Source organism: Aulonocara sp. 'chitande type north' Nkhata Bay, linkage group LG3, assembly GCF_057382095.1.
Source record: "Aulonocara sp. 'chitande type north' Nkhata Bay isolate Kocher_YH1m ecotype deep benthic linkage group LG3, A_spYH_male_GT1.1, whole genome shotgun sequence".
NCBI lineage: Eukaryota > Metazoa > Chordata > Actinopteri > Cichliformes > Cichlidae > Aulonocara > Aulonocara sp. 'chitande type north' Nkhata Bay.
The window spans coordinates 36,860,484-36,966,843 of NC_141346.1; the positions used below are offsets into that span (position 1 = coordinate 36,860,484).

The 106,360-nt window shown below is 40.8% G+C and overlaps 5 protein-coding genes across 7 annotated transcripts in view; 1 reads left to right on the top strand and 4 right to left on the bottom strand.

The window, feature by feature from the left end:
• The window catches only part of LOC147335438 (obscurin-like), an 8,491-nt gene extending 501 nt beyond the window's left edge, over positions 1–7,990 (bottom strand). Inside the window, exons 1-3 of the mRNA XM_086286074.1 lie at positions 7,927–7,990; positions 4,080–4,376; positions 663–929 (exon numbers count right to left, since the gene is read on the bottom strand). Coding sequence (XP_086142200.1) covers positions 663–929; positions 4,080–4,376; positions 7,927–7,990 — 628 coding nt within the window. The remainder of the gene's footprint in view (positions 1–662; positions 930–4,079; positions 4,377–7,926) is intronic.
• A 666-nt stretch (positions 7,991–8,656) lies between these two features.
• LOC147335439 (uncharacterized) lies at positions 8,657–11,970 on the bottom strand. The gene is made up of 5 exons (XM_086287494.1): positions 11,642–11,970; positions 11,006–11,296; positions 10,516–10,767; positions 10,185–10,348; positions 8,657–10,075 (listed from the first exon to the last, which is right to left on the bottom strand). The coding sequence occupies exons 1-5, from the start codon at positions 11,742–11,744 to the stop codon at positions 9,728–9,730; spliced, it is 1,158 nt and encodes a 385-aa protein (XP_086143620.1). The 5' UTR covers positions 11,745–11,970; the 3' UTR covers positions 8,657–9,727.
• A 4,097-nt stretch (positions 11,971–16,067) lies between these two features.
• On the bottom strand, positions 16,068–41,695 carry kcnj10a (potassium inwardly rectifying channel subfamily J member 10a). 2 transcript variants are annotated; one of them, XM_086278971.1, is made up of 6 exons: positions 41,057–41,695; positions 31,305–31,694; positions 27,023–27,234; positions 25,717–25,848; positions 25,187–25,364; positions 16,068–20,341 (listed from the first exon to the last, which is right to left on the bottom strand). In XM_086278971.1, exons 2-6 carry the CDS (start codon positions 31,684–31,686, stop codon positions 19,932–19,934), a joined length of 1,314 nt encoding a protein of 437 aa, XP_086135097.1. In that variant the 5' UTR covers positions 31,687–31,694; positions 41,057–41,695; the 3' UTR covers positions 16,068–19,931. The 2 variants fall into 2 exon arrangements, with proteins under 2 accessions (XP_086135097.1, XP_086135089.1); XM_086278963.1 differs by having other exon boundaries at positions 41,354–41,690.
• Positions 41,696–63,095: 21,400 nt separating this feature from the next.
• On the top strand, positions 63,096–66,439 carry pnp5a (purine nucleoside phosphorylase 5a). The gene is made up of 6 exons (XM_086279008.1): positions 63,096–63,334; positions 63,797–63,966; positions 64,066–64,169; positions 64,265–64,440; positions 64,534–64,724; positions 65,618–66,439. Exons 1-6 carry the CDS (start codon positions 63,312–63,314, stop codon positions 65,839–65,841), a joined length of 888 nt encoding a protein of 295 aa, XP_086135134.1. The 5' UTR covers positions 63,096–63,311; the 3' UTR covers positions 65,842–66,439.
• Positions 66,429–105,451, bottom strand: capn1 (calpain 1). 2 transcript variants are annotated; one of them, XM_086278986.1, is made up of 22 exons: positions 105,293–105,451; positions 100,740–101,468; positions 91,921–91,990; positions 90,508–90,626; positions 78,662–78,795; positions 77,221–77,389; positions 75,870–75,953; positions 75,197–75,282; positions 74,958–75,032; positions 74,045–74,205; positions 73,357–73,517; positions 73,261–73,272; positions 72,803–73,014; positions 70,142–70,181; positions 69,976–70,041; positions 69,821–69,878; positions 69,651–69,715; positions 69,473–69,541; positions 69,281–69,359; positions 68,998–69,114; positions 68,754–68,812; positions 66,429–68,588 (listed from the first exon to the last, which is right to left on the bottom strand). In XM_086278986.1, exons 2-22 carry the CDS (start codon positions 100,995–100,997, stop codon positions 68,562–68,564), a joined length of 2,121 nt encoding a protein of 706 aa, XP_086135112.1. In that variant the 5' UTR covers positions 100,998–101,468; positions 105,293–105,451; the 3' UTR covers positions 66,429–68,561. The 2 variants fall into 2 exon arrangements, with proteins under 2 accessions (XP_086135112.1, XP_086135121.1); XM_086278995.1 differs by lacking the exon at positions 105,293–105,451 and adding an exon at positions 103,491–103,618.
• Between the last annotated feature and the right edge of the window lie 909 nt (positions 105,452–106,360).

Here is a 106,360-nt window from a genome sequence, read left to right on the forward strand (position 1 = left end):
GGTTATTTTGAGTTTGAGATGTTGGGGGGTTTGCTTTTCTTTTTTTAAATCTTTTTATTACAGTTCTGTTCTTTGGGTCTTCAGGTTTATTCTAGGCTGTGATGAGTTTTGTGTTTGAGCTCCATAGTCTTCTGTTTATTTTCTATATTCCCAGTCATATTATCTGTATTTCTGGTTCATGAAACATAGTGGGAGGTGTAGAGCACCTGCACCCTCAAGGCCTTCCTTGTGGCAGAGAGATGTGCTACTTGGCTTAGTATATGCATAGAAGACTTATCAGAGTTGGATGCTAGCAGGGATGGGAACTAAGGGAGAGAACTGGAAAGTACCGGATTTTCAGAGTATCTGCTGGTATTAGGAAGCCATGGATTGGGTGACCTGGGTAGACACTTCTCAATAAATTGGGAGGCCCTGAGGGCACAAGAGCTGCAGTCCCAGATCGGTCTCCAATTATGTTCAGTCTATGCTACATAGCTTATGCCTGGGGATACTTAAAAGTAGTTTTATTAAAACTGTATTTCAATAAACATGTTTTTCTGCAATTTGAAGTCTCATCTCCAGTGGTCTTTTTTGTCTGTTTTAATTAAGTAAGAATTAAGTAGCTCCAGCTTTTGAGCCAGAAAGAAAAAATTAAATAAAGAGAGAAAGTACTTTAAACACACCTCGTACAGTGATGTTGACTGCATTGATGAACTCTCCTGATCCAGACTCACACCAGTACACAGTAACACCCTCCTGTAAGCTGTGGATCTTATAAGAGGATCCACTCAGTTTCTGGCAGTCACAGCAGTGTGAAAAAAAGCCTTTTTCACTAAACTTCCTCACTCTCCACTCAGTGAAGTTTCCCTCACAGGTCAGTGAGACAGAGTCAGAGGTGAAGTGTTGCACTCTGTCAGGACTCACTGTGAGAGACGCTGCTGAATGAACATCTGAAAAACAGGATGTAAGAAGGGTTAAATCAGGGTTATAATTCAGGCTCAATCTCCAATCACTGTGAGAAGCCTTCTCATTATGGTTCACATTTAGTCCAATGAGTTCTGAAGATTTTCAGAACTTTTATCTCTTCCTTTTCTTACATCTCAAATTGCTTCCTCATTTCTTCTCCCTCTGCAGACTGCAGTCCTGTTTTCCCAGCAGAAGAATGTCCATCATATAGCAGCACCATATGAACCATATAATAGCCTTCATAGGTTACTGTATAGCATACATAAATGGGAAGTGGATCTTTACTAGTTGAGAGGTGATGAGCTATTCTGGGTATTTAGGAGAAAATCTATTTAAATTTGAAATAGCATAAAAACATAGATAAAGTCCTGATGTCCCAGTTTTCCACTACATGTGTACATGTGATCTTATCTAGATATATCAGGCAATTCATGCATGCATATTTAATATTCTGTGAGTGAGGGAAGAGGCCATCTAAAATATTTTTACACATTTGCACAGAGAGGGAGTTGTTTGAAAGCAACACTAATCAGACTTGTAAAGTTGAAGTTAAAATTTAGTGTGTAAAGGATCACTTTTTAATTCAGGTTGGAATATACAGTATGCATTAGAAAAATAGTTTTGTGTATTCAAATTGCTCTGTGGAGCATCCATTTGTGAGTACTCAGAAATTAAAAATTAAAAATTTACTGTAAAATCTACATTTGTGGGACTCATCATAGACATTTGGTCATATCATACAGGAACTTTACACTTTAATGTTTTCTATCTGACATTCACATGTCAATAAACATATTGGAGAAAAACTTGGGGTCCAGTCCAAAGATATTTTGGTATGAAAACTTGAACAGCAAGGGACTGAACCACCAAAATTCTGATTAGTAGATGACCCCTTTCCTGAGCTGCAGCCATCCTCAACATTTGTAACCCTTATGAGACAAGCAAGGGTTACAAACAGTGGCGGTCCTAGGTTGTTTGGCGCCAGAGATCTTGTTGTATCTCTGTTGTGGTCAGTGCTATCCTCTATGCTGTTGCATGCTGGAGCAGCAGGTTGAGGGTCACAGATGCCAACAGACTAAATAAATTGATCCACAAGGCCAGTAATGTTGTGGGGATGGAGCTGGACTCCGTTAGGGTGGTGTCTTAGAGGCAGATGTTGTCCAAGATCAGTGTTGGGTAAGCTACTTTTAAAAAGTAATTAATTACTATGTACTAATTACTTAGTCAATATTGTATTTAAAATACTTATCTAATTACTGTGTCAGAAAAGTAACTTAATTACTAAATAAGTAATTTAACTAAATACTTCTTAAAATCCCTATAAACCTTGAGTGGGCAAACAATAGAAATTAAACTCTTTAAATAATAAATACATTTTTTAAAGACGGAGACTCTACAGTACGCAGCGGTAGCATCTCTACCACAATATAGGCTGCAATCATTTTTTTAAGCTCACCTTCAGACGCTTTCTGTGCTGCTGAAGTAAAATCATGTTTTGCCTGCTTAGCAGGAGTTGCCGCGGTGTTATCCGTGGATGATGAACAAGGATCACTCAGAAGTGTTCGTCTATGCTCTCGTGTCAGGCTCTTCAGTAGATTACTCGTGCTATTAACAGCGGCCGATAGTTTTTTCTCCCCAGGACATAGCTTACATATTACTGTAATATTCTTGTCTGCTTGTTTCAGAGAAGTGAAGAGACGGGAATATGTCCATTTCAAAAAACAGCCACTCGCTTCAGCCGAGTCCGACATCTTCCGCTTTAGAATACGACTATGCAGCAAACTGGCGCGAAATGACGTGCACCTGCACTACAGCGATGTTAAAGCGGCAGAGTTTACTTCTACGTTTAGAAGACAAATTATTGAAATTAAATAATGATATTCAGCGAGTTTAATTATTTTACAATGTAACGCAAGTACATTGTAAGTAACTGTAATTAAAATACCTAAAAATGAACAGTAATTAGTTACTGTACTTTTTCAGTGGAAAAGTAATTTAATTACAGTAACGTGTTACTTAGTAACGCATTACACCCAACACTGTCCAAGATAAGGACAATCGTGGATAACACCTCCCACCCACTCCATGACGTACTGGCTAGTCACAAGAGCACGTTCAGTGAGAGACTGAGATTACCAAAAAGCACCACAGAACGACACAGGAAATCATTCCTGCCTGTGGCCATCTCCCTGTACAACTCCTCCATCTAATACAATGTAAACACTGCAATAGTTACACCCTTTTACACACACTCTTTTCTACTCTGAAATATTCTTGTCAATTTTCTTGATATTTATTTATAATCACCTCTGTTAATCCTTGATATTTATAACTGAGTGATCTGTACATACAAACGGAAGGCGCCCTTACTCCCATCAAATGGGCGATAGAAAACCAATCAGTGCCTATGCCATCCCCAAAATGTGCTAACATTATGGGTTTTTTTCTTTTGCCGATGCCCGTGATGCCGCCCCCACCACGATGGCGCCCTGGGCAACCGCCCATGTTTCCCTTATCAAAAAACGGTACTGGTTACAAATGTAATTGTCTTATACTCATAGTAGACAAAACCAAGACCAAGACCAAGACAAAAAGTCTTTAAACTTTTTTAAAAGTTTTAAAAGACCATATGCTGCTTTGTTTACAGGTGTTGGGCATATTTATGTGTTTTTGTGATGCACTCGCACAGCCCTCCTCACCGCTGTCTATCTCACTCACTTACTGAGGGAACAGATGCACACTCTACTTGACTGTCGTGTCTCTCACCCTCTCTGTTTTTCACATAATGATATTATCCTTTATCCTTGCATGTGATTGGCCACAGTATGGAGGGATTGGAGCACAGATCGTGTGGACTATCTGTATTTGATTTTGTCATTCTGACTTGCTGTACTGGACTTTTATGATCTTGAATTCAAAGTATTTACAAATACTGTAAATAGAAATAAAGTTTTAACCCCCCAGTGAGAAATAAAGAAACAGAAGAGCACAAAGAAAATTCATGTGACTAACAGTTGGACACTTCACATTTTTCACACATCATCGTATCAATGCAGGAAAAGAAAAGAGCAGAACAGTTCATTATGTAAAATGAGCCAAATGTTTAGAAGATTGACAGTGTTTTTTAAACGCACCTGCAGACCAGACAAACTTTGGTTGACTGTGATCAGTGTGATACTCTGGGTCTCCTCTTCCAGCTCTGCACACATATCCTGCTGTGTGTGTCTGTCCATGAATGATGTAGGAGTCCTGTGCAGTCCCACTGCCATCAGGTAGCAGCTCATAACTGGAGGATTTCTCTGATAGATCAGGAACAGCTTTATACCAGTAGAAGCTCCATCCTGCAGACCGATGTTCAACCTCACAGTTCAGAGTTACTGAGGCTCCAGGACTCATCCATGATGGAGACACAGTGAGGACAGGACGGGGTTCTGTTGAGATATGATATTCCCAGAGTGACGCTCAAGTACGCACAAATGTACACTCAACAAAAATATAAGCGCAACACCTTTGTTACTGCTCCCATACCCCATGGGATGGACGTAGAGACCTAAAATTCATCCCAGATACACAATATAACCATCCCTCCCAAACAGTGGTCACAAATCAGTCCAAATGTGTGGTAGTGGGCACATCTGCTATATTGAGATAATCCATCCCACCTCACAGGTGTGCCACATCAGGATGCTGATCTGACATCATGAGTAGTGCACAGGTGTACCTCAGACTGCCCACAACAAAAGGCCACCCTGGAATGTGCAGTTTTTTGCGCTATTGGGGGTCTGGGGACCCAGAGCCGGTCAGTATCTGGTGTGACCACCATTTGCCTCATGCAGTGCAACACATCGTCTTCGCATGGAGTCTATCAGATTGTCAATTGTGGCCTGTGGAATGTTGGTCCACTCCACTTCAATGGCTGTGCGAGGTTGTTGGATATTCGTGGGAACTGGTACACGCTGTCGTATACGCCGGTCAAGCACATCCCGAACATGCTCAATGGGTGACATGTCCGGTGAGTATGCTGGCCATGAAAGAACTGGGACATTCTCAGCTGCCATCTGCCCTGAACAATGTGAACCATGATTCATCCGTGAAGCGCACACCTCTCCAACGTGCCAGACGCCATCGAATGTGAGCATTTGCCCACACAAGTCTGTTACGGTGACGAGCTGGAGTCAGGTCAAGACCCCGATGAGGACGACGGGCATGCAGTTGAGCGTCCCTGAGACGGTTTCTGACAGTTTGTGCAGAAATTGTTTGGTTGTGCAAACCAATTGTTCCAGCAGCTGTCTGGGTGGCTGGTCTCAGACGATCTTGGAGGTGAACCTGCTGGATGTGGAGGTCCTGGGCTGGTGTGGTTACACGAGGTCTGCGGTTGTGAGGCCGGTTGGATGTGCTGCCATATTCTCTGAAACGCCTGTGGAGACGGCTTATGGTTGAGAAATGAACATTCAATGCACGGGCGACAGATCTGGTTGACATTCCTGCTGTCAGCATGCCAGTTGCACGCTCCCTCATTGCTTGTGGCATCTGTGGCATTTTGCTGTGAGACAAAACTGCACATTCCAGGGTGGCCTTTTGTTGTGGGCAGTCTGAGGTACACCTGTGCACTACTCATGATGTCAGATCAGCATCCTGATGTGGCACACCTGTGAGATGGGATGGATTATCTCAATATAGCAGATGTGCCCACTACCACACATTTGGACTGATTTGTGACCACTGTTTGGGAGGGATGGTTATATTGTGTATCTGGAATGAATTTTAGGTCTCTACGTCCATCCCATGGGGAATGGGAGCAGTAACAAAGGTGTTGCGTTTATATTTTTGTTGAGTGTAGATCCCAAAAGGTTGATTCTGCTCATCTGGACGTCACATTTTCAATAGGAGAAACATTTCGTCACTCATCCGAGTGACTTCTTCAGTCTCAGCTGACTGCAGGTTTTCCCAATCTTATAAACAGTACATTTGCACAATAACTAAAACCAGCCCACTGAATGAACAACAGGTTGTGAGGTCAGTGACCACTGATCAACAACTGCTCAATGGCCATGAGTACCATTCACAGAGAGTTGGGCATGCCATCTTCGCCATCTTACAATGCTGTGATTGCAGACATACCCTTTGATCAGCGGTTGTTGATCAATGGTCATGACAATTTGCATAATAATCATCAATCATCAATCAAGGAACTGACCTCAGCCCATTGTTCATTCAGTGGGCTGTGAGGTCCAGAAGAACAGAATCAATCTTTTGGGATTTATTTACCCGGATGATTGAGCATGCATCTAGACAGGTGTTTTAGATCATCTCCCAAGCATTGTTGAGCCAGATGCTGAATCTAAAGTACCTCTTTACTCACTGGTGAGGCACTTGTTAGTATTCAGAAAATAGTCTTATTATTAGCTAGCTGCTGATGATCATTCTTCTACAGGGTATCTAGATATTACTAAGATTTACAACTGTATCATGCAGCACTTTTTCTGGCCAGGAATGAAAGTGGATGTACTGCGGTTCTGTAACACCTGTCACACTTGCGAGCTTGTGCCATGCCTACCGTTGCCCAGTGGAAAACATGAGGTGATGAAAAAAGAGGTGAATTGCCTAGAGGACAATGGTTTAGTCCAGCCCACTTACAGACCTTGGATCGCCACGTGTCTGCTCACCCCTAAGTCTGACGGTACGCCCTGTTTCTGCACAGATTTTTGTTATTGCTGTAACTGTCTGTCAATGGAAAATTGTATTTAGTAGTCAGTATAATCTTTTAGTGATATAAGTTTGCATATGATAGAATACTGCATGTAGTTATTTGTATTAGGAAATATTCAACCATGTATACTTAGAGGCATATAATCAATTGTGTGTGATCTCTAACAGGCTGCAGGCTTGGTGTGCACTCCAGGAATGCACCCCCACGTCCTGGGAGCATGAGAGTTCGTACCTTGTTTTATTGTTTTACGGTAGGATTAACGTAGCTATGTCTGTTTTAGTTTAAGTGCTTCTTTACATATAGATGAACTGCTGGACTTCCTCACCATGTTATTTAGGGTGAGGGGGAGACTGCCCTCTTTGTGACCAAGGATGTACCTTTTGTGCCTTCATGTTATATGACCCTTTGATCAGCAGGACACACACACACACACACACACACACACACACACACACACACACACACACACACTGAAGTATAAAATAAAGACAGGAGCAGTGCTCAGCGCGAGTCTCTCTGTCTGGAGGCTGCCCTTGCTAGCAAGAAGTCCTGTGTGTTTCTCTTCTCTGAGTCTTTACTGAAGAAGTGTTTTATAACATTTTCCTTAACACTGTCTGTGACTCATTCCCACTCCCTCATACGGAGGACTGCATTGACAGCATCGGTCCTGCCAAATTTATCACTAAGTTGGATCCCTTAAAGGTTACTGGCAGGTTACCTTGACCCCCAGAGCCTGTGACGTTTCTGCATTTGTCACTCCTGAGAATTTTATGGAATTTTATGAATTTTATGTTTTTTAAGTACACTGTGATAGCATTTGGCATGAAAAACTCTCCTGCTATATTTTAGCATTTGATGCATCTGGTATGTGTATCTGATGATTTGGTGATATACACAGATGCTTGGGTGGATCGCATAGTCATCCTAGAACCAGTGTTTCAGTGGCTAAATCAAGCCTCCTTAACCCTTAATTATGCAAAATATGAGTATATTAAATTAAATATTGATAAAGCAATAGTTACATATATGGGTAAGCAGGTTGGTTTTGGACAGGTTCATCCAGTGGAGGCAAAAGTCCCTGTAATACTGAACTATTCGGTTCCATCCAGTTTGTCTTGTTTTTTTGACCGGATGTACAACCAGAACCAGCAACTAATGTGCTGGGTGTTGTTGCCACAGGATTAACACCTTGTGCTCAAACGTAAGAAAAGCCTCAGTGCCTCCAAACACATTCTCCTTTTTTCTTTTCCTTTCTCTTCTACTAACAGTACCACAGTTGTCACCTACACCCTGTTGGCCAACCGCACCAAAGGTGGTCGGTCCAGGAAATCTCATTCTTGACAATCTGCACGTTTGATTTCGCAAAGATTTTCCATTGAACGCCCTTCCTGACACAAAACTCCATATCTACCAGAGCTTGCCATATAAGGTTATTCCTGAAAAGGCTGAATGTTCAGAGCACTGTACCAATTCATGAAAAGTTGACTGGATGACAAAATTGTAAGACCAAAATGTGCACAAGCAACAGGGATGATTGATGCCCTGTTGCTTCTCTAACCAGCCTTGAGCCTTGGTTGGATAACTTGAGATATTAAAACCCTAGAGTATGGAGGATGACTTTTGGCAGGATGAGTGGAGACCCACAAAATCTGTGATGACTGAAATCCAGCAATGCTTTGGTAGACTATGGTACCATAGCTATGCTAATTTCCTTTTCCAGTTGTACTTAGCACCCGCCCACAGTGGCAGACTTACTACCAAATGGTTTGCTGATCATATTATTACTGTGTTTGGCCAGCCACCTCACCTGGCCTGAACCCTTTGATAGTTCTCCTTGCTAATATCCACTAGAGTAGGGGTCAGCAAACTGTGGCTCCAGAGCCGCATGTGGCTCTTTCATCCTTATACTGCGGCTCCCTGTGGCTTGGGAAAATAAATTAAAGTATTTAGGCGAAGTGTATTTTATTTGTGTTAGTTCTTTTTTTACTTGTAGTTCTAAACTGGAAGATTATTGTGATGTTGAAATATTAAAATTACATTATATTTTATTATTCTTCATCACTCAAAATAAGCGTCACACTCGCACAAGCCAGTATACCCACCAAAACGCTGTGCATCGAGACTTTCAGCCCCAGGTTGGCCAAGTATGGAGTAATGTAAGAAAAGAAAAATATCAGAAGAAAATAAAACATTCAATGATGCCTGGGCAGATTCATTTGCATTTACTTCTGACGCGAGTGACCGACCAATATGCCTAATTTGTGGATTGTTGATCTTCGGATCCACATAAGTATGTGAGCAGCTATTCTCCACAATGAACTATGTTAAAAAGAATAGCCAAACAAATCGATCACACCTCACAGATGACAGCTTACAGTCCTGCAAAAAGATGAAAGTGACTTCGTACTTTTCTCATTAAGCACTTCATGGATTTCATAAGCAACACATTCTAGTTGTTTATACAAAGCATAAAAGGTGAACAAAAAGCAATATATACAGTGTTATCTTCATTTTAGATGTCAAAAAGTATTTGCGGTTCCCACTGTTTTATTTTCCGAGGAAACCGGGTCCAAATGGCTCTTTGGGTGTTAAAGGTTGCTGACCCCTGCACTAGGGTAAATGCTAAATTTATCCACTTAAACAAGTTTAATCAAACATAAGCAAATATCCATCAACAGCTGCCCAATTAGCATGTGATTTAATGGGGCACAATTCATACATTTTCTGTACTTCTAAAGAAAAAACAAAATGATTTGGTGGATAGAAAAATTCATTGCTAATATAAATAAAATACTATTATAACAAATAAATATAAGTGAATAAGCTCCCAAACAAAGATCAGCATTTGGTCTTTCATCTCAGCATGTCAGCAAGCATCCAAATTATTCAGCAGAAATGTAACTTTTATATAGAAATAATCATAAGTCCTGTGATTACTTTTGTATTAGTTCTATGAATTGATCTTTTTTCTTTTCTATGCTGGATATATGTTCATTTTCTTGTAATGTTTTTGTTCTCTCGTTTTCTTTTGTTTCCCACTGTTCAAAAGTCCAGTTTGGCCTCTGGGTGGTGCTACACATTCAGATTTTTTGGTTTCTGCAACACGCTGTAAACTGTGTCGACCTGTGTGAGCCGTTGTTGTGCCTCCTCCACTGTGGCAGTCTCTGAAGTATTTTGGTTGTTGTTGCCAGCAGAAGAGGCTTTCACTCCTGGAACAGTGTAGATGGTATCTATTGTGTAGCTTGCCATGGAGTTAATTTGCTCTCCTGGGCTGTTGGTCTGGCTGTACTGAAGGATGTCTGCATTCTCATAAGCAGGGTCAGCATCACTTGACGAAGACACAGTAGAGGCTCTAGACTGAGATGATGGCAGAGTACTAATGGGCTGGCTTTGTATTGAGCGGATAGTATTTGTTGGAGCCTGTAAATAATAAAGTCAAATATTCAGTCACATTATGACACACCACTGCACAAGTTATATAATATAAAATATAAACAGATATAAATATCTGTTAGTGAATGCAGCTTACCTGGTAGGATTTCCATTTTGCTGAAAATAATCTTTTAACTAAAAAGAAAGAAACTGTTACGAAGACGCAGGCGAGTAAAACACAAACAATAATAAATGCAAGCGCTCTCGTTGGTGGAGGGTGTTGTGCATTCTCTTTATCATCAGGATTAGAGTTATTAAAACCTGCAGACACAGAAACGTAATTTTAATGAGCAATTTTTTTCAGACATAAAAAGTAAAATAATTGTATGACAAGAAACAACAATGTACATATCTAAATAACAGGGGAAATATAATTCATGTAAAATGAATCAACAGCATGTTATTTAAAATTAATATTTAATACTTACACCTTGTTAATGTTTCAGAAGAATTACTTGTGCTAACATGGTTGTTGCCTCTACAGACCACAGCTCTGTTCTCAGTGAAGATGGTGATGTTGACCTCACTGAATGATTTCTGAGATCTTCTGCAGCTGTCTTCATCACAAACAGACCAAAGCCAATAATCCTGAATGGAGCAGTTTACTGTGATACTGCAGAGTCCAGCAGACTGGTTGGAGCCCAGCTTTAACATTGTAATAACAGGTGTGGGAACCATGTCTGTAACATTGAGCCAAACAGATAAATTAATGATTTAATGCAAAAAAGAGAACTGACAATGACCCAGGTGATTCTAAAATTGTAGGATATATGATGTTGTGATTAAAGACAATGACAGATTCTGTTTTTCTTTCAGTCACAAAGAAATGTAAAAGCTTACTGTAAGACAAATTCTACTAAATCCAGAAATATTTGAATATTTAAAATAGGACAAGACAAAGTTCTGCTTATAACTTACCTTGAACAATGACTTGATGTTTCTCTGACACTGAAATAAAGTCACGGCTGAGTGAGAGTTCATATATGCCAGCGTCTGTATCAGCCAGGTTTTTAATACACAGGGAGAGGTTTCCAGCACTATAAACCACTCTGTCTTTGTATTTTGGATTGATTTTTCTATCATCAGCAATAATTGTCTTGTTAAATTTCCATTCGACACGTTCATATTCTGGCAATTTCTTAACATTCAGACACACTGAGCTGTTTTTTAGTCCATAATATGTCGTTGGTGGGTCCTCTGCCATGAGACCTAAGAGGAAAAGTGCAGCAAGAGTCTTAAAATACATTATTAAACCTTAAAACCACAACATGCACACAATAGATATATTCTAGTAAGTGTATGGTGTATGAAAGAGGAAATCACTTTGACATCCTTTGTTTTGCAACATAATGTTGCAAAACAGTAATTCCTTTTTAATCAAACTTCCAAGGAAAAAATACATTTAATTTCACTCATTAAACTTTGCTTCATTCATCACAATTGCATTTTTTCCCTAATGAAATCTCTGATACATATCTTTAAAAAATTATTTGATAATTAGGTCAAGTTTGGCATTAGTTATGTAAAGAACAAAAACATTTTCATTCAGCTTACCTGTAACAATCCAAAAACTCAGAAGCAGAATCATTTTTAATCTACACAAATTTATCTGAACGTAAGAAAAGTGGAATTCATAAACAGGAAATCTGCTGTGCATGGTTTCTCTGCTGTAGCCAGCTATGAATGCAGCAAATATGGCAGGTGTCAGAGAGAAAAAGAAACGCTTCAAAGCCCAGGAAGCGATGCATCATCTGCTGGATCAGAGAAAGAAAAAAAAAGTCTGCCAAATGCAGCTAAACTACACTTCACTTAATTAATGATGATCCAGATATTTCTGTTCATTCATAAATGTTATGATTAAAATACAAGAGGTGACGAAGACATTAGGGTAGTGTGTGTGTGTGTGTGTGTGTGTGTGTGTGTGTGTGTGTGTGTGTGTGTGTGTGTGTGTGTGTGTGGTGCTGTAAAGACTTTAGCCTGTTGCAAATAAATCCTAATATTTAAGGTTAAACAAGAAGAGATCAGGGTTAGCGTGTGGAAAATAAGAGAGAACAATGGTATGAAGGAAACAGATGCATACGTATGTGTGGTTTTTGTATGAAGTCTGTGTGCAAATGTGTCTGTGGTTGTTAGCATACTAGCACAGAAACATTTTACATTATGGTTAGAGCCGGAAGCAGCAAGTTTTCACATTGAAGGAATTGATCTCTTATCAGATGCTGGTAACATTTATTTGGCATCTAAAATTTATGATTTTAAATATTTTGCATTGTGAATTAAATACACATTTTACAAACTCATTGTTCCTACTAAAGTGCACTATAAAGGTCACAGAGAAGAACCAGGCAAATATAAGATGAAGGACAAAAATGCCTATACTACTGTAGTACCAATTTATTGTGGTATACACTGTCTATATACTATGGTAAGATATTATCAATCATATAAGATGAAGAGTGGAAAAGTAATTGGTCCAGAAGTATGAATGTTTATGATAGAAGGCAGGGGATTTTATAACCATATTTTTCAGCATAATCTTGGAGAGTGAGAGGTTGCCTGAAAATTGAACAGAAAGAGTACTAGGACAGGATGATGTGCAGAGCTGCAGTAACTACAAATGGATAAAGTTGATAATCGATATCTTTGTGGAATGACATCAAGGCGATGAGCAGTGAGCATCAGAGAAGAAGCACTACAGATGTCATGTTTGCTTTGAGAGTGTTGATGGAGATGAGGTCAGAAGGAGAGCCTTTGAGGAAATGAGAAAGCATATGTTAGGGTACAAAGAGTGTAACTGCGGTACTGCAAGAGGAAGTAATGAGTGGCCGTGAAATGTGAGGGTGGTGTAGGACATTGTATCTGTAGTGAGAGTAGAGTAGTAGCGGGTGGAAGAGAGCCTGGAGAGGTGGAGAGAAAAGGAATGAAAGTCATTAGAAGCGAGACAGAATACAACTCGGTCCATTACTTTGGATGGATCAAAGGATGGATAAGGGTGAGTTTCAAGGGTGATTTCTGACAGAAAGATAGCAGCAAGAGTGAGAGAGAAGGTTTACATGATGGTAGTGAGACCTGCAGTGGCTGGAGGTGGAGCTGGAGATGTCCGGATTTTAATTGTGAGTGACAAGAATGGACAAGATTAGAAATGAGTACATCTGAGGAACAGCTCAAGCTGAGCAGTTTGGACATGCTGAGATGGTCTGGACATGTGCAGCAGAGGGATAGTGGACATACTGGACAAAGGAGTTTAAGGATGTGGTGAAGGAGGACATGCAGATTGTTAACGTGAGGTGGAGGCAGATGATCTGCTGTCACAACCCTAAAAGGGAGCAGATGAAAGGAGAAGATGACCTTTCATCTTCTCCTGTCACGGTCAGCGGTTTGAGTTTTTGTGAGTTTGTAATTCTTTTGGGTTGGAAAAGCATTTTATGTTCACACTCTATGTCTCGCCCTTTCGTGTCTTGCCTCTGTGTTTTAATGTTTGTCTCTGGTCTTTTGTCTCTTGGACTTTATATGTAGTTTAACTTCCCTTGTCTCATTAAACCTGATTTGCTACAGCTCTTGTCCCACTTGTTTCCTTTCCCCTCTATACCTGGGCTGTATTTATTGTCTCTCTTTGTTGTGTCCTCCTTCAATGCTGTGTGTTTCCTAATTATTTTTCTCATGTATATGTTTTTGTTATGCTTTGATTGACAGATTGATATTGAAATGATTTTAATCACTCTCTTAAAAGAAGTCAAGAACCCAAACGAGGCCAGATACGGACCCAGGAGACAAAATTCAGCTTTTATCCGATTATTAAGTGATGACATGACGAATCCTACTTCCGGGCCTAAAGTAGTCTGCGTTTAACATGGCTTTTGTGTTGTTAACATGTTTAATGCTTTGTATTTTCTTCTATTTAATCTCAAAAAGCTCCTAAAAAAAGTCAGTGATCACTGTTGACCTCCCTCGGCTTTTATTGCCACTAATCATTTATTTAAGCTCAGTTTTTAAAACCTTAGGATGTAACTACAGCCCAGCCCATGCAGCAGTATATGAATGACTAACCTCGTATTGTGACCACATGGGTGTTACAGTGGGTGGTTCTTGTATTCACTGAATAAAAGGCTGCAGGGAAGGCTGTTCTTTGAAGTTGGCTGGGAAACAGGTGAGGAGCATTCATCTCCAAGAGCCTGGTTCTGACCAGGCTTCCCTTGCAAGTTAAAATGGATCGCTGTTTGTCTTGCTTTGTTCACTGGTGATAAGTCTTGTGTTACATGTTGGGCCTGCGAGCGCAGACCCAACATGTAACACTAGTCTCATGTATCTGTGAGCCGGCCTGGGTCTCTACACTGTAGCTTACTTTTGATTTTCCCTTGTTGATGCTCATAATAAATATATTAATTGTATAATTAAACCTAAAGATGAGCATATCATTTGAAATGGTACAGTTTCACTTTAGTTAGTGAAGTAAAATCACTTGCGTTTAGTGGTAAATTAATATGTAGCACTGATAAAGTGGTGTTCCTTACTGTTCAATCACTAGGTTACTAATACTGAATGAAACAGGATAACTAAACACTCTGGTGAGTCCACACACACTCATTCCCAAACATTCTGAAAATACAACCCTTGCTGCAGCCCTGAGTCTTAGCTGGGGTGCATTGTGGCCTAAATTGAATGGTCACTTCACTCATAAACAAGCCATAAAATAAAAGGCACATGCAAATATCAGTACTCATGGCTCCTGATAGTTTAAAAGGTGAACATTTGCCTGTTTAAATCATAAGAACTGTCACTATACAGAAATGTGCTTCTGAATGTGGACGATGTGTCTTCTGACTTTGTAATGCAGTTGTGCTTCTGTTGAGTGATGTAAACAACCAATCGATCTACACTCTTCAAACATCAAAATTGATCATTTGATTTTGTTTATGACACAGCACAGGTGAGTTTTCCCACCTTCTCCTCTTTGTAACTTCACACGATCTTTCTGTTTTCATATTTTGGACATGATTTTGGAGTCCACCTTCGCTGTAGCAATTGACCGCAAAATAAAGCTACCGCAAATGTACAACTCTACATCCGGTCTTAAAACAGGAAGTCAGCATTTTCTCGTGCACAGGGTCTATTGGTTTTGAAAAAACCCTTTCAGACTCCTAATTACCTCTTGGTAGGTTAAAACAGCTCCACACGCCAGGTGACTGGTCAGTCATGAAAATAACAGCGTGCTGCTTGTCTACAGACTAAAATGTCCACTTGATAGCATTAGCTGGTCTTTCTACAAACTCACACACACAGTGGACACCACACCTACCCGCCAAATCCCACCCTTCTACCTGAAAGTCTCACCAGATTAGCAAGCGCCACCAGAGCTTTAGAACATGCCAAATAAAATAAATGAAATAATAAAATGTAAATAAGTAGGCTGAGTCTAAGCAACACACATTATACATATACATATTTATATTCCGAAACTCTTCCAAACTCTTCCACTTAAAGTGTAAAAAATACAACTAGATAATAAGATGGAAGTCAAAGTCTAGCAAAAGCTGATCGTTAGCAAACATAAAATTAATATTTGAATTGACTGATCAGCTAAATTTAGCAGTAATATTGTATTTGTGGTAAAGCAGTTTATAGCATCATGATTATTATTAGTTTTGCACTTTTGGATAGTTTTGTGAAATATGAATTTGGTCCAAATTTATACCCCGTTTTGTGCACAGACACAGAAGTAATGGCCCTATTATTCATTAATGGAATATGAGCTATTGGTGCTTTTAGCTAATTCAGATTTCAGAACTTTATTTGCGGTGTGATCAGGATGGTTGGAGGCTGAATATTCATCATAAGCTGTTATAAAAGCACCAAGTATGACTTAAGTCATCAGATTATTTTTTAAGTGTTTGTTTCATAATTCTGACGGTATCTGCAGATATTTCAAAGATGAATACTTTATCACACACACACACACAATCAGAGACTTGTGGATGTTGTAAATAAAACATTTATTATTTAAAGACACACTTGAAAGTGTATTAGCAGTTAGACCAATGAGCTTCCAGAATTACAAGCGAACCATATACATATACAGCTTATACAGGAAGCCTTTAATCAGAGACTCGTACTTAAGTGTTTTTACTTATTCTGAATATTTTTCATGTTCTTCACCAGCGAAGGAATCCATATTAGTATTTTATCTCTGCTGGTCATTTAATGTGGGGGAGAAAATACAAAATAAAGGAACTTTTTGCTATAACTATCTTTTTGCATGTATTCTTTATAAAACTGGGTTCCTGAAAAAGTAAATAAAATATTTGAACTTATTGTGTCAAAGTCAGTGAGTCCCCGTAAACTTTTATCATAACTCTGTTAATCTGCCACAATAACACAAAGCTTTACACAAGATGTCAAAGACATACAGAAACAAGAAATATAGATAAAATATTTATACATACTGTACATAAGTGTACAGAAGCCAAGAAAGGCTGTGATGCTGTGAATTTTTTAATGCTGTTATTTTAGAATAACGTTAATAACTCACTTGTCTGTATCAGAAAGAATTGCCACAACATTTGTAAACCAATTGTAAAGCGCTTATAAAGAATAATTTCCGCTCGTAGGAATGAGTAATGATAAAAGAGTGGAAAACACAAGCCGCTGTTTGTCTGATGTTCCTGTTGCACCACAAAGCCGCAAAAATGATTCACCATAGGGGTGAAAATAACACCTCTGCTTATCTGAGTGCAAGGATAAACACACAATTTTACTTTCTGTTTTGATGAGACGGAAAACTAGGGTTGACAGAATAAACCCATTCATGTGTCTTAATTCAATTTATTTTATGATTAGTCGCCTTTATGGATTAACGATACATGAAAAGTGGCGTCATGATTCCTGATAGAAAACCAAGAGGAAAATAGATCTTTACAGAAATAATAACGCATTATCAACAATTTACACTCCTCTGTATTTTAATAAGCATATTCAAAACAGCCAAAAGAAATGTCCTCCTGTAGTTTGCTTGAAGCTCATGTTGTCTAATAAGCAAAAGGTAAACAACCTTTTTTTTCTTGGTATAAAAAATAGTCATTACCACAAAAAAACGACCTTTGTTATCTCAGGCTAACTTGTTATCATGACATAACAGCATTAAAAGATTATTTTAAAAGCACAGTGATTCAAGACTTCTGTGGGACTACGCAAAGCATACTGTAAAGAATATTTAAAACAGTTCACATTTAACATCCGCATTCAACATCCACACACAGAAAGTATTATCACACTCACTCGATAACAGTTTGAAGGTGTAAAAAAACTCGCTCGCACTCAAAACTCCACATGGTTTAAATCATATTAATACAGTGCATTAAGTATTAGAGTTAGTTCAGTTACTCTGTCTGTATAAAATGCCACCTTTTGTTTATGTTAAAATGCTTTTAGTAACATTACTAAACATATATGTACTCCAACGAACACAATGAGACGTCTGGATAAAAGAGCTCATTTTTCACGTAGTGATGTTGGTACTGCCCTTTAAAATCCCTCATTAAAAATACTACAGTTCCAGTTCTCGTTACCTGTTGCAGGTATTTATTTATTTTTACAAAAAAGCAAAACCAGTACTGTGAATCAACACATCCAACCTTCAGCTTCACTGCAAAACTACTCTCAAGCCAGAATTGCCTCAGCATTTTTCTTCTTAGATAAAATGTTTTTAAAAATCCTAAATAATCCTTAACTTTGATGATTTTTGTTACAGATTGATTTTTTATCTGCTGCCCTGAGGACTGTGCTACAAAGTAAGATTTCATCTTATCCAGGTTAATCTTGGGTTTTCTGTACGATGTAGGTGGTTCATTTCTTACATGAAAATCCAGTGTTTTTAGTTTTTTCAATAACGCAGTAATTTAATGCATTACTGTAATCCAATAATTGCATTACAGTTAACATTTGTTGTATGTATATTTATGTTGTTGCTTTCATTGCAAAAGTAAGGGAGGTGGATCCAAAGAAAAAACATGGAACAAAAGTTTTGTCTTCTTCTTACACACATGTGCTATAATCAGCTGATTTCAGTTTGTGTGCTGGAGGAAGAAGAAAAAAGTGATGGTAAAGTGCAAACAGCTTCTGGGAAAGAAACGGCTGCATTATGTTACTAACACAACTTCAGCTCTTTACAACCATCTGCACAGGCAGCATGCTAACACTAAGCTAGCCAAGAGCCAGAGTGATGATAAAGCAGAGTGAAGCTGACCCCAGCCCAGCAGCCAGACCCTGAACTTTAACAGATAACAAACTGCTGAGAAGTAAGACTGAAGCCTCTGTTTCTACCTGTTCATGTTTCTAAAGTAGAATCACTGTGGCGACGACTTTGAAGTCTCTGGTTTTCATCTTTCATCTGCTTTGTTTTCATAAGTAAAAACGAAATAAATGATCGTGTGTGTGTGTCCTCATTGGGATATTGATTTGTGTTGATGTGTGGGACTGTAGACTCAGATTTATATTCTTAAATGGTAATTATGGGACACTGCTTTTCAGGTCATTTCATGGAGTAACAATAAGTAATCTCAGCAGTATAATGAATAACTTTCAACCTGATATCACACCAAAGCTTTGCCAGCAAATTTATTATCTCCCTCTGCTAGTAATGCAACCTTTGCATGCATGTCCATTTACTGCTTCGGAAAAGGAAAAGCATGAAATTGACACTTTGACCAACGTGTCTATTGCATGCTTTACTGTGATATTCTGTTTGGCAATTAAGTAATGTACTGAATTACTTTTAAGAAAAGTAATGAGTAATGCATGACTTCTTTTTAGTGTCCGGTGCTGCAAACCTAATTCGCTGACCAATCAGTTCTCCAGAAAATAGCGTCACCATTCCTGGAAGATTCCGCAGACAGTAGAAAGTTTCTGCTCAGACAGTAGGAGGGTCTAAAGGTTTTTTTTATACTGTCTAAAATCTCTTTTTTCCCTGATGAGCATCATTCTCCTGTGTCTTAATGACAGAGCTTTGATATTGATAAGTCTTTTAATTCACAGAGTTGGCCTTTTCTGCTGGCTTTCTTTCCTGGATTCAAATAGGCTAAACTTTATTAATATATCATCTCATCTTTTCCAGTCTTACTGACCAAAGCACTCACATGCATTCATACATACATACATGCATTTTAATATTAAACCACTGTTCAGGACCCTCCCACCCCCAACACACACGCACACACACACACACACACACACACACACACACACACACACACACACACACACACACACACACTGACACTGCTGATTTCTCTGCAGCAGCTGTGTTACATTCAGCCTGTATTATTGTTGCCTTTCAAATGGACATGTAGGAGAAACCCTGGGTTAATTTAGCAAGTTGATAACCAGCTTCATGTGACCACTTGACTGCCATTATTAGGGTAAGTGAATGTAGACAATGGAAAGATGCTGAGGGTATATTGAACTTGCTTTAAAGTTCATGGCTCATCTCGTTCAATTTTCTCTAAAAAATACGGTGTAGACACTAATTTGTTGACATCATTGAAAATACAAAATCTTTTAGCATGCTGTCGATTTGTATAAGTCAGGTTTGTAACTTGATATTCGAACTCTGAAAGGCTGTAAACATCTTCTTTGTTTGTTCTGGTATACAGCCTTGTGGTTAAAGAGTGTGTCTGGTTTTCATGCGCAGTCTTAACACCCAGGTGTTCAGTTTCCTGCCACGTACTTTAGAATAACTCATGCATTGGCAGTTTAGGCTTCTTCATGAGAATGTGGTCGCTTCTTCTTTGTTCCTATCTTTGCCTGATCTCGGTTTCACATCAACTTTCAGAACTTCTTCTTTCACTCCCTTTCACACATTACTAATTCGAACACTCAGTGGGCTGCTGTCCCGAATACGCCCTCTCTGGCGGCCCTTCTCCTCCCCCCTGTAGCTCTCCTCCAGTCTCATCTTTTCCAAGTCCGTTCCGTCTTCCTTGCCCTTACGTTGACGGGACCCCTGCGACTGCACGTCTCGTGGCAGGCCCTGCTTGAAAAGGGGTGGAGTTTTGGTTTTTGCCACTTTGTCAAAAAAGGCAAAATCAGCCACGTATTTTCCTGACGTGGACAGGGAGACGACAGGGGGGAACTCGTAGCCCCAGAGGATCTCGTCGGGAAGGTAGGATGTTCGAACCTGGCATGTGGCGGAGGTTGGCTCGACCGTGGCACTCATGATCACCAACAGCTCAAAGTCAGCCAGTTCTGGGTCTGTCCAGCCACCACCTAGAACCAGAAGAGTATCGAGGTGACTGGTTTCTGATGCTTTAGCCCATTAATAAAAAAACATACAATTTGATACAGAAACACATAATTCTTCTGTTAATGCATAAAAGTTTTTATATGATGCAGCACTGATTACAAGTCACATATGTATGAAAGGAAGAGGCAGGAGAGAAAACAGTTGTTGAGATATAAATGTGAAAAGTGGTCTAGACCAGTTTCTCTCACATGTCAAAGTGGGTAAAAAGGTTTGCTTGAATAATTTGCATTCATATGTAGGTTGGTTATTGTTGCTGTTGCATATTGACTTATGTGTTTGTCTATGAAAACAGGTAAAAAAAAAAAACCTTTTCATTTCCAGAGTTATTGTTATCTTCATGTAGCCACACAAAGCGTAGTGCAAACCCGCCTTATATATAAAAAAAAAAAAATATTCTGGCTTTTCTTACAAATCTGCCTCCATCATGAGGCAACAGGCCTTCCTCCATATGAGGAAATGTAAACTACAATAAAAACCACTGTAGAATCTTGTGAGTTGGTGTGAAAAGCAGAAACACTAAACACTAACTCAGAGCACAGTTTATTTAAACTCATGTCCACAGACATGCAGTCTTGGGAAGTGGAAAAAAACTCCACTCATCTACGCCCAGCAAAGTACAATACATTTGTAACCTAAGCACAAACACTGCAGATTGTGTCTTATATACTTGAACTTGCTAACACACAATACAAACGCCTTCTGTTGAGAGTGCTTGAAGAAATTAACACTCATTCGGAAGTGCCTTTAGCACTACTTAGAACAAAGGGCAAAGCTGCAGCCTCTTGCGGTGGAAAATGAGTGTTACAAACACACACACCCACACACACACACACACACACACACACACACACACACACAAACATGCACAGAACTGCTTCACAGACTTAAATATACAGAACTTAAGGAAAAATTATCAGCAAAAACTTTTAGCACATTTTCACAAACAGTGACTGTTCACTGAAAACTCACCACTTATGACTTTCCATTGTCAAAAGCACTCAACACAGTCTCTTACACACACAAATAATGAAATAACTCATTTCTGAAATGTCAGTAAGCCTGCAGAGTAAGCACTGCTGCATAGTCACAGACAGGTGGAACGTACTTTAGAAGCACACACAAAATATACTTTATACTCATCATCGGTGCACGACCTCAGCACCCAAACAAGCAAACACCTGCATCAACAGGCCTCACTCAGAATACACTCACTCATCTGTGTAAACATGTCTTCCCCTCACCCAGACCCACAATCACTCCCACCACGGCAACAACACCACATTTCGCAACCACTGATACACACGGGATTCTCTCTGTTGGCCTTTTTACAGGCGGAGCAAAGGCCTCATCTGCATGTAGTGATCTTTCAAGCACGCCTCTAGATATCTGCACTGTTTGCATTTCAGCTGAGAGGCCTGCTCACCACAAGATATGCATTTTTTTTCTGAGTACAGTTCCCTCTCAGTAATTTGATGTATTATTGTGAGGTAAGATATTTAAGAAAGTGTAAGAATTTTTGAGATCCTTGTTCATCATTTCCAAGTCCTTCTGACTTTTAGATGCATGGTTAAATTATCAATGCTGCAGTTGTGTCAGTGAGGTGGACGGGGAACACAGTCGAGAGGATGGCAGTCACATTGTGCAAGTATTTCATTATTTACCTGGGAACTCAACACTATGAAGCACCTGCACCTCTGCATAGCACTGATGACGAGAGCTGTGGAGGAGGAGAACGATGTAGTGCTACATTTCTGAAGCCCTCACTGTTAGCTTTTAGCTAACGTCTCACTGTGAGCAAAACCAAGAAGCTTCTTCCAATTAAAGGATGGAGGCGGGGCTACCAAGGCGGGGCTACCAATATCAACTCGACTCAAATGTATTCTTTTGAAAATACAGTTTATAGTATAAAACTTTATGCCCCCATGACAATTTCTAAATCTGTCACTCTAAGGAGTTACTTCTCTCATTATGTAATGCTGTAATATAACAGATTACTTTTTTTTAGTAGCTGTAATTTTGTGGTGTAACCAGTTTCTTATAAAAGTGTGTCTTTCGCAGCTGACGAGCACTTTAAAGTTTCACAATCCCCAAGATTATTGTAAGCAAAGACTTTCACTACACAATTCAGTGCAAGCCTTTTTTTAGTTTCTGTGCATGGAGTTTTCAGTGATGACGTGGTTAAGGTGTGCTTCTCTGTCTCAGCAGTTGGAGAGCCAGAGCATTCTGCCCTGCTGCTCCAACTGTGGAGAAACAGTTTTTTTTTTGCACTTGAAGCCAAATTCCCATAGATCCCATAAGGAGGCATTCACTGCTGAACTTCCATAAGTGTTCTGTGTCCATGAAGTATGCATGAGAGGTATTCATGCATGCATTCACAATCGTTAGAAGCAGTTGTATACTTTCTGTACGTCAGTGTGTAAAGGGTTAACAACTGAAAAACAGATCAGTGACGTGAAATATGACAGTTTTTCCATTACTAAGAAAAACTCAAAACAAGTTAAATATTGAACTGAAAGATAAAATGTTTTCGGGGTGTTTTATTACTCATGCAGGAGGTTACATCAGTGTGTAGATGATATGACACACAATGATACAGATCTGGAGTCTTTAAGATGGATTTAGTGCTTGTACTGCTGTAGGCTTCGTGGTCATGAAAGCTTGCTTCAATAAGTTTTTCTTGCAAATGCAAATTATTTTTTAGTTTAGAGGAAGTGAAAATGAAACATAATTACAGTAGAAATATTTTAGAAACTTGTCAAAAGCTTGTTTAAAATTAAACCTTATGGAGTATATACAAATAACAAACTGAGTCCGCATTTTCAATACCCACATTTGAGCCGGCACACTTATGAGAAGTCAGGAAATTAGTCGAGCACAATATTCAACAACTAGAACCAATTTTTCTGTTCAGGAATGGAAGTAAATAACTTTAACTAGGTTTCTTAATCCAAAATAGTGATGTGCTTTACTATTCTTTCTGCTTTTTTGTAGAACAGTCCATTTGAAAATTCATACATAACAGTAATAATTTTAGCATTAAAAATATGATTTTAATTAAAGAGATTTCACCAACAGGTGGATTAACCATTATAGAAACAAAAACAATTAATAATATTAATATTTGTTTACATATACATGTATATATGTATATATAGAGTCATTTTTAGTACGATTCCATCAGGCCTGAGTTCCTGTAAATGGATCTGTGCAGGCTTCGTGTCAGCACTCCAGACTGTACAGTATTGTGCTCTAATGAGGGGTGTCTCTGGCAGTCTCTCTCACACACATTCCAGCCAGAGAAATCTTCTCTCATAGAGCCAAACAAGCCAAACACTGGACACCGAGAGGCAGCCAAGCACGCAGCACATGATCGTAAATACCAACACACCTACATGCACATTGAGTATGTATGTGCATACAGTAAAACTTCTGTCAATGATATACATTTCATACAAAGCAAATGTAAATAAACAACCCATTTCATACAATATGATATCTTTATTTTTTGTCATTAAGTGGTTGCTGAGAATAAGACTGAGAAATGAGAAATAACACAACGGTTGTCACATTCTAAGACTTGTCAACACTTAATGTTAATATTGAGAGAATCATTTTAGACAACAGGATTAACAGATGTGTGTTTTGAATTGAAAATATTCCGATGCGTATTTCAGTTTCCTTTCTCCATGAACTGAAAGAAACAAATTGCTTAATGCAGAAGACTCAGATGCTTCTGTCTGCTAATGTCCCTATAAAATATATTTTCTTGAAATTAAAAGTTTGTTTCATGCATTTAGACATACATTTTGGCAAGAAAAGGCCATCTGCAAAAAAAAATTACAAAAGAAATAAAAATCTGTGTTTACCCAGTACGAACACCTTTCTCTGTGTTCTGCAGCACATCCACATCTTTTGCATGGTACTCGTATTTTTTTCTGTTTACATGTAACATGTTACAGTTCATCAGAATCGCACTGCACTATTCAACATGCTATAAATTTCATACAGTACAGCATCAAGCAGATAAGCTTTTATTAGACCCTAATAAAAGACGTGTCCACCATATAAAAAGCCTCAGGATCTGAAAAATGGTGCCAGTTGGAAAAAGCCCTAAACCTGCATTCTTACAAAAGTCCAGCTGCATAGAAGTCTTTGGAAAATAAAGCAACTGCTGACTTTACTTATTTATTTATTGCTGTGTTCATTGTTCTGCTGAATTTATTTATTTGTTGTCAATCTAGTTTAAAATCATCTGAATACAACAATGATGTCAATTTTGTAAATTATGATCCCATGTAGAGTGAAACTATTAGCTGAAACAGAGTATTTCTTAAGCGATGACTGTCTGTGATTTACCCAGGAGTTTCCCAGTAGTCGATCGGATCAGCTCCATGCTTGGTTAATTTTCAGTTTTAACAAAAGACACATGGAAGAGCGGGGTTTTTCAACTTAATCGTTTAAATAAGTAATAAGTTTTTGTTACAGTTTTTTTTTCACTAACCAAAAAAAGTACCTTTGGCTTATTGTCACACTGAATAATAAAAGTGTCTTTCTAAGTAAGCCATGGCTTTGTGAGCTACGGTGATGACTAAGAGCCAAACTGAGGCTTTAAAACAGTCAACCATAAACTAATTGATGAGGTCACGGTGCCCACTTTCATTAGTATTTACAGTACATGGATCCCTATTTAATGTACAGTGGTCATATGATGTGTAAAGGAATCATAGCTGTAAACTGACAAACGACAATTATCTGTTGACTTATTCATCACATCCTTCCACATCATTCTGACTCGAGCTGGGATTTACCTTTTGCTGCCCAGGCTCTGAGGGGGCTGTTGTCATCAATGATGTGGTAGAAAGTGAGAGGGATGATGAGGAAGGGGCTTTCGCTGGACGTGTCCACCTGGAAAGGCACATTTCTCTGGTCCAGCCGCACCGTCTCCCCCTCCTTTGTCAGGGACGTCTGAAGCAACTTCCCCGTCACCTGGGAGCCAAGATGCAGTGAGTAAATGTAGCCATGAGGTTGGAGAAGGCATCCTGTAACCAGAAGGCCCCAGGTTTAATACCTGCACTGGCCATCATCTCCATGTCCTTAAGTAAGGCACTGATGCGTATCATTCGCTTTATTTGTCACCAGCAAGCTTTTCCTCAGCAAAGCAAATATTCAGATAACAGGAAAACGTTTTATAGACATGAAGCGACTCATAATGAAAAACACACTTTCCAGGAACTAAACATAAATAGTAACTCCAAACAGTTACAGGAAGAAGGCTTTCATATATTACAAAAGGATATTTTAAGCAGCAATAATCAGTTTGTAGGTGCTGCTGCATTACCTGGCAACCTAACAGCAGGCTTTTACGCATGTTGGCCACTCGAATCATGAGGCACGGCCGTCCCTCGTGATTCGACACGACAGCGTGTTGGCTGAACTTCACCGTCTCTCCTCTCTTTTTGGGACGAGCAACCTGGAAGGCGAGAAAAGCAAAGTCGAAGCTGTTGTCGATATTCGGAAACCATTTATCAGGCTTCTTATTTCAGTTTTTGAAACAAAATAACCCAGACATGTTGAAAAAGAAGACATTGAAGGAGGAAATTACAAGATCATGTTGACAAGACAGACTGTTGAATTTTTAGACCAGGAAGCAGCTGCGAGAAACCTCATTATGATAGATATGAGTGCTGATATACTGTAATACCAACACGCAGCGTGACATTTCTTGATAAGGATACTGATTGCTGTAATGATACTGTGAAGAAAACATATGAGGGCAAAAGATAGAGGTATGTGTAGCAACCCCCTCAGCTGACGGGAAAATGTGTCAAAAGATACTTAAAAGGAACAGTGATAACAATGTAACCCACATGTTTTAAAAATACATGTTTAAGATGCTGAACAAAGAATCCAACATTGAAGGCAGACAGCAAGAAGAAATGGTTTAAGTAAGCTACTTTGTATTTACAGTGGTTCCTCGCTATAACACAGTTCACCTTTTGCGGCCTCACTGTTTCGGGGATTTTTTTTTTTTGGTGCAATTTTGCATGCTTTTTTATTTATTTATTTTTTTAAATAAAACAAAATTGCGTCCTAATTGGCTGTAGACCAGCCAATCATGACTGGTCTCATGCCGTGTCTCCTGTACAGTCCAGAATGCGTTCAGCATTCTGAAGTGCTGCACTTTACGTTTGTAAGTTTTCTCCCCAACAAACACAACAATGTCGACCAAACGTTTTGCACCGTCAAAGGTAACCATGGGTGCCTTTGGTTTCATTCTATAATACTGGGTTTATTTTTCTACGAAGGTTTGAACTTTGAGAGTGTTTAAACAAGAGAGAAAAGCGTGAAAATGTTCATGCCTGTCTGAAAAAAAGTGTATAAAGTGTGTAGTGAGGGGTTTTACAGCCTGAAAACATCTATAATAATTGTAAGAAATAAAGTTGGCTACTTTGCGGATTTCACCTATCGGGGTTATTTTTAGAACGTAACTCCTGTGATAAACGAGGGGCCACTGTATGCACATACATAATCCTATGAACACAAAAGGACAAGATGCAGTTATTTTGACTTAATTTGTTCTCTTTCACAACTTTTCTGATGATCAAATTTGGCATTTCTAAAATTTCTTCTAAACTTAAAACTACCTTTGCGAGGAAGGTGCCGGTGATGAAGATCTCCATCACCATCGTGACGACCAGCTGGAAGATGAGAAGGACAATCGCTACAGGACACTCCTCTGTGATGCACCTGAAGCCGAAGCCAATCGTGGTTTGGGATTCCAGAGAGAAGAGGAAGGCCCCTGTCAGGGTCTTCACCTCCATTACACACGGCGTGTGGTTGGAGGGGGGGTCAAACTCTGTGAGAATGTAGGCAGAAAGAAAGATCTGCAAATCACTTACAGGATAACTACATTGTTCCTTTTCTCAGCCTTCACTGTCCTGCCTTTGTCATGCTTTCTTCATTGTTTACCCATTTACAGAAAGGTGTGAGCGTACTGCTAAGGCAGTAATGTAAAGGATTATAACATTTTAAAAACTATAAAATGTAACAATTCACAAAATATAGAATATCTGAAGTGATTTGTCCAATAGCAAAACGATGTTCTGCTGAGTGCTGTACTTTGGAGTGTACTACTTATCTAAATACTGATGCAGTTTCTGTTGTTGTTGTTGTTTTTGTGATTCAAGAGATTCAAGATTCTTTATTTGTCACATGCATGGTTATACAGGTATAACACGCAGTGAAATGTGACCTGATACACTCCTCGACTGTGCAACGAAAAAGAGAGAGACAGAACTTTATATACAGTGAATGAGTATATACAAAGAGGACATGTGTGGTTCTCGTTACAACACAAAATAAACAGAAAATGGCTTGAAACACATGAGAAAGAGACCAAATGTTGGCTTGGTCTTCAAACTTGTTTCAAGCTGTTGGGTTCTTACCATAACAAGCGACGGGTAAAGGATACAGTGACATCCCTGCAAACCTGCACCAGAAACTGAAGAGAACCCTCAAACAAAATATGTGGGAATGCCCTAATAAGATCTTCTTGATTAACACTCTTAATTTCTTTTTTCAGCTCATGTCAGTTAAACACTTCATTATAGTATAATATTGACCATGTGTGAAATCTTAGTTTAGGTTTTACTGCTATGTGGTCAAAAGCCTGAGAATTAAACTGCAAATTGCAATGTTGGCTACAGATGCAAAGTCTGTGTTTTCCCTCATTTCATTACAATCCACCTGATAGTCACTGATCTATTACACTTAAAATTAAAAATGTCAACATCATGGTGGCACGGGAGAAAAATGAAAGGGATTACCAGATGTTTATTTCATGGAAATCTATCGAATAGTAACTAACTAAGCCCTCGGGGCTAGAGACCTCTTAGCAATGATCTGACAACCACTCACGAGGGAAAAATGTGTCTTGTCAATCAGTTGCAAGTGGTTGCTAGAGGTTGCTGGCTAACGCTGAGTGAGCAAAGCTCATTCTTTCCTTGTCATTCCTTCGGTCAGTGGCAGATTGACACAGTAACTCACAGTTTGCATGAAAGGTCCGCACATGTCTGCAGACACTAATCAGTCTACTCTCTGTGCAGCATTGAAATGTAAAAACTGTGAGACACAAACTAGAAAGGGTGAACACTTATCTTCAGAGTAAAAGATGTGCTTTACTGCTGCAGTCATCACATTTCAAATAGCACAGCTTTAACTCTGCGGGTGAACTGTTTCCGTTTCTGGTTTGTGTTGCACTTTTCACAGTTTCACTACCAGTGTTATCAGCAACTTGCACAAGTTTGCAGTCACGTCAGCGTCTGTCACGCAGGTTCTGAGTGCAGCACTGTCAGCAACCTCTAAAATTAACTCATCAAAATACGCAATTTAGTGACCGGGGGTTGCTGGGTTGATTGGTTTCTGATTGGTTTCTATGATCAGTTTCTATGCTTGCGTGAATGTGGCTTTAGCAACTGATTGGACTGCTACCAGCCTCGAAAAACCACTGTTCGGTTAATGCAAATTTTTCCCTTGGAACTGGTGGCATCAACATAGTTGGTAACCAGTCTCTAGGTCTGTGTGACTAAGACTTTAATGAAATTGCCAACTACTACTACTGCAACACTACTGCTGATGAAATGTTGTATGCAGTGGTTAAATAATTATTTGATCACCCACTGAATTTGTAAATTTGTTCACTTTCAAAGAAATGAAAAGTCTCTAATTTTATGGTGGATGCATTTTATAGGAGAGAGACAGAAATTACCTAAAAGTTAAGAATTGATTTGCATGCAACTGAATGAAATAAGTAGTGGATCCCAATCGAAACGTGACTTGGTAAACGTACTTGGTGGGGAATCCCTTGTTGGCAAGTAGAGCACTAAGACATTTCTTGTAGTTGGTTACAAGGTTTGCGCAAATCTCAGGGGATTTTTGCCCATTTCTATTCAGAGAAACTCTCTAAATCCTTTAGCGTATCTCAGCTGCCGCTTGAAGGAAAGCATCTGTGTGTGTCCAAGTAAACTTTTTCTCACAGGTTGACGTTCTTACACAGGAACCAGCAGAGCATTTTCAAATGCACTGCTGACCTCGGAGGAAAAGCAGCGTTGTGGAATTGACACACTCTTCACTAGTCGGGACAGTTACAAAGCTTTCCTCGTTATGAATGAGCGATACTTTTTTATTAAACATTTGAACATGATTCAACACAAACTCTCGTAGAGGAGATAAAGTCAGAGAGATACATGTTTTGAAACGACAAGGATCAGGTGCATCTAGTACACCTAGAGCGGCCGCTAAAAAACGATATACAAGCAGAGCTCAGCAGTCAGCGCAACAAATTCTGGATCCATGCCGTGTCTGATGTGAAACCACCTTCATGCTGCATAGTGTGACTCATTGCAGTGGTCCCGGTTCAACACTGATTTTGTGTTAAAGTAATACTAAAGTAATAATGGTATTTCTGACCACTGGTATACCACAACTGTATCCTTTCAACAGCTACCAAAAGTTAAAGGACCTAGCTTGTATGAGCCTTATGGAATATTTATATAAAGATCCTCCAGCTTCAAACTGTATTACCCTTCAAGGACCTGCAGCTCAGTAAAGCATCGCTCCGACAGCCAAACCAATCTGTTCTCTGATTGGATAGTTCAATTTGTGATTGACATGACATTGACCTATCAGCTGAAAGGAAGAAAAATAGGGTCAAAATTCGTACTTGTAACTTGAAACTTGAGTGCAGTTTCACATGGATTTTTTTTGCTGTGTGCACACACAAATCTTTTTTTACACACACATTAATTCTTTTTACACATACAAATCCTGATTTACAAGTACAAAATATTTATGACCACAATTCAAGCCCATAGATTGAGGTCTGGAGACTGTCTAGGCCACTCCACGACTTTAATGTGCGTCTTCTTTAGCCAGTCTCTTATTGTGTTGGCAGTCTGCTTGTCATTGTTGTGCTAGAAGACCTGTCAACAACTCATCTTCAGTGTTCTGACTGAGGAAAGGAAGTGAAGTAGGTCCTCTAGGAAAAGCTTGACATCGGTGGTGGTGTTGTTTTCGCTTCCTCAATACACAGCATGTCACAGTAACTCAAGTTGCTATGAAACTGATGCCAAAGAGCTCGATTTTGGTTTCATCTGACCACAGAACTTTCTCCCAAGCCTGAATCCTTTAGATTTTTCCTTGAACCTTCTTGAACAGAGGAACGTCACTACAAGATTGCTATCCATTACAGCATTGTGTGTTACCAATCGTGTCCTTAATGACTAGACATGCCAGCCTGTTTGGCATTCCAGACCAAGGGCAATTGATGGTCGTTTCTTCCATTTCTAAGTAATGAAACCAACAACTGTCACCTTCTCACCAAGTTTCTTGCTGATGGTCTTGTAGCCCATTCCAGCCTCACGCAAGTCTACAGTCTTATTCCCAATGTGCTTTGACTGGTTAGTGCTCCCCATGGTGATGGAGAGACAGGAATCAGAGAAATTTGTTTTGTGGACAGGTGTGCTTTATATACATAAGGAGTTGGATCGGGAATATCTTTGATTGGTTGATTCATTGATGGAAACCTGTGTGCCACATCAGCACACTGGCAATCTTTGTGAGGCAGAATTTTACGTGGCTTGTAGTGAATCAAATACTTATTTCACACATCGATATGTAATCAGTTTCTAACTTTTATGTACTGTGATCTTCTGTCTCTGTCCATTAAAATGAAACTTATTATTTCCCCCATTGAGGCACTTTCCCTTTACGACATGAGTTATTCAGTATGACAGTTTGCTTCTTTTGAATTAATGATTTCGATTTTTGTGTCATTTAAAGGCCAATTAAAATCTTTTCTGCTTTTACTTTGTAGTTTTCTTTCCCCTCTCGTTTGACTCTCCACTGTCGACCCTTCTTCATGCTTACCTAGTAGGTCTCCATGCACCATGGCCACCAGATACCAAAGTACTCCAAACACGAACCAGGTCCCCGCAAAGGTAGCCGAGAAGAGGAACAACTTGTAGCGCCATTGCATGTCCAGGAAAGTCGTCCAGAGGTCACGGAGGTACAGCGCCCCTCTTCCACTTACATGCTCAATGCGTACATTGCTCCGCCCATCTTTAGAAAGGACACGCCGCCGCCTTCGCAGAGCACTTGGACCTCCAGATGCAGCTCCTCCCACTCCTGCATGACCGCCAGTTCCATCTGTGGGGGTCAGCAGGGGCTTGGTGATGTCAGTCTGCGTCTGAGAATGGCAAACTTTCTGAGGGGAGGTGCCTTCAGAGGAAGGCGGTGTGGCTGAGGTCATGACCAAAGCTACATGGTATTGGAGAAAGAAAGAGGACACAGCAAGAGGTAAGGACACAAGGAAAGGTGTGCAAAAGAAGTATGAAGGAAAAGAAAGGAAAGGATAGTAAGGAATAAAGGGGAATTGGTTGGATGGGCAGTAAAATAAAATGAACAGCGGGTGTTTTAAAATGAAAGAGTGAAGGACGTAAGAAAAAGAGAATTCGATAAGCACGTGAAAAAGAAAGATGACAGAGTGGAACATTTAGGAGGAGAGGAGAAGAAGAAGACAGGCATTAAAGGCACATTTTCAGCTGGACAGTTGCTAGCTATCCACGGCGGTCCATTTAAGACCCCTTTATTCTTTCACTGAAGGCACAGCTGCCCTTTCACATTAAAAGCATGAAAGCACAGGCTCTTTCACATGTTGGTTGCACTAGACAGCTGCTGAATGCACCAGTGACCTTTTTTTATATAAAAGAAAAAGAGGTCTTTAAACTTGAGCCACGGATGTGAACACCCTGTTCAGTTTTTCTAAAAGCAGTTTTCACTCCTTCTTAATGTGTTTTTACTTTAAGACTGACATTAGTTGTGAAGCATTTGCAGCACATGACAAACTGCCCTCTTGCACATGTACTTTGTAAATAACACTAGGGTTTGAAGAGTAAAGCCAACACAGAAGGCCCAAAAACTGCAGTGTCTTGAATATTTTTAGTGAAATATTAGTAGCAAAACTGTTAATGCTGTGGTCACCAGCTAGGAGTTACCTCCACTGCTCTGAATGACTACCCCCCCCCCCCTCCCCCCAACCCCCTTTGTAGTGTTGGTGCTTTTTAGAGTAATTTTCAATCCAAAACTCTGATGAGTAATATGGGTTGCTGTGTGGTTGATTTTACTTTCCAACTTTCCAAGAAGTTCAATCTACAGTTTTACTAAATGAAAGTCTAGCATGCTATTGGTGAAGATCACTGTAAAGATAAAGCCGAGGTTTCAAAACTGGAGTTTCTGTTGGATGGTGTTACAGTGGCTAAATCTAGCTTTTTTAAATAGCCTGCTGTTATCAGTGCTACTAGTATTAGTGGCTAATTTAGGTGACAGGGATCTAGCGAGGGATGTGCAGTGGCGGTTTTTGATACGGGCGACATGGACGGTTGCCCAGGGCGGCATTGTGGTGGGGGCGGCATCACAAGCATCAGCAAAAAAGTTACTCCTACTCATGCTGCCCCGACATCAGGCCAGCGCATTTTGGGGATGGCATAGGCACAGATCGGTTTTCTATCTGCTTCCAAATAGAGCACATTTCCTTCATAATGTTGTAAATCCAAGCCCATTATGTATTCATGATTTGAATCCTGGGTTGTGCGAAATCGCAGAAATAGAGCCTAGACAAAGTGAATCTGTGAACTAAGGTGTAGGTTATGTTGTGGTGATCCTCGGGTTGGGGGATTTGTGTTCATACTGGAGTTCAAAATTAAGACCAATGGAAGATGGACAAGAAAAGTTCAAAGCCATCAGGTGCTCAGTTTAGGAAAAAGAGAAAAGAAGAGGAGGAGAAACGAGCAAAAGATACAGGTAAGCAGATGTGTCATTGGATAATGGCAGGTCATCCTGAAACAATCAGAATCAGAACACTTTATTAATCCCTAAGGAAATTATGTGGGTTACAGTTGCTTCAAGAAGAAATGGTAACAGTAACAGTAACAAACTAAACTCCAAACAATACATTATGTTACAGATTTTACACATTTAAGAAATAGCACTATTATATACAGATCACTCAATTATAAATATCAAGGATTAACAGAGGTGATTATAAATAAATATCAAGAAAAAGTGCTAGAGGGAGTGTTCGCCCAGGGCGCCAAACAGGCTAGGACCGCCACTGGCAGAGTGTGTAGTAGAAGCTAGGGAAGTGTAGCTGCTCTGGTATTAGCGAAAAAATAGAGGTTTGCATGTAAGTTAATGCTGCTTTAGCAGGTGATGAGCTGACTTGCTAGTCAGAGATGTTTAAATGTCTACCATAGAAAAATAAAAAGTAAACATAAGAAATAACTACAGTATATCAGTGGACAAAGTTACATGTATGCATTTTGTTGATATTTTTGCTCCTGTTTCAACACAATAATGATCTAATGCACAAATCCAGTTCCAAAAAAATGATTTTAAGAGTTTGGAAGACTCTGATGGGCTTGTAAGTAAATCCAACACCTTCTGGCGATGAACTGGAAAGCCAGCTGGAGGTCAGGTCTTTCTGATACTGCTGTGGAGGACTGACAACAAATCCCTGCAGCCAGGCTCCAAAATGTGATGAAAAGACTCACTCATCATAGCAGCATATTAAAGCCTATGGCTTAATATCCAAAGCTACAACTTCATCATTGAACTTGAGAGTTTGTCACATGCATGTGCGTGACTGGCAATACCCTGTTACGGTACAATAAGTGATGGTTTAAGTGGTTCTCATAGTGTCAATGGTATATTAACTAAAAGGCCTGCCACCCCACCTCTGGCTGCCATGGACACTTATTGTCACTTTATTGATTCCCTCCTGTGCTCTCAACAACCTCACCCTCATCTGGGCTGCACTCTTTCTTTCTACACATCCTTCTTTTTCCTTTCTTCCCTCTTCTTGCGCTCGCTGTTTACTAAACAGCCCTTTTGTCTCAAACTGCCTCTGCTTTCCGGAGCAAATATAACAAAACCATAAACAAAAACAACACAAACAAAGGCCTAAGGATCGAGGCAATCTGATACACACTGTCCTTTCCTGTCCTTCCTGACCCCTGTCTCCCCTCTCTCCATGCTCAGCTCACACTGAGTGAATGAATAGAGATCTGTGTTGAAGTCTGCACTGCTATGAATACTAAGATGTGGACGGGAGCAAGAGGGGAGGAAGGCATGGTCTGGGGCGGGCACATGTGATTGGCCTTGTCCATCTCCAGCTGAACTCTGAACCCTACAGAAAGCCTGCCTACACATACAGTAAATGCACACTTGTGCTTTGGATATATATTGAGCAGTTAGCGTTAGTAACACAACCCCAGCTGTTGTTCAAAGGAATGTGTGGTTTGCAAAAACAACACAGTCCAAAAAAAACATGCATCACCTAAAACTAATTTAAAGGATAAGGCCTTCTTTATTCCGTATATTCAATTTTACTGTCCTGAAATATCACAAAAATACTAGAATTTAGCAAGAAACTAGTCCCTGTCTTAGCAAGCCTGCTCGTTTCAACTGAGGACACTGTTTTAGCTGTTAAGTAAAAGGTTATTTTATTAACTTGGGGAAAAGACAACAAAGTGGCAACACAATATTGGCATATAGTAACCTTAAGCAGACACAGAACAGCATTATTGTTTCTTTTTTATCATGTTTAAGTTCACGTGGTAACTATAAGTCCAACATTCTGTCTTATTTTAGCTCATTTTACACTCCAACAGCTCAAAAGAGAAATATTTCTACTGTGCTCTCCAGTTATATTTGTCTGCCATTTATAATAAACAAATAAAGCAAAGAACACGTGAAATATGGGTAATTTAATTATAATAAAGAATCAGGATCTGTTTTTTAGGCTATTTTAAAACAGCCACGGGGCGATTGTGGCTCAAGAGTTGGGAGTTCATCTTGTAATCGGAAAGTTGCCGGTTCGAGCCCCTTTTCCAACAGTCTCAGTCATTGTGTCCTTGGGCAAGACACTTTACCCACTGCCTACTGGTGGTGGTCAGAGGGCCCGGAAAACACATCCATTTTTAAAATTACTACTTTAAGGGAAAAAAAGAAGGATATTTTGAGTATTATGGCAGCAACAAGTCTTAAAAACGTTAGGATAGAGGAAGGGACGTGTTTAACTGTGTCACATCCATTCTTCTTTCAACTGACACTTCTACTATGAAGACACACTGTTGTGCAGTTTGATTTGGTTTACAATGTTTTTGCTATCATTTACAAGGCTTTTGTTCAAATAGATCTCATCTGGATGGAAGCATGTGTCACTTTAAAACCTGCTACACCTTTCAGTATGATGGTGCCTATACAGATGTGCAAGTTGCAAATAGATACTAGTACACTGCCATACCAAACAATGCAGCACACAGAGTGCTGGTGATATGCTGGATCGTCACTCTTCTCTTTAGTATGGAGAATGTTGTCAATGATTTCCAAAAAGAAATTTTAAATTTCAGTTTATCTGACAACAGAAGAGTTTTCTACTTTGCCTCAGTCCATTTTTAAGATGGCACAGTGAACCGTGTTCACAGTCAGTGGTTTCTGGAAGTGTTTCTGAGTCCATGCAGGGATTTCCATCACAGAATCATTTGTTTTTAATGCAACATCCTGTATTAATTTCTGGCATCTGGCATTAAATTGAATCTTTTGACAATAATATGTACTGTAGTTGATTTGGTATTCATAAAATTGTAGTCTAGGGAACATTATCCTGAATTTGTTCTATAATGTGTAGATGCAGCTTTTGCAGATTGGTGAACCTCTGCCCATTTTTCACTTCTGAGAAACTCTGACTCTCCAAGATGCTCTTTTCACACCCACTCGTTTTGCAGACCTGTTGCCAGCCCAGTGTTCTACTGTGAATAAACTAGGGCATTATGAGATCTGCAAATCATTTAATTCTGTTCTTAGTTGCATTTTACACAGCATCCGAATCTTTTTACAATCACGTTTGTAAAATATTATTTCAAAGTTGTGCACTGTAGAAAAACCTATGGTAGTGCATTTGTTTGGGCACTATTTTCTTCTGTGGATGAATTCTTAATGTCAAGCATTGCTTTTACTTTGACTTTATAATTGCTGGACAACAGTTGAGATTTATTACAAAGATCTCCTCATGAGCGTTATTGATAAGAAAAACTTTAAATTTCAACAACACTTCCTCTGTCAGTATAGTCTTAGACATAAAGAAATTTATTGTTTGCTATTTTTAAGCATCCATAGATGGGCACTTCTCTATAAACAAATAATAAATAAAGACATACTAAAGCAAACTGTAATAAAAGCCAAAATGTCTGTTTACAATTTCATTTTCATCAAATGTCTCTTTAGAGGGTAAGAATACCAATGTTAGCTGAGCTAAAGCAAATATCCCTCCTGCTGACAGTAAGACTGATGGATTCCCACACTTTCAACATGACTTATTGGATGACCACTCAAGGTTAGGATCTCTTCCTCTGTGTCCTGCCCTTCAGCCCTCTCCTCCCCTCTGTCCTGTGTGCACAAGAATCCTTTGTTTTTGCGGAGATGAAAGGGACAAAAGCCACCATTGAAAAATACGACTGAGTGAGTGAACGAGAGAGCAAGTTAGACGGGGGGAAAGGAGAGGAGAACTGAGCACTGAAGTGTGTGTGTGTTGTGTGTCTTTGCGAATGTGTTTGATGGTGTGCGAGTATGCAGTGTTTGACACTGTGAGGGGGCCGAGATGGGGCGGGGTAAGAGAGAGAATAATTAGTTTTGAGGGGAGGATGGAGAGAAAGTTGGACATCTGATGACAAAAAGAGTGAAAGAGGAAGAGAGAGAGAGATATGGATGGTGGGGGGAAAAGAGGAAGGAATAAGATGGAGGGAAGGTGGAGGAAGCAGATCGCTGACAAAAGAGCGTCATTAGTATTCCAGAGGCGAGAGTAATCCCTTCTACTCAGGGCCTCCATCCAGGGTCCACAATCATAAAGAACCCACAGCAGCCAGTACGCTGCACTGAAAAGAGTCTATACAGCACAGCTTGAATGGCTGCGACCACTGGCCACACCACAGCGGCCTGTGCACTGGACTGAAAGGACAATCTAAGCATCAACAATGTGCCAAGAGGGCATCTGCTTAGGCCAAACAAGACAAACTTTCTGGACCTCACACTACCATGCAAATGAGCTGCTGTTGTCTCATGGCTGAAGTTCAGACACTAAAGCTTTTGCAGACTCGAGCTGTTCTTTGTATGTGAAAACTTTATTTAAACTATTGCAAAAGGCATATTTATAAAAGATGAATCTATTTAGAGGGTTTGGGAATAATTAGTGGGAACCTTGACTAAGTAGCACACATTAGTAAAGTTACAGTGTGTAACATATTTCACTGCTACATGTCAGTAGATTGCAGTCAACTGAAGTCTCCCAATTCAAGTGCATAATTCTAGCTATGGTTGCAGCTATGGGACGAACATGTTTTATTCAGCCAAGAGAGACAAAACTAGCATTAAATTGGGGCATGATTGAAATACCGCTTGCACTGTATTCCACCCCAGAGTTTTTCCCTAACTGTGGAAGGCTGTTGGGCCGCTGTTGACCTCAGCTGTCAATGCCAGGTGGGAAGCATCTGCCATTATTTACTTGTGAAGGGATGAGTTGATTAGTCAGTGAAACTCACTTCTGACCAATTACAAATGCTCTCATAGCTGGACTGGCCATCAGGCATACCGATTTGCCCGGTGGACCGATGGTGATTTTTCATTTTTATGGGTTTTGGGTTTTATTAGTTTTTTTCCCATAACGGTATAAACAATGAAAGGTGGTGGATTGGCCAGATGCTGGGAGATGTGTAAAAATAACTCAGTTGTTTGGTGGTGGCTATTGCGGAGCTTCCACAGATTCAGTAACATTAGCAAGTGGTGGAGGCCAGCAGATGCAACACGCTGGCAGGTGGATGACGGAAAGGCAGGAGGAGCAGAGACCCGAGGCGGTGAACTGAACTTCAGGTAAGAAGTTATGACCTGCAGTCTATCTGGGTCAGATATAAATCAGGTTTAGGTGTAGTTTATTTTCGTTATGCTGACTTTTTACAGTCAGTTACAATAACTCGTACTGCGTGCTAGCTAGCATGACGGAGTTTCTATACTGCTGGGCGGGTGCTATGATGTTATTGATGTTGAACTTGTTTTATCTTATTTTATTTATAAGGTTAGTTATTAGAGTTTCCAACCATCCCGTAAAAAACGGAATCGTCTCGTATTAAGAGAAAATATTATGCGTTTCGTATTGAGGTGAAAAGGAGCACAGTTTGTCCCGGACTTCAGCTACAATGAAAAAGACACAAAGCTGGAGTTATTCTGTGTCTTTGCTGCACAGCTGCCTCTTCTTCTCTCATTCTCTCCCCCTCCCTCCCCTGTTTCTACTTCAATCATGAAACTGATCAATGATCAGCTGATCGGCTTTTCTCTCTTGTTTGTTTATCGCTCACTTTGCGCCAGAAAGAAGAAACCGGCGGATGTCGTGCTAAACAACAGCAGCATCATGTCTCACCTCTAGTCTTCTCTGTCTTAATTTCAGGTTTTCACCATGTGTTGTAGATAGTTCAGGAGGTTAACTCGACCAAGCAGTCTACTTTCGGGTACTGTTTAGAGTACCAGAATAGGGAGGATGGTGTAGGTTTAAGTTTATTAGACTGATACATATATACCAACAAGACAGTGTACATCACTGTGACAACAGCGTTTGTTTTCATTCAAAGGCTTTATGGTTTTTCCTATAATACCTGGTGGGCCGGTCTCTAGTCAAAATGCCCGGGCCGATTGTTTGTCCCAGTCCAGCCCTGGATGCTAAGATGAGTTGCTGAGTATGTGCTGAACTGTCGTAATTTTTACTGTTTTGTTTCCGCTGTTAGCTGTTGTTAGCCTTTATTAGCTCCGTTTGCCAGCGTTAGCTATCTTTGAAGTGAATGTACATTGTTGGACATGGATGCTTAGCAAATAAATTCTCATATGATTTGATAATGTAATCAAACACTTTATCAGAGGCAAAGTATGATTTTAAGGACACTTGAGCCTAGCATTCACTAACATAGCATTAGCTTGTAACCTGCTGTTGATGTTTAGCTGGCTTATTGGCAGCTGTCTGGAGACAGGAGGGTTGAATGTCTGATAATTATTATTTGTGACAATAAATAATTATTTGTGTCTTAGAGCCCTGACAAGTCAGGAGATCATGCTTGTGGTGAAGTGGAAGAGGGTGACATTTTATCAAGATGCTGGTGGTGTTGTCGCTTTCCTTCACATTTTATTTCTTTGGGGAAGGGGATTCTTTCTCTGATGATAATCCATAGATATGATCCATAATGTCATAAGTCTGAAGGTGCAGACATGAATAGATGTCCCTTCATGGCTCATAAACACCTTCAACTCATCTTCTCCTCTGCCTTTGGAGTTCTACATATCCTTTCTCCCTATTAACTAACCTATAAAATTACAGACTATACCTTTAAATGTATAATTTGCAACCAATTGCTTAATGTTTGATATGTGACATGCAGTTTGTTTACAAGTAAATAATATTATTATTCAGAATGTACTAAAGCTTGTGCATCTGAAGCTGCTGGAGTTCATTCAGTGCATGCACCTCCGGCAGTACATTTCCCCATTAAATGCAACTCCATATGAGTGTCATAATAAACTATAGACATCATTTTCTGCTATTTTAACTTGAACTTACATAATGTTCAGATTGTTTGTATTTCTACACCTATAAAATGTGATTTACATTTATTCACATTTTAAAAAAAGGAAGTAAACAGTGTCTACAGTGACCAGACGTATTTCTCAAAATAGCATCAGACTGTACCAGACTACATCTAAATCCACCATGAAACAATTCACTTTCACTTCCGTCTCCAAGAGTCAGTGACTGGAGAGTTACGACGCTGGCCCATATTAAACAATGGCGAGCGGCTGTTGGCCACAGGGGAATTACTCAGGAGTGACTTTTACCATCTTCTTCTAAGTCAGCAGTAGCCAAAGCTACTATAAATCTGATATAAATCTGATATAAATCTGAATGGCTGCTTCTGGGGATTTCTCAATGAGAAGAAGTGATTCATTTGACCAGATATTTCCAGCAAAGATTTTCTGTAGAGTAGTGAAACAGAACCACACCTGTTGTTTCCTCTGTGGTTTGTAGAGCTCTTTGTTAGTAATGTATGTCTGTGGTACAGTGCCAACAATCTTCGACTTCCGATACATCCAGCTCCAAAATTAAGTATTCGATGACTAAGTCAGGCTTGTTTTTTGGAAACTTTTGTAACTTCACAGCTACATGAACTCTGTGTCACAGTGCACAGATTTAGAAGTGGAAACTCGTCCATTGCTACACACCACTCATACCCCTCTGCACTGTAAACACAACACAGCCGCTGCAACAAAACTCAGCACCAGTTTCCCTCAAGCCTATAGAAAAAAGTTCAAAGACTAAACTGCAGGATTTCTCATGTTTATAATATAGCAAGAAAAAGTGACTATTCCAAGATTTAACATATGTCAGCTACATTAACCACAAATATCAAAACAATACAAAACTTAACCTTATAATCATGTCTTGGTGAGTGGAAACAGCTACAGAATATACATTTTAGAATAGTTTTTCAGATTGTTTATGCGCTTCCTTTAAGAATATTTGCATTTCTTACCTTTCCCTTGACTTTTCACTTTGCCCACAGCTTGGAAATTTTAAAAATGTACTTAATTTCACTTTCCACCAAACATGTGGGAAGAGGTGAAAGTTATCTGCCTTCCAAAACAGGTGTGAAATTTCAGGGTGCTGAACAAATAGCACTTGTTGACACGTTTCGCATGTTTCACCTCATCTCGTTGTTTTCCTAGTTTTCTTTCACAGTCCTCCTATGTTGCTGACATCCTATATTTCTAAAAAATAAATAAATACATTAAAAAAAGATTAAAAGAAAGAGAAAGAAAGAAAAACTCACTGAGAAAAACATGAAAGCCGTCAGAGGAGAGGAGAGGCCTGGATGAGGAGTCCCAGCGGTCAGTCAGTGTACCGCAGCAGCACGCTGGCACTGGCAGTACCGGTTCCGGCTCACTGTTGCTGGATCATTATGTAATCGGATGAGCACAGTCTGCCTCTCCTTGCATGTGAAGCCTTCTGTGTCCCCACAGGGACAAGTTAAAGAAGCTTGCGCTGTCCACTCCTCCAGGGTCCACCCAGCATGCCTCTCTATATAAACCCAAAACTATTCAGACGGACGCTGCTTCACAACATTTTTAATTCATTAATTCAACTCCCCTCCCAGCTTCTCCTCCTACCCTCCCTCTCACTGTCTCTCCCTGACTGTACGCTATAAATGGGACTCTTTGTTGCAAGGCCTCCTCCGCTGTTTCAGCCTTTGTCAACTTTCTCATGTAAATGTTCGATGGTCATAAGATACAAGCCTGGAAGTTGTCGCACTGAAACAGAGGTATTTACAAATCAAAGGCAAGAAAAGAAAAAAACGAAAAACTTGGCTTCTTGCAGTTTTGCGTTGGCCAGTGTGCGGTGAATGGATATTGTCGGTGCATCTCTGTGAGGCTGTGCCATGCCCGCCTGCAAAGAGGAGGACTTTGGTAGTGTAACGGCGAGTACGCACGGTCCTACTGTGAATGGATGGCACGAGATGGCCAGGAAGTAACTGCTATTACAGTCAAACTCTGGCCCTGTGGTAGATGGATGTCTAATGCTTCTCTTTGATGTAAGGGGAAATGTGCAGGAGTGTAAATTAGTATTACCGGTATGTAGGTCTACACTTTTTCTCACAGACCTTTCACTTGGGAAGATTGAACTCTGTGCTCCATTACATGTCTTTTGTCAACTTGTCTTCTTTTGAAGAATGAAAATTGACTGAAAAAAGTATATATTCTTATTATTATGAAGGAGATCTTATAAAGAAAGATAGAGGGTGCATCTGCAGGGCAGATCTGAATACTACTCTGTAGTATTTACCCGGCTGGTGTCACACGGACATCAATCTACAGGGTCCCTTCAACTTGCCAGCCAGTGTTGTAGCTGGCAAGGGGGGGCTGCATCTATAGGGGACCAGCTTGTATTGGAATGTTTACCTTTTAGGGGGATTTGATGAAGATTTAGGCCAAGTTCATTCTTGGCTTCTTGGGTGAGGAGCTACATCTGAAGTGAGAGATGCTGGAGAAGTTTTCATGTTTGGATCAAACATTTCTATCATTTAGAAATTGGGCTGTAGTTGCATCGTAAGGTTTTAAAAACTGAGCTTTAAAATGAATAGTGGTAATAAAAACCGGTAGAGGGCAAGAGTGATCACTGACTGTTTTTAGGGGCTTTTTGAGAATATATAGAACAAGATACAAAGCATTAAAACATGTTAAAAACACAAAAGCCTTATTAAACACAGGGTAGTTTGGGCCCAGAAGCAGGATTCATCACGTCATCACTTAAAGACCAGATACCCGTTATGTGCCTGTGAGCACGAGGAGGGAGAAAAAGGAGAGTCGAAAAGTATCAGTTGTCACTGAACAGAAACAGGAGCTGGAAGCATGTAAATATAATAACAACCACTGCAGCCAAGAAGAGTGCCTGACGAGCCCAGCTGTAAGTACGCTATTAAGACTCGACTGCACACCGTGTTCGTGTTTTTCTCCGAAACACTAAGTTCTGTTGGAGCAGCCTTTCAACGCCTCTCTCTGTCTCTCGCTAGCAAAGTTGACCCAGACAACAAAGTAAAGCTAGTTTTTGGCTACGGATCCTGACATATTAGCCAGAGGTCCCTTTATTACAGTTTCGGAGTCGCAGACCTGTTTTATATACGCGCAGAATAGTTTTCTACATGAGATCACTGCAAAAAGTGCAGCCTTACCTAATGTCCACCCCACTTATTCATTTTATATTAAATGTAGTTGGTAGTGGTATGGCGAGTAACCTTCAGTAACAGTAATAAATCACACAGCAATAGTACATTGCTGTGATATTTATTAAGTAATCCAAAGTATTCAGATTACGTTACTCTCAGTAACATAATGGAATACATTTCAAAATACATTTTGGGGCATGTATTCTGTAATCTGTAGTGGAATACATTTTAAAAGTAACCTTCCCGACACTGATTACATGCTAAAGATTCTGAGCTGCTGTGTATCTTATTTAACTCTCACTTACTTATATGAAAGAATGTGACCTTGCTATGCTGACAAGACCAAGACATGTATGTTTTCATACCAAAACTTAGGAAAACTGGGCGACAGAGATTACTGAGCGTGAGTTTCAAGAGGCCGGCAGAAGAAGAAAAGAGGGGAAGAAGGGGGAAAAAGTACATATGAGTCACAATGTATGAAGAAAAAGAGAGAAAGAGGAAGGAAGAGGAGAAGCAAACAGATGGGGCGTTAAAGACAGAGAAGCAACAAGAGACCGGAGAGACAAAAAAAGAGGAGGTTTGAAGGAAGGAAGAAAAAACAACATTAACATGATGCTGTTTTGTTGTGGACCGCTCGGAAGGTTCTCTGCTTCATGCAACTCCTCTTTTCCTTTTTGTCCACCCTTCTCTTTGTTGATCCATTTCTTTGACCCGGAATAAGGTTTGTGTTTCCATCACATGTTGCACATGTCTTCCCCCGCCCTTTGTTTCCACTTTGAGGGTGAAGAAACCCCACTGCATGCAAAGTAGACCAAGATCAGACAGCGTGAAAGCGTGCAAGAACAGGTGCCCTGACACCATGAGCGATAAAGGGCACATATACCCACAGAAAGAGAAACAGAAATAGAGGGCCAACTGAGAAGAACTTCAAGAGGTTCCCAAAGTTTTAATGAATATTGCAAAACAAAATAATAATTTCAATTGAAAGAATGCAGTTTTTTTAATGTAGCATTTCACACACATACATACTTGCACACAAATGTTTTCTATTTAGATCCTGACTTTTGGTCATTTATTCTGTTACTGTAGACCACAGCTGATTAAAGAGGGAAGCTTCAGCAAAAGAAGAGAATAATACTGTTGAGTGTAATATTATTAGCAGAGACAACTATCGCTTTAAAAACAAGGTGTCCAAATCTCTACGGGACATCCATCCATACGACAGCTGTGTATCGCTGTCAGATAAACATTTTGGATAGAGAATTTTATTCTTTTCATCAAAAACATCCCAAAATAACAAATTCAACGACTAACAAGTTAACAACTTAACAGTGTTATAGCAGATTACAGTGAGAGGCCTTCACGGCGCTTACTGTATGTTTCACACTAACCTCTCACTCCATCTAGTGGTTACACAATTTCACAATTGAAGGAAAATCTGGTTTTAAACTTTTAAGTTTAAAAAATTTAAAAACACCTGCCTCTCACTGAAGGAACACTCTTTGCCTTTTTCTCGCTGTTTTGGCTGCTCCCTTCAGGGGTCACAATATCACCCTATCCCTATTATCCTCTTCTATAACAACCATCTCTCTGCATGCCTTCCCTTCGCTACAGCCATGAATTTTGTCTGTAGTCTTCCTCTTTTCCTGCTACCTGCCGGCTTCATCTTCAGCATCCTTTGTCCAATATATCCACTATCCGTCCACTGCACATGTGCAAACCATCTCAGTCTCTCTGGCTTTATCTTCAAACCACTCAACCTGAGCTGTAACAATAATCATGTCTCTCCTGGTCACTAATAAAAACGTTAACATCTTTTACTCTGCTTCTTGTCTTTTTGTCAGTGCCACTGTCTCCACGCTATATATCACAGCAGGTCTAATTCTACTTTAAACACTAAAAACTCAAGGAAATCTTATTTTTTATTATCAAACATAATCAAGATGAAGTTAGTAGATGAGTGATGATGAAGAGTGAAGTATTAAAAATAATAATCATCAGCTTGACATAAACGTGAGGTTTGTTGTTGTAATTTGCAGTGGTGTCCTCCAGAGGTCGCCACTGCTCTTGATTATGGCAGGTATCTGAGCAGAGGTGTTGGTTTTAAAACGTGCCTTCTATTTGGCCAAATATTTAAACCTACTCTTGTGAGTAAGCCAAGATCACCGAGAGATGAAATGATGAACAGTCTTAGGCCATATCTGGACCAAATTCTTTAAGTTACAAAGTAAAGCATCTACTTTTGGGGAAACTGTAAACCAGATCATGTGCGTGTGCATAAAGGAAACTGAAGGCTGCATCTCGTGACTAGAAACTCACTTTCCACTTGTGTAAGGCCAATAAGTAAAAAAGTATGAGCAGCATGAGCAGCTCAAGAAAGGTAATGGAATTTGATGCCTGTAAGTGCACGAGGGCAAGCCAAATGGTTTAACGAAAATTTAATCTCCAGTCACTTAAACACCAAATTACACGTGAACTGTGATCATTCTTTCAGTGTCAAGGAGCAGTTTCTCTGTAAACTCATGAACACTGCTAAAACACTGAATGATGTTGGTGTTCGTGTTAGAGCCGCAGCCTCAACGACTGCAGTGGTTGGCCTGTCCGCCGCTTTGATCCAGACCTGAAGATCTCAACAGGTAATCAGAAGAGGGTAACTGTGACAGGTGTTCATTTGATGAGCCATCGAAGTGTTGATGGTGTCTTTGCTGATTTCAGTCTGCTAAAATCTGGGGGATAGACCTAACCACAACCCTGGAGAGCATAAATGGCAAAGAAGACGGATGGGTTTGCTCAGAATTTTGGTTTATGACCATTCTTGATGATTCACATATTTAACTTGGCAAATATTATACCCCATGTGCCTTTCCTAATGACGATTGGGAATGATCTGCTGGGTAACCTGAGTGGGGCTTTGGTCCTTTGCAAAAAAAAATAAACAGGATTTTACTTTAAGTCTGTGTTACAGTTTTTCCGCCCTGGATCTTGACCTCTATAGCAGGGAAATGCCTTTGAGAGCAGTCAGAGTGTCTGATAGCTGAGGGGAGTGCAGAACAGTTTGACTGTTAGGCTGGTTGCATTAATTAGCAGTAGGATGAGTGGGAGGCTACTCTTCATTAACTGTTTAAGTTCTCAGTTTGGAAGAGCATGTGACAAGCATCAGCAACAGAAGAGAAACATTTACAAACCTCACCCTCAAACATTAGCTTCAACAGTGTTTTTTTTTTATCTCATAATCAGTCTGGTGCACATGATCCTGTTCACCTGTTACCAGGTCTGGAACAGTAGGTACGTACTCCTCTTCTGCCTCATCTTCATCAGCTATTATCTTTACAGTGGGTACATTATGTCTTTGTTTAGTATAGGATGAAAGCTCTCTGGTTATCTCGCAGGTATGCTCTAAAGGCCCACTGCTCGATATCTCAACATTTGGCTCTTCTTAGCTCTCCATCATCTCACGAAGCCAAATGTGATACGAATGCTTCTTTGTCTCTGATGGTAGTTTGTGAGGCTTCTGAGGTGAGTCTTAGTATTGTGTCAGTGTCTAACAGGAGGAGGCTGTGGCATAGTGCTTTCACTTTAATCCTCTTACTTCTGGAGCTACTTTATACACATCAATCCTTTTCCTTCACAACATGGTTTTTTCCCAGAAGGATCTCAGGATTACCCAGGGCCATCTTGCAGCATGACACTGACCTAGTTTAAAAAAAAAAACTTCTCAAATGACAGCTGTCGAATTTCTTTCCACAGGAACTTGACTGTTGACTATTCCTAAATGCGTTAGTTTCCTTCATCTATGTATCTCACTTCCCTGAATGACCCTTGAGAGAGCTGACAGTAACCAGACCAAATACATCCACAGGTAAATTAAACAAAGACCAACATCCAGCTGCTTCATGTCTAGTAGAGTTATGGGCATGAATCACATGTGGTTGCATCTCCCTCCCCCTTTTTTTTCCTTTTCTCTCAGAGCTCTTAACATTTGCAGCAAAGTTTAGTTGAATCTCTCTGTTGGAAATGGTTTGACATACAGGGAGTGCAGAATTATTAGGCAAGTTGTATTTTTGAGGAATAATTTTATTATTGAACAACAACCATGTTCTCAATGAACCCAAAAAACTCATTAATATCAAAGCTGAATGTTTTTGGAAGCAGTTTTTAGTTTGTTTTTAGTTTTAGCTATTTTAGGGGGATATCTGTGTGTGCAGGTGACTATTACTGTGCATAATTATTAGGCAACTTAACAAAAAACAAATATATACCCATTTCAATTATTTATTTTTACCAGTGAAACCAATATAACATCTCCACATTCACAAATATACATTTCTGACATTCAAAAACAAAACAAAAACAAATCAGCGACCAATATAGCCACCTTTCTTTGCAAGGACACTCAAAAGCCTGCCATCCATGGATTCTGTCAGTGTTTTGATCTGTTCACCATCAACATTGCGTGCAGCAGCAACCACAGCCTCCCAGACACTGTTCAGAGAGGTGTACTGTTTTCCCTCCTTGTAAATCTCACATTTGATGATGGACCACAGGTTCTCAATGGGGTTCAGATCAGGTGAACAAGGTGGCCATGTCATTAGTTTTTCTTCTTTTATACCCTTTCTTGCCAGCCACGCTGTACCACTGCTTGAAGAAGGTGTCTTCCAGAAACTGGCAGTAGGACTGGGAGTTGAGCTTGACTCCATCCTCAACCCGAAAAGGCCCCACAAGCTCATCTTTGATGATACCAGCCCAAACCAGTACTCCACCTCCACCTTGCTGGCGTCTGAGTCGGACTGGAGCTCTCTGCCCTTTACCAATCCAGCCACGGGCCCATCCATCAGGCCCATCCAGACTCACTCTCATTTCATCAGTCCATAAAACCTTAGAAAAATCAGTCTTGAGATATTTCTTGGCCCAGTCTTGACGTTTCAGCTTGTGTGTCTTGTTCAGTGGTGGTCGTCTTTCAGCCTTTCTTACCTTGGCCATGTCTCTGAGTATTGCACACCTTGTGCTTTTGGGCACTCCAGTGATGTTGCAGCTCTGAAATATGGCCAAACTGGTGGCAAGTGGCATCTTGGCAGCTGCACGCTTGACTTTTCTCAGTTCATGGGTAGTTATTTTGCGCCTTGGTTTTTCCACACGCTTCTTGCGACCCTGTTGACTATTTTGAATGAAACGCTTGATTGGTCGATGATCACGCTTCAGAAGCTTTGCAATTTTGAGACTGCTGCATCCCTCTGCAAGATATCTCACTATTTTTGACTTTTCTGAGCCTGTCAAGTCCTTTTGACCCATTTTGCCAAAGGAAAGGACGTTGCCTAATAATTATGCACACCTGATATACGGTGTTGATGTCATTAGACCACACCCCTTCTCATTACAGAGATGCACATCACCTAATATGCTTAATTGGTAGTAGGCTTTCGAGCCTATACAGCTTGGAGTAAGACAACATGCATGAAGAGGATGATGTGGACAAAATACTCATTTGCCTAATAATTCTGCACTCCCTGTAGTGTGTGAATGTCCAGGGTCTTGAGGAGTTTGTTTTCCCAAGTCTCTCCTATTTCAAGATTATAAATGTTCCCACCCTGCTGCATTTATTTTATAGTGCGTAGCTTCAGAACTCCTTGGATTATTCCTTCCCTGCTGTTGCTGTCTCTGAGCACTCTATTAATCTTTTTGCTGATACTGTAGCTTATATCAGAGGCACCATGACCAATCTGTCCGCCTTGTTTCTCTTTCCTTTGTGGGAGGGCAATATCTTTGAGGACAATAGACTCTCTGAAGGGTGAGGGAGTGCTGGACAGCGTGCACCTGTGGGGAATGAAGAACAGTGAGTACTGGCTCCAGATGGAATGAGAGGGAGGCACCAATCTTTGACACAAAGTTTCAGATTTAGAGATCAGCTTGCTTAGCTGTGATTCCAGGGTCTCAACTTGGGATATTAAATCAGCTGTTTTTACAGAAGCAGGTCTACATGTTCACGAATCACTGCGCACTGGCACTTTTTTTCATTACTTTTGGGAATGTAAATTAATCAAAATATTTTGGAGCTCCATATCTCAAGAATTAAGTAATATTATTTACTATATATATAATATATTTACTATATTTTCTTCTTGGCCTACCCTAAAAAGAAGTAACATTAAATCACTCGCAGCGCAAATTATGTGGCAAACTATTGCTGGTAGCTAGGAAATGTATTCTCATTAGCTGGGTTAAGGATAAACCTCCCTGTGTGACTTTGTGGTACAGAGAATTATTTAAAGTTTTTCCTCACGAAAGAACTGCTGCTGTTTTAGGAGGAAATGAGGGTCTCTTTCTCAATGTTTGGTCCCCTTTGCTTTCTTATTTGCCAAATGATTTGACCCAACTGTTGAGGGGGGGAGGTTGCACTTAAGATGTTCTCAGGTAAATAGGAAGTAAGCGTAAAGGACAACAATTCACTCTTGGAGTTTATCTTTTTCTAAATCTGTGGATAAATGAACAAAAATATTTTTCTTTTTTTTTCTCTTTTTTTTCTCCTCTTTACCCCATATGTGTATTTGCACAGGTATATAATGACTTTAATATATTCCCTTTGTTAGTTTTTTCTTTCTTTCTTGTTAGTCTGCTTTGTTATGTTTTTTATGCTTTTCTTGATAATAAATAAAAAAAACTGTTTAATTACAACAAATCACTGTGCTGATGAGTCTCTGTACAGGTAAAGTCACCAATCCTGGATGAGCTAATACAACATTGTTACTGCTTCAACCTACTGTAGTTAATCTTTAGAGATATTTAAGGCTCTTGAGAGATAGCTTGCTTTTACAATCTCTTTTAGGGAAGGAAGAGTCAATGACCTTTTGTGCTGCATTTATTACCCTCTGAATTACCTTTTTATTAGCAGCATAGCATCCAGGGAACCTCAGTGTTACCCAGTACAGGGAGTGCAGAATTATTAGGCAAATGAGTATTTTGTCCACATCATCCTCTTCATGCATGTTGTCTTACTCCAAGCTGTATAGGCTCGAAAGCCTACTACCAATTAAGCATATTAGGTGATGTGCATCTCTGTAATGAGAAGGGGTGTGGTCTAATGACATCAACACCCTATATCAGGTGTGCATAATTATTAGGCAACGTCCTTTCCTTTGGCAAAATGGGTCAAAAGAAGGACTTGACAGGCTCAGAAAAGTCAAAAATAGTGAGATATCTTGCAGAGGGATGCAGCAGTCTCAAAATTGCAAAGCTTCTGAAGCGTGATCATCGACCAATCAAGCGTTTCATTCAAAATAGTCAATAGGGTCGCACGAAGCGTGTGGAAAAACCAAGGCGCAAAATAACTGCCCATGAACTGAGAAAAGTCAAGCGTGCAGCTGCCAAGATGCCACTTGCCACCAGTTTGGCCATATTTCAGAGCTGCAACATCACTGGAGTGCCCAAAAGCACAAGGTGTGCAATACTCAGAGACATGGCCAAGGTAAGAAAGGCTGAAAGACGACCACCACTGAACAAGACACACAAGCTGAAACGTCAAGACTGGGCCAAGAAACATCTCAAGACTGGTTTTTCTAAGGTTTTATGGACTAATGAAATGAGAGTGAGTCTTGATGGGCCAGATGGATGGGCCCGTGGCTGGATTGGTAAAGGAGAGAGAGCTCCAGTCCGACTCAGACGCCAGCAAGGTGGAGGTGGAGTACTGGTTTGGGCTGGTATCATCAAAGATGAGCTTGTGGGGCCTTTTCGGGTTGAGGATAGAGTCAAGCTCAACTCCCAGTCCTACTGCCAGTTTCTGGAAGACACCTTCTTCAAGCAGTGGTACAGGAAGAAGTCTGCATCCTTCAAGAAAAACATGATTTCCATGCAGGACAATGCTCCATCACACGCGTCCAAGTACTCCACAGCGTGGCTGGCAAGAAAGAGTATAAAAGAAGAAAAACTAATGACATGGCCTCCTTGTTCACCTGATCTGGACCCCATTGAGAACCTGTGGTCCATCATCAAATGTGAGATTTACAAGGAGGGAAAACAGTACACCTCTCTGAACAGTGTCTGGGAGGCTGTGGTTGCTGCTGCACGCAATGTTGATGGTGAACAGATCAAAACACTGACAGAATCCATGGATGGCAGGCTTTTGAGTGTCCTTGCAAAGAAAGGTGGCTATATTGGTCGCTGATTTGTTTTTGTTTTGTTTTTGAATGTCAGAAATGTATATTTGTGAATGTGGAGATGTTATATTGGTGTCACTGGTAAAAATAAATAATTGAAATGGGTATATATTTGTTTTTTGTTAAGTTGCCTAATAATTATGCACAGTAATAGTCACCTGCACACACAGATATCCCCCTAAAATAGCTCAAACTAAAAACAAACTAAAAACTACTTCCAAAAACATTCAGCTTTGATATTAATGAGTTTTTTGGGTTCATTGAGAACATGGTTGTTGTTCAATAATAAAATTATTCCTCAAAAATACAACTTGCCTAATAATTTTGCACTCCCTGTATACACAGTATAAAGTCAGATAAAAAGTCTGAGAAATCGGCTGGAAACTCTGAATGAGGGTCAGCTGGACAATAACAACATAGAAAACTGTATTTTATTTTGGTTTGTTTGATAACCCAAATAAAAAGTGAATAAAAACTTTGTAGCTCATGGTGGCGTGAAAGACATCTGCCACTCTTCCCCCTCAGCCTCAGTGTACTCAAAGCAAAGGACCGTAACCGTAAATCTGGCTATTGATTAACTGCTGTTCACGTTACACTTTCTCCTCTTTAGTTTGAACCTTTTAACTCAACAGATCTCCTGTTTTTCTCTTTACTTACAGATTATTTATTTACAGGTAAACGTCAGACTAAATTATTTATTTATGCATGAGCTGACTATTTCTCTTGTTTTTTTTTTTATTTTATTTAAGTTTGATTATGTATATTTATGTGTTATTACATGTCACAAACATTTCTTATATAAAAATTTAAATGAGTGCTGTAACAGATTAAGGAGAGATTAAGAGAGAAGTTCAGGGCTGACCTCGCTGAAATATGGAGTGAAAAATGTGCACATCTATCACAGGCCGATATGACTAGTTCAAACACGAGGATCAGACACTGTACAGACATTTCTAGAATTTAGACATTTATTTCCAGCACAGACCAGATATCTGCCTTCTAGTTCCCACTCCCGCTTATCGCGTCATCTTATCTTTGCTGGAAACAGCTAAAGCAACCAATCCACAGAGCCTTGACACACAGGCTTGAAACTCCAAACAGAAACAGGTCATGTGATCCCCTGTTATGTAATTCTGTCTTAATACACAACCAGAAGTCTGTCATTTAGGTGGTTCAGTCAGTTTTATGTGGGTGAGAGTACGTGATAAAATCATCTAGGTTTTTACTGGTTTTTTACATTTTTTAACACCTCAGCTGAATGCATGTTTGGACTTTCTAACCTGAATAATCACCATCATCCTCACTCACTCTGCTGACATTGACCTTCATTTTTTTTTTCAACTTTCTGAGCGTACAGCATCACGCAGCAGTGCAGGCAGATTTTGTTATTTTGTATAATTATTATCAATCAGAGAGAGACAAATAATCTCAGTCAGCTGCTCTGAAGTCCAGTTTCTACCAGGTAGTTAATCTCCACTGTGTTCACAGAGTCCTTTAAAGTCTGAGCACATGACTCAGTTTTCACATGGATAATGTTCCAGCTTTACAGCTCCGTACATGCATGTGGAATGTGTGTCCGACACACCTCAAGCTGTCTTATAGCTAAGCACTATGCTCCTCATAAAGATCTTGAAAAGCTCATTCATCCTTGTGTGACCTCTAGATTGGAATACTGTAATTGTCTCTACTTTGCTCTTCACTCTGCTCTCCTTCATAGACTTTAGTTTTTCCAAAATGCTTGCGGCTCATCTTCTGACTGGTGCTAGAAAGCATGCCTCTATCACCCCCGTTCTCGCTGATTTGCATTACCCATCAAATATCGTACGTAAATATCGTATAAATAATTTAGCCCCTAGCTATCTTGTTGATCTCCTTAGTCCTTATGTCCCTGGGCTGAACCAATTACTCTTGGTTCAGCATAGATCTAGACTTAAATCCAGGGGTGACCGTGCTTTTGCCCTGGTTGCACCTAACCTGTGGAACAACCTTCCCATTGCTATTCGGGCATCAGACTCCATTCTCTCTTTTAAATCTCATTTAAAAACTCACTTATTTACCCTAGATTTTCCATCTGTTTTTTTTCCATCCTATTTTAGAATTTGCTCCATTTTTATCTATGTACTTATCTTTTAGTTATATCTATCTGTTCTTACTAAGTTTGTTCTCATATTTCCTTTTATTCCTGTATAATTAGTGCCTTCAACCTGCTGACATATGTGGTACTTGGTTAATGGTCTTTTATTTAATCATGTCTTAATTTCCCTGTTTCTATTGTAACTTTGGTGTACCGTTGTTGTTGTTTTTTAATGTGCTATATAAATAAAAGTTGTATTGTACTGTACAAACTCGTTTTAATAATTTTTCACAACAGTTACAAGTGTGACACTTACAGCACAACTTAAAATCTATCTACTGAAAAGATGTTTCTGAGTCTGCGGGCACAGTCTGACAGCGTAATGAAATATAAACAACTGTTTGACCTGTGTGCAGCACAGAGTTTCTGGCAAATAACCATGAGCAAACTTCCCCGTGTGCATTTCTAAATAATCTGGACAGATAAGTAAACTGATTAGTTAGCGATCTGGATTTTTCTAAAGGTTTGTCTCAGCATGTATGCAGCTTTAGTTCACTAACCATTGAAATCCAGATTAGATGGTTGTTTTAGTCTTCAATGAAATTCAGTATGATAATAACTGAGTGTGCCTCACTTCTGGAAAGAAAAAGAAGTTGAACTTGTACATTTCTTTAGTTTAATGTAACCAGATTTTTATTGCAGAAAGGATGAGAACAAGTGATTCTACCTCAAGACACATTCCCATTGTTTTCTCATGGAGTCCCAGTATCAAGACTTATTCACAATAAGGCACGTGAAGTGCAAATTCCCCTGGATTTGTCTCTGTTAGTGACACTTTTGTATTAACTCTAGTATCTAAGCCACAGATATAAAGACACTGTTTAGTGAGGCATTAATAGTGGATATAATGTCAAAGCGGATCACTGTAACTGTAAGTGTAAAGTGAGGAAATCCACTGATCTCTTTATTGGACAATCATTCAAAATATGAACGACTAAGATGAGAAGCTTGAATCCCACGATGAGGCAATTTGAAAATGTGGGAGAGGTTTTCGAGCGGTTACGAAGAACATCAACCAGTTTCCTTCAGATTAAGAAACTAGGGCGGTGATCAGGACTGTTGCTTCATAGCAAGAAGGTCTCGGGCTTGAAACCAGCCTGGGGCCTTTCTGTGTGGAGCTTCTGTGGCTTCTGCAGCTTTTTAACCCACTTTACTTAAAAGGAAAGTCAGGTTGATGACAATATCACAAATATTTCTACAAATATGCAAAAACGTTCATGCTTTTTATTCCCATTATACTTGGTCATTCTCGTGAACAACTTCACATGACTGTTCACAACATGTCACACCATAAAATCCACATCTGCACCGTGTAGGTGAGGCCACATGGCTCCCAGTCATGCCGCTGACCCTCGAGGAGGACAGAGGAATGGATTTTAAGGTCACAGACGGCAGCTGAAATAACACCGAAACAATTTACATGTTCCACAAACTTTAGCTGAAGTTTTAGTCCAGTCAGCTTTCATGTGTTTCTGTTTTGCTGAGTTCATCATTTACCTGATTTTGCAGCCTGGAGCTGTAATTGCGGCTCAGCGTGAGTAGACTTCAGAGCTCAGCTTCTCTATTTCACCTCATTAAGTTTCCATCTCGACAGAAGAGTTTTTATATGGTTTAATCTCATATCAGATGGAGTGTCGCATTTTCAAAAAAAGATGTTCATTTGACATCTTAACATGGTTTGACTAATCTTGAAATTTAAACATTTAGGACTTTGGAAAACCTCATAAACACACGTGTGTGTCTTCTTTATGAGCATGGATGGCTCTAGAGGCTTCTAGAGGGCACCACAGCAGACCTGTGCATGTTCTCCTTTACTATATCCATGGATCTTCCTCTTTTCCTCCTTGTAAACCTTTCACTCTTACTGCTATCTTTCTGTCCCAAAAATGATGCTCATCTCTACCCTGCTTCCTCTTGACTTCTCTTGTGCACTGTCTGCTGTTTTGGATGGTTCACCCAATATAGCTCATCCTTCTCTACCTCTGCTCTTTGCATGTTCACCTTTCCATCTGTTTCATTCCCTTTTCTCTCCAGAGTATTCCTTCACCTCTCCAGACTCGCTTCCACCTGCTCCCGACTCTCACTACAGATCACAGTGTCATCTGCAAACATCATAGTGCACAGAGACTCTGGCCTGACCTCATCTCCCAACCTGTAAATTACCATTAAATACAAAAGTATGTCTGTGTGAACAATAATAATACATGGAAGCATCTCTTTTATTCCTTATTAGCATTTAATTTTTTGTATATTTTCTAAAGAAAATTCTAGTAGGACTTACAAAAAACAAAATTATTTTTAAAAAATTTCAGATTCAAAGTGTTATTTAAAGTTCCGTCTTTAAGGTGGCTTATTGTTGATTTCATTTATGGTCAATTTCATCCCATCCCACCAAAGTCAGTGTAGCTTGTGAATTTGTAATGTTCAACCTTGAGCATTGCATATGCAGCAAAAGGTGATGACAGGTTAACCTGCAGGCACCTATGCTGCTTTCACAATCACTCACCTTCGCCTTGTAATTGGAAGGTTGCCAGTTCGAGCCCCAGCTTGGACAGTCTCGGTCGTTGTGTCCTTGGGCAAGACACTTCACCCGTTGCCTACTGGTGGTGGTCAGAGGGCCCGGTGGCGCCAGTGTCCGGCAGCCTCGCCTCTGTCAGTGCGCCCCAGGGTGGCTGTGGCTACAATGTAGCTTGCCATCACCAGTGTGTGAATGTGTGTGTGTGTGAATGGGTGGATGACTGCATGTGTAAAGCGCTTTGGGGTCCTTAGGGACTAGTAAAGCGCTATACAAATACAGGCCATTTACCATTTAGAAAAGTGTCTTATAGAGCCAAAATATGGGACTTGTCTCTGTTTGCGCCTCCACATAATGAGGGATTTGATTGACCTACAGAAACAAGTTTTACCTAAAAGAAAACTGTTTTTGTTTTTTTTCATGATTAAAAAAATGGGACACTGGCCCTCAGTTTAACCTCTTACACACAATTTGACACATAAAATCAATATTTAGTATGAGTGAAGCAGGTCTGGTCATGCTGACAAGGCCAGCTTGCACATCGATAACTGCTGGGACTGGGAAAATCTGGGTCTTTTCTCTGGCATCAGAGGGATAAAACTTTATCCTACCTTCCTTATTAGGCCTTTTATTTGTCCTGGACCTGAAGAGCAACATAGATAAGCAGATTTAAAGATAAGAAAAACCTGCTGCAGAACAAACGAAGAACACAGTGTGCTGAAACAGTGTTGGCATGTTTCCTTTGCATGCTTTCTTCTGAAGTCAGGCAGCTAAAGTGGTTAAGTGGATATATTCTTTTACTATATCGAACATTTTTTCCATACAGGCAAATCCTTATCCTGAACAGCATTTAATAACATTATGGACAGTTTCTGCATGATGCTGTATCTAAAGAGAAATGTTCACATACTTTGGTGTAGAAGAACTTAACTGACCTACACAGAAATTCCTATCAGGAACTTCCTATCTCTGCAGACAGTGAAGGCTGTCACAGCTGCAGTTTGATACCTGTAAGCCTCCACACTTTAATTTAAATAGAACACACCTGACTTTATCGCATGTCTTCAACTGCTCCTCATTCTGCTTGAGGGCATCAGGTTTCTACACTGCAACACTAACTTCACAGCTGGTGTTTGACTTACATCGTGAGTGATGCAAGCTTGGGTTTCTCCAAAACGTTGATTGTGTTCATGTGAACACGGGGTTTTCAGTGGGAGAAACATTTCGTCACCATTTGGGATTTCCTTACCTGGATGATGCATCAAGACAAGCTCAGGTTTTCATTTAGCAGTGATTGTCATGGTCCTGGGTCGGTGACCCAGCGCTTTTTGTTATCATTTTCTAGTTTATGATGATGATGATGATGATTATTATTGTTTGAGTTCTGTGTGTTATATTTGGTCTGCCTTTGAGTCTGTCTCTGTCTATGGTGTCACCCCATCTGTTTGTGAATCTGTCTGTTTAGTTCAATGTCTTGCCTGGTTCCATGTGTCTGAGTTTCCTGTTTTATTGTGAAGGTTTGTGTCATATGTGAGTGTGCTCAGTTACGTTCCCCTGTCTCGTCAGCTGTGATTTCTCCCAGGTGTGTTCCCCTTCTGTCTCTCATCCCTTGATTACTGCCGTCTGTGTATTTAAGCCCTGTGTTTCTCTGTGTCAGTGTCGCGTCGTACCCTCAACTAGCTGTGTGTTCTGCTTCTATGTCCCTAGTGTTTGGTCTCCTGCTCCAGTTTAGTGTTTCTTTCCAGTGTTTCAGTCCTTGGTTCCTCTGTTCTGACTTTTGGTTTTCTTTTGGTGAGTTTAGTTTGTACGAGGTTTTTCCCAGCAATAAAGCTGCGCCTTAAGTTTCACTTCCGTGTCTGAGTTCTGCATTTTGGGTCCACCACTCCTGCTTGCCTGCAACACAGCGATTCATGACAGTGATGTGTGAAGAGAAAGGCCCAGGCTTCGGTTAATGACAAATCAGTTTGCATTAAAAACAAAAAGCACTTCAAGTTCATTTCAGGACACATCTTCCTTTTCTTTTAAAGTGGCACTAAAAATCTTTCCACCCCCACGACAACAATGCAAACATCTTGCAGAGTTTGGACGAGCATGGTTAGAACTACTTCTATAAGAAGATATAACTCAGTGCATTTTCCTTTAGGCTTTCTTCTGAAGCTGCATTTGTTTACAGAAAACCTTTCATTTAAATAACATACAGTTTCCTATAGGACCTTTACCGAGTGAGAAATTTCAGCTTGTGCTAGCTCTGGCAGCCTTGCTAATATCATCACACAAGAAAAACATGCAGAATCACTGTGACATTGTTTCCCTGCTGGGTGCCTCACTAATGCCTATTCAGCAAAACTGCACAGTACAAAAACTGCCATAAAAACAAAAAGGCTGACTGTCAAGTTGTACTGACCTCTCTGTACCCTTAGATGCATGTTGTCAGGCTCCTTTAAACCACAGAAATCATTTTTAGGTTTAAATAAGTGACACAACTGGATGACTGGCTTTCTGAAATAAATCGATGGCTGTTTATTCAGGCATGGATGCCATTTGTCAGAATGCAGACTGGCAACAGTGTTGCAACCAATCAGACATGAGTTACATAATATGAGGTGACCAGAGGCTGAACATTTTCTCCACACGAGAACTGAGTCTTTGGATCAAGAAGGAGATGTAGGCCCAGATGTTTTTCTTTCCAGATGTTTTGCTGACCACATTAAAATGGTACGCATGTGAGATTTTGCCATATCTTGCAATCTTATAATTTCAGGGCCATTTCCAGAATAAATCCAAAAACGAATCAGTTCTGTGAGTGGCCAAGCTCCACTGATTTCTTTTTTAGTAGCCCTGCTAGCAAACAACAAACATGCAAACTAAACCAGTCACTTAATATCTTTGACAAAAAAAACTAAACCAGTGGGTCGTGTCATTTAAATAAAATCCACCAAATCTCAAAAATATCACTTCCTCTAATTTCCAGTATAAAAAACTGAGATAAATCATGAACTTTGTAGTTATTTATTTTCACAGCCTATAGGAAGGAGGATTTTTTAGTTACTGGGCTAAATCAAACTTCATCAGCTCATTCAATTCAATTCAATTTATATATATAGCACCAAATCACAACAGCAGTCACGGTGTTTTATATTGTACAGTAGATTGTACAATAATAGATACAGAAAAAAAACCAACAATCGTATGACCCCCCCCATGAGCAAGCACTTTGGTGACAGTGGGAAGGAAAAACTTGCTTTTAACAGGAAGAAACCTCCAGCAGAACCAGGGTCAGGGAGGGGCGGGGCCATCTGCTGCACTTGGCACTTGATCTGCTCATCATGATGTCAAGTGTGAGTAGTATGTTTATTGTTTAGCACATTGTATATTTTCCTATCCTCTGGATCTAACCTAAACCTTAAAATAAACTTTAATTTCTATGTCACAATTTTTCTAAAGGTGTAGACCAAGTGCAGGACGAAAAAGACATAGGTGATCCCTCTGAACAATTTTTAAACATTTAGTTGGGTGAGGAGAAAATGGGTAAAAAGTTACTGTGGGCCTTTGTGAGGAAATGAAATGGCCCCAGCTCACTGGCTAATCCAAAGGTGTGTTAGCTCTAACTGAGGGGAGGGGCACAGAGGTCAACAGGTCAACAACTACCATGTGTTATCAAGCAAAGTCAAAAACTGATATGCAGAAGCCAGAACCCAAACAGAGAGGTAACTGACCTGGAAACAAACTGTAACACACACGGAGAATTAGACTAACAAGTCTTCTTACTTGTCAGTGCCGATCAACAATTCAAGGTCCTACCTATGTTTTGGCTGCTGTAGACTTTGATAAGCATGTGGGGGTTTTGGCCTCTTTGCTTATCTATTAAATCAATGGATAACTTACGTAATGATTACAGACTTTCTCTATCCATTTGATTCAACTTTCCAATTCAGGGTCATAGGTGGCAGCCTATCACAGCTCCCATACAGCAAGAGGCCAGGTACACTCTGGACAGGGTTAACACATAGAGGCAGATGACTGTTTATTCAGAAACCATGCAGAGAGCATGCAAACTCCACACAGAAAGGCCATGGCCAGATGATGTATTCAAACCCAGGACCTCCCACAGTCCAGAGACATGCATTAGGCTAACTGGTGTTTCTAAACTGGTTGTGGGTGTGAATATAAGCATGGGTCCCCATCTGTCTCACTGTGTTGGCCCTGTTAGGCTCCAGTCCAGTCATAGTTTGAACTGGATAAGTGGGGGGAAATTGATAGATGAATTATCTAAATTCACCTCATTAGTGCAGCACTGACACAAATCCTTCATGGACATCCATCTCTCCTCTCCCTTCAGTTATGCATTAGAGATACCTTAGCATTGGACTCTAGGTTTTTGAAGATATTTCAACTCCCATCCAAGAGGCTTCTTCAGTCCTAAAACTAAATGGTGGAGAGTGTCAGGAATTTAAACCCAGAGGGAGTTATCCCTGAAGAGGATTGTTGACCCACTATTGATCATGTGCCTCATCACATGGGCCAAGGTGTGAAAAAGGTGTGGGTCATTACCATCAGAGGTTTTGAGTGAAACCGCTGTTTTGCTTCACCTAGTTGGGTGATCTATTGAGGTGACCTAACAAAAGGTGTGAGTGGGGATTGAGGCGTCTGAGAAAGGATCTCAATACTGCATCATAGGTGGCTGACAATTGGTATCATAGACCACCCTCTTTGTTCGAAGACAGTCGTTCACAGCAGACATAGACGGCCTCTTTTAAGAAACTTGAATAAGCCCAGCCTTACTCTTTTTTGCAAGAAGCTAAAAACAATCGACAACAAGTGAACAGGCCTGATCTTCCAATCACTGGTGAAGTTGTGAAAGTAGCTCCAGCCTTTTCATTTGTGGTTCCAACTTTTGCCCTGGGTATTTATAATCATTGTTGTCCTGCCTAAAACATCAAGCTTGGCACTAGCACCAGTGCTACATCAGTGAAAAACTGACACATCTTCTTTCATGACTCGCTCATTAATTTCTAAAAAGATCTCGAAACTAGTCAGATTTACTCTAAAAGAAGCTTAAATAATAATAATAATGATGATATTGATGATAACTAGAAATGGACTGGTTGTTACGTATCATCCTTCTACTCAGTCAAACCCTCAAAGCACTTTCAACTGCAAGTTTCATATCTCCAATCACACACACTGGAACAACAAGTGCTAATATTCACACACACACGGATTATGCCCAAGGATACATTAGCAAGAAGTCTGGAGGGGTCAGGAATCAGTCCACCGGTCTTCCGATTGGTAGAGGACCCGCTCTACCACCTGAGCCAAAGCCTCCCATACAATTTTAAATAAATTAACCAGATTTAGTTGTTATGTGCTTAAAAATGCTGTGTGAATGTTAAAGTAAGTAATAAATACTAAGTTGACTGGTCATGCTGGTTAATGAGTTCTCCTACTCATTAACATTATAGTTTAATGGAGTTCAACTTTACATACTTTAACTTATAAATAGAATTACTTTTCAGCTTTCACCACCATGACATTGCTTATCTCCTTTTACAACATAATCACATCTGTATCGCCCCAGTTTGGAAACAAATCTATTGACCTGTTTTGACCGTGGTTTACTGTGTTGATCCACATCGATTACTGGACATTCAGTCCAAGTGACATGCTTTTAATAACTTTTCTTATTTACAATACAGGCACACTCTAAACAGGATGTGTTGTCTACTTGTACGTGTGCCAAAACATTTTAGTGATAAATGCATAATGATAAATGGTGATGCAATCCATTTTTAAGCAATGCACAGTTAGAGAGAACGCTGAATTGAAACTAGTTGTTTTTTGTTTCCAAACTTATTTATTAAACAAGGCTGTAGAGTTATTTGGTAGTTTCTGATACTCAGAGCAAACACAGGTCACATGATTTTTCATCAAAGCAAATAAATTATAATATAATAGAATTTATTATAAAATAAAAGACTCAACTTGAAGTAAAGTAATATTAGTGTAATACATTTACAAAAAAATCAGACAAAAAAATTGTCTCTATCTAAACATTCAGCATATCTGCTGCTGAACCAAAGTGTGCTTTTTATACTGTTTTGTTGTAAATATGTCTGAGTACCATTGTACATACTTGTGCTGTATATACTATATATAATGTTGAGCCCTCATTCTGGATATATAGCAACAAGTTATCCATTTCTTATTTATTCCAACATCTATGCACCGCTGCACACATAAATATACTGTACATGTTGTCTGTTTGTCTCTGTTGGTAGATTGTGAGGAAAAAATTGAGTTAGACAATAAAACTGATGTTAGTCAGATTATCATGTTCACATCATCTGAATGTTGGATATAATCTAACTAAATGTCTTTATACATACATCTGTGACCATAACTGTACCACATTTTAAAATTGCCGATGGTGTGAAATCACTATGCAACATAACTAAAGTAGCTACTGTCATTGTCTGTAAAGAAGTAAAAGTTTACATTTTCCTTCTAAAGAGGAGAAAATGTATATTATAAGCCCAACATTATAGAAACAAATGACTACATACTGCACATACTGCAGTTGACAGTAGGATGTATTGGTTGAAAACTTGCGTCACACAATAACACACAGTACTCGCAGACTGATGACGAGAACAAGTGGACCACAAACACGTGATGTTCAAAAACACGCTGTGTGTCCGAAACCACAACATCTTTTGTTTTTAATCGGTGAGAGTAACAAAGACACAGATCGATAAAGACTGAATGGATACTTTAACTTATAAATAGAATTACTTGGATCAGTGGATCTCGAAACATCATAGATTGTTTATGTGAACATAACATGAAAAGTTATGAGTGGGCTGGAGTGGGAAATGTCGTGAAAACTCTTATATCCAGCTCCACCTGTAGTACAGGATGTTCCGTGGGTGTGTATTTCTCTGTGGCATACCGGTCTGAAGGTGTGTCCGCTCAGCCAATGAAACTGCAGCAGGTACATGCGTCAGCAGAGGAGGGGGCGGGAGGGGGGAGTCACCGGTCCTATGATAAAGTCTGCAGCTGCCCCTCTTTCCACAGAAGTGAGAGAGAGGAGCTGAATACTTCACGGGACTCTAAAAGAGAAGAAGAACTCAACAGAAGACTTCTTCCACCTTCTCTTTGATATTTTTATACGCCTTAAAAACTTTTTTTATTTTCAGACTTAAAACTTTAAGTCTGTATTTACACCTACATTTTTTTTTCTTACATTCTCAGACGCTTCATTTATCTTCCGAAATGTTTCCAGAGGAAAACAGCTGGTGAGTAGATTTCTAATATTTTAATTACTTTTTCTCGTTCAGTGTTGCTCAGCACGTGGCTCTTTCACCGGCTTTGGATAGCGTGAAAAAATAGACTGGACTGAGGGGATGCAAAAAATAATATGCGCATGCGCTCTTGTTCGCGGTGGAGTGTCGAGAAATGATTCATTCCAAGAGGAGTGACGCGTCTAATTACATAATGAAGCGCGTTTCACAATTGAGTGGAAGTAAAGAGTTTGAAATGTTCTAATGTTGTAAAAATCAGTCAATAAAATTGATATTGGACTTGTGAAGTGAAGGTCACATTTTTGGTCACCATGGTTACTTTCGATCTTCCTGTGTGAACCAAATTCATAAAAATGTGCTTCTGCATCATATCAAGCCATAAAATTAGCGTGTTCATGTGTGCTGGACTGTCACGGTGATCTGCCTGACCTCTGCCCTTTTGTTAATGTCATCCAGCTACAGCTACGAGGAATGCAAGGCCACTGCTGATTGGCTGCTCGCCCAGACAGACACCCGACCCACTGTGGGCATTGTGTGCGGCTCAGGGCTCGGAGGGCTCGCTGACCTGTTAAAGGACCAGGTGGCCTTCAACTACAAAGACATCCCCAACTTTCCGCAGAGCACAGGTGAGCTACACCTACTACACCGACACTTTACCATGGTGACTCCACATCAGCTGAGCAGCTCCTGCTGATGTTCACTGTTATATTTTTGAATTCCCACAGTGCACGGACATGCCGGGAAGCTGGTGTTTGGACACTTAAAAGGAAGGCCGTGCGTTTGCATGCAGGGACGTTTCCACCTGTATGAGGGCTACTCAATACAGAAGGTATGTGTGTGTTTGCAAAAAAAATATCCCGTAATTTTCAGCAAGATCCCCCCAAAATATTATTCATTTATATTCTGTGATGTTCTTTTTTCCAGATTACATTGCCTATGCGCATCTTCAAGATGCTCGGTGTTGAGACGGTGATGCTGACCAATGCAGCTGGAGGCCTCAACCATGACTTTAAAATGGGAGACATCATGATCATCAAAGACCACCTCAACCTGCCCGGCTTTGCTGGCATCAATCCTCTGAATGGACCCAACGATGAGCGGTGAGACGTGTTCTCGTACAGCCATAAAAAGCAGACATTTAAACCTCCTATAAGCTTAACCTAATCTTCTTCCTGTCTTCCTTCGTCTGTCAGGTTTGGCGTACGTTTCCAATGCATGTCCGATGCATACGACAGAGAGCTGCAGCAGCTGGCCATGGACGTGGGACAGGATCTGGGCTATGGAGATTTCCTAAAGGAGGGAGTGTACTGTGTGCTGGGCGGGCCAACATTTGAGACAATCGCAGAGGGTCGCATGCTGCATAGACTTGGCGCTGATGCTGTCGGTGAGCTGATTGTTTTGTTGATCTGAGTAAATGTAACGAATGAATGTAAAGTCCCAAAACTTTAATCAGATCAGAATCTACACATCTGGATTTTTAAGACGTGTCAATCAGAATCAGAATACTTTATTGATCCCTAGGGGAAATTATTTTTCGTTACAGTGCTCCATTATAAACAAACATTAACAGAGACAGACAATACACTAACTAAGAATAGCACAATAACAAGGACTATCAATTAGATTTATCAGCTGATGGCGATAACAGGACTTGATCAATTCAAACCACGTGGTACCACAAAAACCAGCCACAGCGTCCTGTCTGATATTAACCTAATCATCAAGTTGATGCCCACAAAGCACGTGGAGTTTATCAAAAGAGCACTGTATCAAATGCCATCATGCTGTTTTTAATTTTATTCCAAGAAATGACAGTTCAGTAGAAATGCTTGAAGTCCTTTTGCTGCAGTGACTTTGAAAACGTGTGATTTGCCCCGGGCTGCCCAAACCTCAACTTGAAGCTTTACCTTTGAGGAGCAAAAACACGTGAAAAACATAAATTTAAGTTTCCTGAAGTGAGTCTTCTTTGTATGCATGCATACTGAGACTTCTCATGAAATTAAAGCAGTAAAACTTATTAGAAGCCTCTAAATTAGCTTAAGCGAAGTTGGTTTCAGCAGTATTAGATCTGCAGTTCTTCTTCTTTTGATAACACTATAAATCCCAGGCTTCTCAACATTACAGGACATAGTTCCCAAGCCAATTAGAAACAAGGAAAACATCTCTTTTGTGTTATTTGCATTTTTACATCCTTTCTTGTGTGTACTGGCTGGTTTATGGCTACTCTATTCTTTCTATTAGAGTTGTTTATATTTGTCTCGATCTTTTCCTCTCCAGGCATGAGCACAGCCCATGAGGTGATCGTCGCTCGGCACTGTGGCATGCGTGTCTTCGCCCTCTCCCTGATCACCAACCAGGTTGTGATGAACTACGACAGCGAAGAGAGGGCCAATCACGAGGAGGTCCTCCAGGTGGGCAGGCAGCGGGCGGCGCAGCTGGAGAGGCTCGTTTCCACCATGGTGACCAAAATTGTGCACAACAACGACGGCCTAAGAGACTAACAGCCGTGTTTAGGCCTCTGGGATATTTTATGTGGTCATGTTCTACATTGAAGAAAATCCCACTCAGTTGAGCTGATTTTAGCCTGAGGTCAAATGGTGAAAGCATTATAGTTACCTGAAGAATCTCACTTGGACACACAGACACAGAATCTTTGAAAACGTACTCAACTGTTCTCGTATTTCATGTCACTGTGCACAAAAGGTTACACATTCCCCTGCTGAGCAGCTCCAGAAGAAAGTTGTTCAGTTCTTTTTATATAATTTTAAACAACGTGTTATTTTTTTCCCTTATCTTACAATATAGAATCCCCTTTGTAAATGTCTGCAATTTAACTTAAAAAGAGCCAAAATCTGCTGTAAAAGTCTTAATTTTATAAGGTTGTAAAGATGTGTACATTAACTGAACTTATATTGTATGTAATGTATTTGAGTGTACCTGTTTTTGTGGGATGTTATTGTTAAATGTACTATTTATTACTATATCAAGTTTGTGTATTTCCCCCCTATCATGATCACACCCATTTCCACAGTTTTATTTGCAGCCTTTTTTTTTCTGTGGACTGTGCAAGACCAATAAAACTTAGACATTAACTCAAAACCTCTCCATGTTTATTTCCCAAGTTTATATAAAAGAAGTGATATAGAGAAAGCTACACAGTAAACCAGCGCATTGCATAATGAAGGGTTTGGTTCACAAAGGGACCCAAAAAAAGTTATTACTGTAAACATTACACAGTTTTACACAAACATCACTTAACATTAAAGAAGACAAGAATGTCAGAGTATCTTAAAAACGTGAGGGTTTGGCAGTACTTCTCAAAGAAAAGTGCTTAAAAATAAAAAAAGGCAAAAATTTGTAAGTTTTTGGCAGAACAAAAGAAACTGTCATTTAAAAACTGTGGCACATTACATGTAGATTCTCCAGACAGCATCGTGTAACTCTGAAATACCTCGGATAAAACTCTTGCTTTCCTGACGGGACAGAAATGAGACAGTCATACAATATATCACATTTCACACAGCATGCATACAAACATATCCACCCATCCCCGTTTACCCTTACCCGAAACTTTGACATATTGCTCCCTTCAAAAGGGAAGACTCAAACAGCGTTGACACATCCCTTTTTATTACCACTTTAAAGTCCAGTTTATTTCATACTTTATAAAACAAAAACAGAGCCATGCATAAAGATAAGCTTGTATATATTAGAAGAAAACATTCACAATGATCCAGCACCTCACCATTGTCTCTGCAAAATCTGAACGGGCCCTTTATGCTGAGGTGAAAGCAAAGTTTGGCACAGGATGTAAGAGGCCAGCAGTGATGCTACAGTACAAACTACTAATAGATTTATAATGCACAGTCATCTATGCCAGCCAGCACACTAAGCAACTCTCCACTTCGACTGCATCCAGCACTGGGTTTTCTAAAGATTGTCTTCAAATGTAAGCAGCTGATTTAAGCAGTCGCCATTTGAATTTGGCCACAGAGGTATTTATGGATGCTACCGAAACCCCAACATGCAACAAAGCTCAAACACAAATGGAGTCAAACCTCTCTCACGTCAAAGGGGCGGAAAAACCCCTGAAGATTAGGTGGTAAATATTTAATTATAACGTTATTAAGTTAGAGTGAAGTGATTAGAAAATAACAAACAAGCTATACTAAAGATGGAAGTCTGGCTAATGTATTAATAACCACATTCATACTATATCAGAATTATTAAAAACCCAACCAATTTATCTGTGGGCCAATATTATCGACTGATAACAACTACTTGCCAGTCTATCGTTATCAGCATTTATAAAGACAGACAATGAAAATTTTTAAAAGCACCCTTCAACCATCTTATGACTGTGATGTTGCGTAAGTTTGTCCAGTGAAGGGCATCCTGAAATTTCCCTGTTGGCAACACGTGATTGAAACCCCAAAAACACAACAACTAGCTGATTGTGAGATTACATTCTTCTTCAATGTAATTGAGCAAATAAATAACTTCACATAATTTATTTTAATTTTTAAAGTTGATGGCAAGAAACCCTACAAACAAAATCTGGTCGGGGTAACGCTGTATCAGCCTTATGTCTGCTTAATGTTTCAAATTGTGTAATGCTAGCAAAACAACGTAGGCCTGGACCATGTCACATTTAAGACATTACACTTGGTAATGTAACATATAAACACTACTTTGGCTTTGGTATCATGTCATAGTTACCTTAGTAAAATACACTGTAAAGTTTCTGTGGGCTTTGAGTGACATACAATTTTGGCACTTCATCATGTGTTTAGTAACTTTCTATAAAGCTAGCTTTAGCATGTAGCCTACACAGTTAACTTTACGAAAAGGTAAAGCTAGCTTGTAAACTAAATTTTGTACGTTAACAAGTTCTGGTCCAGTTAAAAAAAGAAAAGAAAAATACAAGTATGTCTCCACACCCTCAGATTTAATCAGGTGTTTTCTTTCAGACCCCAGAGTAGCCAGTTTTATCACAGAGTTGACCGAAGTGGAGAAGCGGGCGTCTTTCAGTTGGCGAGACAGGCGACACATTTTCAGTACAGGCACTGTAATCAAGATTTTACAGGTTTTTAAGCATCAGAGGACCTCAGCAATGCGCAGCATAGAGGGTGAGGAAGAACTGAAGGGAAAAAGGCACTTCTGAAACCACATAACAGACCAAGAGCTGCAGTGCAAAATTTACAGAGGAGTCCACTCATCTTTAGGCAAACATGGTCAGGGTGATCCACTGCAGAACAAAGAGAGTGTTGGGATTAATGAATGAAAACTCTTAATAAATCACAGAGAGTGAATGGAGAAAAACAAGCTGTTTCAGCACAGATGTGGATGAATCCTTATAAAAAAAAGCTCAAGCTTTTGTTTATACAACAGCATTTGTGATGGGAATTTATACCTGGACGAAGTTTAGAGATATCTGACCGTCTCCATCAGTGTCCAGGTTCTTAAAGGTTTCTGCAGTAAGAGAAACAAAAAAGATCATTTGACTCAGAACAGAAGTATTTTAGCTTCTGTTAAGCTTTGCAGCCATTCACTGTATGTTTGGGTTTTTTTTTTTTTACAGCAAAGCAGGATCAAGTTGCACAAGCAGTTAGACTGTCCCTTGTGAACCAGTGAAAAACTGCAATAGTGTCACTCACTGAACATTGTCTCCAGTCTGACCAAACAGGTGACAAAGTTGTCAAAGTCGACAGCCATGTCTGCCTCTGTGTATCGCAGGATGATCAGCTGGAACAGGTGGTTAGTCAACTTGAAACCTGAAGGAAGCAAAAGCAAGAAAACTCATACAACAATGTGAAAAAATGTCAGCGAAGGTGCTCCACCTACAACTCAGAAAAAATGCTTTCTGCATATACTGCTGGGACTTAAAAGTGCTTTTGTGATTTTTTTTTTTTTTGCACTTTAATATAAAAAAAATAATACCTGCAGATTCAAGAGCCATTCTCATCTCGTAGGAGCTCATGGTGCCCGATTTGTCCACGTCAAACTGCCTGAATACAGTCTAGATACGGGGAGGGGGGGACAAGAGACCACCAGTTTGAATCAAATAACAAAATGGAAACACCAGTGCACCAGCTATTCACTGTTAACTCAGTCATGCAATTTAACTCTCACCAGGTATCGTTTAATCTTTTCCCAGAGTACGTGAAACTCTGTCAGGCCCAACTTCCCAGTGCCATCAGTCTGAGTGAAGACGCTAAGGAACATTTCGTGGTCAGAGAGACATTAACATGACGAGATCCAGAAACAAAAGAAACAGGAAGCAGATATTTCAACTTCACATCAAGGATACATCCATGAGGTTAATCATGCTGCGACAAGCTTCTTGTGAGAAGCCATCTGTCTTCAGGTCTTTATCTGTGGACGGCAGGAAGTGAAGTGAAAAGAGGGAAGAATACACGTCTGTTTTAAATATTGAAGTCTAAACTATGTTAGAAACATTTCATAATGGCAGTGCTTTACGTTTGCTGATGATCCTGTTTAATATGGTTTGCAGCTCTGTGACACTGATCTCCATGTCCTGTGGGCACAAACAGATGTGCGTTATATTAAATGTGACTGCGCAGGTGCCTTGGACTACTATTGCTATCTCCTACAAGTTTTGAGAGCGTGCTTACTGCTCCTGCCAGCTGCCTGAAGAGATTCTTGAAGCTTGGGTCAATCTGACTCTCATGTAGCTGAACCTGAAACACAAAAAACAGATGTGTTCACTACACGCTTTTTTCCCCACCTCCTTTCGCACAATATGGCCAGATGTGGTCACATGGGGTCACTTCTTCTCACCTCTGCTGGAATATCTGCTTTAACTTCATCATCGAGCTCCCTGATGGAGAAACAAGACAACAGCTGAAGTCAGATTTAGACTTCAGTTTCAGTTTTGTTTATATAGTTCCCAATCACAACAACAATTTCATCAAGATGCTCCTTATTGTAAGGTAGACACTACACTAATACGTACAGAGAAAAACACAATTATCATGTGAACTCCCTTTTGACAGGATGTTAGCACATGTATGTTTAGCTTTTGAGTACCTATACACTAGCATTGTCTAAGGAGCTTGGAAAGAAAAGCGTCTGGACTTGTTTAAGTTGCATGAAGACGTTTCACCTCTCATCCGAGAAGCTTCTTCAGTTCTAAGGTCAAATGGTGGAGAGTCCCAGATTTAAACCCCGTGGGAGTTTCCCCCCACAGAGGGACAAAGGACCCCTGATGATCCTCTACCTAATCACATCATTCACCCTTACCTGAATATTGTATATTGTATATTGCATAGCTTTCTTGTTAAATTGTATTGTATTTATTTAAATTTTTACTTTTTAATTTATTTTATTTGCATTTTTTAATCACTCTCTTATATTTAAATGTTCATTTGCTATTTCATCTAGGGTTTGAGAGTAACAAAATTTCTATTCTCTGTATGTCCTGTACATGTGGCAGAATTGACAAATAAAGTTGACTTTGACATGAGCCGAGGTGTGAAAATGGGTGTGGGTCACAATCAGCCAGGGTTTCGGTGTGTTCATTGTGAAACCTGGCCCCACCCTATCATGTGATTTCCTGAGGTCAGATGGCCCAGGATGTGAGTGGGCGTTAAGGCGTCTGGGAAGGGATCTCAAAACTGGATTATAGATGGCAGAGAGTTGGTGTCGTAAACCCCCGCCTCTGTTCAAAGATGGTCGCTCACAGTGGACATAGATGGCTTCTTTCACTCCTCTTTCAAACCATCTGTCCTCTCTGTCCAAAATGTGAACATTGGCATCCTCGAAAGAGTGTCCTTTATCCTTAAGATGCAGATGGACTGCTGAGTCTTGTCCTGTGGAGGTGGCTCTTCTGTGTTGTGCCATGCGCTTGTGAAGTGGCTGTTTGGTCTCTCCAATGTAGAGGTCTGAGCATTCCTCGCTGCACTGTACAGCATACACCACATTGTTAAGTTTGTGTTTTGGAGTTTTGTCTTTGGGATGAACCAGTTTCTGTCAGAGTGTGTTGCTGGGTCTGAAATGCACTGGAGTGAAGTGGAATCCTTCACTGCGCACATTAACGCTGTGGATAAAAACATCAAGTTCACTAGGGAAGACACAAAGGATAACTGTTTGCCTTTCCTGGACTGCGCTGTGCACATTGAAGAGAAGGGCAACCTCAACATCGAAGCTTACCGGAAGCCCACACACACGGACCAGTACTTCCTCTTTGACTCCCATCACCCTCTGGAACACAAACTTGGAGTAATTAGGACCCTACACCACCGGGCTGAACATGTTCCCTCTAAGCCTGAAGGGAAAAAGAAGGAACACCCACATCTAAAGGAAGCACTCAAAACGTGCGGCTATCCTAAATGGGCGTTCTTAAAGTCAGCAAAGAGGCACAGAAAAGAAGACCAGACACCAGCGAGGGAGGACAGACGCAACAACATCGTCATCCCCTATGTAGCCGGTGTATCAGAAAAACTCAGGAGGGTTTTCTCCAAGCATGACATCCCGGTGCATTTCAGACCCAGCAACACGCTCAGACAAAAACTGGTTCACCCGAAAGACAAAACTCCAAAACACAAACTTAACAATGTGGTGTATGCTGTACAGTGCAGCGAGGAATGCCCAGACCTCTACATCTACAAACTGGATTATAGATGGCAGACAGTTGGTGTTGTAAACCACCGCCTCTGTTCAAAGATGGTCGCCCACAGTGGACGTAAACCCAAGCTGATTGTGACCCATACCCATTTTCACACCTCGGCTCATGTGATTAGGTAGAGGATCATCAGGGGTCCTTTGTCCCTCTGTGGGGGGAAACTCCCACTTTGTTTAAATCTGGGACTCTCCACCATTTGACCTTAGAACTGAAGAAGCTTCTCGGATGAGAGGTGAAACGTCTTCAAGCAACTTAAAGAAGTCCAGATGCTTTTCTTTCCAAGCTCCTTAGACTACGATGACCTGGATGACTGAGAACCTTCACAGACATACACTAGCATTATATTTATATAAACAAAAATTGGATGCAATAATTTTAGCCTGTACATATACCGAAAGTATATGTACAGCCTGTAATAGTCACACATACATCACCAATAATTTCCCTTAGCAAGCTTGACCTTAACCAAGCTTCTGGCATAATCCTGGCTGGATATTAGGCAACTCCTCTTGGCGGAGTTTCTTTAAACTGAGAGTTTTGAATAAGGTCGAGGTTGGGGCTTTGGGAAGGCAATTCCAGATGCGTCATCACTAATGAAGTTAATAGGCCTGTCTTGTGAACTTATAAGGCGTTGTGAAACCTTTTTTGTATATCGTTAGCTTCATAGCATAATTGCCTAAGTCATTTGACTAAGTCAATGACTTAGGCACTTATGCTATGAAGCTAACGATATAATGCTGTATATACAGTCTAAATCCCAACATGACTGTCACAGCAAACATGTCTTCTACACTTCCTGCAAGCCGGTGGCTACTTACTCAGAGCCTGCAGGCTTCTCAGAGAACACCCTGAGGATGAAGTCGCCGTCTTTGTTTGGCTCAAAGGTGGAGGGGACGATTATGTACTCCCCTTTCGGCAGCTTCAAACGTGAGCTAACCTCCCTCAAGTTGATGAAGGTTTCTGATCGAGCGCTGGAGGCATGAGAGAGGAAAAAGTCTCGCTTCAGGTGGACCCCTGAACTCCCCTTGAACTGAGAGGGCCATTAACAGAGGTAGCATTATGTTTTTATTCTATTCTCTGTTTTTTATTTTTATATATATATATATATATATATATATATATATATATATATATATATATATATATATATATATATATATATATATATATATATATATATATATATATATATATATATATACACACACACACACACACATACATACATACACACACATACACATATACATATGTGGAAAGTAGAAAAACCTCATACCTCATCTGGAACCTGCAAAGATAGCAGAGATGGAACATGATTATAATCAGTGTTGTAAAAAAGAAAGAAAGAAAGAAATCTACTGTTTTTGCTAACCTCGTACAGAGCAAAACCGATGGTCTCCATGTCTTGGCCCTCTCGCCGTTTCTTCCTGCGGTCCTTTTGCATGAGGGCAACCACAAAGCTGCAGTCTGGATTGCCCTGCATGTCTGGGTTCTGCAGCATGATCTTGAACTGAGGATTCAGCCAAAAACTTGCTGGAGACAAAAGATGAAAAAGTTAAAGTGTTTCCTTTTCAGGCTATAAACTGATGTTGAGTAACAAGGAACAAAGTGAGCTAATGTACAGCCTGCTCTGTCTTATTAAACACTGAATGACATTTCTGTGAAAGATAATCACAATTAAAAACAAATTAACAAGATACATCACATGTGAAGAGACAATAACCACATAACCCTTAACACCTATTTATACTGCAGTAAATCCTGAAAACAGTCCCATTTTCTGCATGTCCTGGTAGAGAATCTCCAAAACCTTTTAAAAGACAATACATTGTTTCATTGCTTAAATAGAAGTCACTGGTTCACATTCCTTCAGGAAGTTAACCCAATCCCTTCCTCACTCAATCTTCCAACTTGCCTTTTTTGATTACAAAAATTCCTGAAGTAAAAATTGTATTAAGCAGAATTAAAACACCACGAGACACGAGTCTGGTGAGATGCAACAACTGTCCATGTCCTACCCTGCGATTTCCCCTTCTTCTCACTTGCACCACTAATCTTACCTGGGTAGTTCCTGCAGCCTCCGGCTGTGCTGCCTCTCCTCCACTCCCCCTGAAAAAGTGAGGAGCTCCATTTCTTCATCTGGCTGTTCTGCAGGGCGTCCGCCGTCAGGTTGCAGATCTCCAGACGAGAGAACTCACGCAGAAAATCAGTATATGACATCCTGGAAGATTCGATTTTATCGTTAGTTTTCAATCATTAAGTCCAAAGATGGAACCTCGTTTCAGTGCTGAAGAAAAACAGACAATTCAAACAACTTCAGTACTGTGCAAAAGTCTTGAGTCACCCCTCATTTCTTTATAGTTTGCTTCCAAAGAGGAAGACTTTGTCATCATTAAAGTGAGCATTAGCTCTCCTGGCTCTCTGCAGGTGTTTCAATGGGCTTCTTCATTCTCAGTTCAGCCCTTGTACTGGATTATTTTTCAGAGGAATATTAAGACACTTAACACTGACCTCGAAATCATTTAAGCATTAAAAAGGCGTGTAAGGGATGACTCAGTGTTATGTCTAGACATAAGAGACTGTCACAAAAAAACCCAAATTGTTCCCATTTCTTTAATGAATCTATAAAACATCTCAAGTACATCACTGTCTGACAGCACAAAATTATATTTTTGCACCTTATGAGCTGAAGACTTGCCATGTTTTAGCTGCGCAGTATATCCTGAAGGATTTGGGGGAAAATTTGAGATGTTTTTTTCCCCCATTGTAAGTATTTCCAAGCATGTTAGCACATATTTCAATAAATCAGTCAACCCATTTCCCATTTTCCTGGCAAAATTTGAAGACATGAGGACTAGTTTGAGACTTTTGCCCAGCACTTTACTTCTGGATGGACAGACAATCCACATTAGACCCGCCACTCCAGTGACAAGTCTCAAATGTTTCACGCGCAAAACACTCGCGTACACTCACCAGAATTCACCATCCTCGCTGCGGTTTTGGAGACGACTTCTGGCAGACGGATCAATAGAGTCCCACTCTCTGGCGCTGAAAGTTTAAAATAAATAAATAAATAAATAAATAAATAAAAAATGATTAAACTGAAGTCCTGGACCCAGTAAAACAGCTGGAAAATTCCTTTCAGTGCCATCCAGGCTCAAAGGAAAACTTGGTGATTCTTAATTGCATAGAACAAAATAAAGAAATCATACTCATCACTCCAGGCTCCGGTCCATTCCACTTCTCCCCAGGGGTTCCTGATGCGAACCAGCTTTGTCATGTTTCCTCTGTACGACACCTACATGCAAAGAAACACACACACACACATTCATGTTTTCCATCTGCTTCACTTGTTCTTCTTTTTAGTATCCTGCGCACATTTGTGTGACTTGGGTAACATGACAGAAGTCAAGTGCAATGTCTGATTTTGTATTAACGGTGTAACTCCAATGTTTTTCCGTACTGCAAAGGACGCTTGTGCTGTGCCCAAAACAAAAGCCAAAGAGAACAAATTCAACACAATTTCATTTACATTTCTTTATAATATGCTGTACGTATGGGTGAAGGGTAAAGGGAAAGCAAACATGAGGAATCTGTTTTGCCCGTGCAAAATAAATGCGCTGCCTCTCGTTGGTTAAACAAATGTCAAACAGATGCATTAAATACAGAAAATAAACACACACTGCCTAAGCCTGCTTTCTTTAGTTATAGTTGTTTGTGTGATGTGCATAGATGTATATACGTCTCTACGATGCAGTAAACAGCAGAGCTGAGCAGTCTGAATATCACTAGTATCGATACCAAACCTGATCAATACCCAGTTTCAAAATACTGAAAATCTGAAAGGAGTTTTATGTTGTGTTAAATAATTTTTGTAGACCTCACCTCTTCCACACCAGTCAGGGAGTAGGCATGTCCCTTCACCAGCTTTTTGAAGGTGACGGCCTCCATATCATTTGCACTGGTGATCTGAGAATGAGGCAACACAACAAAAAGAGTTAAACAGAGTTAACCAGGGGTTTGTGACGTCTATAATTCACACAAGTGAAAGTTGACTCTGCTCATCTGGACGTGGCGTTTTCACTCATCCGTGTGGCTTCTTTAGTTTCAGCTGACTGCAGGTTTCCCCGACCTTAAACGGCACATTTGCATAATGACCCAAACTGGCACCACTGACTAACAACTGTGGGGCTGCGAGGTCAGTTTCATGATCGTTCATATGAGGAATGGCTGCAATCACAGCTTTGTAAAAAGGTGACTCTTTACCATGGATGAAGACAATCAGAATGACGGTAACAAAGACAGGAGATGTACGCGCGTACTTTTGCAGGTCGGTGAAATCAAACGATATAATTAGCAGTCACTCTCACAGCATGGCACATTCATTAAAAGCAAAAATCTCAAAGAATAAATCTACAGGGTAAATATAGAAGATTTTTCCTGTGTCATTTAAACCTAAGCACAGAAGCACAAACAGACTCTGTTTATTCGTTCCTGTTCGTGTCAATCATTTACAATTTCATCATCTCTGGAAGAGAAAACGCATTTCCTTTTTAATTTTGCTCTTTGGACCCAAGTGAAACAGGGAGGCCTAAACAGGGAGGCCTGAACTGATTACAGAAGTTCAGTCCTCCCTGTCTGCAAACACAAGCTTTGCTAAAGTGTCCTTGACAGTTGCACTGACTTCCTGCCAGCTCCAGACCTTTCCCTGTCCTCACTGCGCCCTCCTGGTTTTCCATACACGGGCTTTGTTTACAGGACCCTCCTGAGCCCCAGTGGTGATACTGAGGAGAAGACTTTTCTGACTTTTAGCTGCTGGTCTCTGAACTGTAAGAGATATAGCAAAATCTCTCATATTATAAAATGAATTGTACACTGGAGGAAACTGGAATGTGTGACAGTAAATTTATGTAAGGATTGTTGTTAAAGTAAAAAAAAAAAAAAAAAGCATTTTCTTACTATGAACCTTGGACTTGGAATAATTTACATGAATATAATATAAAAACATGCCTTCATCTACCAGTGAATTTAAAAGGATACTAAGGAACGCAGTGAAGGAGACTTGTGGATGTTTCTTTTCATAAGCAACTTTATGTTTTATTGTTTAGCGTCATCATTTATACTTTGTATTATGTTGTGCATTTTGTATTTGGTGTTGAAAAGAGTAAAAGAGTTTGATCCCAGTGGGAGTTCCTGGTAAAATAAAAGTAACAATAATGAATGTTGCAGTACTGACGTCAATCGAGCAGCCGAGAAGTGATCCTCTTTCAACAGCTCTGCGGATGATGCTGAAGAGGTCCGAGGGGGCTTTGTTCAGATCATACATCTCCGTCACACCTCCAGTAAAGTCTTCAAAACCCTCACATGTGCTGCCGCCTGACAGAGCCTCATAACAGCCATTCAACCTGCGTCACAGAGAAATAGAAATTAAATGGAGTCCCGCTACAAAATAAATAAATATACTGCATAGTTTAATATTAGAGTTGAGGATTAAACCCTAATATATGCAGAAACTTATTTCTATATTTTAAAGTGTCACTGCTTAACAATGTGCTAAAATACCATATATGGCTGCACAGGAACATGTGTAATCTTACTTTTACGTCACACTCATCCAGGAAGCTCTCTTAACTCGGAAGCCGTAAACTTATAGGAACAATGATGAGTTTCTCCTACACAGCCAGCCAAAATTTACAACCGGGGCCACAGCTGTCCACTCAAGCAGCTGTGTTTCTTCAGGCCCTCTTTAAGAGCTTCAAGTATTTCTCAATCATGCCGGCCACAAGTTTTTTGGCACCAGAAACACTCATTTCTGAAGTGCCGGGGACAATTAATGAAAACTGACCTCAATTGTGATCAGATTGTGTTTTGAACTAAAACCTGAGCAGACACAACTTCATGTCATGTGTGCATCACTGTAAGGTTAGCATAAACAAACAAACTAAAGGAAATACGAGGGAACATTTGTTCTTTCGAGAATGCATCAGAATTGACTGAGTGTAAACGCAGGCTGCAAACAGCAGAAAGGCTCAATGACAGTGTAAGAAAAATAGATAAAAGTGAAACCATAACATGTCCAAGTGCAGACAACATAGGTTAACACACAGAATTTGGATCAATCCATAATTTACAGGTGATTACAACTTATCATTCAGCTACTTGTAACACATTTTACAATCTTTTTGCATCTTTCTTACATGCTCACGCTGCAGTATTGTTAGGTCTGTGTTTTTAGACTGTTGTTAGGTGGTTGCTATGCAACATCATGACATCCTAACCATTTTTTGTGAATATAAATGACATGGTATTGTCATAAAATTTGTAAGATACAACGCTTACTGCGTCATAAGGGCCTCTTGGTAGGTGGTTGCTAGGTAACATGATGACGTAACAATATTTGACATGCTAAAGACACTTCAGGGCCATAAGTTGCACCTTTATGCCAAGTTTGGTGTCTTAACTCATGACTGAGTAGAATCAAGTCAGACAGAGATCTGACGCATTCAATAAAACATATCTAATCATTGGATGCACAGATTCTCTTATTTATTTGAAGCATAAGAGGAATATGAAAGAGGCTGCTTTCCCTACAGGGACAAAATAATACATATTAAAGATCGGCGTTTGCTAAAGTTAAAGTTTTTTTCCTCAGCTGCCGTCCCCTGTACCACTCTTACTTGGCGTAGGCCTTTTCCATCAGAGCGCTCCAAAACTCAGTTCCATCTTTTGAGTGGACAAACAGAAGCTTCCCATCTCTCGCCGGCAGCCGATCGTCAATCACGACGTCCACCCACTCGCCAAACTGCCAGAACTGTGGAGAACAGAGCAGAGAACAGCGATACAGAGATGGTTTAACGTTCTGCTGAAGTTCTGGAGAACCTGGGCCCATTTTAAAACATTCAAGACCATAATTTCAAACTCTTTATCACCTTTATACGTGCATTTTTAATATGCTTGTATGAGAATTGGTTAGAGACATAAATTAGCATTGTTGTACTACTTGTTGGCCTCTGAATCCCAATGGCTCTCTCAAATCCCAGATCGCGCTATTATAATCTCCTTTGTGAAGTCTAACTAATACTAATTAATCTCTAATTACTCAGTTTCACTGAAATAGGATTTAGGATAGGATTACCAAAAAAGACAAACCTGACCAATCAGATGTGTCTTTCCAATTTATCACTACCAACACAGGAAGAAAATTGTCTCCAGCTATCTGGGTGATACGACAGCCTTCTTTGGTAACTCAACTGGATCATTTTAATCCTTCATTCATTTCTTTTACACTGAACAGCATCACCAGGAGTATTCACTTGTTCACATGCATATGAACTCTAGTTACATCCCATTTGTAACCCACAGGGTTTGATGTCGGCCCGCCGTTTACGGCTATAACAGCTTTGATTCTTTTAGGAAGGCTTTCCCCGAGCTTAAGTTTATGGGAGTTTTCATTCTTACAGAAGTGCATTGGTGAAGTCAGACACTGATGTTGGATGAGAAAGCCTGGCTCACAGTCTCTGTTCTAATTTATGCCAGAGGTGCTCTGTCGGGTTTGTCATTTGTCATTCTGTCATCCGTGTCTTCGTGGACATTGGTTTGTGCACTGGTGCTCAGTCATGCTGGAAAAAGAAGGGCTCAGCTCCAAACTGTTCACTCAAAGTTTTGGGTCATGAAATATCTCGAAACGTCTTGTTATGCTGAAGCACTGAGAGTACAACGCAGAGTATTCCATTCACTGGAACTAAAGGGCTGAGCCCTCTTGCAAAACAACCCCACACCATAATCCCCGCTACAACAAACTTTCTACAAAGCAGTCAGACAAGCTGTTCTCCCAGACTCATCCATCAGATTGCCACTCTCTTCTTTCTTTCATTCTCCACAGAGAACACGTGTCCACTGCTCTACAGTCCACTGGTGGCGTGCTTTACACCACTGCATCCGAAGCGTTGCATTGTTCTCTGTGATGTAAGGCTTTGACGCAGCTGCTCAGCCATGTAAACCTACTCTATGAAGCTCTCTGTGCTCTCGTCTCAAGCTAATTTAAAGGCCACATGAAGTTTGGAGATCTGTAGCGACTGATCTGAAGAAAGTTGGTGACGTCTGCACACTTTGTGCCTCAGCACCCGCTGACCCCACTCTGATTTTACACAGTCAACCACTCCCAGTCTCCCAGTCGCTTACACTTTGTTATAATCCTACTAACATTTCACTGTGGGATATTTAGTAGTGAGGAAATGTCATGTCTGGACTTGTTGCACAGGTGGCATCCTGTCACGGTACCACTCTGGAATCCACTGAGCTCCTGAGAGCGAGTCATTCCTGTGCCAATGTTTGTAGAAGCAGTCTGCATGCTGAGGTGCTTGACTTTATACACCTGTGACCATTGAAGTGAGTTACGAGTGAGCGAATACTTTTGACAATGTAGTGTAGTTCCAGCACAAAGCATGAAACTCTTGAACTGCACAGATTTTACAGTTATTTCTAATTTCCAACCGTTCCCCTGTTTAATATCTTTGTAATACTAAGATTATAAAAGGCAACATTAACTGCAAGTCACACCACCACCCTAAATGTTCATATGCTTTCCTAAACCAGTCCTGCAATCAGTTATTCACATTCACATGTTCTCTAACCAATCAGGCAGCCTGACACAAATGAGGGCTGGGTGAATTTCTGTGAAATGCTTTTGGATCAGATTCAAAAAACGATTTCCCTGAATTGTTGTTCTGCTTTTCACACATAAGATGTGACTGTGTTGTCCAGCAGGGGGCAGAAGAGACCAAGACAAAACAATGAAAAGTTGTACAAAAAGAGTTGAGGGTAAAAATGATCTGGAGCAGGGATTCATCTAAGAAAGATTTTAAAAAAAGAGTGGATCAGTTATTTAATTTTAGTTATTTTATGTAATTTTGCTTTCAGTCATTTTCTTCAACTTATTCATGTCAGGGTTGGAGGGGCGGCTGGACCAGGGTACACTCTGTACAGGGCTAACACAGAGACAGACAGGTACTCACACTCTAACTCAGACCTGATATAATTATCAAATAACTTAACCCCACTAACTGCATGTCTTTGCATGCTTTCCATGTGTCTGTGTGGGCTCTTTCCAGGTGCTCCGGCTTCCTCCCACGGTCCAAACTCCACACTGAAAGACACTGGCTAAATGATCCGATTCAAACCCAGGACCTTCTTGCTGTGAGGCAACAGTGCTAACCGCATTTTATTTAATAGGGACAACTTAGTTCAGGAAAAAATAGGAACATTTTGTTATGGGTACTTTTTCCTAAACCAGTCCTGTAATTGTCTGTTTGCATGACAAATTAGCTGCGAGTCGGGATCTCTAACCAAAGCAGGCGGTCTGATGCAAATCAGGGCAGGGCAAATTTCTCTGAAATGTTTTTTTTACAGAAAATTTAAAAAAGTCACACTGGATTGTTGTTGTGTTTTCCAGGAACAGGATGGAAAAGCTGCACAAAAAGAGAGTGGAGGACAAAAATGATGTGGCGCAGGGGCCGAGTTATAAGCCAGACAGGTTTAAGAAGGGTAAAAACAAGGCAGAATTTCTGCTGTTGAGTCTGTTGTTCCATAGAAACATAACCAAAATACATGAAACCCTGGAGTCATTCACATTAGTTTCCAGCAGAGAGAGCTGAGAGCACTCAGAGCAAATTCAACACAGCTGATGGGAATAAACCAAAACGCCTCAGCATGTGACTTACTGTAAGTCCACCTGGACACAATTCATGTCTTGTGATGCAACAATAAAATCTGTTCGCATGAAAGAGCGATCAGATAAGACATACATAAAGGTCATCCATCTACTTGAGCGTGTAAAAACTGGGTGAAAACTTTTTTTGTGTTTGAAACTGAAAGCCACACCCATCTGTAACATCCACTCCTTTGACTGTGCTCAACGTTCTGCCATCAAGGGGTAACTTACATCCAGGAAGTGTAACTACATAGTTATTAACTGAGCCACAAACATTTTCTCAGCTTTGGGCTCCTACACACATTACGCTGCTAACTTTGACACTTTGGCTTTGGGGAAGAGATACCAGACACAAAAAATCCAGACTGAAAGAGCTTCTTCCTCAAGGGACTGATTAAGTACATTGGCAAATTCACAATATTGCGATATCTGCACTCGTGAATAACCAAAACAAGCCACTGATGTCTGCACGCTACTTGCTGCCATAACAAGACAATGTTAGTGTATATATAGTGTTTTGGTGTGTATTTAACAGGAATGGATGGATTCACAACACGGTCGGCTGAAGTCGACACAAAGCATACACACACACACCAACCAACCACACATATACAGGAAATACAGGGCTGCCTCTGGTAAACGTACAGGCCTGCACACATTTCTTCATTCTGCTTATTAAACCTGACATTGTTGAGGCTTTTTCTCACAGCTCTGTGGGAGAAACACCTCGTCTAACCGGGGGAAGCTAACCATTCCCACATCTGTGTCATGACTTGCAGCGACTCTGCCTTCACATTTGAGAAGCGCTTAACAAACTGTCAAAAGGTCCATGTGTAAAAAGAGAGCTATAAAAAGAGTATCATAAAGGATTCTGCCCTGCTTTCCTTTGTGGATGCCGACTTGTTTAGAATTCATTCCCCCTCTCCTTTTGTCTCCCTGACTTTCTTCTTCATGCAGACTCCTTGTTCTCTCCACTTCTTAAACCAGTTAGGATTCCCACAACCAGCACACACATGATATCTTCTTTTTTTTTTCCCCAGTGACTCACTCAGATCTGGATAAATTGTCCTGAGGCTTAAAGTCACACACAAAGAAAAGAAATCCTACAAAGACTCAGCAGCACACAAAAGCAAAGAAGCAGTAGGAACATGCTTATATGCTAGCGGCAACGCAAACACAATCAAAAGAGGCTCATAGTAAAAAAATAACACAAGAGGCAAAAAACAATAGTGAAGCCGTGTGTATTTAACAAGCTGTTTAGCCATAATTCACTCACTCATACAACACATTCATTCATTTATGTTCCCTCAGAGCAGACGGAAGCATTAGCTCCTCTCACTGTAGCAGAGAGCAGCATCTATACATGAAATTTACTGCACACTGCAGTCAACAAAACACAAACGAACACAGAGTCTCTGGAAGTAATCAGCTAAACGATTCTTCATTCTATTCTTGGCTGACCTCACTGTAACTGAATCAGCAAACCCAAAAAAATCCAGTGTAAATTAGCTTAGCTCTGTGTGTGCCTGTGCGACTGCATTTATTGATCCTTTGATATGAAATGAGTCAGAGGAGCAGCCGGGAGATGTCATCCTTTTTGCCAATGGCATTTCAGAGCAGTGGGCCTTTACTCACACAGTGATAAAATCCTGAGAGTCGATTGATAAAAGTTCTGCTATTTGTGCGCGCAAACACGGTGCTGCATCTTTAATGACTGAGCTGTCCAGCTGACAGGGATCCAGGATGGATACTTTCACTGCGAGTGTATTTGTTGTACTTCACAACTCCAAGCATGTAATATGTGACTCTGTCGTGTGAGAGTGTGTCCGCTCTGCTCTCTGTCACACTTCCTCATTCCCTCCCCTTTCACTCTCTGCCTCTTTACCCTTCACTTGGCAGGCTCACAGTCTAGTTGGCAACGAGATCGTTGCCTGACAGAGCGCCCGCCAACACTAAAGTATATTAAGCACTTTATATCGCTAACTGAGCCAACTGCCAGAAACTTCAGGGTACAGTCATACTTAGCTATTGGGTTGTGTGTGAAGGTTAGTGCTAACTTTCACCTTTATAACAACTACAAAAATTGGTGAATTACTTTGGACCTCAACCCTTTAAAATAACTTAAAGTTTTCATTAAATGTGCGGCAGGTTTGACTGTTGATGCTGACACAGCAGGCTCCGATCTGCACATTGCTCGAGAGTTATATTGGCCATATTGGATGGGACGTAAACAGCAGGCACAAGGATAAACTAATAATTTCCTCTAGTTTTCCACAATGGGTTGGTTAATTTCAAGAAGTTGCACATTGTTTTCAGGTGAAATTAGTTTCAAAGAAGGAGCTACAACAAAACCTTGTGATTGATTTGGTCACTGGCAGATTTCCATGGTTGCTTGTAGTTTGCATGGAGGACGCCAACATGTCAGCACTCACTCGCAAACTACTGGCTAAGTGGTAGTAAAACTTGAAAAAGTGTTACCTTAACAGGCAACAGCTAATGTTCACCTTCAAAATAAAAGTTTCGCCTCAGCAATCCATCCAACACATTTCAAAAGGCTCAACTTTTAAATTGAAGGCAAAAAGGACACGCTCCTAAAACCAAGGGGTTTTTGTCCTGTTTGTATTCAAATTCAGAGTTTCCAGAGCTCTGAGAATTGACAAGTGCCTGCCGACAAGGAAATGTCGTCTATCCAAACTATGAGCACCCACAGCAATCTGCTAGCAACCAAATCAAGGGAGCGTTTGCCAAATGCTCTGGGAATACACGATTTTACCTACAAATCAGTTGCTGACTCAGGCCTTATTGCCTGGACCCTACAGAGACATACAGTGGGGCAAAAAAGTATTTAGTCAGCCACCGATTGTGCAAGTTCCCCCACCTAAAATGATGACAGAGGTCAGTAATTTGCACCAGAGGTACACTTCAACTGTGAGAGACAGAATGTGAAAAAAAATCCATGAATCCACATGGTAGGATTTGTAAAGAATTTATTCGTTAATCAGGGTGGAAAATAAGTATTTGGTCAATAACAAAAATACAACTCAATACTTTGTAACATAACCTTTGTTGGCAATAACAGAGGTCAAACGTTTACTATAGGTCTTTACCAGGTTTGCACACACAGTAGCTGGTACTTTGGCCCATTCCTCCATGCAGATCTTCTCGAGAGCAGTGATGTTTTGGGGCTGTCGCCGAGCAACACGGACTTTCAACTCCCGCCACAGATTTTCTATGGGGTTGAGGTCTGGAGACTGGCTAGGCCACTCCAGGACTTTCAAATGCTTCTTACGGAGCCACTCCTTTGTTGCCCGGGCGGTGTGTTTTGGATCATTGTCATGTTGGAAGACCCAGCCTCGTTTCATCTTCAAAGTTCTCACTGATGGAAGGAGGTTTTGGCTCAAAATCTCACGATACATGGCCCCATTCATTCTGTCCTTAACACGGATCAGTCGTCCTGTCCCCTTGGCAGAAAAACAGCCCCATAGCATGATGTTTCCACCCCCATGCTTCACAGTAGGTATGGTGTTCTTGGGATGCAACTCAGTATTCTTCTTCCTCCAAACACGACGAGTTGAGTTTATACCAAAAAGTTCTACTTTGGTTTCATCTGACCACATGACATTCTCCCAATCCTCTGCTGTATCATCCATGTGCTCTCTGGCAAACTTCAGACGGGCCTGGACATGCACTGGCTTCAGCAGCGGAACACGTCTGGCACTGCGGGATTTGATTCCCTGCCGTTGTAGTGTGTTACTGATGGTGACCTTTGTTACTTTGGTCCCAGCTCTCTGCAGGTCATTCACCAGGTCCCCCCGTGTGGTTCTGGGATCTTTGCTCACCGTTCTCATGATCATTTTGACCCCACGGGATGAGATCTTGCGTGGAGCCCCAGATCGAGGGAGATTATCAGTGGTCTTGTATAGGGATGGGTATCGAAAACCGGTTCTTGTTGAGAACCGGTTCCCACTGTTTCAATTCCTTGGAATCGTTTGCCATTTTTGCAAACGATTCCCTTATCGATTCCAGTCGCCCCGAATGACGTCACCACGTTGCGGAGCGTCATTTACCTGGCAGGAAACACGGCGCCTAAGCGGCTCAAACGCTCAAAAGTTTGATTATACTTTATGAGAACCGATGACAACAGGGCAACTTGCAAAGTAGATATTTCATTTAAGGGAGGAAACACTACGAATATGCAAAAGCATTTGCTCACAAAACACGCAATGACACGCGTTTTTAATTCCGCTCCGGACTCGTGACTCTCAACCCAGCAGCAGCGCTAACGTTTGCACGTCCTCTCCCGTTAATGCGGCAGGTAAATAATCAACTAACAGTGCATATTATGTTAGCGCAATCTGCCTTATTACAAGACCTGCCATTACTGTGCGTTTAGGTGACCATGATGAGAGAGACAGACAGAGTCTGGCTGGCGCTCGCTGGTAGTTCTCGCTGCAGTCTACCGGTAGCGTCTCCTTTCAGGCCAGGATAGACTAATGTCACCGAGCAGTGTCTAAGTTTGTGGTCAAAGGCTTGCACCCATTTGCCACAGCACATGCCCCCGATTTTTGGTAAGTGAATGTGTTTAATTGTAGGCAGGGACATTACTGGATATTCTTGTGTAATTGCCACAGAACAATTTATGTTATACTTTGTTATTGCTACAGAAGAATGTTGCAGCTTTAAGGCAGGGATGACTCCTGGAGTTGCTTTCTCACTGCATATGCTTTATTTCACAATCAGATCGATTCGATAACAAAAACATACAGCAGCTCCTCTCCTACTCCTAGCCCTTCGCTGCGGTGGAAAAAAGAACGACTTCAATCCCCTTCAAGGAACATACGTACAAAATAGTTTTCCTGATACACCAATGGGGCGTTCAATGCCATCTTGTAAATATGAGTACTCTGGCAGAGTAACAGTTCAAATGAAAAATACACCAGAACAAACAAGCAAACAAAAAAGAAGTGTGGGGTACCTTTGAACCAATGAACAAAGTATAACAATTTATACTTTTTAACATAACCCGACCCCGTCAATATGTGATATGTCTCACAAGAATATTTATTTTATTATTTTACATTTACAATTTTTTTTCCTGGGGACCCTGTGACACCCCATTGAAGAGCCGTAGGCTGGATCTCTCAAGATCTCACTGTTGGGTTTGTAAGGCCATGTTACTCCTAAATTTCTATCTTGTTCAAAGAGAAGATATAAAACAAAGCTCTGAGCTAATCGACCTTAGTGTTCTCCTTTTTTTTTAAAAAAAAAAGAATCGATAAGAGAATCGATAAAGAATCGAATCGTTAAACAGAATCGAAAATGGAATCGGAATCGTTAAAATCTTATCAATACCCATCCCTAGTCTTGTATGTCTTCCATTTTCTGATGATTGCTCCCACAGTTGATTTTTTCACACCAAGCTGCTTGCCTATTGTAGATTCACTCTTCCCAGTCTGGTGCAGGTCTACAATACTTTTCCTGGTGTCCTTCGAAAGCTCTTTGGTCTTGGCCATGGCGGAGTTTGGAGTCTGACTGTTTGAGGCTGTGGACAGGTGTCTTTTATACAGATGATGAGTTCAAACAGGTGCCATTCATACAGGTAACGAGTGGGGGACAGAAAAGCTTCTTACAGAAGACGTTACAGGTCTGTGAGAGCCAGAGATTTTCCATGTTTGAGGTGACCAAATACTTATTTTCCACCCTGATTTACGAATAAATTCTTTACAAATCCTACCATGTGGATTCATGGATTTTTTTTTTCACATTCTGTCTCTCACAGTTGAAGTGTACCTCTGGTGCAAATTACTGACCTCTGTCATCATTTTAAGTGGGGGAACTTGCACAATCGGTGGCTGACTAAATACTTTTTTGCCCCACTGTACATCCAAAATGACAAACAAGTCAACATCACATCGTTAGCAGCCGTATAACTGCAAAACCTCAACACATTTATTTCACATTTGACATTTTAAAGGGTCTAACACTAGAGCAGGACACACTGTAGAGTTTTTCATTCTGCTTTGTCAGAACAACCAAACATCAGCTTGACAGGCTTCAATAGCACTGCTATACTTAATGAAATGCTAATACATGCCACTGAAGTGGGCTATATTAGCATTAAATCAAAGTGCAGTTGGGGCAAAACATTACAAATGAATTGATGTGATGACGAACTGCTGTCACTGGAGACTGCTTTATCATTGAAAACCATGCAGATAATAACACCATAATAACTAGCAGCATCTCTGTAAGTGCCAGTAAGCAAAAAAAAGAGGTGAAAACTCCACTCTAAAAGAATAAAGCGTGGATTTGCACACTCTAATCACATCTTCCCTCACTTCGGCTGTAAACGTACCACATTCAAATTGAAAGTGCAATAATCATAAACCACTGCTTTAATACGACTCCCTATCTAGCGTTGGGCTGCATGTGCATGTTGCTTACCTGCTCACTGGCCGCAACATAAAAGGTAGCATTGTCAGGCCAACACCTGTGTCCCCGCCACAGCGCGCGCAGCAGCTATGTTGCTTGTGAGTGTTTGTTGTGTGCAAAGTTCAGCTGATAAGCCCCAGTCGGCAGCAAGAGGCTCACACCAAAGAAAACATTTGTATTTATGTTGCAAAGCAGAACTTGTTACACTGAGCTACGATGTGCACTCAACACATTTGACGGGGGATAGTCAACTTTACCTTTGTCTTGAAAGATTAGATTGTGCTTAAACTTGCAGTTTCTGATAAGGAAGTGGCTTTTTGCCAGTTTGGAGAGCACGCTCAGATCTCCACTGGCAGGGTGAGGGGGTGTGAGGTCAGTTACCTTGGGCGACTCAAGTGTGGACTGACAAACAAAAAGACAGGCTTATAGCAGCAACGCCGCCTTTTAACCTTCTATTTCTTCTCAGAAAATTAAGCTTTTGGATACTGTTCAAAGAAGAAGAACCTGAACGTCGGGCCTACAGCTGAATAGTCGTTGGGCATTTTTCAGAGAATCTGGTGCTGCTCAAGTTTTCTTGGCAAATACTGTGAAACTGACAACGCCCTGATACTCTTCCTACTGCGACTCCATTTCAAAACCAGAACACACCTTATGGCTGTAAGCAAGCTGCAGGTAATATCCCTGTCTGTCAGACGCAGACAAAGAATTAAATACAAGGAAACAGTAAGCCATATGACGTTAAAAAACAAGGACTGGGTTTACAGCGGACTTCCTCTAATCCACGTAAAGGCTCCTATAGATACATATACTCACTTAACCTTCTAGGACCTGGCGTCCACATATGTGCACAACACATTTTAGGTTGTCTAGACCAAAACACAAAATTTTGCTCTACAAGGGCCTGAAATCCACGTACGATGTTATACTGCACCTGTTCTATTGAAATATAAAGCGAATGTACTCATATGTGGATCTCATTTTTCTCAGAAGCAAAACTCAGGTTAAAAAAATCCCCCCCCCCCCCAAAAAAAAAAAAAAAAAAATTCAGGTAATTCTTGTTTTTTTCCATTCACTGGGTCCCAATCATCCCACATAGCAAGGAGAAATTAAAAATGTATGACATGAGAGAGTTCGGGTCTTGGGACGTTAAATATTTTAATAAACTGGATTTAGGTTCTATAATGTCTCAACTTGACAAGGCCGAGGGCTTTAACTTCTCATTAGTGATCATGATTGAGTACAACTGGTAGTTGTAGGACTGATTTGACAGCAGTCATTGGATTAACCGATACTCAGAACAACAAACAAGTGGACACAGGTAAAAATTATCCTGTCTGCAAGAGAACCCAAAGTATCATCCAAGTAATCTGTTAACCATAAGCAGTTCCCCACATGGACAAGCCAAATGCCTCCTGGTGAAAAGTTTTATGGTAAAACAAAACAAACATTCAACTATTTGGCCACAATGACGAGATGTGTTTGGACGAGTAAAGGTGAGGCTTTCACATCTAAGAACTCTGCACCGACTGGCAAGCACGGTGGCGGTAACATCATGTTCTGGGGCCGTTATGCTGCCAGCGGTACTGGTACATTTCACATGGGTGGAATAATAAATTCTTTAACTTAACCTCAAAGCAACTACTAAATGGTTGAAACTTGGACTCAGCTGGGTATTCCAACAGGACAATGATCCCAAACACATCATAACTGGTTTTGGAATGGACAGAGCAGACTAACATTAAGCTTTTTTTTAATGTCCTTCCTAAAGCTCTGATCTCAAGCTCTGAATCGATCTGCTATGGGGCTTTTAACCGAATATTAGTGAGGGTCTACAATGTATATATACTTGCCAGATCTTGTGTGGATTAGATTCTAACATGTGCACCAGCTCGTGCCCAGAAATGCCGACAAAAATCGTAAAAAAAAAAAAAAAAAGTTGCACAGCAAGAAGTGTTGCATTATGTCCTGTTTCTACAACAAAATAACACAACAGGAAGCAGTGAGATGCAGCGAATTCAAAAGTCCAATCTCTGGTGTTTCACAGCTTCCCCATATCTTCAGATAAATATCAGTTTTCCACCTCAGTTTGAAAGTCGTCATTGAGGAATTGAGGGGGGAAAAAAACAGCATTGCTCAGCAGCTCATCTGTGTTATATAAGCAGCCGACATCACAACCTGCGTATAAATTGTCATGTTCGGAATCACTTGCACTTAGTTTGAGAGCCCATACCCATATTCAGGCCTCAGTAACCTGCTTTTGGCCTGATAACCGCTTGCAGCTGGTCACGTGTAACAGCTGTCTGCAGTGTTTTTCAGGCGCTATCCTTTGATATGTTTGGAAAAAACAAAAGGAAAGGATATGAAGCTGTCAGTAGTCATTACCTGGAAGTGAAAGATGCCAGCATATCCCTGCTGGAAACCCTGTCCGTGAGGAACCACTCTGTGGAGGAGATGGTCATTTAGGGTCAGCGATGCGATGGCTGCCAGCAACCAGCAGTCCCCTGAAGAAACGCAAAGACAGTTTTACTACCATTATAAATCAACTGAGAGCTGTCATGATAAGCACGAGTCTGTGTTTACATTAGCAAATAATTTCAACTTTTAGCCACACACAAAACTGGAATTCACCCACAAAGAGTAAAGGTTTGCACAGGCTTTGCATTCTGGGAAATGGGAGAGGCGAGCACAGAATCTCAGACTCGCCATGACTCACTCATGTTGTTAGTAGGACTTCCATAGTGGGTTCAAGCCACAGTTGCCACTTCCATTATTATACTGTGTTGCCAAAGAGCATTGGCTAGAAGATGGGAAGCCAATGACTGGCATAGTTCATTTAGCAGTTTGACTGTCATCATATTCTCTGTTACAAGACCTACAATTATCCTTTTACCGTCAAAACCGTGTTGCGTTCGGTGTTGTGTTATCTTGTCTTTTATGGGAGGAGTTGTGACTGACATGTTATTGAAACTTTAGGTTTTATTTTGGCTGTGTTACTGACACACAACAGTGCTACACTTCTCTGCTGAAAGTTATACTCAAGATAAAAATAAAGTCATTGAGTTTTATATTTTCATACAAGTAACACGCAGGAGTTCCTAAACTTTTTTGTGTCCATAGACAGTAGGAAATATAGATGTAGGTGGAGCCTCCATTCTATATGGTTTTTGCATGCAGCTGCAAAAAGACCTCTATGGGGGGAAAAAGGTTTTCTGATTTGAAGTCTGTAAAGCCTTTAAAAAGTGATTTCTTAGTCTTGTTTACACGAACACTGATCCTTTTCAACAGAGTAATGTATTATGTTTTCTGATTCAGGATTTTGGAGGTTTTTGCGATACTTTTGGCAGTGCCTAAGATATCTACTGAAAGAAATGGAAGATGCCTTTGCTTACAGATATGACAAGGCATAAATTATAAATGTTATATAAAATAAAAAATATATATTTTTTAAAAACTAAAACTTTTCTTTTCCCCGAAAGAACTACCACAAGACCATATCTGGATTATCCCACTCTCTATATCAGATTTTTGCTGTGAAAGGTTCTGTGTCTCGCTGAAGTTCATGCTGTATGCGGAGTAGAGGGAAGCTTCACTTATTCATGACTTGCATCCAGCATCTCCCTAGATTTAGCACAGCAACTAACATCTATGCACTCAGTTACCTGTTTGTTTGTTCTTTTGGCAGTGTTCTCTTTTGCTTTCTGCCAGATTAAATCTCAGTTCTACCCCTCGGGTCTAATAGATGAATCATGCAGTAGTAACACTGAAACAGTTGGGAACACTCCCAATGGGACTTACCCAAAGCACCCTGACAGATGTCAGTGCGAGTAGCTCCATCTACGATGAACTCGGGCCGTTTGCAGAGCTCCTGTCGGTGCACACACACACACACACACACAAACACACAAATTAGCACTTCTTTGCCTTCAGACATACATTTTGCAAACATGTCGTCTTCCTCCCTTTCTTTTCTCATTTTCATCTCATTGAACCTGCTCTGGAAACCCAAACAATGATAGCAAGAATACCAATGGTACCCATTCCCTGATAGAAGAAACATTAAAAATTAATCATTAGAGATTTATGCAAGTAATCTGTCATTTAACACTGCATCTTTATCAGTCTTATCTCCAACTGATGATTAGTGTCAGACATGAACTGAAGCAACAATAACAGAGCTAATGAAGCAAGTCTACAAAGCTGCCCACTTTGATTCTATAATCTAAAGTTAAGTGTCTTTTTCAAGCTCCGTGGCTACCAGGAGCTTGAAACCCCTGACAGGAGTGCTTACAGTCAGGAGTTAAAGTGGGATTTGGCAGCTGCAGGAAACCTAAACTCATGTGTAGCAGGGCAGCAATTCAGAATTGAGTGCTATGTCTCTGCGTATAATGTCTCTTGTGCAACCCACATCCTGCTCTGCAACAGTCCAACATAGTCAACGAACACAGCAAACTTCCCAGTTTATTTATGTACTTACTGTCTGTTACAAACTTTACTACACAGCAGATACATGCATTTATTTCTTCCCTGGGAAACAGTCATTGTACTCTTAGCTGGCAGACAATCCAATGCCGCTCTCTCGTATCCGTCATGTGTGAATCGAGCTGGGCAATTGTCTGGTCTATCTTGTCAGATTGCTACTTTTAAACTGAAGCTTGGGACAATTAACCAGATCTTGCACGCACAAAACAAAACTTCTACTTTTCAACACGTGGGCTCCAAATAGTTTTTAAAACATGTAGTCTTTCAGTCAAGGTTTAGAAACAACTCTGGATTAGTGCAGGAGGAACACGCAACATTTCTGTCTGTGTGCTTGTTTCTTTGTCTGCCAACTCTTCAAACACTATCAGGAATTGAGCAACCAAACCTGGCACACGGGTACAGCTCAGGCTCCTGAAGATTCTTATCTCTATCACATATTATGAAATTATCACATAGCCTGGAAACCACTTAGCACAGGGCTGAATGAAGCGCCTTGAGGCAACTTTTGTTGTGATTCAATAAAATTGAATTTAATTGAATTAAAAATGACCTGTTTGTTTTTTTTAAATGCATCTACAACACAAGCAGCATTTCATTTAAATTTAGGGTTAACATCATAAACAGGCCAGACAATACTGTAGCACAGACATCTGCTAGTATAATAAATACAAAATGCTCTATTCTACAGATGATCTGCTTGTTTATACCTTATTAAAATTCATGTATTCTTAGATCGACAGATGGAGTGAACTGTTTTAAGTTGCTTCCTGGGAGCAGCGGGTATCAAGGTGGCAGTTCATACACACAAAAGCTATTTTAGCTAATTATAGCTAGTAGACACAGTTAAAACAGCTTCTAATAAAGTAACTGATCAAGTAGAGTCTTTTTTTATTAGTTTAATACCAAATAATAAATTGAGTAAGAAGTTGTAAGAAGGTAGTTTTCTTTGGGATTAATGGAGCTAGCTTCAAGCACAATACTCTTAGTCATTGTAGCGAGCTAGGCAAGCAAATCCTAAAGTTGTCAAAGCTCTTTTCTGAAAAATCTCCCAGTCTAGTGTTTTTTGTTCACATTTGATTTGCACAACTTCCTGCTTCCTAAACCTTTTTGTACTCAGTGTGGTGAGCGTGAGAAACCCCACGAAGCTATAAAAACAAATATTTTGTGTCATGCTAAGCAAACATGCCAACTATTCAACACATGGCCTAACTCACTGAGGCATCCTGGGCATTTTTAAACACTCACACAAAGCCTTTTTTTTTTTGGCGGGGGGGGGCATCATGACCCTCTTAGTGTAAATATTACAGATCCTGTGGTGCAGGTGATGCATGCATTATGAAGTGCTATTTCTGGAAGGCTGAGACCTCAGAAAAGCATTAGATGCAACAAAGAAACAAAAAACATACACTCATGATAACGTGACGATCTGCATACTCAAAAGAAAGCCGAAATTATCACAAGGCAAAGCTTTTTTTTTTTTTTTTTTTTTTTTTTTCTTTTTTTTTAAATGACATCAGAAACAGCAGTATGCGACATTACGTGATGGCAGAGCTTCAGTTCATCCTTTGTCATTTTTTTTTTTTTTTTTTTTTTTTTAATAAATAGGACAGGGGGAATGAATGAGAGAGAGAGGGGGAGAGAAAGAAAGAAAACCCAAGGGGAGAAGAGACGGTGAGAAGGGGGGGGAAGAGAGACAAAAAAAAAAAAAAAACTCCTGGGTCACCTGTATGGAGAAAAAACAAACAAACAAACAAACAAACAAACAAACAGAGGAGACAGCAAACAACAAAGAGCAACATAATAATAGAGAAAACAAAGCACCATCACAATAAACTAGCTAGTCATAGATATCAGTATTTACTAAGTAATAAACGATATTGTGCAGCACGCAAGATAGACAGCGCACAGTGTGCTTTGAGGCAGCAGCCAAGAAAGCTTTAGTCCGCGTCTGTGAATACCCATGTGTGCATACCTGTGTGGATCAGCATGCTTGCATTCCAAAGGTTTCTCCATGTAATGATCTGCTAGGGAGTGTGGGGGGGCCACAGCCCCATCCTCCAGGGTGTGAAGCGGGTATGGAGGAGATCAAAACTCCAGACATCCAGAGGCCCCCAGAACACAAGAGACCATGGAAGACCAACAGAGGGGCAGCCGCGCCACTGTTCCAGTAAGAGCTGAGGAGAGTCCCAGATGAGGGCTCACTCAGCAGCCGCGGAGCAGAAGCCAGGGGGGGTTGCAGTGACGCGCCCGTGAGCTCCGCCGGCCCCCAGCTGCGCCTGAGTGACCGAGCCCTAGGCCGAGAGGCCGGGGGCACCCCACCTCCAAAGGGGCCCGAGCGAGCCCCAGGCCCCAGGCCCCGACAAGCGGCCGCCAAGGAGTGAGCCGGTGTGTACCCGGACGCCCACCCCCAGACACAAAGAACCACCAACACACCGACACCTGAGGGAGTCCGCCACCGGCAGGGGAAGTGGTGGTGGGTGGAGATAGGCCTCCAAACCTTGGAGGGCCTGAGGTGTCCCCAGAGAGGTGGCGTCTGATACCCAACCTGACATATAGACACAGACATACAGGCACACACAGACACAAACATCCATTCCCACCCTCATGCTCTCATATGCACTCACTCCACACTCAACCAACGTGGAGACAGACATAAAGAGACGCTGTACACACAATCACACTCCCCAAGCGTACTCTACAAACCGGGTCTAGGTACCCTTGCCCCTGGAGGGGGGAATTGCACCCAGACCCAGGTGGTGTTACCCTTTTCCCTGCGGTGGGGAGAGGCAGACCACCCCGACTCCGCAGCAGCAGGGAGGCCCCACACCCCAGACCGCAGTCGGACGGCCAACTCCTCCTACTAGCCCCCCCGCTCCAGCAGGCCGCAGAGAATGGGGGTGGGAGAAGACTCCAAACCTCCCTCCACCCGCTCATTGTAGTGTTGATGCATATGTGTTCTAAGGTGCAATTAAAACCCAGGAGGGCATGGAGCTACCTGCCAAGGAGCAGCAGGTAAGCGCATGGTCCCTCCTGCTAGCCCTCAATGACTAAGTGTATTTAAAATTGAGAGGTGGGCAACGACGTCAGGGGTGAGGTATACACCCTGATGGTGATTTGGACTCCGTGATTGTGCCCACCCCCAAGATCCTATATGTATGTGTAATGAGAGTGTGAATAATGTGAATGTCTAAGTTGTGGGATAAAATTGAGGCAGAGGCAGCCAGAAGGGGACAGGGGGGGGGGGGTAGCCTCCTCTGCACCCTGGTGACATACCCCCACTCCAAGGCCCTGCATGTGTGGGTGGTTGTGGAGGAGCGGGAAGAGGGAGGCAGCTGGAGATGGGGAGGGAAGGAAGGGAGGGGCAGGTAACCCCTCCCTGGGGCCAGCTCCCCCGCTGACCCCAGTAGGCACTCCCACCCTCCGCGACCCGCCAGGGAAGGGGGGCCCAGGCCCATCAGACCGGGGCCCAGTGCAGTAGCGCCCCCCGGCTCCACAGAGCCCTGGACAGTCCACCCAACCCCACCACAGAGAAAACTGCACCCACCCCACCAACCACACATCTTCCAGACTACATAAGACGGTAAACGCCCAGGCTGAGATCTTCCTCCACCTCTCCTGTATCTCCCCCTCCTGCAGAGAGTTCCTGAGAGAAGAAAGCTCCTGCCAGATGTGACCATCCCCCCCACCAGTTGAAGAGCCCCCCAGGCGGCTCGATGCACCGGCGGCACCCTGCTCCAGGGCCGGGCCCCCATGCACCCACCCGCCCACAACCCCGGCAACACACCAACCAGGACCCGAGCCCCCGAGGCCCGGCCCGGGCCCCCGCCCAGAGACGGAGCACCCCCAGAACCTCACGCCCATCCCGGACCCACCCAGGGGCAGCCAGGTTGCCAGGTCAGTAACCCACGTCCGTCAGCACAGACCCTCCCCTAGCCCCGCTGCACGCAGCCGCGAGGAAACAGTCACCTGAGAGCCAACAGAGCCCTCAACCGGACGTGACCGCTACCCCGGGTTGAGCCCCCCAAGGAAGATGCCTCCGGGGAACCCCCCGACGCCCTAAGCCTGTCCCTACCCCCTCACAGCAGATACATGCATTTATTTCTTCCCTGGGAAACAGTCATTGTACTCTTAGCTGGCAGACAATCCAATGCCGCTCTCTCGTATCCGTCATGTGTGAATCGAGCTGGGCAATTGTCTGGTCTATCTTGTCAGATTGCTACTTTTAAACTGAAGCTTGGGACAATTAACCAGATCTTGCACGCACAAAACAAAACTTCTACTTTTCAACACGTGGGCTCCAAATAGTTTTTAAAACATGTAGTCTTTCAGTCAAGGTTTAGAAACAACTCTGGATTAGTGCAGGAGGAACACGCAACATTTCTGTCTGTGTGCTTGTTTCTTTGTCTGCCAACTCTTCAAACACTATCAGGAATTGAGCAACCAAACCTGGCACACGGGTACAGCTCAGGCTCCTGAAGATTCTTATCTCTATCACATATTATGAAATTATCACATAGCCTGGAAACCACTTAGCACAGGGCTGAATGAAGCGCCTTGAGGCAACTTTTGTTGTGATTCAATAAAATTGAATTTAATTGAATTAAAAATGACCTGTTTGTTTTTTTTAAATGCATCTACAACACAAGCAGCATTTCATTTAAATTTAGGGTTAACATCATAAACAGGCCAGACAATACTGTAGCACAGACATCTGCTAGTATAATAAATACAAAATGCTCTATTCTACAGATGATCTGCTTGTTTATACCTTATTAAAATTCATGTATTCTTAGATCGACAGATGGAGTGAACTGTTTTAAGTTGCTTCCTGGGAGCAGCGGGTATCAAGGTGGCAGTTCATACACACAAAAGCTATTTTAGCTAATTATAGCTAGTAGACACAGTTAAAACAGCTTCTAATAAAGTAACTGATCAAGTAGAGTCTTTTTTTATTAGTTTAATACCAAATAATAAATTGAGTAAGAAGTTGTAAGAAGGTAGTTTTCTTTGGGATTAATGGAGCTAGCTTCAAGCACAATACTCTTAGTCATTGTAGCGAGCTAGGCAAGCAAATCCTAAAGTTGTCAAAGCTCTTTTCTGAAAAATCTCCCAGTCTAGTGTTTTTTGTTCACATTTGATTTGCACAACTTCCTGCTTCCTAAACCTTTTTGTACTCAGTGTGGTGAGCGTGAGAAACCCCACGAAGCTATAAAAACAAATATTTTGTGTCATGCTAAGCAAACATGCCAACTATTCAACACATGGCCTAACTCACTGAGGCATCCTGGGCATTTTTAAACACTCACACAAAGCCTTTTTTTTTTTGGCGGGGGGGGGCATCATGACCCTCTTAGTGTAAATATTACAGATCCTGTGGTGCAGGTGATGCATGCATTATGAAGTGCTATTTCTGGAAGGCTGAGACCTCAGAAAAGCATTAGATGCAACAAAGAAACAAAAAACATACACTCATGATAACGTGACGATCTGCATACTCAAAAGAAAGCCGAAATTATCACAAGGCAAAGCTTTTAAGACCACAGCTCGCTCTGTTACTGCAGAACTGACAACAGCAACTTGCCACAGTGTCTGCAAATAGAATAAAAAAAGAGAGCACACCGTGTTCAAGGCATGCTCACAAATACAATTCCACTTTCTTCTCTGGTGCTGCTTCACAGACCACACTGGTGTATTTATAACAGAGTAAAAGGTGATGAGAGAAGAAAAGACGTGACATGGTAGACGATGTGATATAAGAGGCCCCTCATAAGACCTCAAGTCTGTGAAGAAAGCTTGCTTAAGTGTACCAGGTAATAAAAGACCTTAGAGGTGAGCTGTTATAGGTGATGGTTGGAACTTCAGGGTTTGAGATGACCATATCTGGAATATGCCCTCTCTTTGACATCATGCAGAGTCCAGAGAAAATAATAATAATAACGAAATGTCTGAAACAAATCATTTACAGCAGTCTGAAGTCTGAGCTTTTGGCTCATATTCTGATATACAATGACTTTATTATTTTAAACTTTGCCCATAATAAACAGTCTTATCCGCCTATAACCCAGCAACTATATGACAGAAAGTAAATAAAATAAATAAGGTCCTTCTCTGCCCTGTTGGACGTGACCCACCACGTCCAACAGGGCAGAGGAGGATTTGGACTTGAAGCAGTAACACCTCGGTGGCAACAGGCATCTGTAACCGAACATCGGAAAATGGTAGTGGAGGAGGTGCGTCGACAGGAGGAAACAGTAAGACATGCTAGAGCGGTAGCGCTGACCAAGCAGGATCGCTGGATGAACTGGGAGAGGAAACGCACATGGAGTGAAATCTGGGGAATGGAGTCTAATAGACTAAGTTTCATCATCTGAGCGATATACGATGTGCTACCTTCCCCAATAAATCTGGAGCTGTGGTTTGGAAAGGACCCATCTTGCCCTCTGTGTACAGTCCCAGCCACACTCAAGCACATCTTGGTTGGTTGTAGGACTAGCCTTACTCAGGGCAGATACACATGGAGACACAACCAGGTCCTCGGGTGTCTAGCCGAGAAAGTTGAGTGCAAAAGAAAATCCATCAACGCTCAACCTTTCACGAACCAAGAGGAGCGTCAGTTTTCATAAGCATTTGTCCGGGAGGGAGACAAGCCGAGGACGAGCCCCCCAACCCCGGACCTGGGACCGCTGGAGGTTGCCAGGGATTGGCAGATGCACATGGACTTGGATCAGAGGCTAATTTTTCCCGCAGAGATCATAACAACTACTCTGCGACCAGACCTCGTCCTTTGGTCTAACTCTCCAAAACGTGCTTACATCATTGAGCCGACGGTACCATGGGAGGACGCAATTGAGGAAGGATTCGAGCGTAAGAAGCTGCGGTGTGCCAACTTGGCAGCTGAGGCAGAGGACAGAGGCTGGAAGATCAAGGTGCGCCCGGTGGAAGTGGGGTGCAGAGGCTTTGTTGCCAGAACAACAGCGAATTGCTTAGATTGGGACTGCTGTCAAATGTTAGTGCTTGCCAGCTCTGCTTAAACACACCCACTGCAGGTGGTCATGGGACATGGTTTTTTTAGGCACTGGTGCACTAAATGTGTGCACACTAACACGAGTTTTAGACTACAGGGCATGCAACAGCAGATAGCTCTTGTCAGATGGGTGCACATATTTAAAATACTATGGCTCAGGCTATGGTGCTGCAGTCATGTGCAGGACATCAAGATGTCCACTTGCTTGCTGTGAATTCTCCAGACAATTACCTACTCTACTGTTAGTGGCTCGTTCAGACATTACACATTGTTTACAAAGGAGCTGCTACTTTAAAAACCACCAAATATCTGAGTGAGGCATTTGTAGGCATGAGTCAGACATTTGCATTGTGATGCAGTGCAGCCAGATAAGACCTAATACAATTCAGGGGTGTGGTCTGCTACACTGTAGAAAAACAGCGCCACTAGGTTGCCAAAAGCATTAATTCGTCTGTCTTCACACCTATATGAATTCAAGTGACATCTTATTCTTAATACATATGGTTTAATATGTTGATGGTCCACTTTTTGCAGGTATAACATCTTCAGATCTTCCTAAAGGTGTTTTTTTTTCAGGTTGAGGTGTAGGCCAGTCTAGTTCTTCCACACCACACTCACTCATCCATGTCTTTATGGACATTGCTTTGTGCACTGGTGTGCAGTGATGTTGGAACAGGAAGTGGCCATCACCAACATTTCTTGCTATGTTAAAGCATTAAGCACACTGGCAGAGTTACTGTCATTCCCAAACGCTTGCTCTTTGTTATGATACCACGAACAATTGACTGTGGAATATTTAGTAGTGAGGAAATTTCATGTCTGGACTTGTTGCACAGGTGGAATCCTATCACAGTTCCTATGTCCAAGGAAGTGATTGGAAAACCTCCATTTAATTATTTAATGGGGTAGTGAATACTTTTAGCAACACAGTGTATTATAACTGTCTGACATTAAAATGATATTAACCTTCTAAAAAACACAGTAAATAAATCTGGAAACACCGTCTATAACTTTAAACATCTACAATAAATGATGTGAAAGGCTTCTATATTCCCCTTACCCACGCTTGGGCAAAAGACACAAAAACACGGCCACCGCCGCAATTTCTCACCGTGGGCCTCATCCAGCGCATGCCGCTGGTCTTTGCCGATCTGGGGCCGAGTTCGTTGAATCCCAAAGATGACGCTACAGCAGGAAACAGGCTGTCCTCAAACAATCTCCCACTTTGAAGGCACTGGGCTTTCAGAGAATCATAGTCCTGACCCAAGAACTTCACCGCATTGTGGTTCTGCCCCAGGCCCTCATCACGATCCCACTGGCTCCTCAGTTTGTAGGCCATGCCTGTGGCATAAATGGGCTGCTCTGCCATCTTGAGCTTGTGGAGTTAACGGAGAACAGTAGGACTGACAGCTGCTATCAATTTGATTCTCTTTGGAACCACAATAAGAAGTAAAGATGTGTCAATTATTAAAGACGCAACAGCAGCCTATTGAGCTTTTATAATCTAAAGCACTGTGCTGATGTAAACCTGATACACAGTGGTAATGGCTTCAAGGCTCAATCTTCAGTTAGAATAAAACATCAGTAGCTATGAAGATGCTATTAAACACTGATGAGGCTAGTCTGCTGCTTGGCTGTGGTGTATGTGGTTGCACTCTAGCTGGATGCTTTGATTGCAGTCACAAACGGAGAAGCTCAAAAATCCAAAGCTTGTCACAGTAGAGACGTCTTCCTCATTACAAAAGATCCAGATAACACCAGTCCCCGTCTGTTGTTCTTTTTTTGCCACGTTCACGCAGTGCAGGATCACACCCTGTCCTTATCACGGCAGCGGACAACCCTGCACAAAAACAAAGAAAGTGAGAAATTGAGCACAAAAGTGAAAAGGTTATCCAGTGAGATCCAAGATACAAGTTTGTACATACCAATACTATCTACGCGTACATCACAGAACAAAAGCTGAGGCTGTGCACACCCTCCATGTGCACAGACACTAAGAGTTTAAAAGACAAACGAGACGTCCTTGTTTCTTTGCAGTCATCCATATATGTGCATTCTTAGAAAAGCCCGGCAAAGTTGGCACATCTGTGATACTTTTACTGTGGTGCACTGAATGTGTGCACAGTGTAAGTGAGAACTAAATTTAAAGTCAATGTTTAATCAGAAAAGCACATTAATAACAAAGCAGGGGTGTGTGTATTTTGATGCACAATAAAGGTTGCATGAGGCAAAGAACAAGCACAAGCTCTCTGTGAGACGCTTTAATTAAGCAGAGGCTGAGATGAAGAAGCATTTCTATCATTAGTGCCGGCGCAGACAGAACTGGAGCTTTGGACAGAGTTAGTCTCACTTTGTTGCTTTGAGTCTGCGTCTTTTCCAATAAACACAGAGTGGAAGGCGTTTATTTTTATCTTCTTTCAACTCTCTCAGCCTTTTTTTTTTTTCACTCCCTCACCTCAGATATGCACATAAAGATACGCACTTCCTGTTTTCAGTCCACAGGTGTCCGTCACAGCAGAAACAGAAAAGAGAGTGGCTTTCACTGGCTTGTGTAGCAGTGGAGCCATGTAAGAGTTTCCTCCTCCTGCTAACAGAGAACCACACCCACAAAGATGGCCCATTTGACTGAGTGAAGAATGCTGCTGCTAAGAGAGCCAAAAACTGAGCATGCAGCTGTGACAGCAGGTTTCCCAGCTTGTTCAATTACACAACACTAAGACTTGTGTTTGCACATGTGCCTCTATTGCTGCTAGCATGATGAAACTACATTAGGGTCATTTGCATGAGTACTACACATTATTTCTGCTAATAGATCCCTAAAGCTACAGCTAGCAAAGCTGAAAGTGCTGCATAATGGCTGCCTGCACCACAACTATTATATTTCTTACCACGAGCATTACTACTCACACTAACAAAGGCACTTTTGCCACCACTGTAACAACTACTTCTGCTTCTTCCTGCATTCTTTATAAAGAGTTATTTAGCATCTGTACCACATATCAGTGTTAGCATCACTACAGTGTTTTTCTTTTTTACATAAAGGTATGTACTATTTAAATGTGGACACGAAAATATCTTCAGTGAAAAGGCTTCTAGAGTTACACTTGTTAAACTGCTTGTTAATGCATATATCTAATTAGCCAATCACATGTATTCAGGTATTTAAACATGGTCAACACGACCTGCTGAAGATCAAACTGAGCATCAAAATGAGGAAGAAATGTGATTTAAGTGACCTTGAATGTGGCACAGTTGTTGTCAAACAGGCTGGTCTAAGTATTTCAGAAACTGCTAATCTGCTGTGGGGAAATCCCAGCAATCTCTACAGTTTACAGAGCATGAGCCAAAACGGAGTAAATTTTGGCGCGGGGCAGTTCTCTGGTGAAAGTCTTCTTGATGTCAGAAGTCAAAATGGAAATGTCAGACTGCTTTGAGGTGATGGGAAGCAAACAGTAACTCAAATAACAGCTTTTTAGAACCAAAGTAAACAGAAGAGTGTCTCTAAACACACAACACACACACAACAAGCAGATGGGCTACGTCAGTGGGACACTCCCGTGAGCTAAGTAGAAGAAATTGAGGCTACAGTTCACACATGTTCTGCAGAATTGAACAATATAAATTTTTTGGTCTAATGAGACTCAATTTTAGCAAAAACATTAGGATGGTGCGGTCAGCATACGGCATAAATACGAATACATGGATCCATCCTGCTGACCACTTCCATCCCTTTATGACATTAATAAAAATGTGCTTCACTGTTCTTCCCCTCACTGCAAAGTCCATCATGAAATCCTAACAAATGTCTGGTTAAAAATGCAGGTTTTCAGATTTATGTCAGGCCCATGTGTTTGTTTCTTACCTCTCCTCCAAACTGCACCTTCTAGTTTGATCCCAAGAACTGCCAAACCAGTCCAGACAGACTCTTCTGTACTACTTTTATAGTCAACCTCCAGCGAGGGATGTGCCAAATGTGGCAGGAAGGAGGAGTTACGCCTGATTTCAACATCTTTATTTTCCAACTGTTAACGTATGCCCATTGTCACTTGAATGACATGTTTGAGCACTCCTATAAATTCACTTAATACCTAATTAACTTTTCCTAGAACGGGAGGAGCTACTGGCTATAGGCAGAAGTGTGTCAGGTGACAGCTCTGTGAGGAAAAACGCCACTGCCCCTCACAAAACACACCCACTACCATGAAATGCTTGCAGACCACAAACAATTACTCATATGCTTTCAATATGCATGTCACTCTAAGTTGGTTCCATGACAAAACACCCATGACCCCATTACTTAAACCAACAACAAAGGATCATAACGTGTTCTGTTAAAACTTTAGTCGTGTGGTTTTTACCTCTGCTGGCTGCCATCGGGGCACATTTTACCCAACAACAGTTCAGTCGGACTCTAATGAATATTTTACTTCTCCTCACATGAGAAATACATGCAGCCTACATACCCTCACTCCATATCCCAACACAAATGCTTAGCCTTCCCCCCAGTCCGGGTGGCAGCACACAAGAATGCGCATGCATGTGTGTACTGTACTGTATCATCTAGCAATGCAACACTTAGTATAATGACAAGAAAACTGAGAATGTGCACTTTTATCCAACCCATAACCCGGCTCTTTTACTTATTTGTTTTGGCACATCAGCAGGATGTTTCCTTTAACATAGGGGTCGTGCAGCCATGGGTAGAAACACACACGACTGAAGCAGCAGGCATGCAAAGGCCGTGAAAACACTGCAATCATCAGCAATGTATGACTAATGCTTTTCTGCTGATGATTGTCTGAGTCCAGTTTCCTCCTCACAACTCGAGCTGATTAAATGCATGCTGATAGTAAGTAAGTGTTGCCTTTGGGAGGGTGGAGTCAAGAGTTTGTGGCATGAGTAAGCCTTCTGACCGCCTGTGGTGTATTTCTGCATGCAGGGGTTCATGTTGCAACACAGTTTACTGTGAGAAAAAATATCCAAAGTGTTTGGAGAAAATAGACCAACAGAGAGATCACACACACGCACGCACGCACTGTGACCGCTGCAGGGAACATGGTGACTACTGTGTTTTTTTCTCATCAGAGTCTGCAGAAGAACACAGCTTTTAGAAACACTGCGCTACATTTGGAGAATGCTCGTTGGAGCATGCGCCTCAGCTCACGCAGATTTAGCTCTTTATAAAACTTTAACTTGGACGCATGGCTCACACAGATAAGTAAGTCGCTTTTGTGATAGATAGGTGTGGTCCCTGGGAAAACATTGAAATTAAAGAACGAAACACAACCAGCAAAGCGAACAGCGGTTTGACGAGTTTCCTTTGGCTTCACTTCCATCAGACACAGTTAAAACCAATAATAATAATAATAATAATAATAACAATAATAATAAAGCGTAAGACAGCAAAAGCAAATTTTGCGGAATCAGCACATTAATGATTAATGATTGATGGTTATTATTCTCGTGAAATCTGGGACAGACTGCTGTTTCACTGTGGTTTGTTCCGGCATCACAAACTAACCTAAAAAATAACTCACAAACTTCCAGTTCTGCTCTTAAAAAAGAAGAAGTTCATGCCAGGAGGACAAACGCGATTGGCAAAGTGCAGCCCGACACTAAACTGCTGATGCAAAGTGATGTTGAAGGATGAAAACTCATATTTACCTTCAAATGCGTTTCCTCTGAAAAAAAAAATAGCTACACGGAAATTCAACATGCTCTGCGTTCCATGTTTAGTATGTACCCTTCTTGTACCCTCCCCTCTTTTCTATACAGAAGAAACGCCCTGCTGCCGCTGTGTACCCTTGTTTCAATGCGACTGCGCAGTGCCCACAGGTCATAAAACTACACTGAAAGGGAGGGATTCGTGCACTGTTCTGTCGTGTTGTGCTCTTTGTTTGCAGCAGATTTTACTTGATACTGTAGTTCATTATGGTACTGTGTGTTCACATGCAATAAGCTGCCCTTTAAAAGACAAAAATCCCTTTATATCGCTCTGTAAATACTTATCCTAACTAAAAAAAAAACCGCCACATTTACCAAGTGTTAGACTCTTTTTGAAGTTTAGTTACGTACAGTATTTCTATTTTATAACTATTTTTAAATTTCAGTAGACTTGTATGTTATGAATGTAAAAATAGAGAAGTTTTTTAATCTTCTAACGGCATCATTTACAGGATTTCAAGTCTAAGCAGCCAACAATGACATCTAGTGACTTCGGGTAGCAGCGCATCTAGAATAGAATCGGATAGAATAGCTTTTTTATTGTTACTGTTACAAGAACAATGAAAGGCAGTTTGGCATCTCTCCATGTGTGTGAAGTACACAATAGCCAAAGTATTTACACAACAAATTTACATTTACACAAGAAAGATATGTACAAGTTATACATACACCAGCAACACACACACACATACATACATATATGAATATATGAATATATACATATATGCATTCGTACGTACATACACACACATATTTCCACATACACGCTTACATCTATATCCATACACATACATGCCATCCAACTAGCAGGTGCATTGAGAGGTGCAGTGTGGTCAGTGATATTGCACGTTGAGTGTGTGTGTGTGTGTGTGGGGGGGGGGGGGGGGGGGTGCTGTTGGAACTATGCTAAATAAGGTTTTAATAAACAGAAATACGATTTATAAATAAGGTGTAATGTCCATGAGCGTTATTTCTATGAAATAGACAGAAAGAACAAATAGTAAAAAA

Excerpts from the sequence above, each read along its gene's own strand:
- kcnj10a (XM_086278971.1), bottom strand. The coding sequence starts at position 31,686 with ATGACCTCAGCCACACCGCCTTCCTCTGAAGGCACCTCCCCTCAGAAA. Across the intron at positions 27,235-31,304 it reads GGTGCATGGAGACCTACTAG|AGTTTGACCCCCCCTCCAAC; the intron begins GTAAGCATGAAG and ends ACATTCTCACAG. Across the intron at positions 25,849-27,022 it reads CCGGCACCTTCCTCGCAAAG|GTTGCTCGTCCCAAAAAGAG; the intron begins GTAGTTTTAAGT and ends CTCGCCTTCCAG.
- capn1 (XM_086278986.1), bottom strand. The coding sequence starts at position 100,997 with ATGGCAGAGCAGCCCATTTATGCCACAGGCATGGCCTACAAACTGAGG. Across the intron at positions 75,033-75,196 it reads ACCGGAGCCTGGAGTGATGA|CGCCAGAGAGTGGGACTCTA; the intron begins GTATGATTTCTT and ends TTAAACTTTCAG. Across the intron at positions 69,716-69,820 it reads AAACAGGATCATCAGCAAAC|ATAAAGACCTGAAGACAGAT; the intron begins GTAAAGCACTGC and ends TGCCGTCCACAG.
- LOC147335439 (XM_086287494.1), bottom strand. The coding sequence starts at position 11,744 with ATGCACAGCAGATTTCCTGTTTATGAATTCCACTTTTCTTACGTTCAG. Across the intron at positions 10,768-11,005 it reads ACATCAAGTCATTGTTCAAG|ACATGGTTCCCACACCTGTT; the intron begins GTAAGTTATAAG and ends TCAATGTTACAG. Across the intron at positions 10,349-10,515 it reads TTCTGAAACATTAACAAGGT|GTTTTAATAACTCTAATCCT; the intron begins GTAAGTATTAAA and ends CTGTGTCTGCAG.
- pnp5a (XM_086279008.1), top strand. The coding sequence starts at position 63,312 with ATGTTTCCAGAGGAAAACAGCTG. Across the intron at positions 64,441-64,533 it reads AATGGACCCAACGATGAGCG|GTTTGGCGTACGTTTCCAAT; the intron begins GTGAGACGTGTT and ends TTCGTCTGTCAG. Across the intron at positions 64,725-65,617 it reads ACTTGGCGCTGATGCTGTCG|GCATGAGCACAGCCCATGAG; the intron begins GTGAGCTGATTG and ends TTTCCTCTCCAG.